At 41.2% G+C, this 144,179-nt stretch overlaps 1 protein-coding gene and 1 long non-coding RNA gene across 3 annotated transcripts; one reads left to right on the top strand and one right to left on the bottom strand.

Annotated features, from left to right (window-relative positions):
* Positions 1-46,988: 46,988 nt before the first annotated feature.
* On the bottom strand, positions 46,989-95,037 carry PNPLA4 (patatin like domain 4, phospholipase and triacylglycerol lipase). Of its 2 annotated transcripts, none has more exons than XM_075853980.1 (7): positions 94,771-95,037; positions 93,222-93,407; positions 77,861-77,955; positions 77,493-77,628; positions 60,387-60,452; positions 51,005-51,157; positions 46,989-49,992 (listed from the first exon to the last, which is right to left on the bottom strand). In XM_075853980.1, exons 1-7 carry the CDS (start codon positions 94,816-94,818, stop codon positions 49,813-49,815), a joined length of 864 nt encoding a protein of 287 aa, XP_075710095.1. In that variant the 5' UTR covers positions 94,819-95,037; the 3' UTR covers positions 46,989-49,812. The 2 variants fall into 2 exon arrangements, with proteins under 2 accessions (XP_075710095.1, XP_075710096.1); XM_075853981.1 differs by lacking the exon at positions 94,771-95,037 and adding an exon at positions 94,562-94,591.
* On the top strand, positions 48,170-61,289 carry LOC142743323 (uncharacterized). The gene is made up of 4 exons (XR_012881543.1): positions 48,170-48,528; positions 56,518-56,610; positions 60,407-60,470; positions 61,213-61,289. It is a non-coding gene; the product is annotated as an uncharacterized LOC142743323 (long non-coding RNA).
* Positions 95,038-144,179: the final 49,142 nt, after the last annotated feature.

Genomic DNA, 144,179 nt, shown 5'->3' with positions numbered 1-144,179 from the left:
TATCTACATTACAGCGCCGATCAGATTACGTAGGAGACAGGGCACTTATAATCTGGTGACAGAGCCTCTTTAAGTAATAAAAACAAGAATCGCCCTGTTTCCCTGGTCAAGTCCTTTTATGATTTGGAAAAAATTTAAAAAACTATACATAATAGGTATTACTGCGTTTGGAACGTCCTGATTCCTGAACTATAAAAATATCATGTTATTTTTACCGCATGGTGAACACCGTAAAAACATTAAAAAAAAAACAATGACAACATTTCTATTTTTGGTCATCTTGTCTCAAAACAAAATGTAATAAAAAGTGATCAAAAAGTCACAAGTACCCTAATATGGTACCAATAAAAACTACAGTTCATCATTCATAAAACAAGCCCTCTCACAGCGATATCAACTGAAAAAAAAAAATCGTTATGGCTGTCAGAAAATGGCGACACCAAAACATGATTTCTTTAGAAAAGAGTATTTTTATTGTGGGAAAGTAGTGAAATGTAAAAAAAAACTATATAAATTTGGTTTCGATGTAATCATATTGACCCACAGAATAAAGTTAAGATGATGTTTATACTGCACGGTGAACACTGTAAAAAAGAAAAAAACAAAACCGTGTTAGAATTGCTGTCTTTTGGATTCCTCATCTCCCAACAAATTGAATAAATAGTGCTGAAAAAAAAAATCGCATGTACCCCAAAATGGAAACAAAAAAATTACAGCTTGTTCCACAAAAAAAAAAAAAGCCCTCACACAGCTCCGTCAACGGAAAAACAAAATGTTAAAATTTTTTAGGTCAGTAGTTTTTCACTAGAAACCTCACGTCATCATTTGCTGGACCCTACAAGTGGACCACGTAGATGCAGCGGAGATAAGGAAACTTTAGGGCCTTGTGCTGCTTAAAGGGCTAGTGAAGAAGTCAAAGATTAGGCAATGCTGGCGCTTAGATATTTTGTATAATACCCAAAAAACCCGGCCTGTGCATAAAAGATTGGTTAAAATGTACCACACCAAACCATGGATTATTAATTGTATTATTCATTCACCCCATTATTACATCATCCTATTATGCCCTGATGTGCTCCGCCCAGTTACATATACCCTGATGTACTCTGCCCAGTTTACATATACCCTGATGTACTCCGCACATCTTACATATACCCTGATCTACTCTGCACATCTTACATATATCCTGATGTACTCCACCCAGCTTACATATACCCTGATGTACTCCGCACAGATTACATATGCCCCACATTATAAGCTAAAATACCAGCAAAACCCCAAACAAAACTACTACCAAGCAAAATCTGCACTCCGAAAGCAAAATTCTGAGCCTGGCAGTGTGCCCAAACAGCAGTTTCTGACCACTTATGGGGTATTACTGTACTCAGGAGAACCCGCTTAAAAATTTATGGGATGTGTGTCTCCAGTGGAACAAGCTGGGCAAAACACATTGAGCACTGAAATGACATATCTGTGGAAAATGGCAATTTTTAATCTGCAACATCTATTGTATACTAATTTTTGCAAAATACTTGTGGGGTCAGAATGCTCACTACACTTCTAGATGAATTTCTTGAGGGATGTAGGTTCCAAAATGGGATAATTTTTCAGGGGTTTCCACTGTACTAGTACCTTAGCTTAATGCAACATAGTGTCAGAAAACAAATCTCTACTCCAAAAACCAAATGGCGCTCCTGCACAAAAGTCAGGAATTACTTTATTGGAGGATGAATACAAAAAACATTAAAAATTAGTCATTCAATGCAAAAAGTGGCATCAGCCTGTGCAGGGAATATAAGATGGAATCAGGGCATGTGTATATAAGAAACATAATACACCAACATGTAGATGCAGGGATAAAAAAAACAATGCCTAGAAAGAGACCTTGCTAAAGGATATATATATATATATATATATATATATATATATATATATATATATATATATATATATAAATTCTGCATCCAATAGAGCTTATTGAGGAAACAGTAATAAAGTGACAGTGTAATCAATATAGGCTGTACCGCAGAACAAGTTCGCAAGTACGATACTGTTCAAAGAGTTAACCTAGTGATATACGCAAGTAAAAACAAGGCTGGAATGAAACAGTAACAATCAACGATGAACACATACCCATATTATGACTCCTCCACAGGGAATGACACAAGACTCGACGCGTGTTTCGCCTGATGACACCCGTGGACGAAGGCTTTAGCCGAAACTCGCGTTGGGTCATTATTACCCGTGGGGTCAAAATATTCACTACAACCATAATTTCCTTGAGGGGTAAAGTCCCGAAAATGGAGTCACATCTGGGGAATTTCTACTGTACTGGTACCTCAGGAAACTGTGTACATGCGACATGGCGCCTAGAAACCAATTCAGCAAAATATGCGCTGAAAAAGCCAAATGGCGCACCTTCACTTCTGAGTCCTACCGTGTGTCCAAACAGCAGTTTGCGAACGCATATTGGGTATTGCTGTACTCAGGAGAAAATGCTTTACAAGCGTAGAGGTGCATTTCTCCTATAGTCCTTGTGAAAATGCAAAATCTTGAGCTAGACCTACATCTTATTGGAAAAACATTATATATTTTTTATTTTCACATCCCAATTCTAATAAAGTCAGCAAAAACCTGTGGGGTCAAAATGCTCACTACACCCCTAAATTAATTCCTCAAGGGGTTTAGTTTACCAAATGGAGTCACATTTCAGTTTGTTTTTTTACTGTACTGGTACCTCAGGGGCTCTGTAAATGCAACATGGCGTCTGGGAATCAATCCACCAAAATCTGCGCTCCAAATGCCAAATAGTGCTCCTTCCCTTCTGAGTCCTGCCGTGTATCCAAACAGCAGTTTATGACCACATATGGGGTATTTCCCTACTCTCAAGAAGTTGCTTTACAGATGTTGGGGTTCTTTTTCTCATTTATTTCTTGAGAAATTGAAAAATTTTAAACTACAGCTACGTCTTATTGGAAAAAATGTTTTTAATTTTTACTGCCCAATTCTAATAAAATCTATGGAACACGTGTGGGGTCAAAATGCTCTCTACAACCCTAGATTAATTCCTTGTGGGGTGTAGTTTCCCAAATGGAGTCACTTTTGGGTAGTTTCTACTGTACTGGCACCTTAGAGGCTTTGCAAAAGCAACAGGGTGGAGAAACCAATCCAGCAAAATCTGCGCTCCAAAACCGAAATGGTGTTCCTTCCATTCTGAGCCCTGCTGTGTATTCATACAGTAGTTTATGACCACATATGGGGTATTTTAGTACTCTGGAGTAGTTACTTTACAAATGTTGGGGTGCTTTTTCTCCTTTATTTGATGAGAATGAAACATTTTGAGCTAAACTACATCTTAGTGGAATTTTCACTGCCAAATTCTAATAAAATCTATGGAACACCTGTGGGGTCAAAATGCTCACTACACACCTAGATTAATTCCTTGTGGGGTATAGTTTCCAAAATTGGGTCTTTTTTCAGATGTTTCCTTTGTTTTGGCACCACAAGATCTCTTCTAACCTGACATGGTGCCTAAAATATAATCTAAAAAAAAGAAGGCCACAAAATTCACAAGGTGCTCCTTTGCTCCTGAGGCTGGTGCTTCAGTCCAGTAGCACTACAGGGCCACATGTGGGATATTTCTAAAAACTGTAGAATCCGGGCAATAAACATTGTGTTGTGTTTCTCTAGTAAAACCTTCTATGTTACAGAAAAAAATGGATTCAAATGGAATTTCTGAAAAAAAAATTACATTTGTAAATTTTACCTCCATTTTGCTTCAATTCCTGTAAAAAGCCTAAAGGGTTAAGAAACTTTCTAAATGCTGTTTTGAATACTTTGAGGAGTGCAGTTTTTTTTAAATGGTGTGATCTATGGGGGTTTCCCAAAATATAGGCCCCTCAAAGCTACTTTAGAACTGAACTAGTCTCTATAAAAATAGGCTTTTGAAATGTTATTTAAAATGTGAGAAATTGCTGCTAACTTTATAAGCCTTGTAACGTCCTAGAAAAATAAAATGATGTTCAAAAAATGATGCCAACATAAAATAGACATATGGGAAATGTTGACTGGTAACTATTTTGTCTGGTATTACTATCTGTCTTACAAGTAGATGCATTCTAATTTTTGCAATTTTTCTCAAAAACCATTGACCAAATTTTACCCCTGACATAAAGCACAATTTGTCAAGAGAAACCAATCTCAGAATCGCTTGTCTAGGTGAAAGCATTCCAAAGTTACTACCACATAAAGTGACACGTCAGACTTTAAAAATGGGGCTCTGTCATTTAGTCCAAAAGTGGCTGTGATGGGAAGGGTTTAATAAATAAAAAATATTAAAAGTAAAAAAAAATTATAATAATTCCATTTTCCCTCACGCACAATGTAAAAAGCAAAAATTGCTGTTTTTTTGTGATCAAAAAGTCTCATGTACCTGAAAATAGTACCAATAGGAGCTACAGCTCACCCTGCAAAAGATAAGCCCTCATACCGCTCAATCGACGGAAAAATATAAAAGTTAAGACTCTCAGAATATGGCGACAATCATTTTTTTACTTGTAAAAGTAGTAAAACATTTAAAAAAACAATATAAATTTGGTATCGCTGTATTCGTATTGACCCTCAGAATAAAATTAACTTGCCGTTTTGGCTGCGGCGGGAAAGCGTTAAAGAGGACCTGTCACCTGCCAAAAAAAGCAATTGCAGTCGACATCTCAGTTAGGCCATGTTCAGACATGGCGGAATTTTTCCGCTGCAAATGTTGGTGCAGATTCGGGGAAATTACACAACGAATCTGCACCAACATTTGCATATTTGACAGGTAATTCAGACGTTGCAGATATCACAACAGACTTGTCACAGATTTCAGTTTTTGTATTGCAAAGGCTGAAATCCGCAGTGAAATTCCACTTCTTCTCCGCAACATAAGAGCATGCAGCGGAGGGAAAATTCTGCACCGCAGCCTAAATTCCACACAGTTATTTTCCGCAACGTCTGAACTAAGTTTCCTAAAAATGCGAGGGGTATTGACTAACAAAGAGCGATTCTGGAATCATTTTGTATTTAAAAATTTTACGGTGTTCACCGTACGGGTAAAATAGAGTGATATTTTTATAGATTGGGTCGTTACGGACGTGGGGATACCACATATGTGTACTTTTTTTATGTTTTTTTGTTTTTCCTATAATAAATGACTTATTATAGGAAAAAAGGCTGTTATAGTGTTTTTTGAAACTTTTTGTGTCCCACTACGGAACTTGAAGGCATGAAGCCCTGATAGAGTGCAGTGCAGTGTATTAGAGCTGTCAGCTATTCACTGACAGCAAGCCTATTAGGAATAACGTTTTGGCTTTTGGAATGCGTTGAAAAATAGTTTTTTTTACAAAAAGGTACAGCCTATCTTAATAATATTCCGTCGTGCCTGGATAAACATTAAGCAGCATGGCCCCTTCGTACTGCTGATTGTGGGAATCCAAGGGGTCGGACCCCCCCTGATCAAACATTAAAAGCTTATGCTAATGAGAGGCCATCAATGTTTTTTCCTGAACCCCTGTAGGCCTCTTTCACATGACAGTATTTTAATCAGTATTTTCCATCAGTATTTGTAGACTAGGAGTGGATCCCACACAGAAAAAAAGTATAATGAAAAGATTTGAGCTCTTTCTCGTTTTGTATCCACTTCTGGTTTTGGCTTCCGATTAGTGATGCAAAATATAAACCAAAATACTACCGTGTTAAAGTGGCCCTGGGGTTATAAAACGCATTATAGTTGGTTAACATGGAGGAGTCAGAGTTATTATGAATACTGTAATACAGGTCTGCACCAAATCTGACCTGCAACAAAATGGTATGTGAATGGACTGACAATAGATATCATTCATTATTTTATTTAACAAATTATTCCCATGCTGCTTGAGTAATTTTGTTTTACAAATATAACTAATTTGTATCTAGTTAAAGTCAACAAGCAAAGTAGAGCAAATTACAATATTTTAGCATTATTAAATAAAATGATAATGCCAAGGAGAATTTTACCGATTTTTTTTTAATAAGTGCCTATTCACAGCACAACAGTTTACAGCTGTATCTTTTAAAAATAGGAACATCAATTTTACTATGTAAAGTGGTAAAAAATAATGATTACCTAATGATTAACACTAGCATTGAGTTCACATGGTGGCACATGAACTATAGAGCAACTACAGGAGCAATGCAAATATCAAAAACTGTATGTAATTTGAGATAAAAATTATTTAAATAATCACTACACAAAGGATGAAAATACTTGTGTTTTTATCCAATGGCTACATACAATGCAGTATAAAGTCAGAGATAGAAAATTCCTGATAGAAAAAACTATTGATTCCCGAGTGGTGGGGTGACCATGAACGCACTAGGAGAGCCTTTAGAATCAATGGCTTTTTTATAGTTGCCATTTGATGGAATGGAAATTGCTGACTGGAACCAGAGGTGTCCGGCAGTTTAATCATAGAAGAAAAAGATAATATCCAGTATTCGTCACCAAGGTAAGTGAAAACAAAATACTTTTATTTCATCTTGGTTATTCCTAGTAATGTTTTTTAGTTTTTTTTTTCACTAGGGATTGCTATGGGGGAAAAGAGACCCACTGTTACATAGTTACATAGTACGGATGGTAAAAGACACATGTCCATCAAGTTCAACCAAGGGATGAGAAAAGGGAAAAGCAGTGATCTGATTGAAGCCACTAAAAATATCTATTAAGTTTGCTTCTTCTTGTGTAAAAAAGGTCTAAGAACCTTGTGTATTTCTAATGCCATGACCATCATCACTGCAATGCTGTACATTTTGTACCTTTGCCTAACCGAATTGTACCTATACCCGGCTTTGCTGCGCTGTTTTTTATTCTCAAAGAATAAATTGTTGTTTGCCTTCGAAGAAGTGTCTCTGAGACCGTGATTTCCAACACAAGTGTAAAAGTCAGCAGCACATTATATATCCCAACATATAAGAAAGGAGTTTTTCAGATGGCATATGTACACATAGTGCAAGCAGTGTTCAGCCATAGTCATTACAGCTGCAGTATGCCAAACCAAACATAGAAAAAAGCACAGCACTCATTTTTGATCCTAAGGGTATGTGCACACGTAGTGACCAAAAACGTCTGAAAATCCAGAGCTGTTTTCAAGGGAAAACAGACCCTGCTTTTCAGACGTTTTTTGACCAACTCGCATTTGTCGCTGCGTTTTTCGCGCCGTTTTCGCAGCGTTTTTTACGTCCGTTTTTGGAGCTGTTTTCATTGGAGTCTATGAGAAAACAGCTCCAAAAACGTCCAAAGAAGTGTCCTGCACTTCTTTTGCCGAGGCTGTATTTTTACGCGTCGTCGTTTGACAGCTGTCAAATGACGACGCGTAAATAACAGGTCGTCTGCACAGTACGTCGGCAAACCCATTCAAATGAATGGGCAGATGTTTGCCGACGTATTGTAGCCCTATTTTCAGACGTAAAACGAGGCATAATACGCCTCGTTTACGTCTGAAAATAGGTTGTGTGAACCCAGCCTAAAAAGCTGTATAGCTTTATTTCACAAAAACATTGCAACGTTTCGACCCCAGCATTGGTCTGGGAAAGATCCATGCTAGGGTCGAAACATTGCAATGTTTTGGTAAAATAAGGCCTCATGCACGATTTTAGGGTCGGCCGGGAGCGGAAAGTCACTCGCAAGCCGCCCGCAAATCGCAGGCCGTGCACATGGCCGCGGCCATTATTTGCTATGAGCCTGGACCGTAATAAGACATGCCAGTTCTTTCTGCGGTCCAGGCTCCTGGGCCATGAACGGACCGTGGAAACCACGGTCGTGTGCATGGCCCCATAGAAATGAATGGGGCCACAATTCTCCCGTGGGTTTTTGGGGGAATTGCGGCCGCAAAAGCACGTTCATGTTCATGGGGCCTTATACAACTATGTCAACAGAAAAATAAAAAAGTTATAGCTCTTTGAATGCGACGATGGAAAAACATAAAAAATTGATTGGTTATCAAGGCCTAAAATAGGCTATCACTATGGGGTTAACATTGCTCACATAATGAAAGCGAACGTGTCTCGCTATTGGTGTATCATTTTCAGTATTTACAGAATTACAGGAAGGAAGAGTTAACTATAGTGTCAGACAGGTATCATAGCTCATAAGGCCCTCTAATAAATGAATAAAGGATAGATGAATTCAACGATTTAAATGCAAATGTAGTGGCAGAAGTGTAGTGCTCTGAGGGGTATATAGAAATTAATAAGCTGAAGTGGAATCTGTAATAAAATGTCAAAAAAACATTAAGACGGCAGGGGACCAATCACAGCGGTCTCCTGACGGCGATCGCTGTGATTGGTCAGTCATTGGAAAACACGGTCGTGTGAATGGCCCCTTAGGAATGAATGGGGCCGCTATACTCCCATGGATTTTCAGGGGAATTGAGGCCGCAAAAGCACGTTCATGTGCATGGGGCCTTAAGCTATCCAGCTTTTTTAAGGATCACAAACGAGTTCTATGCTTTTTTCTATTTCTGTGATTTTCAACGCATACGTATCTCAGGTATGCCCTAACTGAGATTATCTAAGAACAGCTCTAAGGGCTTTTGCCTTTCGTAAAACCATCAGCAATGGTGACCGCTATCCCTGGGGAGAATAATCAGGAGTCAAAGGAAGCCCCCATCCATTGTGCTGCTGCAATCACTAATGATCATGGCATCACAAGAGTTAAATGGCTGGTAACAAAGTATTCCCTGATCCTAGCTGTAGCCATAAGGTGGCGATTTTTAATCATAGTGATGGAGCGGGCACAACATTTACATACATTTACGCTGTGTGGGCCCTAATGACCAAGACATTTTTATAGTTTTTCCATAGTCACATTCGAAGAGCTATAACTTTTTTATTTTTGTGTCGACATAGCTCTATAAGGTCTTGTTTTTTTGTTTTTTGCGGGACAAGTTGTGTTTTTAATAGCACTATTTTGGAGTAGATACGACTTTTTGATCACTTTTTATTACATTTATTTAAGTCAGTATTCACAGAAAACAGCAATTTTTTCATTGTTTTTTATTTTATTTTTTACGGCGTTCACCGTGCGGGTTAAATAATGTAATAGCTTTATAGTTGGGGTCGTTATGGACGCAGCGATACCAAATATGTGTAACTTTTTTGCTTTCTTTTGTTTTTCTTTTAATAGTAAAGCATTTTGTAAGGGGAAAAAGTGGGCTTTTCATTTTTTTTTAAAACTTTTTTACTAGTCCCACTAGGGGACTTTAATTTGCGATCCTCCGATCGCATTTATAATACAATGCAATACTTTTGTATTGCAGTGTATTACTGCCTGTCCGTTTAAAACAGACAGGTATCTGCTAGGCCATGCCTCTGTCATAGCCTAGCAGGCATTCACTACAGGCAGACCTGGGGGCCTTTATTAGGACCCCGACTGCCATCAGAGACACAGACACTCGGCGATCTTATCGCCTGGTGTCAGTGGGATGCGAGGGAGCTCCCTCCCTCTCTTCAAAACCACTCAGATGCGGAGCTCGCTATTGAGCGTCGCATCTGAGGGGTTAAACAGTTGAGATCGATACTTATATCAATCTCACCTGTTCGAGCAGGGATGCCCCCAGCTCTCAGCTGCCTCTGGTAGCTGAGAGCAGGGACATTTAACGGCTCCCTGCTCTGTTTATTTATTCTGATGCAGCGCCGTGAAAAGGCTATTGCATCAGAATAAAGCCCACTAATGACCGCCGTGAAAAATCATAGAATCCTCCAATGCACCGGCACATCTTTTGCTACTCTGCTGAAGTGATGATGTGTCATGTCAGTATATGACCATGGCAGCCAATCACGTCAGGGAGGTCGACACATCACGGCTGCGGCCAGTGTTGGGTTGCTTTAGTGATGTGTTGAGCCAACACATCATTGCAGTAGAAGAAAACAAAGAATGATAGGTGACAGGTGACCATTAGCGCAGGAGCATCTAGGGGTTTGAAGTGTAAATATGTCATAATTTGTTTATTTTAAGCTATATTCAGTTTATTAAAGAAAAAAAACCTATGGGGCTCTTTTTATTTTGAGATAATGAAACTGTGCAGTCTACAGATGAGTGTCTCTGGTTTGGCTATTAACCCGAGTCATGTCTCAAGGCTTTATAAAGGGTTGAACATTGATTTACAGGATGTTTACCTATAGGTGGCACTAGAGAGACCATTTTCTTCCATCTAGAGGAGAGCTATTTTACAAGATAAAATTATATGATTCAAAGTTTGGTAGGTACAGCAAACTGTTGCATTATAGATATATCTGATGGCTCTTGTATAATGATGTGACATAGCATGAAGTAAAGCAAAATAAGTAAGAAAAAAAAAGAAGAGTGCATTAATAACATCCACTTCAAAGAACATCCCCTGGTGGTTTTGTGAGTGTGACAGATCATGTTTTATTTATCTGCAAGTTTAAATATGTTATCTATGCCTTTCTCATAAACGTACTGTAAATGTAATTCAGCATCTGTCACAATTTCTACATTTACAAGCTGGGAGTATTGAAATGTACAAACTGTAACTAGTTAAAATATATGAGATCAAGAGTAAAACAGCAGTAATAGCTGAAGTCTGTGTCTTTACTACATCTTAGCCAATGTGAAGTAGCTAATTGAGAAACTGGACCCCAGCATCTACATTAACCTGGTATAAGGTCAACACACAGTAAGCCAAGGCTGATATTTCAACCAAATGACTAATAGAATATCTGAAAATGAATAACATTTTGAAAATTCTTAAAGTGGGATGACTTTTTGCAGAATAAACAACTGGTATTATAGCTATGTGCAAATGTTCAAAGTGAGAAAAAGATCGGCACTGCTTTGGCTCTTGGAGCACTACAAGTCTCAATAATCAGACGACCACATAGGTCTAACCGGGTTTAATTGAATCCACAACAGGTGATGCTTAGTGGTGTGATTAGACAAGCACAGGTATAAGGGTATGTTCACACTACAGCGTCCGTAACGGCCGAAATGACGGAGCTGTTTTCAGGAGAAAACAGCCCCGTCATTTCAGCCGTAACGGCATGCGCAGGCGCTTGAACGACGCGTCCAATATGGACCTAACTGGAGCTGGTTTTCCATGGAGTCCATGGAAAACGGCTCCATTTACGTCTAAAGAAGTGACATGACACTTCTTTGACGTGGGCGTTTTTTTTACGCCCCGCCTTTTGACAGCGGGGCGTAAAAAAAATGACCGTCTGAACAGAACATCGTAAGACCCATTCAAATGAATGGGCAGATGTTTGCCGACGCTATTGAGGCACATTTTCGGACGTAATTCGGGGCTAAAACGCCCGAATTACGTCCGTAAATAGTGTGTGTGAACATACCCTAATAGTAAAAAGTAGAAAATAATCCACGGCACTCACCATTCAGTAGAATTTTCATGTTGCGGCAGGTAAACAAAGGCAGTATGGATGTGGGGCACAAGTAAATGGCCGTCTCGCGTGTACCCACGCTTTGTCAATGCCTCCTGGACTTGTGCTCCACATCAATACTGCCGTTGTTTGCCTGCCGTAACATTAAATTTAATTTCTACTAAATGGTGAGTGCTGTGGATTATTTCTTTTTTTTCCACTTCTTACTATTCTAATTGTTCATGCTATTGAAGATCAGTTTACAAGGCTGGGTACACACATCGTGTATCAGTTTCAGATTTTGGTGCAGATATTAATGCAGGTTTTTTTTTTAACCAAAGCCAGAAGTGGATCTAGGAGGAAGTAGAAGTAGAACTTTTTTCCTTTATATTTCCCATTCCTTTTAAAACCATTTGTGGCTTTGGATCAAAAATCTGCATCAAATACGCAATGTTTAAATCTGGCCTTAGAGTTAAAACCTTTGGTCACTAAGAGCCGAGGGCAGCAGGAACCCTCATGGGTGCTATAGTTTGCTTTAGCCATAAACCTGAATTTGAGTTGCTGCTGTTTGGAGGAGAACCAATGACAGACAAGACACTCTTCCTCATCTCGTCAACTGCTAAATTTGGTAAATATACTGTCTACTACCTTTTTCTGTATAACACCCTTTCTACTGTGAAAAAGCAATAAATTAAGGGTTGTACAACAAGAAAATTCATGACAATATTAATGGCACTCACTTCAAAGGCACTAAACCCTTTGTGACTTTTTGATCCTGGTAGGTTATCTTTTATGTATCGGTCAGCCTACAGCTGATTCCAGGATGAATGATATACTATGCTAATTATTTTTTTTGATACCTGAGAAATGTTCACACTGTTAAGAAAAAATACTTCATATGGTATTAACATATGTGATAAATGATGCCAAATATTGTTTACACAAACACGCAGAACACTATTCATTTCTCTCTGCCATCTAAATAAATTATTTAATACAAATATGTTTTTTTAGGCATCATTCTTCTGCCGCACCTCTCTACCAGTCTCTACTTTCTTCCTGTAAACTAAAGTTCTGTGTGTGTCACGGGGCCCATGGAAATAGAAACTGTCGCAGGGCCTGCACAGGATGGTGTGATCCCACTTTGTCACCAGGGGATTTCACGTATGGCTAAACCAGGGAGTGGAGTCTTAGAGGACCCCGGATATTCATCCTTTAACCACTATACAGGGCTCTGGAATTTGCAGCTGGGAAAAGGTGATGGTAAACAGGCGTAGTACTAAATTGGCAGACAGTATGCAGAGTCAAGTATAGCAAAGATAATGGCAGATGGCAAATGAGCACTTACAGTTGGTCGAGCAAAAAAGGTCAGGGCAGGTGACAGGTTCGTCAAGGTCACTAGCAAGAGGTCAGGGCATTCGGCAGGCAAGGATAATCGAGGGTACAAGCAGAGTCAATCAGAGGAATTCCAAACAAATGATCAGCAGAGAATCACTAGCAAGCTAGGAGGAACCAAATTGCTTTCGTATTAATTAAACCAAACAAAGGTCACTTTCCCTAAAGTTTGGTGGATAATTCAGCACAACTGGCCTATTAAGACTAGAAGGGTCAGCGCGTGCGCACTGAGAAGTGCAGGAGGAAAGCAGCAGCGATGGAGAGCACAACGAGCCCGGAGTGATGGAAATAGGCGGCAAGGAGGCCATGGACGCCGTGGAGGGTTAATTATATGGCGGCCGCGGGGAGCAGTGGCCATCATAACAGTCCTGTGTTTCATCAAGTAATCTATTCATATTACGCCTTCTATCTCTGACCTCATCCACAAATATGCTCTTCTAAATTTTGAGGTTGTCTTCCCTCATTACCTTCAGGGGTGGGGCAACCTCTGTTGGTGACCAAGGCAGTGTTTCCAGAATGCGCCATAAACCCTTTCTGGGCTGTGTGTAACAAATGTAATGTCCTAAAAATTATTTCACACACGTTTACGCATGAAGACACTCTTAAAATAGCAAGCGTTTTTGGCAGTATTTTAAAGCCTCCTATTGATTTCAATAGGATCATTTACACCACGTATACTTCAATTACGCCCGTTTACAAAAACGTGCTACAGTATATGAACTAACGTCACATATTCCCATTCAAGTCAATTGGAAGATTTATACATGTTATTTTTACGTGGATTTCGGCACAAATGATGCAGTGTGCATATGTCCTAAAAGAAAAAAACGCGCCATAGAGAAGTTGATTCCGAGTACATAGATAAACATGTGAACCAAAAAGTAAATGCTCACCTTATTGTATTGTGCTTAGACAGATTTGCGGTGAGTAAATGGCCCGGGAATGACCTGCTGCGCTTAGGGCTGAGTCCACTGTAATATGAATCCGGAAAGTATAAATCAGACAGAATTGGGGCTTGGAGATTTTACAGCGCTGCAGGAAAGGACTATGTAAAGGACTTCATGGAGTGAATTCCACCACCCATTTTTGTCAATGATACAGATTTTTCCACCGCAAATAAAAAACAAGCGACATTGACTGGGGATAATCTACATGCGAATCTGAGTCAGACGAAATTGCTTTTCAAAACTGCAAATCCGCAGCAGGTCAGCCTCAGATTTCAGCTATGGGTTCTTGGCCAAATCTGCAGCCAAATCAGACATAAAAATTAGTTGTCAAAACCTATACAGAAAGAAGACGACCATATTTACAAGTATATAAAACAAATCTTTATTTCATCATATATAAAACATACATAAATGGATAAAATCAGCAGTTCTGTATCAAGGCCCCTTTATTGGTAATGTGGAAACTATTCTATGCACTGATCACTTTTTACTATGTTTTATGTTGTTCTTAAGAGTCCTAATTTTTGGTACACTTAATTCCTTAAAACATTGTAAGCGGTTCCCCTTTTTTTTCCTTGTTCTTTCCATTTATCATTTTACTGCTCCCCTTTCCCTCTTATCCCTCCAACCCTTTTCCCCCTTCCCTTCCCCATTTTCCCCCTCCCCTTTGTCCCCCTCCCCTTTTCCCCTTCCCCCTCCCCTTTTTCCCCATTTTCACTTCTCTACGGCATTTATTAATTATTATGGCACCTATTTATTCATTCACTCATTAATTCATTCATGTACTTATTATCACTATATGTATCATTGTTGTTTCTGAATCACGTTATATATAAATATATATATATATATATATATATATATATACATACATATACACACAGACACACACATTTCCATGGGTGTATCAACCCTCCATCATTAATCATTTAGGATTATATAAACTCGTTATTACGATATTTTTTGGACTATTAGATGTACCTGACTATAAGACACATCCAAGTTTTAGACAACAGAAAATAGGAAAAAAATTTAATATTTTACTTCTTTTACAAAGAAAACACTATTGGCTTAAAAAAATAATTTATTCAGTTTCACCACATTCTGGCAGCCATAACTTTGATTTTTTTCATCGTTTGAGTGGCGTGAGGGCTTATTTAATTCGTTTTAGCGCTATGGTGACCAAAAGACAACGATTATAGGGGTTTTAAATGTAATTTTTTTACACCGTTCACTGTGTGAGTCAAATAGTGCTATAATGTAATAGTTTTGGACTTTTACGGATGCAGCCATAACAATGTAGCTAGGTTCTCCAGCACCCGGGGCAAAGATTCAGTTTAGCGCCCCCAACCTCTTTCCCGACATCTCCTTCCCCCTCGCCATGTTTGTTTTCCCTACCAATCAATGACGTGTCATTTATTTTCCACATTTTTTTTATGTAACTCAAGCATAAAAACATTTGTACATTTTACAAGCAATATAGCTCTATACACAACACCAGAACCAAGCTCATTACATATATACAGCACAAGAACAAAGCTCATTACATATATACAGCACCAGAACCCAGCTCATTACATATATACAGTACCAGAACCAAGCACATTACATATATACAGCACCAGAACACAGCTCATTACATATATACAGCACCAGAACAAAGCTCATTACATATATACAGCACCAGAACAAAGCTCATTACATATATACAGCACCAGAACAAAGCTCAGTACATAAATACAGCATCAGAACCAAGCTCAATACATATATACATCCCCAGAACCAATCTCAGTACATATATACAGCACCAGAACAAAGCTCATTACATATATACAGCACCAGAACAGTGCTCATTACACATATACAGTACCAGAACCAAGCTCAGTACATAAATACACCTCCAGAACCGAGATCATTACATATATACAGCACCAGAACAAAGCTCAGTCCATAAATACAGCTCCAGAACCAAGCTCAGTATATAAATACAGCCCGAGAACCAAGCTCATTACATATATATAGTACCAGAACCAAGCTCAGTACATATATACAGCACCAGAACACAGCTCATTACATATATACAACACCAGCACAAATACAGCTCAATTTAGTGCAACCCCTGCTGTATAGGTTTGCACTAAATTGTTTCCAGCTCCCAGCATGGCCCAAACAATGGTAAGGCTATGCTGGAAGTTGCTGTTTAAAAAAAATCATATCATAATCACACAACCCATCATCTCGCTGCAGATTATACAGTGACTACAGTACTGATTAGAGGCAGAATAAAAAGTTACATTAAGTGACTCACCGGCGACGTCTCAGATTCTCATTATACCTGACACTACGCCCCTAAATATAATAGCGCCATACACTGCACCTCTAATTATAATAGCACTATACACTGTGTTCCACACACACACACACACACACACACACACACACACACACACACACACACACCATGCCCCATGTACATAGTGCCTGCCTTAGAGCCCCCTGTAGATAGTGCCCCCCATATAGCCCACCCATGTATATAGTGTCCCACATATAGCTCCCATTATAGTGCTCCAGAGATAGCCCACCCCTGTATATAGCCCCCTGTAGATATAGTCCACCCCTGTATATAGTGCTCCACATATATCTCACCCCTGTATATAGTGCTCCACATATAACCCACCCCAGTATAGAGCCCCCTTGTAGATAGAGCCCCCCATAGATAAAGCCCCCCTGTAGATAAAGCCACCCCATAGATAAAGCCCCCCCTTGTAGATAAGGTCCCCCTCTAGATAATGCCACCCCCGTAGATAAAGCGCCCCCTGTAGATAAAGCCTCCCCCTCATAGATAATGCCACACACTTTTTTATTAGGATAAAAAAACAAACGAAACAAACTCTCCTTAATCCCGTTTCAGCGCGGTCCGGCGGCAATGGAGACCTGCTCTCTTCTGCGCTGGTCTCCTGGGGTTGAACGACGCAAGCAGCGCGATGACGTGATTGTGCCGCTTGCGTCTATGAAAGACGCTGATTGGCATGGCAGAATGACTTTCCCTGTCAATCAGCGGGACATACCCTCAGCCGCCCGGGACAGCGGGACATCGCCCGGAATCCTGGACTGTCCGGCTGAATCCGAGACAGTTGGGAGGTATGAGATAGATAATAGATAGATATGAGATGGATGGATAGATAGACAGACAGACAGACAGACAGACAGACAGATAGGAGATAGATAGATAGATAGATAGATAGATAGATAGATAGATAGATAGATAGATAGATAGATAGATAGATAGATAGATAGATAGATAGATAGATAATGCTTGAGAGGTGGGACCCACATCTATCTGACATTTATGACATATCCTGTGGATATGTCATAAATGTCCGTCATGGGAAAACCACTATAAATGCCGCGGTCGCTATTGACCGTGGCATTTAACTAGCTGAACAGCCAGGAACAGCGACATCACTGTTGCTAGCCGTTAGTGCAACGTGTCAGAAGCTGACACCTGCAGTGTATGGAGCGGGCTCAGCGCGTGAGCCCGCTCCATACATCATCCCCTCCCCGCTCCACTGACTGCCGACTATAAGACGCAGGGACTTTTTAGCAAGATTTATTCTTGCTAAAAACTGCGTCTTAGGGCATGACCAAACGTGGCGGATTTCCTCCGCAACTGTCCGCATCAATGCCGCACAGAATCTGCGTTGCAGATTCTGCTGCGGATCTGCACAAAATGTGCAGTAAATTGATGCGGACTAGCTGCTGCGGACTGCGGTAAAAGTACTTCCCTTCTCCCTATCAGTGCAGGATAGAGAGAAGGGACAGCACTTTCCCTTGTGAAAGTCAAAGAAATTCATACTTACCGCCCGTTGTCTTGGTGACGCGTCCCTCCTTCGGCATCCAGCCCGACCTCCCTGGATGACGCGGCAGTCCATGTGACAGCTGCAGCCTGTTATTAGCCTGTGATTGGCTGCAGCCGTCACTTAGACTGAAACGTCATCCTGGGAGGCCGGACTGGAGACAGAAGCAGGGAGTTCTCGGTAAGTATGAACTTCATTTTTTTTTACAGATAGATGTATATTGGGATCGGTAGTCACTGTCCCGGGTGCAGAAACAGTTACTGCCGATCGCTTAACTCTTTCAGCACCCTGGACAGTGACTATTTACTGACGTCTCCTAGCAACGCTCCCGTCATTACGGGAGCCCCATTGACTTCCTCAGTCTGGCTGTAGACCTAGAAATACATAGGTCCAGCCAGAATGAAGAAATGTCAAGTTAAAAAAGCAAGACGGATCCGCAGCACACATAACATGTGCATGACAGCTGCGGACTTCATTGCGGAAATTAGAATCTCCATTGAAGTCAATGGAGAAATTCCGCCATGAGTCCGCCACTGCTCCGCAACAGACAGAGCATGCTGCGGACACCAAATTCCGCTACGCAGCCTATGCTCCGCAGCGGAATTTTACGCCTCGTCTAAACGAACACTGCTAAATTAAAGTGTAAGTCAATGGACAAACGGCTCCGCTGCGGATTAACGCTGCGGAGTGTCCGCAGCGGAATTTAAGTGAAATTCCGCCACGTGTGAACCCAGCCTTATAGTCCGAAACATACGGTATATTATTTATTATATTGTATAATTATTCATGCGTTTATTTACTATACGTTGGGTATTAGGTATATATGTGTATTTATATTATTATATTTTTTTCTTGTATTAATATATTTATCTGTTTCAGGTTCTTGGGTCCAACAAGTTCATTAATTTATTCTTTATTTCTTCTCCTTCCCCTATTTTTCCCGCTCCCCGGCTCCCTTCCCCAATTTTTTTTTTCCATATAATTTTTTTTTTATTATTGAACATTATCACGTTTGCTGTGGTGTGTTCAATTTTTATTATTGCTTTTATACATGTGAACTGGTATTGCGAACAATGACCTATGAGATATAGCATTATGCATCGTCCAGTTTTTATTATTATATAGCTACTATATTAATTTTCCCAGTAGAGGTCAATAGTACACCAATTGCTTTTATCTAGCTGGGGATGTTATTACATATCATTAGCCTGATTGCACACGTGACCCTCCAGGCTAGGTGCCAGTTACAATTCAGTTCTTCTTCACCGTCGCATAGTTATGTCACACTCCGCCTTGCTGCGGACGTCACTGGCAACCACCCCTTCTAATCTTCTTGCCTTCCCTTTTCTTTGTAATTCACCCTGGACGCCAAGATTCTGACGCTGCGCGTCGGCCTCGTGACCTCCTTGGATCAATCACAAGCTGCCCTACTGGCTGTCTGTTTGGGTTACGTCAGACATTACCACCTCTTCCTCTGTGGTACGTCTGCACTGATGGTGGGAGCCTTTACACCCATGTGCTATATCGCTTGCCTCTGCTGAATAATTAAAAACTATTAGGTAGGTCTATGATGGTGCACTTATGTATTGATATAATTAAGGAAAGGGGAGGTATTTAAGGAGTTGGATAAGTCTGAGAGGTCAACCCCTGATGAAGCCTTGGTCAAACGCACGTCGGGTCTGCAGTGGTGCCCTTGGTCTGGTCCTTTCTGCCATTGATACTTGGACATAATACATTGCGTATGTGTTGTATCTTGGGGTTTTGTGTATGTAATGGGGGTTTATTGAGCCTTACAGATACACTGGTAGAATATCTTAAAAAATGTATTGATTATCCGGTTTATACTGTCTATCCCCATGTTTACTATACTTCTACATTATTATATTTGTGCAACATGTAAGGGGCCTTGACTCTGTCTGTATACCCAGATCATCCACCATTTACTTTCTTTCTCCTTTTATTTTGTGATGGTTTTGTGATTATTTTATCAATTTATGTATGTTTTAAATATGATGAAATAAAGATTGGTTTTATATATTTGTAAATATGGTCGTGCTCTTTCTGTATAGGTTTTGATTGAGGTATCCTACACTGACCAGTCATTTTTATGGGGTTTTCGTTAGGTTTATTAGAAAAATCAGTTGTCGAAACATTGCCTTGCTCAACAGATAGAGACAATGTTCGTTGCAAAAAATACAGACCCATTCTACAGCATGTGAACTTGGACTTAGAATGCACATGGTGGCTATCAATAAAATAAAGGTAAAATCTACACTCGATTGAGTACAGGGAACAAAACAAGTCTTCATGATTGCACCAAATACATATCATCTGAAGGAACAAACAGGACCTCACAGCTCGGTAGACAGAAAAGGAAGAGCTGAAACGATCCTTCGTTTAAGACAACAATATTTTCCACTGCAGTAGAAAGTAATTGAAAAGGAGTTAGGAGTGTAAGGCATATTGTTAAATTGTGGCTGGAAAATTGAACAATTTGCTGTGTTATGCTGACTGCAGCTGCTGCTGTTAAACCTTAAGGAGATTATGAGTAAATACAGAAAGCAATGCCAGTTTAGAAAAAGGAAACAGTCACCGATTCGGGTTATACACAACCGCTGTATTGTATGCATTATTTTGTGCATTATTACATAAGAGTTACATGTGATGTTTTTAAATGTATGTATGTTATTAAAATGTATTGCTTTTCAAACAAACCTTTTTAGCGGGCTTTGTCACTTTAAATTCTGAGTGAGTTTGGAGGTTTTTTTCTGTAATATAGGTCTTGCCTCCGGCTTAGCATGTTATAGAACAGAACATACTGTAGCAAATAATTAAAAAAATAATCAGTTTAGTTAATTGAAAGAAAAAAAAAACATCATTATATTAGATCTATAGCAAATGCTCATGTCACAAATTGTACTTATGCTATCTCTATGGCATATATGAAGACTTCCATCTATAAACATGCTCTAGCACTCTAATGTACTACACCGCGTTCCAAATTATTATGCAAATGTTATTTTTCGCTGATTTTCCTAATTAGTCGATAAAAATGACAGTCAGTATAACCTTCAAGCCATCAACCGTTGGAGTATAATGCAAATTTTATTGACCAAATCTCTAATGATAACAGATTTTTTTTTAGAAGTAAAAAACTCAAAATGCACTGTTTCACATTATTATGCACAACAGAGATCAAACCATTTTAAAGGTTGTAAAGAGAACTAAAATGGTAATTTGTTGCATTTGCAGCATCAGGAGGTCATATTTACAGAAATCAAAAGTTATTTCAATCAAAAAAAAAACTTAACAGACCAAGTTACATGTTAACATAGGACCCCTTCTTTGATATCACCTTCACAATTCTTGCATCCATTGAATTTGTGAGTATTTGGACAGTTTCTGCTTGAATATCTTTGCAGGATGTCAGAATAGCCTCCCAGAGCTTCTGTTTTGATGTGAACTGCCTCCCACCCTCATAGATATTTTGCTTGAGGATGCTCCAAAGGTTCTCAATAGGGTTGAGGTCAGGGGAACATGGGGGCCACACCATGAGTTACTCTCCTTTTATGCCCATAGCAGCCAATGACACAGAGATATTCTTTGCAGCATGAGATGGTGCATTGTCATGCATGAAGATAATTTTGCTACGGAAGGCACGGTTCTTCTTTTTGTACCACGGAAGAAAGTGGTCAGTCATAATCTCTACCAGCTCTCTCCCCATGATTCCAGCCCAAAACATGACTCTGTCACCTCCTTGCTGACGTCGCAGCCTTGTTGGGACTTGGTGGCCATTCACCAACCATCCACTACTCCATCCATCTGGACCATCCAGGGTTGCACGGCACTCATCAGTAAACAACACGGTTTGAAAATTAGTCTTCATGTATTTCTGAGCCCACTGCAACCGTTTCTGCTTGTGAGCATTGTCTAGGGGTGGCCGAATAATAGCTTTATGCACACTTGCAAACCTCTGGAGGATCCTACACCTTGAGGTTCGCAGGACTCCAGAGGCACCAGCGGCTTCAAATACCTGTTTGCTGCTTTGCAATGGCATTTTAGCATCTTCTCTCCTAATCCTATTAATTTGTCTGACAGAAACCTTCCGCATTATGCCTTTATCTGAACAAACCCGTCTGTGCTCTGAATCAGCCACAAATCTTTTCACAGTACGATGATCACGCTTAAGCTTTATTGAAATATCCAATGTTGTCATACCTTGTCCAAGGTATTGCACTATTTCACGCTTTTCGGCAGCAGAGAGATCCTTTTTCTTTCCCATATTGCTTGAAACCTGTGGCCTGCTTAATAATGTGGAACGTCCTTCTTAAGTAGTTTTCCTTTGATTGGGCACACCTGGCAAACTAATTATCACAGGTGTCTGAGATTGATTACAATGATCCAAAGAGCCCTAAGACACAATAACATCCATGAGTTTAATTGAAAAACTAATAACTAAATGTTTATGACACTTAAATCTAATGTACATAATAATTTGTAAAACGGTGTAATGTACTAGTCCTTATCAATGAATTAGAATATCACCAGAAAGTTAATTTATTTCAGTAATTCAATTCAAAAAGTGAAACTCCTATATTATATAGATTCATTACACACAGAGTGATCTATTTCCAGCATTTTTCTCTTTTAATGTTGATGATTATGGCGAACAGTTAATGAAAACCCCAAATTTAGTCTCTCAGAAAATTTGAATATTATATAAGTCTAATTTCAAAAATGATTTTTAATACCGAAATGTTGGCCTACTCAAAAGTATGTACAGTATATGCACTCAATACTTGGTCGGGGCTCCTTTTGCATGAATTACTGCATCAATGCGGCGTGACATGGAGGCGATCAGCCTGTGGCACTGCTGAGGTGTTTTGGAAGCCAAGGTTGCTTTGAAAGCGGCCTTCAGATCATCTTTATTGTTGGGTCTGGTGTCTCTCATCTTCCTCTTGACAATACCCCATAGATTCTCTATGGGGCTTAGGTTAGCCGAGTTTGCTGGCCAATCAAGCACAGTGATACTGTGGTTATTAAACCAGGTATTGGTACTTTTGGCAGTGTGGGCAAGTGCCAAGTCCTGCCGGAAAATGGAATCAGCATCTCTATAAAGCTGGTCAGCAGTGGGAAGCATGAAGTGCTCTAAAATTTACTGGTAGACGGCTGCGTTGACTCTGAACTTGACATAACACTGCCATAGCAACTGTTGTTACCGGCCGATCGCGCCGAGGGGGGGGGGCGCGATGGTGTGCTTGAGGGGGCGCCCCCCTGATTCTAACACTTTAAATGTCGCGGTCATCCGCTGTGTATAGATCGAGCTCAGCACGTGAGCTCGCTGCATACTTCCCCCTAACCCTTATCACGTACAGTTACGTGATTTTGCGTTAAGGGGTTAAAATGCCTGTTTTACATCCGTGTGGTTTCTGTGTGTCATTCGTTTTTCTGGTTTGTTTTTATCCTCTGCAAGAACTTCTTGGTTCCACTTTTCTTTTACTTTCTGCATTTGATTAGCAACTGATCCGTGAAAAGCAGACAGCATACAGATGTCGTCCATGTTTTGTAAAAAACGTTTACACACCGGTAGACATTTACTGGGCGAGTATGCTCTGCAAATACAGACCAGAATATAAAAAAACGGATGTGTGAATAGCCCCATTGACTTGTACCAGTCATTGTGCTGTCCATTCTTAAAACGTAGAGCACACGGACGAGAAATACTTTTGTGTAAATAAGACCTAAAAAATATCAATAAAACATGCATATCTTATGCATTGTTGTTTTTGTTTGCAGTCTACTTGAAATAGCTGAGATTAATATTTTTATTTTCTGTGCAGCCCTGACGGTCCCTGATGGAGACTGATTTCCAGTGTTTGTGTTTTTCTGCATGTGCAATTGCAAAGCATATGGCGTCCGGTACTTTTTAGATCAATTAGGTTGTTTACAGCAATATGTGTTTCAACTGCATATGGGGAATGATGCTGGAAGAGAATAGACAGCAACAGTAAATGAATATAAGCCTGCAGCCAGGATCAGAGCAATGCAACCCTGAATAGAAGAAACAGATCATCACAGCTTAGGTAAGTACTGTATAGTGCAGACTTTCATATGCTTGTAATATTGGCTTGTTTTATTCTCTCTTTAACCCCTTCCCGCTGCAGCCCTTTTTCAGATTTTCATTTTCGTTTTTTCCTCCCCACCTTCCAAAAGCCATAACTTCTTTAATTTTCCGTCTATATAGTCCTATGAGGGCTTGATTTTTGCGGGATGAGTTGTAGTTTTTTGTAGCACAATTTATTGTGCCATATAATGTACTAGGAAACGGGAGAAAATTATTTGTGGGGTAGAAAATGAACAGCGATTCCTCCATTGTTTTTTTGCGCATTGTTTTTACGGAATTCACTATGCAATTAAAACATGTTAACTTTATTCTGTGGGTCAATACGATTACGGCAATACCAAATATATGCAGTTTTTTCTATATTTTACTACTTTTACAAGTAAAAAGTGTAAAAAAGAAAATTTATTTTGTGTCGCCAAATTTCGAGAGCCATAACTTTTTTACTTTTTCGTCGATTAAGTGGTATGAGGGCTTATTTTTTGCAGGATAATCTGCAGTCTTTAATGATACCATTTTGGGGTACATGCGACGTTTTGATAATTTTTATTTCATTTTTTGCAGAAGATGAGGTGACCAAAAAATAGAGATTCAGGCGTTTACAATCTGTTTGTTACGGCGTTCACTGGGCGGGTTAAATAATGATATATTGTAATAGTTCAGACTTTTACGGAAGTGGCGATAGCAATTATGTTTATTTATTTATTTTTTTACTATGCTCTAGGGGGAAAATTATTGTTACTACTTTTTTTATTAGTCCCCCTAGGGGACTTTAACCAGCGATCGTTAGAGCGCTTGCACGATATACTGCAATACTAATGTATTGCAGTATATCGTGATTCTGACAGGCATCTATTAAGCCCTGCTGGAGGCAGCGCTTAATAGGAGCACAAAGATGGTGGACCTGGGGGCCTTCATTTAAATGACCGCAGCATTTAACGAGTTAAATGAGCAGGATAACGCTCGAGCGCGCTGCCGCTCGTTACTCTGAAGTGTCGGCTGTAACAAACAGCTGACACCGGCATCGTATAGAGTGGGTTCACCCTCGTGAGCCCGTTCCATACTTCCCCTACCCAACTTTGGCGTATGGATACGTCAAATGTCGGGAAGGGGTAAAACAAGAGGTACACATTATCCACTTAATATCCGAGCAGACTTTAGCTTTTCAGATAGAACACATAATGCATCAATACGTTTGTTAAAATATTTTGCGATGCACTTAGACAAAAATAAACAGTCAGAACTTCATGGGACAAGCTTCCGTGTTCAATTTAATGCCTGGTGCCCTCCACCTTGTTATATAATTCTCATCTTTATGAAATTCACCCAATGGCCTTGCAGCTGTATCTTTTCTCAACCAGAAGCTGTCACTACATGGCTGCAGCTATCAGTATCGGCCCGTTAGCAGGAACGGTTGCACAACTTGTATACAGAATATGAAAAACAAAATGGATTGAAAAGACTGCTTCTAATGTAGTACTTCAAGTGTAAATGAATGCTCTTAACTTATTGTGTTGCACTAACGGTCACTAACATATAGCAATTCCTCACACTCAGGATTTCCATATGGATTTTTTTCTTTATTGTCAACCAGATAACATGTTTCAGGGTGTTTCCTTATCCCTTCCTCAGATTAGTGCGACATGATTCACACTGCAAAACTGCAATGTTAGAGATATGGCTCTCGACTGGATTGAAAGGTCACACCACAGAATTAAAGAGGACTTGTCTCTAGGTCATATAAGTTAAACTGGGTAACTGACCTGAATTGCACAGTCTTTTTTTTTCCTGGACCCCACCGTTCCAAAGATACAGTATGGCACTCTGTTGTGCTGGCTCCCCAACAGGGTGTGAACTACCCTCAAGCCGCCTCGCGCTGATTGGTCAGCATCAGAGGCAGACAAGCTAGTCCCACCCTGTTTGCTAACCACAGAAAATTAGCATATAGAGAGCCAACAAAACAGTGGCCCATATCTCTGGAGCAGGAGGGTCCAGGAAAAAACAAAATGCTGCAATCAGGGAGACCGCAGTATTTAGGTCTGTTACCTAGTTCAACTTATATGACCCAGTGACAGGTCCTCTTTAAAATATCAATTTATTCAATCAAATGCAGAGATGCGACGTTTATGTCCAGCCTTAGAACCTTTCTCAAGCATAGTGATACCATTAACATAGGTGATACTTAAAGAGGCTCTGTCACCAGATTTTGCAACCCCTATCTGCTATTGCAGCAGATAGGCGCTGCAATGTAGATTACAGTAACACATTTTATTTTTAAAAAACGAGCATTTTTGGCCAAGTTATGACCATTTTTGTAGTTATGCAAATGAGGCTTGCAAAAGTCCAAGTGGGTGTGTTTAAAAGTAAAAGTCCAAGTTGGCGTGTATTAGTTGCGTACATCGGGGCGTTTTTAATACTTTTACTAGCTGGGCGCTCTGATGAGAAGTATCATCCACTTCTCTTCAGAACGCCCAGCTTCTGGCAGTGCAGACACAGCGTGTTCTCGAGAGATCACGCTGTGACGTCACTCACAGGTCCTGCATCAGACGAGCGAGGACACCGGCACCAGAGGCTTCAGTTGATTCTGCAGCAGCATCGGCGTTAGCAGGTAAGTCGATGTAGCTACTTACCTGCAAACGCTGATGCTGCTGCAGAATCAACTGCAAGCCCTTACACCGCTTTTTTGACTGAAAAATAAAAATGTTACGGCTCTCAGAATATTGTGACGCAGAAAATAAATTATTTTATAAAAAAGAGATTTTATTGCGCAAACGCTGCAAAACATAAAAAAACCTATATACATATGGTATCGCCGTAAATGTAATAAAAAAGTGATAAAAAAAATCACATGTACCCCAAAATGGGACCAATGAAAAGTATAGATTGTCCCGCAACAAATAAGCCCTCACACGGCTCCGGTGGTGAAAAAATAAAGACGTTCTGGCTCCCAGGAATATGGCGATGCAAAATGTGCAGAGCGTTCTAAAAGCGGGTAACATCCGACACCATTTTCAGTGCGACACAGGCCACACATCTATGAATTATTAATTATTTACCGCATTTTTATACCCTCTTATTATGCCCTGATGTTCTCCGCACAGATTACATGTGCCCCCACATTATAAACTGAAATACCAGCGAAACCCAAAACAGAAAAACTACCAAGCAAATCTGCGCTCCAAAGGCAAAATGGCGCTCCCTCCCTTCTGAGCCTTGCAGCGTCCCCAAACAGCAGTTTGCGCCCACATATATGGCATCACCATACCCGGGAGAACCCGCTTAACGTTTTATGAGGTATTTGTCATACCCGCTCCATACGCTGCGGGCGTCGGCTGTGTATTAGAGCTGACACCCAGGACTAAGGGACAGGAACAGCGATTGTGCGGTTACAGAAGCCTGTAAAAATAACAATATACTGCAATACATTAGTATCGCAGCATATTGTACGCGCGATCCAATGATCGCTGGTACAAGTCCCCTAAGGGGACTAATAAAATGTGTAGAAGAATTCAAGTTATTAGTAGTGAAAAAGAAAAAAAAGTTACAAAAAAAAACCTTTTCCCATTTTTCTTCAAAAGTAATGTAAAAAAATAAACAGAATTGATATCGCTACGTCCGTAAAAGGCCGAACTATTACAATATGCCATTATTTAACTCGCACGGTGAACACCGTAAAAAACGTAAATAATTTAAACCGCCAAAATCGCTGTCGTTTTTACTGCACGGCGAAAGCTGTAAAAACAAAAACCCCAAAAAATGGAATCAGATTTTTTTCCTATATTACTATATTTTCCTATTTTTTTTCAGTTTCCCAGTACTTTTTATTTCACTTTAAATGGTATCAATAGAAACTACAATTCCTCCCGCAAGAAATAAGCCCTCACATCACTCTACTGACGGAAAAAGAAAAAAGTTATGGCTCTTGGAAGGCGGGAAGTGAAAAACGAAAATAAGAAAGCAAAAAATGGATCAGTCCTGAAAGGGTTAATTAATTTCTAATGAAAAAAATGTATGGGGGTATTTCCGTACCCGGGAGAAATAGCTTTACAAAAATTGGTTGTTTATTTCTCTTTTATCCCTTGTGAAAATGAGAAAATGCAACATTTTAGTGGAAAAAAATTGTGATATTAATTTTCTCCGCCTAATTCTAATAAATTCTGCAAAAGACCCGTGGTGTCTAAATGCTCACTATACCCCTAGAAAAATACCTTGAGGGGGGTTTCCAAAATGGGGTAACTTGGGGGGCTTCCACTGTTTTGGTCTCTCCAGGGCGTTGCAAAGGCAGCATGGCACCGAAAAGCAATCCAGCAAAATCCGTGCTCCAAAATCCAAATGGTGCTACTTCCCTTCTGAGCGCTGCTATGGGTCCAATCAGCAGTCTATTACCACATATTGGGTATTGCCGTAATCAGGAGAAAATGCTTTACAAATGTTGTGGTTCTTTTTTTCCTTTATTCCTTGTAAAAATGTAAAATTTCTATGCTTTTTCAGAAAAAAAGTTGATTTTCATTTTTACAGACTAAGGCTGGGTTCACACGACCTATTTTCAGGCGTAAACGAGGCGTATTATGCCTCGTTTTACGCCTGAAAATAGGGCTACAATACGTCGGCAAACATCTGACCATTCATTTGAATGGGTTTGCCGACGTATTGTGCAGACGACCTGTAATTTACGCGTCGTCGTTTGACAGGTGTCAAACGACGACGCGTAAATGGACTGCCTCGGCAAAGAAGTGCAGGGCACTTCTTTGCCACGTAATTTGAGCTGTTCTTCATTGAACTCAATGAAGCACAGCTCAAGATTTACGAGCGTCTCAGACGGCTCGCAAAATGCGAGGAGGAGCATTTACGTGTGAAACGAGGCAGCTGTTAACAGTCTGTCTTTTCACACGTAAATGCCTCTCATCGTGTGAACATACCCTAATTCTAATAAATTTAGCGAAAAACCTGTGCGGTCAAAATGCTAACTATACACCTAGATAAATTCCTTGAGGGGTGTAGTTTCAAAAATGGGGTAACTTTTGGGTTGTTTCCACTGTTTTGGCACCACAAGACCTCTTCAAACCTGGCAAGGTGCCTAAAATATATTCTAAAAAAAAGGAGGCCCAAAATCCACTGGGTGCTCCTTTGCTTCTGAGGCCGGTGCTTCAGTCCATTATCACACTAGGGCCACATGTGGGATATTTCTAAAAACTGTAGAATCTGGGCAATAAATAATGAGTTGCATTTCTCTGGTAAAACCTTCTGTGTTACAAAAAAAAAAATGTATTAGAATTTAATTTCTGCAAAAAAAAATAAATTGGTAAATTTCACCTCTACTTTGCTTTAATTCCTGTGAAACGCCTAAAGGGTTAAAACACTTTGTGAATGCTGATTCGAATACCTTGAGGGGTGCAGTTTTCAAAATGGGGTGATTTCTGGGGATTTTCTAATATATAAGGCCCTCAAAGCCACCTCAGACTGAACTGGTCCCTGAAAAAATAGCCTTTTGAAATTTTCTTTAAAATATGAGAAATTGCTGCTAAAGTTCTAAGCCTTGTAACGTCCTAGAAAAATAAAAGGACGTTCAAAAAACAATGCAAACATAAAGTAGACTTATGGGAAATGTTAACTAGTCACTATTTTGTGTGGTATTACTATCTGTTTTACAAGCAGATACGTTTAAATTTAGAAAAATGCTAATTTTTGCACATTTTTTCTAAATTGTGGTGTTTTTCAGAAATAAATACCAAAATTATCAACAACATTTTTTCACTAACATAAAGTACAACATGTCACGAGAAAACATTCTCAGAATTGCTTGGATAGGTAAAAGCATTCCAATGTTATTACCACATAAAGTAACACATGTCAGATTTGAAAAAATCGGCTGGGTCCTGAAGGCCAAAACAGGCTGGGTCCTGAAGGGGTTAAGATTTGTGGTGGTGACAAACCTCGGGTGCCAGGCCATCTCACGATGCCCCCTTCAGGAAATGCATCAAATGCACCCTGTGAAGTCAGACAGCCACTAAAATCATTCTGAGATAGATAGATAGATAGATAGATAGATAGATAGATAGATAGATAGATAGATAGATAGATAGATAGATAGATAGATAGATAGATTTTTCTTCATTTAAATGTAAAGGTAAAAATGTCATAAACATGTTTTTTGTCAAACAAAACATATTTTCTTTATGTGTTTGAAAGGATTATCCTGTTTCTGTATGCTCAGCAAAAATTCTCATTTCCACCCATACCATCAATGGATAATCATCACAAGCTATAAAGTCAAATTGAGCAGTAATTCAAAATATAAAGCTCTCTTAATGAAAGAGATGACCAAGCTGGAAGAGGAGCAGTTATTGTAGGCGTGTAGAAATAAATTGGCTCGTTAAGTAAAATAGAGCACGAATAACAGAGCAGGACCATATTTAAGAACACTTTTATCTTGGGAATCTTAAGTATTCTCAATTTGTTAACTTTATTCCATAATAAAGAGTAAAATATTAATTAAAAGTTAGACTTGTAAAGTTTAGAAACTTTTGTATGATCTGTGGAAAGCTGGAATGAAAATCCACTTGAAATGCTTAACAATCTGCAATTAGTCTACATAAAATCATTGCTGCATTAAATATGGCTACACGTTATTACAGTGTTTAAAACTTCATGATTAAAGAATTTATATATTTTAATGCGTCTCCAAGAAAAAAAATAAAGACCTAGTTAAATCCATAGAAAGTACCACAGCTGCATAAAAACATCAAAGGACATTGAATGTTCCTAAAGCTTGCATATAGCCATATCTCAGTTGCTAAGCGCAACACTGAATTTAGGCCTGGTGCCCTTTTGAGCAGGTGTTATATTTAAAAATAAAATAAAAAACAAATACATTATTCTAAATGTTTCCTGTAGTATTGACAAAAAAAAATAAAAATTCCTGTACATCTACTGTACATTAACATGGGTGGTTGTCAAAAGTACATTTGGATTGCATAACTGAGAAAAACAAAAAAGAACCTGCCCTGGTTCCCCACACAACAACTGGCTGCACTTATAATACATGAAACTTAAATGTTGCCTATGTTCAGAAGTACACTTTTTAAATGTTTTGTCTCCTTTATCTCCTTCATTTCAAGTTGTAGGACATAGGTGAGTAAGTAGCCTGGCAAAATCGTGTTGTCCCCTAACCAGTTATTTTTGAGAAAGGATGCAAGGAGGCCAGGGCTTGCACCCAGAAGATGCCTTTGTAAGGTATGTGTCTGTCTGTGTGTATGTCTGTACGACTGTACGACTGTATGTATGTATGTATGTATGTATGTATGTGTGTATGTATGTATGTGTGCATGTACTAGTGTAGCGTTATTTTCTGGTGTCGTTATTAAGACACTGCATGGCATTATTTGAGTACCAAACACGAGCAGGGGTGAGAACCGGTTGCGAGTGGAATCCTGCTTCAGTGCACTAAGCTATTGCCACTGTCAATCACTAACAGCAATATAGGGTACCCAAGGCTGTCCCGTATCCTCTCTGCTGTAACTACTCTTTGTCCTCCACTTCTCTTCAAACTCTCCAGCAGCTGCTGTGGAAGCAGTAGGCATTATATGGCAATATAAATTGTGCACTGAATGGCAGTAATAACTGCATTGCAGTGAAATATGGTTGTCAGTTGTCAGTTAGGCCTTAATGAGCAAGCTATTTTTTAAGTTTTTCCATCATCTCATTACAGAGCTATAACTTTTTTATTTTTGCTGTTTAAGGTCTTGTTTTTTTGCAGGGCAAGTTGTATTTTTTATTAGCCCCATTTTAGGATACATATAATTTAAAGATTAACTTTTATTAACTTTTTTTGGGGCAGATAGAAAATAAACAGCAATTTCGCCACACTTACCGTGTGGTATAAATAACACAATAACTTTATTCAGCAGGTTGTTACATTTGCAGCAATACAAAATTTATATAGATTTTGTATGCTTTACAACTTTTACACAGTGAAAATTATTTGTTTTTGTGTCTCCATATATGAAGAGCCATAACTTTAGTATTTTTCCGCATATGCAGTTGTATGAGGGCTTTTTTTTGCGGGATGACTGTTAGTTTTTATTGGTATCATTTTGGAGTAAATGCGTAATTTTTTTTAAGACAGGATTCATAGAAAATAGCAATTTTTGCATTGTTTTTTACGCAGTTCACCGTGCGGGTTAAATAATGTAATAAATTCATAGTTGGAGTCATTCAGGACGCGGCGATAACGAATATGTGTAACTTTTTAACTTTGTAAGGTGAAAAAAGTGGGTTTTTCTTTTTATTTTTAAATTAACTTTATTGAAATTTTGTTTACTTTTTTACTAGTCCTACTAGGGGACTTCACTATGCGATCCTCCGATCGCTTTTATAATACACTGCAATACTTCTGTATTGCAGTGTATTACTGCCTGTCCGTGTAAAACGGACAGGCATCTGCTAGGCCATGCCTTTATTAGACCCCCTGGCTGCCATAGAAACCACCGACACCTTGTGATCTTACGCAGGGTGCCGATGGGGTGAGAAAGGGAGCTCCCTCCCTCTCTCCAAAACCACTTAGATGCGGCACTCGCTATTGAGTTCCGCATCTGAGGAGTTAAACTGGCGAGATCGATACTGATATCAATCTCACCCATTCGAGCAGGGCTGCCTCCAGCCTTCAACTACCGATGGTAGCTGAGAGCAGGGAGATTTAATGTCTCCCTGCTCTGTTTATTTATTCCGATGCAGCGCCGTGAAAGGTGTATGCATCGGAATAAAGCCCATTAGTGGCCACCGTGAAAAGGCGTATTGCCGGTCACTAACGGGTTAAAGTCAAAACTGATTGTAGCTTTGAGGTGTTTATGTAAAATATAAAGGGATTTTCCAGTCTGATATATATTTTTTTAAATGAACTTAATATGCGTAAATATAACATTAATTTGACACTTACCTTTCAATTCTCCGCCACACCTCTGCTGATGGTTTGCCTGTATCTTGTCAGTTTAAGTTTATGGTGCTGCAGTGATGGCATGTCCTGACTCTTGATGACGCCAGGCAATCATTGGCTGGAGTGGTGACATCACCTTTATATTTATTCAACAACTGGATGCTGAACTTTTTAAATATAAAAATGTTCACAACATTTATAACGTTTTTTAAATATTTCTCTATATGATCCGAGTCTTAAAGGTGGAACACGTAACCGAAAGACACTGTGATTACCATTAGTTGTTTACGCCTAGCATCTGTTACCCATTTAGGACATATTTGTTGCTGATCTTTTCAGATTAAAAAAATCCTTTAATTTTCCAGTTAATGCTTTATGCAGAAGAAAAAAATTGAATCTGTGCAATTGTAGTAGAAACATTTGTAGTAGAAACTATTTACTTGTAATCTTAGCGAATTAAAGAATCCTCATGATAGCTGCGTGCAATTTTACTAATAGTCAGCAGAGTAATAAAAAAAAACATATATTGAAGCTTTGCGTGTATTTCCTCAGTAGTCATCATTTTAAATCTTCTGTCTTCAAGAGCTAAAGTTCCCAATAGACTCACACATCTAATATTAGATTATTTATAGTGAACACCTTGCTAAAATTGTCTATAAAAGCTTAAATTTTTTCCTTCATAAGCAAAAGGTAAGACAAATGTTCACATAGCAATCAATAAAACAGACCAGCAACAAAGCATCTACTGTAGATAAAGCACAATATTAGCTTAAGTGAGAATCGTACTGGAATGAAACAATATGTGAATGAATAATACACACTCTTGTATAAAATAACCTTATGGAGAGATACTGTAGCTTATTTAGTTTCTAAGAAAGCTGTTAGTTACTTCTAATGTTAAAGATGTTGCAATTAATTCGTTCAATCAATTTGTTTTGGGTCCAAATTGGTTGAACCGGCTGTCAGACTAATTTGTTGCAAATAAAAAGTGCCCCAATTACCCTGAAAAGTCATGGATGACACTCTGGGGTCTACTTGGACTCTAACCCCTTTCAAGCTCTTTAACGCCAAGACAGAATTCGTAACGTCAAAGTGACAAAAACTTATATGACTATAAGTAAACGGATGTTAGTAGTCAGTGTTAATAAACAGCCTGTTTAAAAATACACTGCACTGTCAGATTTTTTTTAGGTTTTTAATATTAAAAATGGTCCAAAAAGTATTTTTTTTTTGTTGGAGAAACCTGCCCGTGTTTATATACACACGGTGGTATCGGAAGGTGCAATGGGTTTTAAAAGCGGTTAAAAAAAGATCTAATTTTGGGAGCAAATATCTTCCAGTATTTATACACACACAGTGGTATCGGAAGCAGCATTAACATTTTAACAAGTGGTCCAAAAATGTTTCCCTTTTTCGGGAGGAGCAACAGGTTTACTGTTATTTTAAAGGAAATATAAATACATAAATATATATATACATACATACATAGAAATATATATATATATATATATATACACATATATATATATATATATATATATATATATATAGAAGGTAGAAAAAAGCAGAACTTCAAAGAATTAAAGTAGCAAGGTGCTATGCGTCCTAGACCGTCATCCACACGGTCCTTTATTGGATACACAAACTAAGAAATAGACGCAGTACTTCAGGAGTAATTTCAAAAATGGATAGTAGTTTATTTAACCCATGTACAAAAATAGCTACGTTTCAGTCCTCTCAGCAGGACTTTAATAAACCACTATCTATTTTTGAAATTACACCTGGAGTGCTGAGTCTATTTCTTCGTTTGTATATATTCACACACATATACAATGGCGGATCATCATATGAGCGTTTTGGGGGCTTTCCGGGACCCGAGGCTTCCAGGGGGCCCATGGCCACCTAAAGTACATTGCAGCTTTGTTGCATTTTGCTGCAAATTGCGACACAAACTGTAACAGAACTGTATTGAGTATGTCCTGCAATAGGACCTGCAGACATAAGGTTACATGACCTTGTGTCATGTGAGTTCTTGTTATTGTTTAAAGACCTGCAGGTCACATGACTACAGGTCCTAGAACAGCAGCAAGACTCCAGAAAGAAGACTGTGAGGAGAGCTGTTATGTAAGTGTAAGGGATTGGATTAGTTTAAGGGGTCTGTATTTAGGCTGTCTGGTGTGGGGGTCTGTATTAGTTTAAGAGGTCTTGGGTCTGTATTTAGGGGGTCTGGTCTGGGGGTCTGAATTTAATGAGGATGGGGTCGGTATTTAAGCGGTCTGGTCTGGGGTCTGTATTAGTTTAGGGGTCTTTACTTAGGGGTCTGCATTTAGAGGGTCTGGGGTTCTGTATTAGTTTAGGGGGTCTGGGGTCTGTATTTAGGAGTCTGGGGTCTGTATTAGTTTAGGGAGTCAGGTTTGTGGCCATTATTAGTTTAGTGTCTGGTCCAGGGTCTCTATTTATAGGTCTGGTCCGAGGTCTGTATTTAGGAGGTCTGGTCTAGGCTTGTTCTGGTGTCTGTATTTATTTAGGGGGCCTGTTCTGAGGTCTGTATTTGTTTAGGGGGTCTGGTCTGGAGACTGAAATAGTTTAGAAGGTCTAGGGTCTGGTCTGGGGTCTGAATTTATTAGTCTGGGTAAAAGGGGTTGTGCGGCCACGTGGATAGGTCATCAGTATGAAAAATCGGTCCATGCTTAGACAACCCCTTTAACCCCTTAAGGACGCAGCCTTGTTTTGGCCTTAAAGGGGTTGTCTGAGATAACATAATATTTTAAATAACACCATTAAATCATTTAAGTTAAAAAAATAAATACATTTGTAATATACTTACGTTTTCCAAAGTGGCCCCGTTTCCAGATCCTGCCGTCGGGAACTTGATTGTTGACGTCTCTCTCTGCTCCGGCTCTGTCGCTTTGTTGATCTTGAATTCTTGCCGGGTACACGACACGTCACTTGTGACGTGGTGTATATCGGCTTGTTCTGTTGTAACGCGCATGCGCGGCCCCTGCTGTTATCTCGAGAACAGCAGGGACCGCGAGAACAGCAGTGACAGCGCATGCGCGTTACTGCATGTGAAGCAGAAGAAGCCGATCTACACCACGTGACAAGTGACGTGTCGTATACCATCCGAGGTCTCTCTGGTGCGAGACCATGTGATCGGGATACGACACGACAGTGGAGGCGGCAGAAAAGGTGACGTCAGCGCTCAAGTGACCAGAAGGAAGAAGCAGCCAGAGCAGAGAACAGAAGCAAGATTGAACAGGTAAGTATATTATGTAATTTTTAATATGTGTAATGTATTTCTAAATGTACTAAAAAAAATAATCTAGGACAACCCCTTTAAGGCACTGAGCCCATTTTTTAAATCTGACATATTTCACTTTATGTGGTAATAACCTACGGAATGCTTAAACCTAGCCAAGTGATTCTGAGAATATCTTCTCGTAAGACATTGGGCTTTATGTTAGTGGTAAAATTTGGTTGATATATTCAGTGTTTATTTGTGAAAAATTGCAAAATTTAGAGAAAATTTAGAAAAAATAGAATTTTTCGGAATATAAAAGCATCTGCTTGTAAAACAGATGCTTATACTACGCAAAATAGTTACTAGTTCAAATTTCCCATATGTCTACTGTAGATTGGCATCATTTTATGAACATTCTGTTATTGTTCTTGGACGTTGCAAGGCTTAGAACATAAATAGCAATTTCTCATATTTTTAAGAAAATTTCATAAGCCTTTTTTTTAAGGTACCTGTTCAGTTCTGAAGTGGCTTTGAGGGGCCTATCTATTATAAACCCCAATAAAACACCCCATTTTAAAAACTAGACCACTCAAAGTATTCAAAACAGCATTTAGAACGTTTTTTTTAACCCTTTAGGAATTTCACAGGAATTAGAGCAAAGTGGAGGTGAAATTTGCGAATTTCAATTTTATTAATTTTTTTTTCTGTAACACAGAAGGTTTTACCAGAAAAACACTACTAAATATGTATTGTCCAGATTCTGCAGTTTTTAGAAATGTCCAACATGTGGCTCTAGTGTGCTCGTAGACTAAAACACAGGCCTCAGAAGCAATGGAGCACCTAGTGCATTTTGGGGCCTCTTTTTCATTAGAATATATTTTAGGCAGCATGCCAGGTTTGAAGAGGTGTTGAGGTGCCAAAACAGTAGGAATCCCCCAAAAGTGACCCTATTTTGGAAATTACACCCCTCAAGGAATTCATGTATGGTTGTTGTTACCATTTTGACCCCACAGTTTTTTCACAGCACGTATTTGAATTGGGCTGTGAAATTTAAAAAAATGAATTTTTTTCCAAAAAGATGTCATTTTTTATCAAAATTTCTTATTTTCACAAGAAATAAAATACCCCATTTTGTTGCCCAATTTGTCTTGAGTGCGGCAATACCCCATTTATGATGATAAACTACCGTTTGGGCTCATGGGAGGCCTCAGAAGGGAAGGAGAGCTGTGTGTTCTTTGGAGTCCAGATTTTGCTGGATTGGTTTTCGTGTGCCATGTCGCATTTGCAGAGCCCCAGAGGTATCAAAGCAATAGAAACCCACCAGAAGTGACCCCATTTTGGAAACTTCATCCCTCAAGGAATTCATTTATGGGTGTTGTAACCGTTTAGACCCCACAGTTTTTTCACAGAACTTATTTAAATTGGGCTGTGAATTAAAAAATTTTTTTTTAACAATAACATGTCGTTTTGGCTCAACATTTCTTATTTTCACAAGAAATAAAATACCCCATTTTGTTGGCCAATTTGTCCTGAATGCGGCAATATCTCATTTGTGGTGATAAACTGCCGTTTGGGCCCATGGGAAGGCTCAGAAAGAAAGGAGCGCTAAATGTTCTTTGGAGTCCAGATTTTGCTGGATTGGTTTTCGTGTGCCATGTTGCATTTGCGGAAAACCAGAGGTATCCAAGCAATGGAAACCCCCAAGAAGCGACCCCATTTTAAAATCGATACCCCATAAGGCATTTATCTAGAGGTGAAGTGAGCATTTTTATCCCACAGGTATTGTCTAAAAGGTAATGCGCAGCAAATGGTGCAGTGTGAGATTTGCAATTTTCTATATATGTATGCTATTTCAGTATCCAATATATTGTGCCCAGCATCCGCCACCGGAGATATACACCCTATAAATTGTAATGTGGGTTCAGCAATATCCTACATGTGGCTGTTATCAGCTGCCTGGGCACACAGCAGGGCTCAGAAGGGAAAGATGAGGGGGATAAGCTCTGTAGAGTGCATCAGGGTAGAAATCTAAGGGATGTATGATACATTTTAAAACACTCTTTCACACAGAGCCCTTGTTTTTCGGGACATGTGTCACATTGATATATTGTGTCCTCCCTTATCCCCCTGTTTGAGCAGACTTTACAGCTCTTTTGACTTTTTCCCCTCCTGCCATCTTGGGGAACTTCTCCTGGAAAGTGTTGACCTGGTACGATGCGTGTGGCCTCGCTTTCAGAAGTACTGGATGCCCCCCCTTCTTGGTCCCTAAAGATAAGGTTCTTGATAACCACCTCTTGAAATTCCAGAAAGTTCCCGTCTGGCCTGCACATCGACGTAGCACATACGCAATGTTCAATGCCATCTGTATGATGTGCACGGCCAGCTTCTTATACCACACCGCAAGGCGCTGTAGGGCTTCAGGACTTGATCTGACAAGTCCACCCCTCCCATGTACCAATTATAGTCCAGGATGCAGTCTGGTTTGGGCGGTCTCTGTACTGGTACCTCATACAGGTACATGGGTACTGGTGTGGCCATGTATTGTTGTCAATGCAAGGAAATCTCTCTTGTCTTGTACGTACGTACGTACGTACGTACGTACGTACGTACGTACGTGACACACAATATGTTCAGGTGGTAACCCTGGTCCAGCAGTGGGTGCACCAAATCCCACACAATTTTTGCATTACCTCCCAGTAAAGGGGTGGGCATTATGGGGGCTGAATACTCGTGTCCTTCCCTTCATATATCCTACATTTGTAGGTATACCCTGATGCACTCTCGGACAGCTTATACATCTTCCTCTTACTTGGCAGGTACTGGTGGAATTGAAGCCTCCCTTTAAAATGTACCAAGGACTCATCAACAGAAATACAATTCTCGAGGGTGTATGATTGGGAAAACCGGGCACTGAAATGGTCTAATAGGGGTCTCAGTTTATACAAACGGTCAAAACTGGGGTCATCACGGGGTGGGCACGGCTCATTATCAGTATAATGTAAGAAGCAAAGTATTGCCTAATTTTTTTTTTTAGGTACCAGTTCAGTTCTGAAGTTGCTTTGAGGGGCCTATATATTAGAAACCCCTATCAAATACCCCATTTTAGAAACTAGACCCCTCAAAGTATTCACATCAGCATTTACAAAGTTTATTAACCCTTTAGGTGTTTCACAGGAATTTAGAGCAAGATAGAGGTGAAATCGCCATATTTCTTTTTTTTTTGTCAGAAAATCCTTTTTATGAAAAAAAATTCTGCAAAACAGAAGGTTCTACCAGAGAAACGCAACTCAATACTTATTGCCCACTTTCTTCAGTTTTGAGAAATATCCCACATGTGGCCCTAGTGCGGTAATGGACTGAAGCACCGGCCTCCGAAGCAAAGTCGCACCTAGAGGATTTTTATTAGGCACCATGTCCGGTTTGAAGAGGTCTTGTGGTGCCAAAACAGTGGAAACCCCCCAAAAGTGACCCTATTTTGGAAACTAGACCCCTTTATGAATTATAGTTTTTGTGGGGTGCATGTGACTTTTTGATCAGATTTTATTCTATTTTTAAGTGGCGTGGTGACTAAAAAACAGCAATTCTACTATTGATTTTTTATTCTTTTTTTTTTACAGCGTTCATCGTGCGCTATAAATGACATATTCACTTTATTCTGTGGGGCGATACGATTATGGTGATACCAGATGATTAGAGTTATTTTTATGTCTTATGGCGTTTGCATAATAAAATACGTTTTGAAAAAAATAATTTTCTTTTTGTGTTGCCATATTCTAAGAGTCATAACTTTTTATTTTTCCATCAAGAAAGCCGTGTGAGAACTTGTTTTTTTGCGTAACGAACTGTAGTTTCGATCAGAACCATTTTTAGGTACATGTGACTTTTTTTTATCTCTTTTTATTAAATTTTTTGGGAGGTGAAGAGACCAATGAATTGCAAATTCTGGTATGGTTTATTCTTATTTTCCTTTATGGCGTTCACCGCGCGAGATAAATAATGCAATTATTTTTTGTAGGTCAGGCCGTTACGAACGCAGCGAGACCAATTATGTATAGTTTATTTGTTTATTTATTTTTATTAATAACAAAGGACTAATAAGGGAAAAAGGGGGGTTTTTACTTTTATTACTTTTAAAACTTTTATTTTCTTATTTTTACACAACTTTTTTTTACTTTTTTATTACTTTACTACTTTGTCCCACTAGGGGACTTGTGGGCAGGAGGCCCTGATCGCAATTCTAATACATGCGTAGTGCAGTGTATTAGAGCTGTCAGCTACTCACTGACAGCAAGCATAGTGGACCCTGACTTTGTCAGGACCCACTAGGCTTCTGTAGATGGCATAGCCGGACGCCATTATTAGGCGTCCGGTTGCCATAGCAACCATCGCTGCCCGCTATCATGTTGCGGGCCGTCTATGGTGGTTTAACCCATAAAAAGCCGCGATCGCTATTGAACGCGTCTTATAAGGGGTTCATAAACGGGGACACAGTGTCCACAATAGACATGGAAGTGGCGGTGGGGAAGGGGGGACCAAGTTTGGGGAACAGCCCAGGGCCTATGATCTACTTAATCCACCACTGTATTTATACACATATATATATATATATATATATATATATATATATATATATATATATATATATATGAATTAAAAAAATAGGTAGCACTCCACAACGTAGTAGTCAAAAAGTGAAAAACTTTTTATTCACCCATATGCAAGATTGCTACATTTCATTCCTGGTCCGGTCCTAGTCCGGACTAGGACTGAAACGTAGCAATCTTCCATATGGGTGAATAAAACGGTTTTCACTTTTTGACTACTACGTTGTAGAGTGCTGCCTATTTTTTTAATTCCTAAATTTGGACTATTGGTCGTGGTCTGGAGGCTTGCACACACAAAACCTTTGGTAGAGGTGATTTTCAAACACCTGTGGTGTGGTTCTTCTTTGTATTTCCTATATATATATATATATATACAGTTAGGTCCATAATTATTTGGACAGTGACACAATCTTCATGTTTTAGGCTCTGCATGCCACCACATTGGATTTGAAATGAAACAACTGAGAAGCAATTGAAATGTAGACTGTCAGGTTTAATTCAAGGGGTTGAACAAAAATATCCAGTGAAACGTTTAGGAATTGCAGCCATTTTTCTACACAGCCTCCTCATTTCAGGGGCTCAAAAGTAATTGGACAAATTAACGTTACCATAAATAAAATGTTTTTTTTTATACGTTGTAGAGAATCCTTTGCAGGCAATGACTGTCTGAAGTCTGGAACCCATGGACATCACCAAACGCTGGGTTTCCTACTTTGTGATGCTTTGCCAGGCTTTACTGCAGCTGCCTTCAGTTGTTGCTTGTTTGTGGGTCTTTCTGCCTTAAGTTTTCTCTCAAGCAAGTGAAATGCATGCTCGATTGGGTTGAGATCTGGTGATTGACTTGGCCATTGCACAATATTCCACTTCTTTGCCCTAAAAAACTCCTGGGTTGCTTTCGCAGCATGTCTTGAGTCATTGCCCATTTGTACTGTGAAGCGACTTAAAATCAATCTTGCTACATTTGGTTGAATCTGAGCAGAAAGTATATCCCTGAACACTTCAGAATTCATCTGGCTGCTTTTGTCTTCAGTCACATCATCAATAAAGACTAGTGACCCAGTGCCTTTGGCAGCCATGCATGCCCATGCCATCACACTGTCTCCACCATGTTTTACAGAGGATGTGGTGTGCTTTGGATCATGAGCCGTACCAAGCCTTCTCCATACTTTCTTCCTCCCATCATTCTGGTACAGGTTGATCTTAGTTTCATCTGTCCAAAGAATGATGTTCTAGAACTGGGCTGGCTTCTTTAGATGTTTTTTGGCAAAGTCTAATCTGGCCTTTCTATTTTTGTGGCTGATTAATGGTTTGCACCTTGTGGTGGACCCTCTGTATTTGCTCTCATGAAGTCTTCTCTTTATGGTAGCCTTATATGCTGATACACCTACTTCCAGAAGACTGTTCTTCACTTGGGTAGATGTTGTGAAGTGGTTTTTCTTCACCATGGAAAGGATTCTGCGATCATCCACCACTGTTGTCTTCCGTGAACGTCCAGGCCTTTTGGAGTTCATGAGATCACCAGTGCCCTCTTTTTTTTCAAGAACGTACCAAACTGTTGATTTGGCCACTGATAACATTTGTGCTCTCTCACTGATCGGTTTCTTAATTTTTTTCAGCCTAACAGTGGTCTGTTTCACTTGCATTGAGAGGAGCTCATGTGACCTCATGTTGTGGGTTCAGAGCAACAGCTTCAAAATGCAAATGCCACACCTGGAATCAACCCCAGACCTTTTACCTGCTTAATTGATGATGGATTAACGAGGGAATAGCCCATGCAGCCCATTAAATATTTTTTGAAACAATTGTTCAAATACCTTTGTTCCCTTGAAAAAGAGGCAGCTATATATTAAAGAGCTGTAATTCCTAACCCCTTCCTCAAATTAGGATGTGAATACCCTCAAATTAAAGCTGAGAGTCGGCACTTTATGCCCATATTGATTATATAACTGTATATTCAATATGTTTTGGTAAACAGCTAAAATGCAAAAAATTGTGTCACTGTCCAAATAATTCTGAACCTAACACACACATATACTATATATATATATATATATATATATATATATATATATATATATATATATATATATATATATATATATATATAAAATCCGCCACATTTCCCCCAGCACGACTACTTGTGGTAGTGACAGTTGGGCTGTTCACCCTGGAAAGCAAAGAAGCAATGGCTTGTTACTCTATTTATTTGAAAAATAATTTCATCTGGACATAGACTGAATTATCTCGGCACTGTATAAATGTCTAATGCAGAACAATATGACAATTTTTGGTGGCAGTTTAAGATATTTGCAAAACAATAAGTGAGGTCACATCCGTGATGTCTGTATCAGCAGGCAGCGCCACGTTTTAGCACCATTGACGAATATTTGTGAATTGGGTGATAAATATTGCTAATTCACAAATTAACGTAAGAATTGTACAGCTGCAGCAGCACTCACAGCAATGGCTGCCTGTCTAACTAATACGCTGATACTGATTGACTCAGATCGCTTTCTAAAATCTAGCTCTCTATCAAATTATTGTAATTCTAACTATCTATCCTCTTCTCACTGTGAAAACTCGCTGACACTAATCCACTATCTATCTGCAGCAGCATTTCCTGGTTGGATTGTCTATAGTGGACATGACTGTCATCCACTGTCATTAGTGACTCACACCTACTGTATGCCTCTCATGATTGACTGCGCTAGAGGGCTTCCTGCATTGCATTATGGGGAAGCACGCCAGGCTGCCACCCAAGATCATGTGATCCTTCTTCTCTGATTTATTTTCTTTTTTCTATCTGTAATATAGTTAACGCCATTTTGGGTGATTCTTGCAGTGCGTATCCCAAAAGTTTCAGATGATCGAAAATCCAAAACTTTTGGGAAATTTGTAGCAAATTTGATTTGAGTAGAATCAATTCACTCATCTCCAGTTGCAACAGATTATGAACTACTATTGACCTAATCAAGCATGAAATGATTGCATTCATTCCAACAACCTTATAAAGAACAAATATATAGCAATTGGAAAGAAATGTGAGTTGGCACTGCTGCAATCAGTGGTCCACCGGGCGTTTGGCAGATCACTGCCCAGGGAGCATGCACACTGACACGGCATGTGTCAAAGGAGGTGCTGGCTCGGCACAGAGAGTTCATAAATATAACAATGAATAAGAGAAGTAGTGGAGCCGCACTCACTCAAATCTGACATTTTCCATGTACTTTATTGCTCATAAAAAATGTGGGAGAGAGACGGAAACATAGACAACGTCATGGAAAACTTTCGATTTGGGTGACTGCGGCTCCACTTCTTCTCTTATTCATTGTTATAATGAACTCACTATGCTTTTATAAAGAAATGTGAATATCTGTAGAACATAAATCCAAAAAGAAGTATTGTTTTCTTATTGTTGTATCAGAAAGCAGGTGTTCCAAGATAATACGCAAGTTGTAGACTATTTCTTGATACATTTTTGACTTATCAGGGAACACTGATTAATGCAAATTTTTGGCAAAACCAACTGATTTTGTGTTATATTCTTTGGATATGATACACACTATATAATACAGACCTGTTGTACAGACTAGTACATCATAGTGTACAATGTACTGTAACACACACACACGCGCACACACACACACACCCTTTCATTGTCTACTTTCCTGTCACCAACCCTTGTTATTGTGAGGAAAACAAACTGACTTAACAGAGGTGAATCCCCATGTTCAGGACCCTCATCTATTAGCCAACGCAGAGACAGGCTACAAAGAGCGTCTCTCTCGTACTTTGGAAGACCTGGGAGATTCTTGCATTACAGATAAAGCCCACTGATATAAATAGGTAATGCAATGCTTCATATCCCCTGCAGTGGAGCTGCAGGAATATTGAACACTTGCTGCCTGGATGATCCACAGTTTACTGATAATTACTTTGGCTCCAAGTAGCTTGACACTATGTGATCCGCTCATCATCAGGAATTATCTAACAGCATTAAGGCCACTTGTATACATTTCTATTAAGTAATTATTCCTGAGTGTATATACAGAACATGTATTTCATGTATTACAATTTGAAAAGGTAGAATGCATTTAGTAGGTCCTGGATTTGCTGCAAATCAGATCAGTGGAGAATACGTGTTTAATAAAACAGACAATATTGGATATTTAATTATGTTATCAGAGTTTTGGTGAAAGCAGACCCCATTTAAAACATAGTATATTCTCTTTTATCTCGGACAGTAAATAGATTGAAAACTTTTCCCTTCTAGCCATCATTTGGAAGCACATAACACTTTCTGATAAGTCTATATTGCTTGTATAACCAGTTGTATGTTGTGTTGCAGGTGTCCTCTCTTGCTCCTGTGGATATTACATTGGTAGGAAAAGCAGAACCTTTAGTGAGAAATAAACAACGCAGACTTCATAACATTATACTTGAAAATATAACCACAGCTTGTCTAGACCTTTTATTCAATACCACTGGGGAATAGCTCAAGGAGAAAACATATCACCTTTAATATAGACATTACTAGCAGTAACAAACAAGCGCTAGCTGTAACACAACAATCGACAATTTGTGCCCTTTTTATTATTTAACTGCTTCTTGACCAGAAATATTTTTATGACCAGACCACATTATGCAGCTTTTATGTGTGTTGGTTAAATTAAAAATAGATTCAATAGTTTTATGTAGCACGTGGAAATAAATAACTTTATTTTCTTAAAGCGAATATCCACCTTGAATTCAATTTTTTTCAAAATTCTATGCTTATTACATTTTTAGTGTATCTTTAAAGCATTTGTAGCTCGATTGTTCTGATACAGTGCTCCGAATCCCCTGCATAGGCATACATTTAAAAGATAACATTCTTACTACCTTCAGCCACCACTAGAGTGAGCTAACTGAATACTGTTATACTTTGAACTAAACAATTATAAAGTATGCAGTAAGCTCCAAAGCTCCCTCTAGTGGTGGCTGCAGGCAGCTAGCATGTTATCTTTTAATGTGAACCTCTGATTTTAGCTAAAATTGTAAAGTTTGCTGGAGAATGCAGTGTTACTTACCTGTTGCCCTTCATATAGCTATTTGTGCCGCCGATCCGTTGATTCCCGGGCCCTGTCTTTTGTTATCCAAGATGGCCACAGTGCTTCTTAGATTGCCCAATACAGACTGTGCTTCGGTAGTGCAAAATACTGTTCCCTATTATCCAATTGGCTAGGGCTGCTCTGCATTTCCCAGCAAACATACATTTTTTTAGCTAAAACCAGAGGTTCACTTGCAGGGGAGTGTATCTAAAAAAAATAGAGCTCAGATTGCTATAAAGATATATAAAGGAATTAACCAATTTTCCACCTAAAATGACATGATGATTAAAAAATGGATATTCACTGTAAGGGTATATTCAGACGTAGAAGTGATGGTGCGGCAGACCGTCAAACTATCACCATGCTGCAAAAGCTGTTCACCATTACCACTGCATGTAAATATACCATTAAGGAATAACTCACAGTAATTATTAGGCTGGACTTACACATGCAGTTTTTGGTACAGCATTTTTTAACAAGATCCAGGAATGGATTATAAAGAAAGGTAAACTATAAATATAAAGCTAAAAAAAAAAAACACACCTATAACTCTACCAAAAACAGCATGTGTGATATCATCCTTAGGCCAGGTGCACATGCAGTAAATTAGTTGTGAATTTTCTCTGTAGAATCTGCAATGATAATTTTCAACTAAAGTATAGTACAATTGATGTAAATGGGGTCATGCCCTGTTAGGGCACATTCACACGTGGCGGAATTGCTGTTGAATTCTACTGCAGACAGTCCGCAGTGGAATTCTGCAGCAGCCGTTTTTTTGTATTTCTTTCTATACATTTTTAGGAAAGTTAGTTCAGGCGTTGCAGAAAATAACTGTGCGGTAATTAGGCTGCGGTGCAGAATGCACATTATGTTGTGGAGAAGCAGTGGAATTTCACTGCGGATTTCAGTCTTTGCAATGCAAAAACTGAAATCTGTGGCATGTCCGTTGTGATATCTGCAACGTCTGAATTACCTGTCAAATAGGCAAATGTTGGTGCAGATTCGTTGCGTAATTGCCACAAATCTGCACCAACATTTGCAGCGGAAAAATTCCGCCACGTCTGAACGTGCCCTTACTGCTAGGCAGCATTTGAGTATTTTGGGCTATTACCTTGCAACAAATGCTGCAATCACAACACTTTGATGGATCCCCTTTTAGGAGATGAAACAGTAGTAGTCTGCAGTTAGATTGCAGAAATATGTTAAAGCACAGTGATGATGTGCCACCAGTACTTTCACACCCAGGATTTCTCTTGGTAGAGTGGCCAATATTTCTTTCATGAAGCACTCTTGTTGGCAGTACGATGAAAATAGGTTTACGTACTACCACTATCCACTGTCAAGGGACAAAACAGTACACAATAAATTTAAAGAAGTTCGGACAGTACACAATTGTAGTAAATAAAAAAATGTGGGACGTTTATTGAATCTTCAGTGTCACAATAATTACAGCAGCAATGTTTTGAATGGCTAGCGTTCTTGATGGTGGTGTAGACTAGGACCATCATCACCTTTAGAGGGTGGCTGCAATTCTAGACTAAGAAATGGACATTTTTGGAACAAATGTTTTAGAAAATAAAAATTCCAAAAAACAAAAAAAAAATATGTTTCTACTTGTGTGGGATGAAAGTTTGTGATAATTGTAGATTTATTGCTGTAGGTATTGTTCCATAGGTATTACTAAATTCCATTGTTTTTGCAGTTGTATTAAATACGATAATAAATATGCCATCTTATCAGGGGTAATCTACAGTATATACAGTGAGAGACTGGAAAGACAGAACTATGAGCCTCACATGCAACAATAGAACTTCACATTATAATCAGGTTATGGTGGCAAATCAAATTGAATGATCATATTATACATTTTCACACACGTTATACAAAGTCAATTGTTAGGGTATGTTCATGCGCAGTTGTTTCAGACAGAATTCGGGCGTTTTACGCCTCAAATTACGCCTGAAAAAACGGCTCCATTACGCCTACAAACATCTGCCAATTGCTTTCAATGGGAATTACGATGTTCTGTTCCCACGAGCCTTTATTTTACGCGTCACTGTCAAAATACGGGGCGTAAAATGACGGCTCATCAAAAGAAGTGCAGGACACTTCTTGGGATGTTTTTGGAGCCGTTTTTCATAGACTCTATTGAAAACAGCTCCAAAAACGGCCGGAAAAAAAGCTGCGAAAAACGCGAGTTGCTCAAAAACTTCTGAAAATCAGGAGCTGTTTTCCCTTGAAAACAGCTCCGTATCTTCAGACGTTTTTTATTAAGCGTGTGAACATACCCTTAGACAGATGAGTATGTAACCTGGGACCCTACTGATTTCCAAACTGAAGGGGTTGATACATGTACTTTACCGTTTTATTCATTTTAATGAGAATACCATACAAGATGCTCAGAGATTACAAACCTCTCTATTTAGTGATCAGTGGGAGGCCCCTCATTGCTAATACATAAGAGAAACACGTCACATCCCGCTTCTAACGCGCCGCTGCATTGTTTACATGTCGTCATAGTGATGTGATGCCCATGGTGTTGTTATGTCAGGTAACCACAGCAATCCCAATATGCCATAGTGGACACAACAACATAGTACTTTGCTGAAACTGACCGTTGTAGTCATGTAACTTGATGTCAGAATGAACACCACGTCACTAAGTAGAAGTGTTAAAGTACCAGTCAAGGGTTAGCCGCAGGTGTATATAAACTTTTTGGATTATCCTTTTAAAGGGGTTTTCTAGAATTTTGCATTGATGGTGAAAAGGTCACCGTATTCAATGGGGCGCTGCAGACCCTTCACCGCAGTACCTGACATAGAAAAGTCAATTTGCAGTACATCATGTAGGCCAGCAATGTAAAAAAAACGGTAAATTATGCAGATTTATGCTGTTCAGTACAGTACAATACACCGCACAGTTAAGAGTCAAGGTATGTTACGTATCATTGCCTGCATTTATTTTATAGTTTCTTGGCAATATTTATATTCAATGTGAAATGTCTTTGCACAAAGAGAAAAATTAATGTTTATCATAAATATATAAGCAATAAAAACTGGTTACTCCTCTCATATGAGATGCAGACTGTATTGTGCGTAATTACAGCAATGTTCTTTAAGAATATTAGAAAAATGATTAATACTTTTCATTTTAGAATAGGACCGTTATTCACCTTATATTTCAGAGAACAGATTTATAATTGAATGCTGTATGAATTTATCTCTTGATAAATGCACTAATTTATATTTATTTTAATACTGTTATTCCAATGACAGAACCGTAACTTTGCCAGCTTGTAAGTTTATATTTTCTTATTAGACACAGTCTTTAGTTTAGTTATAACTTCATATTTCCCAACATCATTCTTCATTGCTTTGGTATGTCACTGAGGTAAGGAACATTTCAAGAGCCACTGCTTAAAGTTAATGTACTTTCAATTGATTAATGAGGTTTCAAACCTTGGAGTGAAGCCATGTGCACAGAGCTAGTACAGAGGCACGGGGAGTCCCTGTGGCTCTCTAGTACGAAGCCACAGGCACTCCATGTGCCGCCATATGGTGTCTCCGTACAACAACATATTGCAGAGATATTCTCCCCAAGAAACAATGCTTCCAAGGAAGACTCTCTCCATAATATGGTGTCCGATTGAACATGGCACAATTTTTTATCTGTTGAATTCTGTATGCCTCTGTATGAAATCAGAGGAAAACAGAGGTGCAGTATGCCCCCCTAGAAGTTTATTATGACAGATCTTAAAGAAGAGCTTTCATGATAATATGCTGCCCTTTTTAAGCATATTATAATTATGGGTCTGCTGAGCTATTATAGCAAACGACAAAAATAAATAAATAAAATAATTGTGCCACTTGGTCAAAAGCCATTAAGAAATAATACAGTGGACTCATATTGTAGTTATGAGTCTACTGTACTGGCACTCCCCACCACCTCCCCAATGGTTGACAGCCACTGTGTATACAGGCAGAATCATAGGAGCCTTTAATCATTAGTGAGGAGGGTGGGAGGAGGTGACAAGAAGCGGGAGGAGTGCTCTCATTACTACAGCGGACTCATAACTATAAGCTAAGCAAATGACACAATATTTTTTGTATTAATTTATATAACAGCCCACTGGGTCTAGCATTTTAAAATGCTGCCCTTAAATAGATAACAGATCTGCTCTAATATGAAGAAAAAAAGTCACATTGCCATTTAGTAATCAAAAATGATGTTGCTTAATTGAACCACATTCAGAAAGGTTTTCATTTGGCTCATACCAATCCTCTAACTGTAAAAACTTCACTGTATCTTGAAACCCTTCTTGAAAAATTAGCTCCATCTTGGCTCGGCTTGGTGGAAACAGTGTTTGATTGAGTCTTTCGAAATTGGCAGCCGATAGCTGTGACAGAAGAGGGGACAAAGATAAAAATTTACTTATTTGTCTAACCATTCTCTAGTCACTTTAAACAATCTACTATATTGCACATTTTCTGTTACAAACTTGAGATTTTTACAATATTTGCTAAATTAGGTTAATGGTGTACATGAAGTATTTAACTAACATTCATCCCAATGAACAGAATTTGAATTAAGAATGAGGAAATAAAATATTTAGTTTCTAAATTGTAGCAAAAAGAGAGATAAAGTTTACAAATTTAAATAACATTTGATTGCCATCCTTTTTAGAATGACTAGTGTGTCCCAATGAATGTAACAGTGTTCACAAATTATTACCATAACGAGACATTCTAATTAGTTTTTATCCTTTATATCTATCCCTAGAAACTCTATCTATTATCCATTTTTCTGTCTTATTATTTTACAACTGGTGTCGTACAAACATTATTATACACCATTAAATTGCATATATTTTGAGATTTCTGATATGTATGTAAAGACTACTGTAAATATATAATTGTTATGTTCTGATAGGCTCAGCAATCTCCACTTGCCAAACTGATCTATCATAGATCGCTTCTTGAAGAAGTTACTCTTCCTGTGTTGACTCTTTCCGTACTATGTGCATTTGATCAGTGCAGGCCATAGTAATGGCCTAAACTACTCCTCTTAGCCACGTATAGTGGTGCCTATGTTCACATGCCTACATCTGAAAAGAGTATTGTTGGTGCTAGTATGGGCCTGCATAGATTATGTGTGTAGTGTACCAGTTTGAGCAGAATACATCTGGCCTTTACTAGTCATGATTGTGTCCAATGACCTGCTGCTGAGGATGATAGACATCCATAGAGGACCCCGCAGTGCTCGGCAATCAGGTAATTTTCCAATTTGGCATGAGACAATTTTTTTTAGAATGCTGGATTGTCAGGATGTCAAGACCATTGGGTGCTGGATTAATGACATTTACTGTATGTATACTGTATATACACATGCACACACACAATACAATTTACCTGTATTTTCTGTTTACCAATTGTAAAATACATATCGAAATGTCCATTATCCTTTGGGCATATGTCTTGTTGACCACAAAATGGTGATACTGTAATTGTCCGCCCAGTCGGCAAGACAGGTAGACTGTTTGTGAATCCCCCATCAAACCATTTCTGTAAGTAAAAATTTCAGAATGTTTAACAAGACTAATTGCAAAGAAAAATAAACACAAAATTTGGCAAACTGAAGTATATGGGAATCTTATAGAAGTACTGACAGTGTATTGACTAAAAAAAAAAATGTTAATAATCAGTTGATACAAGCCTATCTTACTTATGGTAAACCAACACCAAATAAAATGATTATTAGGTGGTATTAATTTTTTTATATTTTCTGATGTTTAACTAAAATAGAACCCAATAGGGAAAATGTATCACTATTGTCGTAAGGTGCCTCATTAAATAAATTAAATAGCACAAATCGCACCAATTGTATTAAAATGGCACATACGGTATTATATATTATATGCAGCATAATAAATATGTAAGGCACTTTTCTCTTCTTTACATCACATCATGTATGGTTTACTTTATGCCAGTATTTTGCAACAAAAAATCGTGCACTTCAGTAATACATTTGGAGCATTTAATAACTCCTTAACCCCACCCCCCTTTTCTGGACATTTGAATCTCTACTAATATGCAAAAACATGAACTAACAAACATGAATTTCCAGCTATACATCCTTATGTTGGAACCAATAATTACTTGGTATAGTATCATATAATTTAGCTTGAGGCATCCATTCATAATGCTTTCTGTATTACTCTTACTTACATCTTACTTTGTGACATCACACGCTTTAGGAAACATCACCTCTACATTGTGTCACTCTTTGGGGGAAATTTAATAGGAGTGGCGTTTCATACGCCAGTCTTAATGAAAAGGAAAGTTGAAGTAAAATGTGACACATTAAGAGTCTTTAGTCTCTTAATAAATGTGTCACATTTTACTCCAACTTTTGTTGTCACATCAGTGGGCGGGGTCGTGCGCCACATTTGTGGCGCAATCACCACGGCCATGTGCCTTACATTCCCCCCACAATAAACGCATACAGATGTAGCACAGTTTATCTTGACTGATAACTAGCTGCAGCGTTATATCGCACACAAAAAAACATTGAAAGTTATTGAAAAAGTGAAGTTAAAGTTTCTTTGCCACTGTGTATTTAATGCTTTAAAAGTCCAGATAAAGAGTGCCACATTTGTGCTCGCCACTCCTCTTCTCCTCTCCCCTACAGAACCTTTCAGCATTCAAGAGCAACTCATACAAGGTCTTGATGCTAGGCAGGGTCAGGGCCTTATATGCAGCACATCACTTCAACGTCATCAGTGCTGCATCTTATAATTTCCTGATGCTGCCCAGCATCAGTACGTTGTATGAGCCGTGTGATTCTGAGGGAGCTAGAGGGGAAAAGAGGAGCATGAGGTGAGCAGTACGCGCCTCTACTTTGCCACGCCCCAAAGAGTGAACTCGTCGCCAGCTAGGAGTGTAAATTTCCACCATAATTTCCGTAAATTTTCTGCCTTCAATTATAATAAATTTGTTGGACTCCTGTGGCCTCGTCCCCATTTTTGAAGCCCTGCCCCTTCACACAAAGGAATCAAGAGATGTGTAAAAAGGCCCTTTTGCGACTTTTGTACGCCAGAAAACTGACTTAAAGGTTGGTAAATTATCCGCTATGTATCTTTAGAATAGATTACATATACTTTGTAACATCCTGTGTTTCTAGGAGACACCACTTCTACTTTGTGACATCACGTGCCACTGGGAGACATCACCTCTAATTTGTGACATGTGCCTCTATGAGGCATCACCTCTACTTTGTAACATTATGTGTCTCTAGGAGACATAAAATTTTCTTAGTGACATCATGTGCCTTTAGGAGACATCACCTTTACTTTGTGACATCATGTGTCTCTAGGACACGGAAAACTCTACTTTGTCCCATCGTATGCTAATACAAGGAATAAACTTTCTGCTTAGTGACATCATATGTCTACATTAAACACCATTTCTGCTATCTACATTAGATAGTATTCTTGTTGTGTTTTATCTATTGGCGCCTTTATACAAGTTTAACAGGGTCTCTAGCAAAAACTATGGTTAACAAGCAGAACAAGTGGTAGACCCTTTGACCAACTCTAGCCTATTGTTCCACTTGAACCATAAATGACCAGTCCAAATTGAATTTATATTTGTCATATAAAAAGATCCAGCTCATTGGTAAAAGAGAATTATGCTCAGAAAAATGAAAGGACACAAAATAGATGGATATCACAGACTGGGCCAACCCTAAGGGTCTGCAACCAGCAGGTGTAAGGGAGCACTGCACTCGTTCCCTTTTCCTGCTTGTGTCTTAGAAGCACTCGGGCCCGGTGATTCTGCAGCTGCCTTTCCGCCCGGGCGCTTCTTCTCACAGTGGAGTCGCTACCACTATAGCAGCCATAGCGGCTGCTAGCGGTGATACAGGGCATGAGGGCGCCTGTGCCGTCCGGCTGTGATGCCCGCCGGGACCGTTGTGGCTGCTGCAGTGGTAGCAACATCACATTTAATAGTATCTGCATCCTAAGATGCCATTGAATACCATGACAGAGCAGGGAGGTATCTCCCTGCTCTGCCATCTACTAGGCTACTGGCCATTCGGCCTGCAGCCTATCAGGTGCAGGGACAGGATCCCTGCGTAGGCCGGCATGATATTGTCACTGGATTACGCCAGCCTACGCAAGGATCCCAACGTCGGCATTGTGGAGCAGCTCCATTTGTCGTGGAAGCGGGGCCTAGGTAAGTTTAAAAAAAAATTGTTTGGGGGGGCACTGTCTACAAGGGGGAGGTGGGGTCTGTATTGTACTGTCTACAAGGGGGAGGTAAGGGGCTGTATAACACTGTCTACAAGAAGGATGTGGGGGAGATTATGCCACTGTCTACAAGGGGGAGTTAGAGGGATTATGCCACTATGTACAGGGAGGCTGTATGTCACAATCTATAGGGGAGGACTATCTATAAGGGGGGCTGTATGTGGCAGCAAGGGGCAGCATTATACTGTGTGGGGGCCTCTAAGCGGACATTACACAGTGTAGGGGCACTACAGGGGTACAATATACTGTGTGTGGCACTTAGGGGGCATAATACTGTGTGGGCACAATTAGAGTCCTTGTGTCCTTGAAGGAGTTATAATATATTATATTATTAAATATTATTATTATGCTGTATAGGGCAGCTATGGAGGCATTATACTGTGTGGGGGCACTAAAAGAGCATTATACTGTGTGGGGGCACTATAAAGGGGATTATACTGTGTGGGGAGCACCATAAAGGGCATTATACTGTGGGGGGCATTATACTTTTTATATGGTGCATTTTTGTTATGATGGGGTGGGGCACCGAAAGATAATTTTGCATGGGGTGCCAAGTTTCCTAGGGCTTGTCCTGATCACAGAAATCATTAACAGGCTACTGGTAAACTGAATTACCCAAGCATAAGAGAGAACATTGCTGATTCTTGTGGCCCAAAATAATAAAATTACTTTTACTACTAAAAGGTTTTTATATATTTTTACATTTAAAATATATTTTACTATGTATATGTGCGATAAACAAATAGCAATTCATTTGTATCATTGTACTTTATAGTGTGTTTATTTACCTGTTTTTTTATACTTTGCATATTTATGAACAAATATTATTTATCTCATAATGTTATTTCACACTGAAAAACTAAATGTGCATGCAAAGATTTTGTGCTGGACTATTTAAAACCTATAATTCATTGCAATTGCACTGAACATTAAATATTGTAATCAATTCACATTGTAATATTATTCACATTAATAAATGCACGTTGTCCAATAGCGTAATGATGCATAACAAATGCCTGTCAATTCTTCTGGGTCTTAATTATTGTGTATTTTATTCAGCCTTTCCACTAGTGAGGTATTCTGGTCATGAAATCTTTATGCACTCTGTTTGGTGATTTACTGTAAAATTCATGCCATTCCCAAAACATGATATGATTAATAAAACATCCTGGATTGAATTTTACTAAAACCAAATATGTGTTACTTTTAGGCCATTTCACAACATTACTGAAAACTAGTAAGAATATGAGTATTATTAGTACTATAAAGATGCAAACTTGATTTGTGTTAAATTATAATGATTTAGAGACGACAATAAATTTAATAAACAAGGAAAAATATAAAATTAATATACAAAATAAAAAAAAACAAAAAAACATTGCTATACTAAAAGTGGTAAAAAAGAACCTTTATCTAAGGGACACTACATTATAAATGCCAAACATTGGACGTGAAATAGCTGGCCAAAGACGCACAAGAAACACAGATACAACAATGTACACTGAGAGCATTGCTTTGCTAAAGGTTGAACAGCATTCAAGTTGTGACTCAGACATAAAAATCAGTACCTGCCAAGATAATGCCACAGAAGTAACAGCAGAATTAAGGTAGGAAAGTGCCACTGATAATAACAGATGTATATAAGATGAAAAAAGCAGCCCTCTGAGCAGACATGTCATTTCTGAATCTAAGTTCTAACTTAAAAATTACAGTTTGGATAACAAATAAAGACATCCAACATGCAATTCAACAAAGGTATTCTTAAATGAAATAGGATCTGTGTAATTCGGCACCTACGTTGTGCTACAAGCTAAGGCCAGTTACTGTATGACCCGGGACTGGTCCAGAGCCAATCTCATGCAACAAGTTATTAGCCGATACAGCAAAAGTGGAGGAAAAAAAAAAAAAGTTGAGCAGTTGCCCATTGCAACCAATCAAATTCCTGTTCTAATTTTTTCGGGGCCCTTTTTAAGAGGAAGGAAATTTGATTGGTTGCTATGGGCCACTCACCTACTGTGTCTTCTGCTAGAAAGAAAGTTGATTTCTATGTACAACTTGTACGAGGTTCAAGTAATGTGTATATCTGTGTATTGTACATATCGAAGGGGACATCTACATGGATTTTTATTGGTCATTATGAACACTGTCTTTCCTAGCTTGAAGTTTGGCCATGTTCACACCTTGCTGCTTCTACTGATTTAACCTTCTGGTTGTTCTGTTTGCATTCTCGAGGACTCTTAATTTACCTTAACTATTGCATCCATTGCTCTACTTTGATTTATAGGCTTTATAGCTGATGATGCTTTGGTTTGGCCTTTTTTTCACTTTGTTTATAAGTGCTCTTGTATTTCGGTACCCCTCACCAACAGAGGAATTTCTAAATCGTCCCTCCACTGTAGGAGGAGTATTGAATGCTTTGATCTCTGGTATTATTATACCTGTATTATATAATTGTTTTTTCTTTTCCTCATCCAGGTCTTGTGTTACCTGGTTCTCTTGACGAGTGTATTTGTTGTTTTATTCTTGGGTGTCTAATTGGCTTTTTGTCTTATATTGGTATTGTCCTCACCCCGTCCCTCTTGTGTCTCCTTCTACCTGACCACCACTTGGTCACAGATATCCTGATCACAGAATTGCCTGGTACATCGTCCCTCTACCATCCTTCTAACTAAGCTTTGCCTGCATCCCTGCCTATAGGATATCCTCTGGGTGAGTAACTTCCTCTACTATTTGCCGCACTTACATTTCCAACATGTTAAATTGTGTTACATTAAATGTCAGAGGTCTCAACTCTAATGCAAAACGGCGCCTGATGCTCAATGAGCTCAGAACCCTGAAAGCAGATGTGTTTTTTCTAAAAAAAAAACACTTTGATTCCTCTGGAACATTTAATTTCGCTCGTAGACACTATCCGACTGCCTACTCTACCACCAACGATCATAAGAGAGCCGGTACTGCCATTTTATCATCCATTACATACCCCTTGCAAACGACCTCCTCACAACTAGATGCCAATGGCAGATATGTCATCCTCCAAGGATCACTACGGAGTTCCCCTATTATTCTTTGCAATGTATATGTCCCTGACAACTCCCAGATGCGCTTTATTTGTAGGGGGCTTGCTAAACTGACTAAATTGCTTCCAGCAGCCCTACTACTTGTAGGTGACTTTAATGTGATCTTCTCTGACTTGGTAGATACCTACATCCCACTCAAAGCAGACTCTCCTCAGACTTCTGTAAACTCATATCAAAATACGAAAATACTCTTTATATGACCTATGGCATATTAAAAATCCCACTGGCAAGGCTAACTCCTTTTTCTCACCGGTATATGGAACCCATACGCGTATTGATTACTTCTTTAATATTACCCCACTTTTGCGTATGATGATGGATGCTCATATGGGCTCTGTGACAAGGTCATATCATGCCCCAGTCTCTTTATCCCTCAAAACTTCCCAAGTCAATACCAGAGTGTGCCATTGGAGGCTGAATGAGACTCTAATGAAGAGGCCGCAGCCTGGGGAGAAACTACGCTCCCACATACAACAATTATTTGATCAGTTTCTTCAGAAACCTATCCTATGGGAAGCACACAAGGCTGTCATGAGGGGATACTGTATTGCTTTATCCTCTTGTCTTAAAAAGTTACTACTCTTAAATTAACTGAGCTCCAAACTCGGCTGAGGTCTCTGGAATCTGCTATAGCACTGAATATAAACCAAACGTACCCTTAAACAACTAATTGACGTAAGAGCCCAAATTAAGGATTTATTACTTCGTAAAGTGTATAGGATGCTCCTCTAGCTGACAGAGTCCTTGCAGTCCCAAATATCCTCTAATATTATTGGGCCTCACATCTACAACGTATCCCAGCATGGTCCACACTAGCTGCTTACATTAAATGGATGGAAATTGAAAAACTATGTTTGGCATAATTTCCAATTACCAATAATTTCCTACTAGGTCCCATGATGCACACCCATGACGTATGTAAAACGAGTTCTAGGAGATTTCCCCTATGTTCTACGAACTACTCCTGGACATCTTTCTTGTTTCATCCACACTTTCCTGATGGCCAGATGGCACAAATCCCCAGATCTTGGTTTAACAAAGGCTTGTTTTACTTTGTAGACATAGTCAATCACACTTACCTGGAAAATACATCACTGAGTGGCTACAATACAAAATCTCCCTACCCATACAGAGTAAATTCCACTACATACTCATAATGCACTATGCCAATTCTCTCTTCCGTGGTCACCCAGTGTCCATCCTTACTCAGTTTGAATGCTTATGCCGGCTGGGCACCTCCACTAAAGGCCTTATTCTGCTATCTATAACATTCTGCTTAATCCATCTCCTGACCAATTGCCCAGACACTCTTAGGGTATGTGCACACACACTAATTACGTCCGTAATTGACGGACGTATTTCGGCCGCAAGTACCGGACCGAACACAGTGCAGGGAGCCGGGCTCCTAGCATCATACTTATGTACGATGCTAGGAGTCCCTGCCTCTCCGTGGAACTACTGTCCCGTACTGTAATCATGTTTTCAGTCCGAGACAGTTGTCCTGCAGCGAGGCAGGGACTCCTAGCATCGTACATCACTATGATGCTAGGAGCCCGGCTCCCTGCACTGTGTTCGGTCCGGGACTTGCGGCCGAAATACGTCTGTCAATTACGGACGTAATTAGTGTGTGTGCACATACCCTTACATGAAGCGATGGGAGGGGTATTTGGGAAGACTGATTTTAGCTGTCACATGGCAAACTATTTGGAGGAGAGATATGCACATATTTATAGGGAGAATCAATATAATGTGTTGATGCACTGGTACCATACACCTGATTTCCTTCACCACCTGAACCCAATGATCCCTGCTACATGCTGGAGATGTCAAAATGCTAGGGGGTCTTGTTTCAAATTTTTGGGAAATTTTCAAGAACAGGATCCTTCTGGGATGTAGTTAAGTGACTCATAATCGATACACTTCAATTAGTCATCCCCTTGGATCCTTTATCATACCTGTTGAATGTCCTGCCTGTCCCAATAGGGAAGCTTTCCCTAGCACTTCTTTTTTTCGCTGCTGAAAATAACCTGCCCCTCCCATGTTCACTGATTTATACTCCAGGATTCAAGATATTAGATGTCTAGAACATCTTACGGCGGTGATTTTTGATCGCTTAGAGGATTTTTCAAAAATTTTTCACCAGTGGGATGTGTTTTCTATTACATATCATTTGTAGATGGTGACAATTGCCCTCCCAACCTTTTTCGGACTGGAATGGTAGGTCAGGATACCCTGCAATCCATCCCCATTTGTCCCTATTGTATTCCGTGTCTCGTTGCTTGTGTCTTCTATGTTTTTCATCATACTGCTCATCACAAAAGCAAGTGAATGGATGCGCTCTATCTGGTATATTATTAGTGTTTATTTGCCGTAAATATGCTTAACTTGAAATGATGCAATACTGGCAGTACTATATTGATGTGATTATCTACCTACCTTGTTCATGGTTATTACTGCAGCACATTATTTGCTTCCTTTTATTTTTTGATTGTTATACTTTTTCATTGTAACTAAAAAACCCTTTTAATAAAAACACAGTTGAAGACAAAAAAAAAATCAGTGTTGTTTCAACGCTGCCAGTACCCACTTTTACTTGGTCCTTATTGTTTAATATCTATGTACAATGGCATGATGTCTATTAGATTCAACGTTCATGGACAACAAACTGCACATAAAAAAAAAAAAACACAAAAAGCATCCGAAAACGCTGGCAATTAAAAATCTGCCTCAGGATTCCTGGAGAAATTTTGTGGCAGATTTTTTCTGCCTGTCAAATAACTCAGTGTGAACTAGGCATTATTACTTCAGCATACTAAGACATTTTGGACAATTGTATGCATTCAACTTTGTGGGAACAGTTCGGGGAAGGCTCCGTTCCAGCATGACTGTGCCCCAGTGCACAAAGCAAAGTCCATGAAGGCATGGTTGGGCGAGTTTGGTGTGTAAGAACTTGACTGGCCAGCATAGAGCCCTGACCTCAAAACCTTTGGGATGAGCTAGAACAGAGATTGCGAGCCATGCCCTCTCCAACATCATTGTCTGACCTCACCAAAGCTCTACTGGATGAATGGGCAAAAACTCTCACAGGCACACACTCTGTAGAAAGCCTTCCCAGAAGAATGAAAGCTGTTTTAGCTGCAAAGGGAGGGGGATGGACACTCCATATTAATGTTTATGGATTTAGAATGGGATGTCATAAAAGCTCCTGTAGGGTTAATTTGTATGTGTCCCAATAGTTTTGTCAATGTAGTGTATATCTAGTTGTAAGTTGTGGTCTCCGTATAATTAGTTTTTAATGCATTAGTCCTAAAAGATTGAGGCATTTTAACAGATTAGGTCAAATAGGTCAAGTTCGTAAGGCAGCACATAAAAATCAATAAAAGTCATATTCACTGTATTGATCATTACCTGTCCCTTGTACTCAACAGCATTGATACCGGCATAGAGAGGAACAAAACTACTTGCTAGAAGTACCTGCAAGAAATAGAAAAGGTTTTGTAATGTTCAATTTAATAAAAGTTTAACAGCACAGTGAAAGAAAATACGATTTTCTATCTAGCAAGAGTCCCTTAAACACCTTTACTTTAGTGCAATTACATGAAATTACCACAGCCATGCTTAAAATAGGATTGTCTTTTTACTGCACTAGGTGCCATACAATCCTATATTAAACAAGAGCAGGAATTGTAGTCTTGAGCTATGTAATATAGTTGGAGGTTATGAACCTCGCCATTGCCTTGTTATATAAAAGGCATGAAATAGTAATAAGCTGGAAATTTCATACTAGCTCTCATTTTTTTACTTCGAGATATAGCTACAATTCTACATTATTCAAGTTATGGCACTGTCAAAAGAGACGGTTAACCTTGGTTTTAACGTTTTTTTTGGTTTTTTTTTCCCCATTGACTAGAACCTTTTGTCTTACTGTGAAATTACTGTGTTAATGTTTTACATAGCAAACGTCTGAATTATATTCAAGACAAATCAGACCCCAAGTCGCTATATTTTGGTATATTGTCAGAAAAAAGATTAAAATATGGAAAACAGTAAATTTTAGGTTTAATAATTGGCAAAGTAGGAAAGTCTGTTCTTTTATTAATAGGATATGGGCTACAAGAGGTACAAAACATGTTATTCTTTAAGTCAGACTTGTACACTGTATATCTTTGCACTGGAAAAAATATTACCTAAAGGAGTTAAATGAGATTAGAAAAACATATCTGCTTTATTTCAGCATCTCAAGAAGGCAACATAAGTCAGCCTGCAATCTGTACTTGAACAAGGAATTAGCCATTTAAAACTGAACAGCGTGAACTTGCTAGGATGTTTGGATGTGTAAACCCATCCGATTCTGTGTTAGTGTCCAGCTGTGAAGTGATGACATGTTGGATAGACATTAAAGAAATAAAAAAATCAATAGATATTTTTTGCTTTAGTAGAAGAGTAAAATCATCCAAGGTTAGCAACAATGCACAGAAGAATGACTAAATGTGTCCTCCACAAGTTTATTTACCATGGTAACGCAAGTAAAATGTATTGAAAGCTCTTAATGGAAGGTATTTAATTATAGAATGTTAGAATAAGTTATGTGGAACCACGGTGGAGAGCAGTGATGCCAATCTGACGTCCCTCATGTGCCTGAGGTGGGGCCACCATGGGAAAATAAATTCCCCATATGGTGCAGCTGCCTTAACCAGGATAATGATCAGAAAGGGCCGTTCCTGTATGCCAAGTGCTCTTCTCACCCATATATAATAAAATAGACTCCCTGTTTTCTCTTCTGCTATCAGGATACTTCTGTATCTTTCCCACCTGCAAATGTTGTGTTGTTTGTATGTTTTTTTGTACATATATCTATGTATGTGCTCTATTATATACCTGTGGACTGTGTTCCCTTCATATACATTTTGCCAAAAACAACATGTTGGTCAAGAATACATCTGTGTAAAAAAGAAACGCGTGTGTGTGTGCGCCTACCAATTTACCGAGTCCTCTAAGTGTGATGTGTGGCTTGCCCCCACAATATTTTGGGTTTACCACCACTGGTTTAGAGTATATAAATAAGGGCATTATTCTTTTCTATGTTGAATGCAGAGTAAATATTATTGTTGTTATTATTAACCTCCTAATGACTGGCGATACGCCATTTTCACGGCGGTCATTAATGGTCCTTATTCTAGTGATGTGTATTAATGGTGGTGTAAAATAACAGTGGCGGAAGAGATCGTGCAGTCAAGTACAGCGTCAGAGACAGCCAGGCACCCACAAGAGAAGGCATAAATTATATTTAGCCGTTTCTGGCTTCCCAATCATTCTTTACTTAGCACTCATATGAACGCTGAATAAGCAATTGAGGCAGCACCGCCGATGCTGCTTTGGTCCCAGTGATCACGTGATCTCAGGGTTCAGGTCACATGATGAATAAGGAGGCTGATATTGTTAAAAATGCAACTGCTAATTGGTAAAACAATGGTTAAAAATTAAAGCCCTTTCTGCCACTCAAAAAAGATACAAACATGATTTAATAACCTGAAAAATAACAAAGTTGTAGCTGTTTAACCAGTACATGAAGAAAAATAGGAAACAAAACGTGTAATAGTGGGTATTAAGTAGTTAAAAATCCAAAAGAAAAATAATATAACTGTCTATGGTAGTACATCTCTTTACAGAATACATTGTCAAGTTTAGTTTAGTCACATAGTATGATATCTGAGATGCATAGTACTTCATAATATAAAGGGAAATACACACAGATGTTTAAGTTGTGTTTCCCTTTATTATTGGGATAAAGACTTTCATCTAGTGTAGTTTTCCAGATCTCATCTCAAGAGTCCTTCTCAGTGGGTCTCAATGGGCATGTTACTTTGAGTCTGTTGTAGAAACAATAGGTGGCTGTGTTATCGCAAATTAAAACTGTAGTTGATAAGAATATCTTTGTCTATGTTTGAGCTGGGAGCAACAGAATCAGCAGGTAATGTCTTACTGTTTTGCTTTCAAAATAGAAAAAGGAAGAGAAGACAAAAATGGATGTAAAGATTTGAGGATTTCAAATCAATGGAACTAGTATAAAAGTAATCTTGGCATGTGTTCTAAATTATTTAAGCAAAAGAAGCCTAATACAAATCTAAATAGAGAGTAAATATATATATATATATATATATATATATATATATATATATATATATATATATATATATATACACACACACACACATACACACACAAAGTTAATAAAAAAGTGTAACCTCTCAAAAAAGTGTGTGGGGTGCGGGTCCTCGCTAGACATGTGACCAGTGTCCCAAATTCTCAACAATATACTGTATACCCAGAAACGAGGCAGCACTCAGTAAATAGTGAAAAAATTATTGGTTGGTGAATAGACGGATCCTTCTTTTTTTCACTATTTACGGAGTGCTGCCTCGTATCTGGGGATATATATATACACAGTATATATATATATATATATATATATATATCAAGATCAGTCCTGTACCATGTTGATCTATCCAGAGTATGAAGAGATGATAAGTCTTTTAGGAGATGGACAGCATGGCCCTCTGTCTGGATTTCACACTTACATTGCCTCCTTGGCATGCACTTATTACATCTTAGTTCCCGTTTTCTTAGCTCCCCCCCCCCCCTTGATTCAACCCTTACATCCATATCCCACATCATCCTGTTTAGACTATTGCTACCTATCATTGTGGAAAATTAAACTCTAATTCTGTTCTGCTCTTTAGATTATGGTAAACTACTTATGAGTACTTTATTCTGATGGCCCTGTAGCGTTAGTCTGCTTTTTCTTTTCTACCATACTCTATTTAATGCGTATGTGATTGTTGTCTTTTTTAATCGCATGTTCTGTATTCATACGTTGACTAGATTCTGTAGGTCTAATTTTTCATGAAAAACAAATAAAAATAATCCATTCTACTGCTAATGTTTAATGTCTATGAAATGTGTATAGCTATATGCACAATTTAAGCAATTTCCAGCAATGGGTGTTGCTAAAATTGGCAAAACCAACCTATTAGAAGATAAAAAGGAAACAAGGATTTCTCATAGTTGGTTTGAAGTGACACATGCAAGCAGCTACCAAACTAATGTCACTGCAAAACTGAAATTTCTTAGATTAGTTTCAATTGACTATACCATTTTCAACAACTATTCTACTATACTTCAGCGGCAATTTCAATTGCTATATGCCAACATGTATCGATTTAACAATCATTAGTGCCCAACAAATCAAAGAGTTGACAATACCTGCAGTACAACCACTCTTTCTTCTGTTAAATTACCACACTAATATAAGGTCACACTGCACACACAAACCTCCAAAGGCTTTCATTTAATAAAGCGCACATTGTAGAAATCCTTTTTCAGAACTAAAATGGATTACAATAATTTATGCCTTACATAGTGTTTAAGATTAAAAAAAAGAAACAATGTCCATCAAATCCAACCTATGATCCTACCGTGTTAATCCAGAGTAGTGCAAAAACCCTTATGAGACAGATGCCGATTGCCGCATTAGAGGTAAAATTCCTCCCCGACTCCAAATATACCTATCAGAATAAATCCTTGGATCAACGTCCCATTTCCAGAATCTAGTACTCATAACTTCTAATATTATATTTTTCAAGAAGGGCATCAAGAGCCTTTTTGAATTTGTTTAATGAATTAGCCATTATAACAGCGTGAGACAGAGTTTCAAAGTCTCACTGCTCTTACAGTAAAGAATCTCGATCTATAATTATGGGGAAACCTTCTATTCTCTAGACGTAGAGGATGGTCCCTTGTCACGATTACTGGCCTACATGTTAAAATACCATTAGACGGATCTCTGAACTGTCCAGTTATATATTTCCACATTGTAATTACATCGCCCTTAGGCCGTCTTTTTTCTAAACTGAATAACGCCAGGTATGATAACTTTTCTACTTTTCTCGGTACTGCAATCTACCCATTCCCTTAATTATGTTAAATTTACAAACTATAGAAATAGCTATTTATATTATTAGTAAATACAACTGACAGATGCTAATCTACCATACTAGCTACATATAAGTATGGGATCATGTGTCTAACAAAAAAAAAGTTATTCAGAAGGTCAAGACAGCTATAAAAACGGTATTTACTGGTGCTGATTATTTTCTTTACAATTTATAATCATTATCATCTAGTACTTTTCCTACTGCATTTATGAGCTAAACAAATTTATGAGATGGAGAATGTCAAGGGCAGTGTGTAACGATAAGGGTCCTTTTTACAAATGGATGTTCCCTACAGAAAAACACAATATTCTCAGCATCCAAAGCCCCCGCATGTTTGACATTAAGAAAATGATAATAGATAACAGTAAATAGCAGCATTTAGAATATTAGTGTTTTATAGTATCTAAAAGTAGCAGCAACAAATTCATAATTTTCCTATTCTAAAATGTTATAAATAATACACAACGGAAAGAGGTTTCTACATTTTCATGGTCTTAAAAAATACTGATGAAATTTGTATCCCTCTTAAAGGCTATGTACACTTTTGAAAGTGAATTATTTAAAAAAAAAATCATTTTAACTTTTTGAGATAAAGCTGCTCTGTATCCTGTATACAGCACAGTTGTATCTTGCGCTAAGACCTGAATGCGTTCAGTGTTAGCGAGACACGCAGGATCCTCCTGTTATCCATCACATCTAAGTTCATAACTTAGATGTGATGGATAACAGCTCGATCCTGTATGTCGGAGACACACAGGACCCGCTTTCACTGAACCCGTCAGTCCCACAGACCTGAAGGGTACAGGATTCAGTGAACACTACAGCTGCTCTGTATAGAGGATACAGAGTAGCTGTATCTTAAAAAGTTAAAATAATTTTTAATAAAAACTAATTTGAAAGTTGCACGAAACACACTGACATTTTTATAAAAGAAAAATCACTTTTAAAGGTTTGCATAGCCTTTAAACGGGATGTATAATGGAGACATCCCCTTTTTCCTTTTTAAAAAGAAAATGATCGTCACATGTCCGGCCTCTTTTACCCTTTCTCATCAGCTGTTATGCCCTGTTATGTATTTACTGCAGTATTAATGAACGAAATCTAAAACTTTTTATGTATTAATAAAAGGCAGTATATAATCAGAAAATTACACCATTTTATTTAAATCAGGTTTTTATTATAAAAATACAGTACCTTGTTAAAGTATTTACCCCCTTGGTGTTTGTTTTGTTGCTTTACAACCTGGAATTAAAATTTATTTTATGTAATGGACATGATAAAATAGTTGTTTCTGTGTCAAAATCAGCGCCAGAAAACTGTTTAAACTGACCCTTATGCCCGTTGCCCACGACAGAGTGCCACTCAGGCCGTTTTTCGCGGCATACGAGTGGCACCCGATTTTTCACAGACCCATTTACTTTAGCAGGTGAAGACAGACCCGACTTTCCGATCCGTGGAAAGATAGGACGGATCACTGACAGGACCAGGCCGGCACACACGGTCGAGAGCATGAGGCATTACTGTTTCAGATATAAGGATACATTTAAAAAGCAAAATTCTTAATTTTAGCAATTTTTGTTAGTTTAGCATAATGTATGTTTTTCTGCATTTTTGTATTATTTTATTGAGTAAAAAAAATGGTTGAAGAATTACTAAGGAATTGAGTAATCCTTGATTTTATTATTGTTTTTTAATTTATGTCACAAAAAAAGTTAAAACTAAACTAGGGGATTGGGACACTGAAATAAAGTTTTACGTGAAGTAAGGTATTAAACAATTAAAATGTTAAGGTCAATGTGGAAGCAAAAGGAGTGTCCTTTCCAAGATTTCCAATTAGGGAGACATTAAAAAGTCCAAGTGAGAATAAATTACTTGGTGCGTACTGTACATAACCACATACTTAAGAGCAAAACGGTGCCTCTTTTATGTCTGCAGCTGCTGAACCCTACTGCCTACTACTTATTACCATTACACTAAAAATTACAAAAACTCAATCTACTGTAGAAATGATCTTATGTGGGTTATATAATAAGCTTTTTAAAAGGCAATTGGCAAAGGAATACTTCAGAAATTACAAAAGACTTGTAGTAGAGTTTTCACAAAGTCACCTATTTTCTGCAACTTTCTACAGAGTCTACAAGAATATTAAATTAAAGAAGATTTGTCATCACATTAGGCTGCATAGTATGCTATTAGCCCAAACGGCACAATTTTTGTGCCGCTTGGTTAACATAGCCTAATAAATAATACAGGACTTCCGGGGGCGGGAGACTTCCGGGGGCGTAGCATCGCACATGACCGCTTTTACCAGCGGCTCCTAACAGCCTCTTCAATCTCCGGCATATCAGCACCATCCTGACCGCGGTGACTGCAGGCCTGTCATCCCTGCGACTGCCGTGAGTAGAGGGAGTCCCTTCGGCCTTATCCCTGGAGCCGCAGGCGGTGCAACGCCAAGAACTGTGTGACGACGGGAGTAACCGCCGCCATCTTGTAAGGCCACGCGGCGGTGATTAGTCCTCTTACACTCCTGGGTGAGTGGGGACGCTTCGGGGGAAACCTTCACACGGATCCTAGGGGAACCTGCTGATCGCCCTAACTACTACTAAGCCAACTAAGGGGTATTACAAGAACGGCGGGTATTAAAAGACCGTGCAGCAGCGGTTGTCCTGCACACATTTAAAGGGGACACCTCAGAGGAGATCTAGTCCCTTCTTTACTGACCCCAGGAGACCCCACCGCTCCCCTAGACGCCACGCCGGCTACATCGCAGCACACTGGAAAAGCAAGTGAAGGCAACCTGCACTGGCCCTAACTCAGCCTGAAACTAGGCATTGGGGAAACAGAAGCCCTGAAATATATTATTGGGAGAAACTCACTATGTGGGCTACACCCTGGACCCGAGGGGTCACCCCATGATTACTCTCTTTATCGATACGATATATGCTGCTTTGTTACTTCATACTGGAAGTATGATGTCTCCTATTTGGATCTGAAATACAATGTCGCTAATGTTTTAATGATCATCTGAATCTTGTTGGACAACTCTCCCTCGTCGGCCCTTGATATCCTGCTCTAATACGCACTGTTGATGTCTATTCCTCCCAACTAGCAGAGGGGATTGTGTCATGGATAAATACCTCACAAAATCATCAAAAGGAAGATTGACTCGCTCTCAGACACCCCAGTACTGGACGCCCCACGCTCCTCTGCCATGCATAAAACTAAGGTCACCATGAAGGGGGACAAACTGTCCACTAAACCCACTCATGTCAGGGTGCATTCTCCACAACCGCCCTCACCACAACTCTGACATGGATTCCCTTCAGGCTACCCTGGCAGCACAGGAGGTCAAAAACATACTACTGCCTCTCTTTGACAAGCGCCTGGATATCCTGCACACGTCTAACTCGGTGCTGACCCAGATCACCTCAAACTCTCAGAGGATTGCGGACTTAGAAGTCAAATTTACTTCCTCTGAACATACAATTTCAAGCCTGGAGGACACCTTGCATCAGAGCCAAGCCACAACTCAGGCACTCAGGGCCAAACTGGAGGATCTGGAGAATAGGGATAGGTACTGCAATCTGAGATTTGTAGGTATACCTGAAACGATGACGGCTGATCACCTGATGGACTACCCTAGCAAAGCCCTTCCACAGGCACTTCATTTAGACCTTGGGCGAGATCCCCTCATGATCGAAAGAGCACACAAGCTGCGCCCTCCTTAACCTAATTGGGGAGCAGGAAACGCTAGAACACGTCCGCTCATTGCTAAATACATAGACTGGGCAATAAAGAGAAAGTTCTGAGAGCTTATAGAAACCAGAGGGACTTAACGATTAATGACTCCAAGATCCTGATTATCTAGGATTACTCTGCAGCAGTCTCGCAAAAAAGAAAAGCCTTTCCATCTATTTGCCGTCTGCTCCATGAGAGGAACAGCCGCTTCCAGCTTCTATTCGCGGTAGGGCTGAGAGTTCAGGATGACGAACGAATCCACATTGTGAAAGATTGGACTTTTACGGACGCGGCAATACCAGCTATGTTAACTTTTTTTTTTAACATTGCTTTCGGGAAAAAAATGGGAAAAGGTTTTTATTTTTAACTTTTAATTTTTTTGTTTGGAACATTATAATCTTTATCTAACTGTTTTTTTCTTTTTTTATTAGTCCCCTAAGGGACTTGAGGCAGGGCTTCAAAGGAGTACAAAGGTGTCAGACCTGGGGGCCTTTATTAGCCATAACCTCTTGCCATGACCTCTGTAAACAGCCATGACCTCTGCGGGGGGGGCGCGATGGTGTGTTTTATGGGGTGTGCCCGAGTCTAACAATTTAAATGCCGCGGTCGCAATTGACCGCAGCATTTAATGTGTTAAACAGGCAGAATCAAAGAGAACTTTGATTCCGCCAATGCAGTGAGGTGTCGGCTTTGTAACACAGCCGTCACCTGCTGTGTGTGGAGCGCGCTCAGCCCTTGAGCCCGCCCCATACTTCCCCATACTGGCTGCCACGTACCAGTACTTGACATGTCGTTACGGAGTTAATCTGCAAATTTTAGTGGAAGGAAACCCTTATTAGTTAACGTCTACGCCCCCAACCAAGACCAACATATCCTCTATGCAAACGTTTTTCAGATAATTTTGGGTCTCCCCGCAATAACGTAATAATTGGCGGAGATTTTAATCTAGTCCAAAACGTCTCTTCGGATCGCTCCCCACCAAACTCTCAATCTCAAATGGCCACATCTTTCCTAGAATTTTTGAAGATTCTCTTAATTTGTGTGACCCATGGAGAATAGTGGATGCTGGAGCTAGAGAGTATACATGTCACTCGAATACACATGAAACATTTTCACAAATAGATTACTTCCTAATCTCCACCTCCTTGTTTGACTCACATCACACCTCCTGAATCTATCCGATTACTATCTAAAACCATGCCCCGAGTACATTGTCTTTTCCTCCCCAACTGAGAAATCTAAATTTTGAAGATTTCCTGCCTGCCTTACAGATTCCACTGATTTCCAACAATACCTCCAAATGCACTGGGGTAATTACTTGGATGACAACATTTCACAATGTGATGATATTCCTCTGTTCTGGGCTGCATCAAAGGCTGTTATGCGGGAATATGTCATCAGTTATCTGTCTCGGAGACGGAAAATACGTAGAGTCCGCTTCAACGCCTTACATAAATATCTGTTAGTGGCCCAAAGGACTTACACCAATGACTCTACTTCGGAAAATAACTTAACGTATCAGATAGATAAGCATTTCTTGGATACCTTTATCCATGCTGAGTCTCACTGGCAGGTGAGGAGTACAGATAATAAATTTTATAAATGGGGTAACAAGACAGACAAACTCCTTGCCACACTTACTAAACAAATACATCCTTTGAAACCTATCCTCTCCTTGTTCAACCCCTCCACGAACACCATTTCTACAGTCCCCACTGAGATAGTTCAAATCTTACAACATACTATGAGGATCTTTATAGGGCCTCCCCGACATATCTCTCCAACATAAATTTATTTCTAGACTCGGTGCATTTGCCTACTCTCTGTTTGGAACAAAAGAATCTGTCGAACTCCGAGATTCTGGAGGAGGAGGTGAGACAGGTGATATTTTCAGCCTCTAATGGAAAAGCACCGGGCCCAGACAGATTCTCGGCAGGATATTATAAAATATTAGCCCCCCCCCAACTCATACCTCTCCTAACGAACCTATATGTTGCCTTTATAAATAACAAGAACATTGGCCGCTTCACAGAATCTCACACAGTGCTTATACTGAAACCAGACAAAGACCCATCCTTACCCCATTCTTATCGCCAGATCTCACTACTAAGTCATGACTATAAGCTCTTGGCTAGGATTTTGACAGACCGACTCCAATGTTTTCAATCTGCTCTGCTTTGTAAGGCCCAAACTGGGTTCACAAAGGGTCGGACCAGTAAAAAAACATCAGAATGGCAATAGCTGCTACAGTTTTGGCACAGGACTCGACGCAACCGGTCACTATGTTAACGAGCCACGATGCTGAAAAGGCTTTTGACACAGTGGCATGGCCTTCTTTGGATGTGGTCCTGTCAAAGTTGCAATTTGGCCGGGTTTTCCCCCAATTTAATACATTTCTTCGCTTTGATGCGGCGAAGTGTGTGGCGGTCAATGTTACGTTATCTTATACAAAACCCTGTCTTTAGGGGAATCAAGACATATGACTTAGAATTAAAGGAGGCCGCATTCGCGGATGATATCTTGTTAGTAGTTTCAGAACCTAAACCGGTACTAAGCCCACTAGTTCTAGACCTGGATAGAATAGGGAGACTGTCGGATTATGTGTTGAACTTGGACAAAACAGAAACTCTTATGCTAAAGGGCCCTTCTACACAATTATGGTCCTCGGCTTGTCTGTTTCGATGGAAATCTTCTGCACTCACATACTTGGGGGTACAAATAACTAAACACCCAATTAAACTATACAGACTTAACATGTCTCAATATATATCGCAGCTAGAGAAACAATTAACCACCTGGAAACACTTTACTCTCTCCTACTTGTGGAGGTCGAATCTGATTAAGATGACAGAATTTCCCCCGACTCCTCTATCTTCTTCATATGCTTCCAATTTATTTAACTCCAACAGATGAGAAACGGATCAATTTTCTGTATAGGACTTTCAAATGGGGAAGAAAGAGGTTCCGTATAGCCTTTCATATCTTACAAGAGCCAAGAGCCAAACACTCAGACTTTTCCCAGGTCAGACACTAGCAACTCTCCTACAAGTCCCTTTTGATCAGCTATCTGTGAACACGAGAAATAACCGTCTACTTTTCAACCCCTGGCGGGCATGGCAAAAGATCAGATGTCAATTCCAACTCTCGCCATTGCTGTCTCTCTACCTGCCATTGATATGTAATCCCGAATTCCAGAATGGTAACCCTCATGGCATTTTTCATAGATGGCATATAATGGGATTAACCTCATTAAAACACTTTATCCATATATTAGAGAAAAGAATGCTTACGCTGCCTGAATCGCGATCAAAATTCCCAGACATGCCTATTAACCCCGTCCACTATTTACAAGCCAAAAGATATATGACAACTGTTCTAACACGAACACCGGAATGAGAATGGAATCTGTATCTTTTACAGTGCTTCCCTAAACAAAACATACCTAAAGGTCAAATAACGAGGAACTATCCGTTTATTCACCAAACTTTAGACTATGCTGTAACTCAAACACCACTAACAAAATGGCAGATTGATGATCGGTAGCTTACCTACCCAGTCATTTTGAAAACTCTAGAACCAGCTCAAAGGTTTCTTCCCTCAGCCAGCTTCTTAGAAATTAGGCTTATAATAGCGCACACATATTATTTAACGCCACTTGTGGGCCATGGAATAGGCTTGTATCCCACCTCTCAAAGCTTTAAATGTCACTCAATGGAGGTCAACCTTTATCATTGCCTCAAAACCTAATAAACTACAATGCTAACACGGTACTGTGGGCGATCTTTGGCTCCGTAAACCCAGACACACATAGATGTTCCCATGGGGCGTATAAACTGCTACACTATGTGGCAGCGGCAGGTTTGAAGGCCATCTTACAAAGTTGGTTACATGACCAGGCCCCACCATTTAAACTATTTCTAGACAAATATTTTTATATTTGTTTAACTAGTTGCCGACACAGGACGAGAATACTCGTCCTGAGTGGCGGGCATGTACTTCGCGCATTAGGATGAGCATTCTCATCCTGTGTGACAGCCATGTCCGCACGCGATCAGGAGTGGGGCAACGGCTGTAATACACAGCCGCAGCCCCGATTTAACAGTGGAGAGAAGGGAAACCTCTTCTCTCCGCCGTTAACCCCTTGAATGCCACCATCAAAGCTGATCGGGGCATTCAAAGTAAAAGTAAAAAATCCCTGTGACGCGATTAAAGCCCATAATTTGTATGGCCAGACAGCCTAGGGTCCATTGAAGGACCCCAGGGCTGTCTGACCATATTTCTTGTTAGGGCATACTGAGGTATGTCCTAACAACTGCCTGTGTAGAATCAGTACACAGGCTAGTGTACTGGCATGTAGATATATGCCAGTACATTACAGTTAAAAAATAAAAATAAAAATGAAAAATCCCTCTATGGGATTAAAAAAAAAAGTTAAAATTAATTTAAATAAAAAAGTGTTAAATGAAAATAAATAGTAAAAAAAAATACACAGAAATACAAATTTTTTACAATAAATAAACTTTTTTAAAATATAAGTCCCAAAACATGAAATAACAGACATATTTGATGTCTTTGTATAAAAAAAATTGTACCTACATGAAGTACAATTCGTCTTGCAAAAAAAGAAAATGTCTCATACAACTAGGTCGTACAAAAAAGAAAAAAAGTTATGTTCATCCGGATGCAAAGAGGGAAATATAAAAAAATAGTTCTGTCCTCAAGGCCAAAATTGGCTGTGTCCTTAAGGGGTTAAGATGGATTGGATGGAGGCATCCCTTCAAAAAGAACTACAAGTCAAACAGTTTTTCGCCACATGGGAAACATTCATATCACTACTTCCACAGGGATTTAGGACTGTTCTTAAAAATAGTTTTTAACACACCATCTGGTTTAAAGAACAAATAATTTTAGGAAACACACCAGTGTTAAGAGTGAACCGGATTCTGGATTTTCTTTCTTTTTTATTTGTTGGTGGGAGTTGTGAACTCAGTTTATGCGTTCTCTTCTCTCATACATCCTTGCGGTATTCACAGCGGCAGGGACGGAGGCAGGCGGTTGGCCAGTCCGCCTCTTGTCCATGGCTGGAGTAAGCTTTATTTAGGAGTGAGGAGATCCTATTCTCTACCTGTGGATATTTGGTTCGATGAAGTACATGTATGATTCATAATACTTGTATGGGACTAATTGTAACCAAAGCATATTGTTAGAGATTTCTATCCCCCTAACCCCCCCCCCTTCTTTTTTTCTTTCTGTATTCCATATTTGAAAAAGACTGCTCCCCTCATGAATACAGCCATCTCATAACTATGAGTCCCCAATTCTTCATTAGGCTATATTAGCCAAAAGGCAGAACATTGTTTTGCCCTATTTTGGCTAATAGTAGAGTAGACCTGTCCCCATACTATGCTGCCCTTAAACAGTACAGTATATTATGTGTAATGTCCGTGGTCGCTGACCACGAACTCCTTCCATCCGGTCGATGCCTTTCTCTCCAGAGATGTCTGGCCATGCGGCCGTCCTGTTCCACAGTGACCACAAGGGTGCGCTCGCCAGCTCAGTCTAGACTTAAGCAGCCAGAGCGCACACAGGTGTGAGATTGAGCTGATTGCGCCCAGAGCACCCTGGACTATGAGAAGGGCTCTGCCCCTTCCTGTATTGCCTGAGCTTTGTTGTCATTACCTTAGTTTGTCTCTGCAAATGGTCTCCTAGTGTCTTCCAGTTCCCAGTGTTTCCCGTTCCTGCTACCTGTATCCTGTATCCCGTGCTATCCTGGTCGAGTGTCGTATCGAGTTGGAGTCGTGCTGTGCCATATACCACAACTGTCCTGTTACACCACGCATGGTGTCCGCCTGCTGCCAAAGTCCCATCCGAGCCTGCCTTGCTACTGTCCGAAGCTACCTTAGGTACACCTATACGAACTATAGACTTTGACCTGTGTCCTGTTGGCCAGCTGCCATACCGTCAAGGCGGTACGGTCCAGTGGGTCCACGTACCCAACGTGACATTATGACAGTTCTGCTTTAATCTATAAATTCAATAAAGCAATTTAATATGCATTTTCTTGAAAATAATGAAGAATTACTTTTGTGTTTGTTGCATAAACCATCTAATATATATTCAGCACTTCCCATTGGCTATCATGCACATCAGCTTACGACCGGCTTCTTCACGTAATCTGTATTTCATTGGGTGGGAAAACTCTGCATTCAGAACTCTCATTATGAACGCAGCCTCCAGTAATGAGATTGTAAACACTATTTGAAAAGTACTAAAATCTGTTTTATTTCTTTCACAACTGTAATCAAAATGGCTTCCTTTTTTATCGGATCTATGATAGATTTGTTATAATATAGTTACAAGTACAAATGAAACACGACATTTGTCCATCAAGTTCAATCAGGGGAAAGGAGACTAGACTAGAAATAAATGGATCAACATACAGAGAAGAATTCTATACATTTATCATCCATTCATGTGCACATTGCCCTATAATGATTCCATCAGGTATCCATTTTTTTTTTACCGTGTATGAGAGTACAGCATGTTACACATTATTCTGGTCGTTGAAAAAGCAATTTAAACCTGATGAAAAAGAACTAAGTGTGAACAAAGCCTAAGAGACATACCTAGTGCTCCTAGTACCGGATTTACCTAATATATACTAGGGTTCTATTGTTAAAGGATAAGTAAACCTCTAATGACTTTTCCACTAAAATAGCACATTTTATTGTTTAGTGAAACTCTGCAATTTGTTTTTGTTAAAAAAACAAAACTTTTTCAGATACAGCTTCTATGTAATGTATCCTGGATACATAGAAGCTGTATCTTGCACTGAAACCTGAATCCGACAGATCAGCGGTACTCATGGCTTTGGTGACACTGGGTCCTGAGTGTCTGTGACACACAGGATCCAGCTGTTATCGATCACATCTAACTTCATAACTTCAGTATGGTCGATAACAGGTGAATCCTGTTGTCAGGAAAAAAGCAGGACCCGCTGTGACCAAAGCCGTCAGTCCCGCTGACCTGATAGTCTTCAAAGATTAACATATTCTTTAACTAAGTTTAAGGTCCTGACCCCCCCCCCCCCCCCACACTGCAGTACGCTGCACATCCATATGATTGTGGCTGTGCCTGGTACAGCCCAACAAAGCTCAGCCCCAATCAATTGAATGGTCCTTAGCTGCAGTACTAGCTACAGACAAACTCGCATAGACATGCACAGCAGTGTACAGACAGTTACTACAGTGAAGGGGCCGCAGAGCTCTTGCGGGAGCCACTACCTCTTCGTTCTGCTGATTAGTGAGGCTCCCAATGGTGGGAACCCCACCAATCATACAATTATGGCCTATCCTAAGTAAAGGGAAACCTCTTTATGATGTACATAGATGAATAGTGCTTGTGGTTTCGGAAGTTGAGATAACGTGTTGTTTTTTTAGAACACTCCTATGTACATATGGAGTCATATTTATCACTGGAATTGCCCCAGTTCCCTGGCACTTTCCACAACTCACTCTGCAACGCAAATGTTTTTGATAATAAGCTACAAGACACCTGGCAATAATCACAACATTTCTGAATATGCTGAATTATTTACGATGGTTGCTTATGACTTTTGATTACCATAGGGTCTACGTACTATAGAGGTAGCCCATGCCGCTTCTATAGGGCAGTTGATTAGAGAGGGGGCCCAGTCCTGGTTGTCCCATGCCCTTGGTCTCACTGATCCTATGCAGGATTCCCCTCTCCAGAGGAGCTGCCCTATGAACAAACAAAGGGAGTTAGGAATTGTATGAAGTTTCACGGAAAGGGGTTGGAGGGGTAAACAAACAGGCCCTTCCGTCCTGAGTGGTAAAACACCAAAATAGGGGCCTAGTTTGATTTTTGCTATGGGGACCAATCTTTTTTGTGTACACCACTAGCTGCGAGTTATTGCCGGAATTTTACGATCTCGGAGAGGACACCAGGGATGTTTCCAGTGAACATGCAATTTTCCATTATAACACTCTCCCTCCTAATATTATATATATATAATATATACGCTTTCAATCTCATGATGCCTCCACATGAGCCAATACTATCTCTGCTTGCTGGAAGGACAGTGTGTTCACGCGTCCGTGAAAATTCTTGTAATTATGCTAAGACTGTATAAGTATAGAGCTAGGGAGGCTGAATTGTTACATTTTTCAGGGAAGGATAATCACACTGTCCTTATAGCAAGCAGAGATAGTACTGCCTCTAGCCACACATTTGCGGAGGTATCATAGGATTAAAAGCGTAGCACAGAGAAAGAGAAAGCAATATATCTAAACCTGATATCTAGTGATAAAAGGCTGTCAAACAACAGGTATGAGACTGGCACATGAAATTCCTTATTTTTTGAGTGGAGCGTCCCTTTAAATTTTCTTTTTTAAAGAAAGCAAATAAGAGCTTTAGTGATGAATTTAAAGGGACAACCTCTAAATGACAGTATATATATATTTACTGAAGCAATACACAGAAAATCTGCCCATCAATTCTTAGATAATACATGTTTTACACACTGCTATATACACTGATGATGAGCAGATAATTTGGAAGTGTATGCTTTATGGTTGATTATAGTTTTCAAGAAACTAAACGGACGGTCACATTATGAAAATAATACAGTAGCGGAACACAAGATATCCGATTATATCAAGGAGAATTGGATATTTCCATTAAATAAAACATACAGCTCATCAGGTTTACTGCAACACAATGTATTTCCATTTGACAAAGTCAATGATGACAACATTGTTACCTTAATGAGCTCTTCTCTAGAGGCAAAACTGGAAACCAAGCAATTTTCTATGCTTTTGGAGTTTGTGATTGATACGTAGAGACGATTCTCAGCTATCTCATGAGCCTGAGCAGGTAGAATAGTTTCTATGCCTTCCCTATGGCAAAGAAATGATAAACATTATTCATATTTAATTATTTAGCATGCAATAAATATTTAACAGGTATTCTGCATTCAGCTGTAGGTTCGGGAAGAAAGCCTTTTTGCATTCCATTGTTGTGAAAGGAATATGTATCTGCGTCATAATGAAAGCTAGGGCCACCAAACTATAATCTTTCTCTGTTTAAACCACTCAAAAAAGCAATGTTCCATCATATATGCTTGCTCACCTTAAGTATTTCATGAAATCATATCTTGGTTTAACCACTCCAGGAAATCGCTTTTTACAATCTTCAGAGAATGCGTAGAGGAAATCCTTACTTTCCTGAAAGCAAAGTCAAAGGAAAATTATATATTTCAACTGACTATTCCACAAATGCATAAATGTACTGAAAAAAAGCAAGAAGAAAACAACAAAAAAGAGCATAACGTTAACAGATTATTACATATGTAACTAAGGCTTGGTTCACACAGGAGATCTGTGTGGTGCTTGTTTGGTACAGTGTTTTACCCAACCAGACAAATGTTCCTTGAAAAACATTGGGGAATTATTAAATCATATTTTATAAGACGGATTCATAACATTGGTATAAATTGTACATTGATGCAGAGTTTTGATTGGAATAAATTAGATCTCGATATCTTTGTGGTTATTATAACTATATATGTTTTATAACACGTGTATAGAACTACGTGATTGCATTAAAGGCTTTTACCAGCCACAAAACTATTTTTAAATAACAGAATATGTGTTAAAATAAAAAATACTAAGTACTTGCCTTTCAAATCCCATGCGTCAGGCTGACAGTACATTTGTCCCCTGCTGGTCTTTGTTTACACCACTGCTGCAAAAAGTGTTGTGCTGCGACCAATGATAGGCTGCCACAATCTCTTGATGAGCCAACACTTCATTTTTGCAGGGGTGTAAACAAAGACCAGTGGGGAACCAATGAAAAGTTGGTATGGATTATGCGGGGAGCTTATATACGATAACATAAGCTAATGTATTATTAGATAGGTACCAAAAATAGAGAGCAAAACTGAAATTTAAAGAGTGAGGCTGGATTCACACGAGCACATTACATCCGTAATGGACGGAATGTATTTGGGCCGCAAGTCCCGGACCGAACACACTGCAGAGAGCCGGGCTCCTAGCATCATAGTTATGTACGACGCTAGGACTCCTAGCGTCGTACATAACTATGATGCTAGGAGCCCGGCTCCCTGCAGTGTGTTCGGTCCGGGACTTGTGGCCGAAATACGTTCCGTCCATTACGGACGTAATGTGCTCGTGTGAATCCAGCCTAAGTCAAGTTGAGGATTTTCATTGCAAAATGAAGTTCTCCTTGCCTTGACTTTAAAGAGTTCAGAGATTCTGACCTTTACTTGCTTCCAGAGAATAATACCTTCGTATTAGGGTGTTTTTGTGTAATTTCTGTGACTGAAGATCAATTTCATTCATCTGAATGGTGTGGTTTCTGCAGCAAGCACATGGATTGATTTTCAGTCCCATCAATTCCTGCAAAAAAATCTTCCTCGTGTGAAGCCACCCTTATGGCACCATACAAAAGCACCATAGGACGGCTTGCAAAATACCTACAGCTCAATAGTACACAGAGCTGTAAGGAAATTTGTGTGCCACTGTACAGGCTCTGCGCACACTGTCCTGCTGTGTGCATGAGCCCTTATCACAAATACATCATTTTTATATATGTGGTATTTTTATACTAAATATGGTCACTGGATATACAATATTGCCTAATTCATATCAAAGGCAGATAACAATATATTTTAAAACCCAGAAAAATATATATTTTTTTAATGCTTTTTATCACAATATTTCATACTAGGACTTAGAGGTCAGAAAAGTGCAGAATTTGTAAGCCAATATTTTGCTCAGAGTTATATTATTAGTTTTTTTATGCTGTATGCCCTGCAGATAAACTTGGCATTTTCCTGATTTTAAAAGTCATCCATATGAATAGTGAATTAGAGGAAACTCATGACTTTTTACACATTGGTTTCAGAATAATGTGCATTAGGCTAGGGACATAAAGTCCCCCATACACACTATTCAGCTGACAGCATCATATATTTGGTTTTACATACAGAAAGAATGTGATCTGCACTCGTCGACCACTTAGTTCTTCTGTTCTAAAGTCATGTATATGTTTTTGTTTGCTGGTTGCTTTTTCCATTTGTCTGTTTTTAGTATTTTATTTATAATATACTTTATTAGGATTCCTTTGGGAACATGTCACCAGTTTTGATGACCCTAAACCGCTATATAGGGCCTAGAGAGACATTTCAGAACATATCCATGAATAGCAGCAGTACTAAAGCATAGCTTAAAAAAAGAGGTTTTAACAACTTCTGCGTCGTATGCAAATTACTCTTGAAATGTCTGCTGGGCTTATTATTTTTGCAGGCAAGTGTCCTGCGAACTCGGCAACAACGTCTCCCATCTAGACTTGATTGACATCTCTGACGTCTCCTATGACATCCACTGTTTCCTGCAACAAGATGTCAATCAAGCCTAGATAGGAGGGGTCGCCGCTGGGTTCGCACGACAATTGCCCGCTGAAGAAATTCTCAGCGAACATTTTGAGAGTCTTTCAGTCTAAGGGCTCACTCAGACGAGCGTGATTTTCATCCGTGTGCTGTGCGTTGAAATAACGCACAGCACATAGGCCCATTGAGTTCAATAGGGCTATTCACACATGCGTGAGTTTTCACGCAGCGAGTGTCCGTTGCGTCCTATATTGGTGCATTTTCATGTGCGTGAAAACCACAGACAGCACACGGACGCACATCCGTGTGCTGTCCATGGTTCACGCATCAATTACATAGAAATTAAAAAACAAAAAAATAAGAAGTACTTGCACGGATGTGAAAAACACATGCCACCCACAATACAAACTGATGCAAAAACGCAACACACACGGACATGAACTGTAGAAAAAACGCAACGTTTCTTACACGCGCAAATCTAACACACTCGTGTGAATGTAGCCTAAGGCTATATACACATCTGCATCGAAAAACCTTCGGTGCAGATTCCATCAAAATGACGGACTCCCCGGTAGAACCCAATGGAACCCATTGTAAGTCATGGGGCCTTGGGTAGCTGCTTATATGCATCATGCAACAGATCAGCCACTACAGCATAGCTTCATTTATTGCACGAATCTATCTCCTGTGCTAGACTTCAGACTAATAGTTTACATTGTAAATAATTGCAGGATTAGTCGTAAAGAGGTTTTCAGCCTCTGACTGTAAAATATTAAAGAGTAACTAAACGTTCGACAAACTTCTGACATGTCATAGTGATATGTCTGAAGTTTTGATTGGTGGGGGTCCGAGCACTAAGACCAACCACCAATCGCTAAAACAAAGCGGCAGAAGCGCTCGTGTGAGCGCTCAGCCACTTTGTTTCTGTTCGGCTTTTCCCAGAAAAGCCGATGTAGCGGAGTACGGGCTCATAGACTTTCTATTGAACCTGTGCTCCTATACATTGATTTCCGGAAAAAGCCGAACAGAAACTAAGCGGCTGAGCGCTCACACGAGCGCATCTGCCGCTTTGTTTTAGCGATTGGTGGGGGTCTCAGTGCTCGTACCCCCACCAATCAAAACTTCGGACATGTCACTATGACATTTGTAAAAAAAAGTAAATCCACAGCACTCACTTTATCGGAATCTCTCCACTTCAATTTAAAAGAGATGCAAATTCTGTGTCCAGAAATCCCATTCGGACAGCATCCATTTGGCAAAAATATACTGGTGTTTATTAACACACCCCAAATATATATAAAAGCTTATATATTCTGTATATATATATATATATTTGGGATGTGTTAATAAACACCAGTATATTTTTGCCACATGGATGCTGTCCTCAAGTTTATGTCACTATGACCTGTCAGAAGTTTTTCAACCGCAGAGTTACACTTTAATGTTTCTATTCACTAATGCCCTGATCACATCTGCGTTAGGGTACGTTTACACAGAGTTTTTTTACACGTTTTTTGATGCGGAAACCACGTAGGAAAACGCGCCCAAAAAACGTCCGAAAATGCCTCTCATGGATTTCAAAGGGAGGCGGAGGCGTTTTTTTCCCGCGAGCGGAAAAACCGTCTCGCAGGAAAAAGAAGCGACATGCCCTATCTTTGGGAGTTTACGTCTCTGACCTCCCATTGACATCAATAGGAGGCAGAAAAAGTGTATTTCACAGCATTTTTTGCCCGCTGCGCTCAATGGCCGCGGGCGAAAAACGCTGCAAAAACGCTGCTAAAATCGTCGTGCAGGGAGAGGAAAATCTGTCTCAAAATTCCAAGCCAGGTTTTCTGCCTGCAAAAAACTCTGTGTGAACCCAGCCTTGGAGGCTCTGTTAATATGATTCTGTCATATTTGTCGGACAGAATAGCGCAGAATGCAGTGTTATTTTGCCTGGCAAAGTGACGGAAATCTTGATGGAAACCGGGCACTTTCATTTTTATCATATTTCTGTTCCTATGGCAGAACAAAAAAACAGAAAGCAAGCACAGACGTGAACAGAGCCTAACAACAAGAGATCTTGAAAATGGTATTTCGTTAGATTCCACGACATATTTACTTTCATTGTAAACAAATCTGCACCATAATGTATCCATTTTTGCAGTAATGACAAGAGTAGAGACTACGTTTTTCTGTACAGCAAAAAAACTAAAAAAAACACAAAAACATATGCTGCAAATTCTATCTGAATACAGCTTTATTGAACAATATGCACTATATGTGAATATATTGTTGAGATCTGTGCATATGGGAAACGGAGGTTGGTAATGAGAATGTCTATACTGTTCAAGTTTAAAGGGTAACTATACTTCAAAATTTCTGAGATGTTTTTAATCGGTGGGGGTCTGAGCACTGAGACCCCCACCGATCGCAGAAACGAAGCTGCAGAAGCGCTCAGATGAACGCTGAGCCACTTCATTTCTAATCGGCTTTTCTCGTAAAGCCGAGCAAGCGATGCTTGGGCTCATAGACTTTATATTCTGCCTGTACACCACTTGCTCGGCTTTCTGTGAAAATAAATTAAGCAGCTCAGCGATTGTTTTCTGGCTGGGGTCTCAATGCTCAGACCCCGACCAATCAAAACTTCTGACATGTCACTATGACATGTCAGAAGTTTTTTGAAAGTATATTTACCCTTTAAGGCCCTGTTCACACTGAGTTTTTTTACACGTTTTTTGATGCGGAAACGGCACCAAAAAACAACAGAAAATACCTCCCATTGATCTCAATGGGAGGCGGAGGAGTTTTTTTTACCGCGAGCAGAAATACCGTCTTGCGGTAAAAAGAAGCGTCATGCCCTATCTTCGGGCGTTTACGCCTCTGACCTCCCATTGACATTAATGGGAGGCAGAGAAAGCGTATTTCGTGGCGTTTTTTGCCCATAGCACTCAATTGGCGCGAGCGAAAAATGCAGCGAAAATCGCGGCAAACGGCGTGCAGGCAGGTCAAAATCTGCCTCCAAATCCCAAACGGAATGTTGAGGCAGAATTTTCCTCCTGCAAAAAACTCAGTGTGAACAGTGCCTTAAAGTCCAAACTTTTATAGCAGTCCAAAAATAAACAAGTTCTTATCCATAAAATAAAACACTTGCAGAATTTGAACAAAACAAACACCTTGAACATCTGGACACTAACTAAACAGCAGGTTTCCTCGCCTATTATAAACCATGAGTACAGTGTTCCTTGAATCAGGCTTTCCACACTAGCCTTGTGTGGATTACCAGGCTCTGTCCCTTTTTGTACTAACAGTAGAGCTTTTATGGCTCAGTATTGAGCCAAGTAGCTTCACCTGAGCTAACTGGGCTAGGGGTAACGCCTGTACTGAAGTAGGAAAGGGAATGGCAGGTCTCACTACCAATCCTACCAGCCAGGGGCGTAACTAGGAAAGACTGGGCAAACTTTTGACTGGGGCCACCCCCTCCCCTGGGTATCACACAATCCCCCCTTGCAGATAGTGCCTCCCTATAGATTCTGCCACATAGCGCCCCCTATAGATATCTACAGGGTGCTGTGTATAGTGCTAACGCCTTACAGCCTCCTCCCCCTGTAGATAACGCCACACAGCCCCCTGTAGATAACGCCATACAGCCCCCTGTAGATAACGCCACACAGCCCCCTTTAGATAACGCCACACAGCCCCCCTGTAGATAACACCACACAGCCCCCCTGTAGATAACGCCACACAGCCTCCCTGTAGATAACGCCACACAGGCCCCCTGTAGATAACGCCACACAGCCCCCCTGTAGATAACGCCACACAGCCCCTCTGTAGATAACGCCATACAGCCGCCCTGTAGATAACACCATACAGCCCCCCTGTAGATAATGCCATACAGCCTCCCCAGGACTGAAATTCCTAATTCTTGCAGACCGATTGCAAATTCTGCTTTGAGCCACTTGTACTCCCTGCAAATGTTCCTTTACATTTGGCATTGCTGTAGCAATATGGTCTTGCATTTGCACCACGTGCTCTATGACACTTTTGCATGAGGTACAGTAGACTCCGTCACCTCTTTCTTGCCGCGGTTCCGCCTCTGACCTCTGATTGAAATCAATGGGAGGCAAAGAAAGTGTTTTTCGCTGTGTTTTTTGCCCGCGGTGCTCAATGGGTGTGGACGAAAAATGCTACGAAAATCGCAGTAAAAATTTGCAGGCAGGTGAAAGTCTGATAGATTTTTCTGCCTACAAAAAAATCTCTGTGTGAACAGGGCCTTAACCCCTTCAAGACACAGCCTGTTTTGGCCTTCAGGACACGGCCAATTTTTTCAAATCTGACATGTTTCACTTTATGTGGTAATAACTCCGGAATGCTTTTACCTATCCAAGCAATTCTGAGATTGTTTTCTCGTGACACATTGGACTTTATGTTACTGGCACAATTTGCTCGATAGATTAAGTATTTAATTGTGAAAAACACCAAAATGTAGCGAAAAATTGCAAACATTTGCATTTTTCTAAATTTATATGTATCAGCTTGTAAGACAGATGGTAATACCACACAAAATTGTTGCTAATTAACATCACCCATATGTCTACTTTAGATTGGCATCGTTTTTTGAACATCCTTTTATTTTTCTATGACATCACAAGGCTTAGAACTTTAGCAGCAATTTCTCACATTTTCGAGAAAATTTCAAAAGGCTATTTTTACAGGGGCCAGTTCAGTTGTGAAGTGGATTTTAGGGCCTTATATATTAGAAACCCTCGATAAGTCACCCCATTTTAAAAACTTCACCCCTCAAAGTATTCAAAACAGCATTTAGAAAGTTTCTTAACCCTTTAGATGTTTCACAGGAATTAAGGCAAAGTAGATGTGAAATGTTCAAATTTCTTTTTTTTTTTTTGCAGAAATTCATTTTTCATCTATTTTTTTTGTAACACAGAAAGTTTTACCCAAGAAATGCAACTCAATATCTATTGCCCAGATTCTGCAGTTTTTAGAAATACCCCACATGTGGCCCTAGTGCGGTAATGGACTGAAGCACCGGCCTCAGAAGCAAAGGAACACCTAGAGGATTTTGGGGCCTCCTTTTTATTAGAAAATATTTTAGGCTCCATGTCGGGTCTGAAAGGCTCTTGCGGCACCAAAACAGTGGAAATCCCCCAAAAGTGACACCATTTTGGAAACTATACCCCTTGAGGAAATTATCTAGGGGTATAGTGAGCATTTTGACCCCGCAGGTTTTTTGCAGAAATTATTGGAAGTAGGCCGTGAAAATGAAAATCTACATTCTTTCAAAGAAAATTTAGGTTTAGCTAATTTTTTCTAATTTCCACAAGGACTAAAAGGAGAAAATGCACCACTACTTTTGTAAAGCAATTTCTCCCGAGTAAAACAATACCCCGCATGTAGTCATAAACGGCTTTTTGGACACACGGCGGAGCTTAGAAGGGAAAGAGCGCCATTTGGCTTTTGGAGCTCAAATTTAAAAGGAATGGTTTGCGGAGACCACGTCGCATTTGCAAAGCCGCTAAGGGACCAAAACAGTGAAAACATCAAAAAAGTGACTCCATTTAGGAAACTACGCCCCTTGAAGAATCCATCTAGGGGTGTAGTGAGCATTTTGAACCCACAGGGGTTTCATAGATTTTATTAGAATTGGGCAGTGAAGATAAAAAAAATCCTTTTTTTCCAATAAGACGTAGCTTTAGCTCAACATTTTTCATTTTCTCAACAAATAAAGGAATAAAAGAACCCCAACATTTGTAAAGCAACTTCTCTGGAGTACGGCAATACCCCATTTGTGGTTATAAACTACTGTTTGGGCACACGGCAAGGATCAGAAGAGAAGGAATGCCATTTGGCTTTTGGAGCACAGATTTTGCTGGATTGGTTTCTTGACACCATGTCACTTTTGCAAAGCTCCTAAGGTACCAGTACAGTGGAAACTCCCCAAAAGTGACTCGATTCACGAAACTACACCACTTGAGGAATCCATCTAGGGGTGTAGTGAGCATTTTGACCCCACAGGTGTTTCATAGATTTTATTAGAATTGGGTAGTGAAAATAAAAAAAATCCTTTTTCTTCAATAAGACGTAGTTTTAGCTGAAAATGTTTTATATTCTCAACAAATAAATGAAAAAGAGCACCCCAACACTTGTAAAGCAACTTCTCCTGTGTACGGCAATACCACATATGTGGTCATAAACTGCTGTTTAGGCACAGAGTAGGGCACAGAAGGGAAGGAGCGCCATTTGGCTTTTGGAGTACAGATTTTGCTGGATTGGTTTCTGGGCGCTATGTCGCATTTGCAAAGTCCCTGTGGGACCAAAACAGTGGATCCCCCCCAGAAGTGACCTCATTTTGGAAACTACACCCCTCAAGGTATTCACCTAGGGGTGTAGTGAGCATATTAACCCCACAGGTGATTGGCAGAAATTGGTGTTCACGTGATGTTGCAGAGTGAAAATGGTTTTTCAATAGATATGCCAATATGTGGCGCCCAGCTTGTGCCACTGGAGACACACACCCCAAAAATTGTTAAAAGTGTTCTCCCGGGTATGGCGATGCCATATATGTGGAAGTAAACTGCTGTTTGGGCACACTGTAGGGTTCATAAGGGAGGTAGAGCCATTTGGCTTTTGGAGCGTGGATTTTGCTGGTAGTAGTTTTGTTTGGAGTCTTACTGGTGTTTCCGTTTATAATGTGGGGGCACATGTAAGGTGGGCGGAGTATATAAGGGGCATAGTCAGGTGGTATAGTGGGGTAAAAAACACCAATAAAATAATCCATAGATGTGTGTTATGCTGTGACACAATCCTTTCTGCACAGGCCGGTGTCACACTAATAAATGGTCTTTACTTATCCCCCTTTTGGTCCGCACTCCGCACCTTTGAAGTCTGGGGAATTTTGCTGGGAAAGTGTTGTCCTGGTATAATACGGGCACCCTCACTTCCAGCAGATATGTTTGGGCCCTCCCCTTCCTGGATCCCTAATTTTAGGGGCCTTGATAATTCGCCACTTGAAACAGAAGAAACGATCCCCTAGGGCCGGCACAACTGCATATTTTTATTTCCTGGCTTATTGGTGCCTTGACTAATTTTATTTTTTCATAGACGTAGTGGTATGAGGGCTGTTTTTTTTTGTGTGACGAGCTGTAGTTTTTATTGGTACCATTTTGTGGTACACGCGACTTTTTTATCACTTGTTATCCTTTTTTTTTGGGAGGCAAGGTGACCAAAAAACAGCAATTCTGGCATATTTTTTTAGTTCTTTTTATACAGCGTTCGCCACGTGTTATAAATTACATGTTACCTTTATTCTGCGGGTCAGTCCGATTCCGGTGATACCTAATTTTTAGCACTTTTTATGTTTTACAACTTTTTGCACAATAAAATAACTTTTGTAAAGAGAATGGATTTTTTCTGTCGCCAAGTTGTGAGAGCCATAACGGTTTTACATTTTTCGTCGGCGGAGCTGTATGAGGGCTTGTTTTTAGTGAGACGAGTTATAGTTTTTATAGGTACCATTTTTAGGTACATGCGACTTTTTGATCACTTTTTATTTCAATTTTTGGAAGACAAAGTGACCAAAAAATAGCAATTATGTCAGTATTTTTTAGTTGTTTTTTTTACGGCGTTCACTGTGTGGAACAAATAACATAATATTTTTATAGTTCAGGTCGTTACGGTCGCAGCGATACCAAATATGTATGGCTTTATTATTTTTTTCAATAATAAATGACTTGATAAGGGAAAAAGGGCGATTGTGTTTTGTGTTATTATTTGAAACTTTTATTGTATTTTTTACAACTTTTATTTTAACTTTTTTGACACTTTTTTTGACACTTTTCTTTAGTCCCACTAGGGGACTTGAAGGTCCAACAGTTTGTTTGATGTTCTAATACATTGCACTACCTATGTAGTGCAATGTATTAGAACTGTCAGTTGTTCACTGACAGCAAGCCGATCAGGCTCCGCCTCTGGGCGGGGCCTAATCAGCTTACGTAATGGCAGACAGGAGTCCATTGTTAGGGCTCCTGTTGCCATGGTAGCAGTCGCCAGCCTTGCCATCGCGTGGCAAGGCTGCCGATTTGCTACAAACCTCTAGGATGCAGCGATCACAATGGATCGCTGCATCGAAGGGGTTAATGCCAGGAATCAGAGCTAGCTCCGGTTCCTGCCGATAGATCGGGGGTGTCCGCTGTAACATACAGCGGACACCCACTGCTGATGACGCCGGCTCAGCTTCTGAGCCGGAAGCTGAGCCGGCGCCATCTTGCCGATGGTACCGGAAGCCTCCTGGGCCCCGCCGACGACGGGGCATAGGAGGATTCCGTTGCTGGCGGACCGGGAGGTAATCATTAGCCCTCCGATCGCCTTTGCAGCCACCGGCAACCCAGCGATCACGTTGCTGGGGCGCCGGTGGCTATAAACTCCTCACATGCTGCGATCGCTATTCAACGCAGCATGTGAGGGGTTAATCGGTCGGATCTGAGGCTAGCTCTGGTCCTGGCCGATACCTCAGGGTGCCAGCTGTAACATACAGCTGTCACCCGGCGGTGATGTCGCTGGCTCAGCTCCTGAGCCAGCTTCATCTCCATCACGTACAGTTACGTGGAGATGCGGGAACAGTCCATCTCCCATGACGTAACTGTACGTGATTTTGCGGGAAGGGGTTAAGCTGTTTCCTTTCACATGCAAATGACCAGTTGCAGTGCTGCTATGAACCAGCTTTCAGGTGCTTCTTTATTCTACCACCAATCACTCTCTCATACCTCATGCATGAATAATAGATTGTGGACTCTGCTTGGAAGAGTCTGGATGAGGTAGAGGATAGGCACAGCTGCTGACTGTTAGGGTATGTGCACACACACTAATTACGTCCGTAATTGACGGACGTATTTCGGCCGCAAGTCCCGGACCGAACACAGTGCAAGGAACCGGGCTCCTAGCATCATACTTATGTACGACGCTAGGAGTCCCTGCCTTGCTGCAGGACAACTGTCCCGTAGTATACAGTACGGGACAGTTGTCCTGCAGCGAGGCAGGGACTCCTAGCGTCGTACATAAGTATGATGCTAGGAGCCCGGCTCCTTGCACTGTGTTCGGTCCGGGACTTGCGGCCGAAATACGTCCGTCAATTACGGACGTAATTAGTGTGTGTGCACATACCCTTAGGGTATGTGCACACGTAGTGACCAAAAACGTCTGAAAATACAGAGCTGTTTTCAAGGGAAAACAGCCCCTGATTTTCAGACGTTTTTTGAGCAACTCACGTTTTTCGCGGCGTTTTTTACGTCCATTTTTGGAGCTGTTTTCATTGGAGTCTATGAGAAAAGAGCTCCAAAAACGTCCAAAGAAGTGCCCTGCACAATCTTTTGACGAGGCTGTATTTTTACGCGTCGTCGTTTGACAGCTGTCAAACGACGACGCTTAAATGACAGGTTGTCTGCACAGTACGTCGGCAAACCCATTCAAATGAATGGGCAGATGTTTGCCGACGTATTGTAGCCCTATTTTCAGACGTAAAACGAGGCATAATACGCCTCGTTTACGTCTGAAAATAGGTTGTGTGAACCCAGCCTTATAGCATTTCGCCTTATTCAGATGGCCGTAATTCGGACGTATTTTAGTGTCCGTGGTTGCAGCCGAAGTCCTGGCCAACCGCTTGTCTAATGACCCAAACTGAGGGTATGTTCACACGAGGGCGTCCGTTACGGCTGAAATTACGGGGATGTTTCAGCCTGAAAACATCCCCGTAATTTCAGCCGTACCGGCATGTGCAGGCGCTTGAACGCCGCGTCCATTACGGCCGTAATTAGCGCTGCTATTCATTGGAGTCAATGAATAACGGCTCCAATTACGGCCAAAGAAGTGACAGGTCACTTCTTTGACGCGGGCGTCTATTTACGCGCCGTCATTTGACAGCGGCGCGTAAATATACGCCTCGTGTGAACAGACAAACGTCTGCCCATTGCTTTCAATGGGCAGATGTTTGTCAGCGCTATTGAGGCGCTATTTTCAGACGTAATTCGGGGCAAAAACGCCCTAATTACGTCCGTAAATAGGCCGTGTGAACATACCCTAAGAGCATCATAGGGATCTATCTAAAATACGGATGCTAAAATGCGACCGCATTATGGTCCTCGGCATAAGGCTTTACTCAGCAGGAGGAAGGGGTAAGGAGACAGCAGCGTACAGGGCAGAATACTGTATTAGACATCCCCATTCATTTGCTAAATAGGTAGCTGACGTCTATAGAGCAGCAGATCTAGTGCGAGTAGTTATGCAGTCTTTGACTGAGGGGCATGAAAACGTCCCATTTGCCAGTTTTCGTGCTTCTTCATGTGGGAAACGGGGGAAAGGGCAGAGCGCCCTCTTCAGCCCTACAGGCTACACACACCAAAGGTCGTCGTGATTTTTTGCATTGAAGATCACACACTATGCAAATTGTTCACATGCAAAGCCCTTCACTACCACTGATTCTATGCATCCACTCTCTATTTCTGTTTCCAGTATATCCTAACACACATGCTCGGTATGTTCAGATGATTAACATTGTACTGTATGTGTCAGAGCCTTTGAATGCAATGGGCATTCCCCAGTACCTACACAACACATTGATGTAATGAAATGTCAGTCAACCAGTAAAGAATTATGAAGAACTCTTGCTCATGGTCAAACTAGACCTCTCAACATAGGCGTAACTTGAAGCTCCTGGGCTCCAACCTACCATGTGCCATTTGTAATACTGGTGTCATATGTAGCAGAGGCGACTCCTATCTCTGCACCCCTATAGCTATTCCACTGCCACTAAAATAATACCCTGCAAACACGTGGGAACTTGATCTTTATACATTTAATTTTCTTCTATTATAACTGATGCCCCAGAGAGGCGACAAGAAATGTGTTTGTATTTCACATAAACGATCCCTAGACAGGGGCGTACAGAAGGAAAGGGATTACCGGGTAAAAACATCCCACTAGTGCTCTCAATCCTCTGTGAAACTCTTCCCTGCATTATAACCATTGTTATCCTTCTCTGGTTGTTGCACATTTAGACAGTCTGTATGTAGTGCTGTCATCTGCTGGTGGAAAGTAATATTACATAGGAGATGTTCGTCTTTATCAGCAGATGGCAGACAACATTACATAGAGATAGCGGTCAAGTCAGAGAAAAGAGGGAGGGGGAAGGAGTTTTTTTCCACATCTCCACATCCCTGTTGGCTGGGGCAGTCCTGTCCTGCTGTGCCCACCCTGTGTGATCACTGTGAGTATGTGTCACAGTGTGTGTATGTGTGTACTTTGTAAGTGTGCACACATCCATATTTATTCACATGTTGATGACCGTGACCCCCCACCTTAATATACACCCCTGTCTCTAAAATGAATTCAGATGAATTACATGGTAGCTACCAAAAATAAAAAAAGTCACTAAACATTGAATGCGAGAGATAAAAGAACACAATTTATCATGATTATTGCTCCATAAACTATTGATGCTTATTTTTCACTCAAACAAGTGGGATTTCTCGCCACTGTAGTACTGATAAGAAGAAATTTGATAAACCTACTCTAATATATTAGGCAACTTAATTGATAGCAATAATGTATGTAGGAATAATCCCTGGAGTATCCTGAATTAGAATTATTCATCCACAAGAGATAAGCAATTCTGTATGTAAGGGAGTAACAAGTAATCATAGAAGTCTACAGCAAAAACTGAGTTTTTAGGAAATAAGACTGGTTATTATAGGGGATCATTTTAAACTTCCAAATTCTCTCTGTTCTTTGTATCTTTTCCCTCTGTCTCTCTGTTCACTGCAACTCCCCTCTAAATCTCCTTTAGCCCAAACCACAGAATCTTTCTATGCAATTCTTTGCCTGTTTATTTTCCATTCCTTGTTTTGGCTTACAAATACTGATAGAAACTACGGACCAAATTACTGCCATGTAAAAGTGGCCAAAGAGTACTGGTGTGCCTTCTCAGCAACTGGGTGGCATTGTAGCTGCCATCTCTGACACAATGGTAGTTATGATGTTCTTTTCAGAATCGCCCACTTTTAAACCCTTAAACATTTTGATAATAGAACAAGATAACAAATTAAACACAAATTCACACAGGATCCCGGTCAACCAATACAGGTTGTTTTATGACAGTCTGTTCATGCTGTTTGATAGTGTACAGGCTACCATAAACAGCAGTATTTATCCTGCTGGCCGATTTGCAGGGCATTGGAAATAAATTCAAATTTCCAGCAGTCCTGTCAGCTTATTATTGTATTATTCCCAATAATAAGTATATATTCAGGAATTGCTTTTATGCAAAGGCCTTTATACTGGATATCAGTGAAAAGTCATAATAGGTGACTCTACATTTTAAACTTAAACGGGTTGTCCTGGCACAGACCGGTTTCTCATACTGATGACCTATCCACAGGATAGGTCATCAGTATATGATTGGTGGGGGTCTAACACCCGGACCCCGCACCGATCCGCTGCTCCGGCTGCCTCCGGGCACCGGATGTCCGTGCCAGAAGAAGATGGCTCTGGTCACAGTATAGTGGCCAAGCTGCAGTACTGCAGCTCTGCTCCTAATCAAGTGAATAGGAGCAGAGCTGTAGTACTGCAGCACTGCCGCTATGCAGTGTACGGAGCCAACTGCACAGAACACTGCATAACATCCAGTGCCCGGAGGCAGCTGGAATAGCGGATTAGTGTGAGGTCCAGGTATCGGACCCCCACCGATCATATACTGATGACCTATCCTGTGAATTGGTCATCAGTATGAGAAACCGGTCTGTGCCGGACAACCCCTTTGAATAATACCTTTATGGTCACTTCTCATTTGTAATAATGGAATATTAGTTTGTGTTTGTGACATTACTGAAAGACATGCATTTAACAAGCAGATAAAGTCATGTAGGCATTTATGTTTGTATTTACTGTTTGATGGAATTATTACTGAGTTTGATCAAAGGACATTCATTAACAACATAAACTGGTTAATATGGTAAAAAGCCTGATAAGAATTATCTACCTACAGTATCTGCAACTAGCCGGCTGTCTGAACTCTCAGATTATACCTTTAATTACCTGTATTTTTTGTGGAGCTGTTAAAAGAACTGCAGCAACCAGGGATCCAGCTGAAGCCCCAGCAAAGACCTTCACAGCCGTCAGCATCTTCTGACCATGTTTTAAAAAAGCTGATGCTGCCCCCAAGTGGTAAATGCCAAGAAATCCGCAGGCACCAAAGGACAAGTTGAAATGGTTCATTGTGTCCTAGAAAATGACATTTAAATAACACAGTTGTGTCATTGTTGTAAATGTTTTTACTACGTATCAAGGTTAAGCGCCATAGATGCGAACAATTCCCTGTTCCTTTTAAATGTTATATTTTGCATAAAAGAAACAACATGTTATATGAAGGTTACAAGCTACCTAGGTAACCGTCTATTTTCAGGGAACACATAGAGAGGAACTCTGGGGCAGATATATCAATAGTCTGTGTTACAGAGGAGCTCAGTAAATGTTATGGTGGTGTGTGGCACAATGAGGACCTTGTTGGCATTTTATGGGTGGCATTATACATTCAGAAATTTGTTGCAAGGATTTTTGATTTGTACGGATTCCTAAATATGGTGCCTAGTCATTTTTCTAGGGGCATTTGTGTAATTTTCATGCTGCTGTCTATTAATACATGGCCCCCCTGCCCATTTTACATAAAGGCATTGACTTTTTACTCCCAAAATCACAATCTACGAATAAAGAACCAGGGCTTATCTTGACTAACTATATGAAAAAGACAATTGGTCACGTTTTAATATAGGCACACGTGATGTCCATGCCAAGGGTGCAGTAAATTGGCACCTGCAGGGTTATAAATTAGTAATAAATGGCAGCTGCTGATCTCCATTACTACAGATAGGCACATGCCACACAATTACAACTTCACATGCACTTTACGCTTCAAAGGATAAGCCTTGGCATGTGTTACACATTTTCCATGCTACTATATGCCACTTGGCAAACAGAAAATGCCCGTCATAACAACAACAACACGGCCGCAACCTTTCTCCAATCTATTCATATTAACCAAAAACTCTGCCGGCATAAATTTGATTGTGGTTTTCTGCGACTGGAAATATTGGTATTCAGCTTTCAGAAAATGTAATTTATTTTCTATTACTATGGTAACTCTAAGTACTTCATACTGGTTGGCACAGAAACTACAATGTAAGCAAATATTACAATAACTTTGTTACATAGAGCCTGGTGACAAATAAAGCAGAGGCTTTGCAGATCTGTGGGCTGCGCTCCCCCCTTTCCAACACAATACTGAGAAAAATGTGTCATTCTCTCGGCTGTGCCAGCTCCCAAACAGCCCAGAGCGGCAGCTTCCAAGCTGTAAACATTTGTTATTCCAGTACTCTGACCTTTTCTCTCCTGCCATAGAAACCAGGAAGGATTTTTTTTTTGTTCTGCACTCCTTCCTTCCTATGTTACTACCCAATAACAGAGACTATTGTAATATCCAATAGAGAGGCCAGGCTCATTCACTATGCCCGATAGATAAAAAGGTGCCCCCCCCCACCCTGAGCTAAGCTGTTTATTCAAATGCTGTATATCTTGACCTAAATCTTACCTCCAAACGTATCTTTTTCTTCTTTGTTTCTTTTCTTTTATCGCACATTTGGTCCAAGTTCAGTAGAAAAGCTTGCCTGTATAGTACAGCTTTCCTTCAGCTGTCCCTTGCAAATATATAATTCATGGGCATGCTGTCACAGACTTTCACTTAGCTATTTCAGAGCTCACAAATACATATCATTTTTTGCTATTACACAGAAAGAATGCTATCATGCTGAATGTATTATTCACAGATGTCTATGTTACTTCACTCTGCTGACATATATAGCTAATCCCAGATATACTCACTACAATTCTACTGCTGTATAACCGTATTTTGTGGCGTTCTTTTACTCCGCATAGCTCTGAGAGACAATGAAATTGCATGCATTTTTTATATACCCAAAAGCTTTGTGTAATAGCGAGTAAATGCATTAAACCCATTTGCAACCTGTTTGAAAGCACTGGGGATTTGGAAAATAATTGCTGTATTTGTCAAATAATAGGTGTAGAATATTATGCAAATTGCATAATTTTAACCCCTTCCCGTCGTAAACAACTTTCAGATTTACATTTTCGTTTTTTCTTCCCCACCTTCCAAAAGCCATAACGTCTTTATTTTTCTGTGTATATAGTACTATGAGGGCTCGATTTTTGCGGGACGAATTGTAGTTTTTCGTAGCACCATTTATTTTGCCATATAATGTACTAGGAAATGGGAAAAAACTATTTGTGGGGTAGAAAATGAAAAAAACAGCGATTCCTCCATGGTTTTTTGCGCGCCGTTTTTACGGAATTCACTGTGCAATTAAAATGATATGTTACGTTTATTCTGTGGGTCAATACGATTACGGCGATACCAAATATATATAGTTTTTTCTATATTTTACTACTTTTACAAGTAAAAACCTAAGTGTAAAAAATAAAATGTATTTTGTGTCGCCAAATTTCGAGAGCCATAACTTTTTTCTTTTTCTTTCGATTAAGTGCTATGAGGGCTTACTTTTTGTGGGATAAGCTGTAGTTTTTAATAATACCATTTTGGTGTACATGTGACGGTTTGATCACTTTTTATTTAATTTTTTGTGAGAGATGAGGTGACCAAAAAAATAGACATTCTGGGGTTTACAATTTTTATTTTTTAAAGTGTTCACCGTGCGGGTTAAATAATGATATATTGTAATAGTTCAGACTTTTACGGACGCGGCAATACCAATTATGTTTATTTATTAATTTTTTTACTATGCTCTAGGGGGAAAATGGGAAAAGGGGGGATTTTTGAACTTTTAATATTTTTATATTTTTTTCACACAAAAAAAAAACTTTATTTAACTCAATTTGACTTTTTTTATTAGTCCCCCTAGGGGACTTCAACCAGCGATCGTTAGATCGCTTGCACGATATACTGCAATACTAATGTATTGCAGTATATCGTGATTCTGACAGGCATCTATCAAGCCCTGCCGTAGGCAAGGCTTAATAGGTGTACAAAGATGGCGGACCTGAGGGCCTTCATTAGGCCCCCAGGCAGCCACAGCAACCATCGCCCCCCCCCGAACGATTACGTTGCGGGGGGCGCGATGAGCTGTTAGAGGGGGTCGCTCCCTCTTTCTAACGATTTAAATGCGGCGGTCGCTATTAACCGCATCATTTAACGAGTTAAACGAGCGGGATCGCACTGAAGTGCGATGCCGCTCGTTACTCTGAAGTGTCGGCTGTAACAAACAGCCGACACCCGCATTGTATGGAGCGGGTTTACTCTGTGAGCCCACCAGTGGCGGATTATAATATAGGCGTTTCGGGCGGCCGCCCGGGGCCCAAGCTTTTAGGGGGCCCATCGCAACCCGAAACGCACATCATTTTAAATCGCTTAAGGTCGGACTCACTAATGGCCGTTCACAAGAAGCGCCGCTAATGGCCGTTGAGAGGGAGGGGCGGGCGGACTGCAGCAGAGGGCAGCGCAGTGCTGATGAGGAGGAGGGGGATGGATATCAATTGCTGGATAGGACTAGCAGACGTGCATCTGCTAGCCGTGGTAGAACACGCCCCTCTGACGCTTCACGTACCGCCAGTGAGGAACAGACGAGAAGGGCGGTGGTCGAGCAACGAGGAGGTTAGTGTTCATGTTCGTCTCCATCTTAATTTACATCTAAGTGACTCCAGAGGACTCCATGAAGGGGGGAATAACCCCCCATCCCATCCCCCATAGAGCTCTCAGGATTTCAGTATTTATTATACAGCAGGGGGGGTTTGAGCGGTGTAACTCACTGCAGAGGACTCTATGGGGGACAATAATTTCCCTCCATAGACACTCAGCAGTGAGATACACGCTCAAATCTCCCTGCTGTATAATAAATACTGAAATACTGAGGGCTCTATGGGGGATGGGATGGGGGGTTATTCCCCCCTTCATGGAGTCCTCTGGAGTCACTTAGATGGTTAGAACCCCCCTCCCCCATTCAGTATAATCCCCCCTTCCCATAGAGCCCTCACTAGTTACTAATATATTACAAGGGTAAGTCAAATTGTCTGACTTCTGGGGGCTGTATAGGGGGGTCTGAGCGACGGGCTCTATGGGGGGGGGGGCTACCCCCCCCCCCACAGAGATGTCAGAATCAGACACTCAGACCTCCCTATAGAGTCCCCAGAAGTCAGACAAACTCACCTCCCCTTGCAATATAATCCCCCCATACAGCCCTCAGTTTTCCCATAAGAAAAATGTATGACATATCCACCATCCGTAAATCCCATAAAACTGAATGATGGTTACGGAAGCAGTGTCTCTCGCCGACTCCCTCTGATCACTAAAACTAAGCGTCGGAAGCACTCGTGTGAGCGCTGAGCCACTTGGTTTCTGTTTCCGGAAAGCTGAGCAGCTTATGTACGGGCTCATAGAAAGTCAATGAGCCCGTACACCGCTACTTTGGCTTTCCGGAAAAAGCCAAACAGAAATGAAGTGGCTCTTTGCTCACATGAGCGCTTCTGCCGCTTAGTCTCCGCACCCGGACCCCCACCCATCAAAAGTTCTGACATGTCACTATGACATGTTAGAAGTTTGTTAAAAATTGACTTACCCTTTAGGCCTCATTTACACGAGCGTGTGCGTTTTGCTCACGCAAAAACTGCGGCGTTTTCCGTGCGCAAAAGGCACTTAACGCCTCCATGTGTCATCAGTGTATGATGCGCGGCTGCGAGATTTTCGCGCAGCCGCCATCATTATGACTAGAGATGAGCGAACTTCTGAAAAGTTCGGTTCGGCTAGTTCGCCGAATTTCACGAAAAAGTTTGTTTCGGACCGAACCTGTAATTTCCGTGCGCCGAGCATGGTACTGTCCAGGGTGCTGATAGAGTTAATGGGCTGCACTAACTCTTTCAACAACCTTGACAGTACATGCTCGGCGCACGGAAAATACAATTTTAATGTAATAAAAAATACGTTCATACTTACATTCCTCCTGTCCGGCCTCCAGCGGTGACGTGTCATCCATGTCGCCGCTGCAGCCAATCACAGGCTGTAGTGGCGGTCACGCACGTCAGGATGACGTCAGAAGGCCGGCCTCCAGGGATGACGCTTCATCCCACGTGACGGCCTCTGCAGCCAATCACAGGCTGCAGCGGCCTCTGCAACCAATCACAGGCTGCAGCGGCCTCTGCAGCCAATCACAGGCTACTCTCCTGAAATACTCTGTGCTGCCTTAAACTCTGTGGACAGGTCAGGATCCTGTTTCTTTTAAATGCTGCTGGGGAACCCGCTCGATCCATTCTATAAGGCTGCGCTACAGTGCAGCATTTAAAAAAAAACAGGATCCTGACCTGTCCACAGAGTTTAAGGCAGCACAGAGTATTTCAGGAGATGAGCGTGCAGATTCAGTGCTGCTGTAAACTCTGCTCTTACCATTACGTAGCTCAGTCTGTTACCACTCCTCCACTCCTGTCCTCAATAACACCTTCAAATGATTGGCAAGTCACCACGTAATGGTAAGAGCAGAGTTCACAGCAGCACAGAGTATTTCAGGAGAGGAGCGTGCAAATTCTGTGCTGCTGTGAACTCTGTGTGAGGGGGGCCAAAGTTGTATCAACAGCCCAGGGCCCATGGTACACTTAATCCGCCACTGGAGCCCACTCCATACTTCCCCTACCCGGCTATGACGTAACTGTATGTCATATGTCTGTAAGGGGTTAACAATTCTGTTAGTTTGGCGCTAGTTATATAACTACGATGGGTGAAGTAAAAAATCCATCACATTCAAGCTGTTATAAATAGGCTATATTGAATCAAGGAAAGGCAAAGATAAACATGCAGCAACCCATATTGCCAATTTTATTCACTAAGGTGGAAAAAAATGGCTCCTCAATCCACACCTAGCAACCTAGAAGCAGGAGGTAGACTGTAAAATTTCTCTCATCTTGACAAAAATAGTCGGTTTCACCAATGTACAAGGTTCACCTGTAGTGGAGGGAATAGGAATACAACCGCACCAACGACTAAAACAGCAGTACAATAGCACTTAAAGTTTAGCTAAAGGTTTGACAAACTTCTGACATGTCATAGTGGCATGTCAGAAGTTTGGATTGGTGGGTGTCCGAGCACTGAGACCCCCACCAATTGCTAGAACGAAGCAGCTGAAGTGCTCGTGTCTGTTCGGCTATTTCCGGAAATGAATGTATCTGTGTACGGACTCAATAGAAAGTCTATGAGCCCGTACACCGATACATCGGCTTTCCGGAAAAAGCCGAACAGACATGAAGCCGCTGAGCGCTCACACGAGCACTTCAGCTGCTTCATTCTAGAGATTGGTGGGGGTCTCAGTGCTTGGACCCCCACCAATCCAAACTTCTGACATGTCTCTATGACATGTCAGAAGTTTGTCAAACGTTTAGCTACACTTTAAAGCAGGGGTCTCAAACATGCGGCCTGCGAGCTGCATGCATCCCCTGAGGCTGTCATCTGCAGCCCGTGGGGCACCAAAGCTCCCTCGGGAGAGGAGAGAGCAGGCCTAAGGAGAAGCGCGCCTGTGCTCCTTAATGACGTCATCAACGAGCGATCAATGGCCCCCCTGTAGATAGTGCAACCCCCTGTAGATCGTGCGCTACACCCCCCCCCCTCCTGTAGATAGCTCCATTGTGGCTCCATCTAGGAAGTGAAATCCCCAGCCAGAGCATTGCCGACGCTCAGGCCGGGGATTCCTCTGCTGGAGGAGCCCCTGACATTACGGTTCATACAAATGTAGCCATCTTTATCTTGACTCTGATAACTTGCTGCAGCGTGATATCACACAACAAAAGCCATTGAAAAGCCTTTGAAAACGTCAAGATAAGGGATCTTACCACTGTTTATTTAATGCTTTAAAATTCAAGATAAAGACGGCCACATCTGTATATGGACAGTGATATCAGGGGCTCCTCCAGCAGAGAATCCCCGACCCGAGCGTCGGCAACGCTCTGGCTGGGGATTCCAATCTTAAAGGGAGGGTGTAGCAGTGTCAGGAGGATCGCCTGACGTCATTGTCCATATACCGTTGGCAACGCACTGGCTGGGGATTCCACTCCTAGAGGGATCCCCAATTGAGCTATGTATAGTGGGGGGGGGGGGCACCAGGGCCGGAATTAGGTTGGTTGGCGCTCGATGGGGGATTCCATATTGCTGCCCTCCACAAACCAAAAATTAACCACATATATAGACACAAACATACTGGAACATAAAAACTGTACATACATAGAGGAACATATTTAGACAAACAGGAAAATGTATATATTGACAAACAGGCAAATATATACACATATTCCACAGATAACACAGTGATAACTCTCTGAGTACAGATAATGTAGTAGATGTTACCTGCAATCCTATGAACCAGCAGAGATAACACACAGTGAGAACTCTGAGTAAAGATAATATAGTAGATGTTATCTGCAGTCCTATGTAACACCACAGATATCACACTCTGATAACTATACCCACACATATATAACCACAAACAGTGGCATACATATATACACACTAACATAGAGACATATATACACATATACACACACATACTGGAACATATGCACACACAAACACAGAGACATAGATGCTTACCATCTCTCCTTGTTGACTCATAGGCTTCTTGCAGGATGGGCTATGGGCAGAGCTTCCTCCTCTGCTTTTGCTCCTCGGCTCTTGTTTCCTCTGTGTGTTTAATGAGGAGCCAAGGACAGAGCAGAGGCAGGGCCCAGTGGTGCACCCTACATGCTGGGAGGGTGCAGCACCCTGTGCACTTGCACATGTTGCACACCCATAAGGTCAGCCTTGGGTGGCACTATCTGTAGGAGGTATGTGTATGGCACTATCTATAGGGGGTGTGTGTGGGGCATATCTATAGGGGTGTGTGGCACTATCTATAGGGCAGTGACATAAATACCGCTGTAGCAGCCATAGTGGCTGCTACGGGGCCCACGGCATAGGGGGCATGTGCCGCCCGCAGCACTGGCCACCCCATTCCCGGAGGCTCCGCTAGCAGCCGCTTTGACTTCTACAGTGGTAGCAACGCCGCATTCTATAATATCTGCGTCCTTATGGACGCAGATACTATTGAATGCTAGAACAGAGCAGGGAGGTATCTCCCTGCTCTGCCATAGGCTACACATACCTCCCAACCGTCCGGGCAGTGTCTCACTGTCCTAGGCGGCCGGGGGTATGTCCTGCTGTCAACTGTATCTTTTTTTTAAAATATCTTTATTTTGTTCTACAGCAGTACAAAAGGGAAAGAAGTACATAGTACATACAAACATGTAATAAGAAAAAATATGCAATGCTATAGATACCCTTGGTAGGAGAGGAGGTCGGAGGGAGGGGGGAGGGAAATGAAGGAAAAAAAACAAAAGAAACAACAAAAAAAAACACATAATAAATAAAAATATGCCTTTTATCTCCATCTTACTTGTTACTCTGAGAACTTACCCTAGCCTATAACCAGGTTCGTTCCCATTTAGCGATGTTGTTGGCATTGCCATACTATACCTTTTCATATTTCTTAATTTTACCAACCAAGCGCTGTGCTCAGGGAAGCCCTGATGTCACTGTCCATATTTTCCTAGAACGGAATCCCCATTGCCGATAATCTAGGCGGGGATTCCGCTTCTAGAGGAAACTGCAGAGGTCACTGTCCACTGTCCTCCAGAGTCGGCAATGGGAATTCCGCTCAAGGTGTAGCCACTGACGTCACTGTCCATATATGGACAGTGACATCAGGGCTTCCCTCTAGGAGCATAATCCCCGGACTATGCTCTGTCTGGGGATTCCGCTCCTAGAGGGTGTCCCAATGGCGCTATCTACAGGGCGGAGGTCTCGCTATCTTCAAGGGGGTTGTGGCACTATCTACATAGACACTGTGGCACTATATAGGGGCACTATCCACATGGGCACTGTGTCACTATCTACAAGGGCTCCGGCACTAGTGGCAGCTAAGGGGGCATTATACTGTATAAGGGCAGCTAGGAGGGCATTATACCCTATTATGCTTTATGGGGAAACTGTGGGGCATTATACTGTATGGGGCAGCTATGGGGGCATTATACTGTATGGGGCAGCTATGGGGCATTATGCTGTGTGGGGGAATTTGGGCATATACAGCATGGGGGCATCTGTGTGGACATTATACTGTTTGGGGCATCTGTGTGTGCATTATACTGCATGGGTCAGTATCCTGTATAGTGGCAGCTATTTGGTATTATACTGTGTGGGAGGCACTATAGGAGCAAGGTACTGTGTGGACTGAACTGCATGTATATGGGCAAGATTAAAGGCGTGGCTTAGGAGCAAAAAAAATTGTTGTGACAAAACTGTATAGCCCTGTCTACAGGGGACGCTGTATAGGACTGTATGAGGAGACTGTATAGCCCTGTCTACAGGGGGCGCTGTATAGTACTGTCTACAGGGTGGGCTGTATATTACTGTCTGCAGGGGGGGCTGTATTGCACTGTCTACAGGGGGGCTGTATAGCACTGTCTACAGGAGGGGGCTGCATGGCACTGTCTACAGAAGGGGGCTGTTTGGCACTATCTACAATGACGAGCTGTGTGTGGCACCCAGGGGAGGGGGGCCCCACTCAAAAGTTTGCTAAGGAGCCCCGAGTTTCCTAGTTACGCCGCTGCTATAGGGTGTGTTTGTGTGTGTGTGTGTGTGTGTGTGTGTGTGTGTGTGTGTGTGTGTGTGTGCATGTGCATGTGCGTGCGTGTGTGTGTGTATACAAGAGACGAAAAGAGGATCCAGGTAGCTGGTGAGCTGAAGTACAAATAAAACACATCAACATTGCCAGAGATTAAAAGCGCAATGTGAATTGAAAGTCCCTATATAGTTGTGCTAATGTTGCTCAGCGGTCTGTACTATCTGAGTGCAGGGTCAAACCAACACCTCTGATGACCACACTGACTGTATGAGATAACAGTAGTTAGCGGCTGCAGTCCGCTTAGGAAAGGACTTGAATTAACAGGTCACATTGAATTTTAAAAAGAGAATATTGCACTTTTAATCTTAATTGTATGCTTAATATTCAGTAACAATAAAGCTATATGTTAAAATATTAGTAAGCATTCAATAGGTACCTGGGAAACAAGGGCTAATATTTTTGCCTCTGGCAATATTGATGTGTTTTCGTGTGTGTGTATGGCACTATCTACAAATGGGTGTGTGTGGCACTATCTACATGTGGGTGTGTGAGCATCTACAGAGGACATTGTGGCATTATCTACAGAGAGCACTGTGGCATTATCTACGGGATGTGTGGCACTATCTACAGAGGGCACTGTGGATTAATCTATGGGGGTGTGGCAATATCTACAGGGGGCACTATGGTACTATTTACAGAGGGTACTGAGGCACTATCTACAGACGGCACTGTGGCACTATCTACACAGGGCACTGCAGCACTATCTACAGAGGGCAATTTGGCAATAACTACAGAGGGCACTGTGGAATTATCTACAGAGGGCATCATGGCATTATCTACAGTGAGTACTGTGAGCACATCTAAATAGGGGGTTCCAAATCTTGACATTTTTGTTTCTGCCAAACGCCGCCAACTGAGCAGCCAGACTGCATTTAGCGACACTTAAACTGGAAAACTGGATTGTTAAAATAAGCACGTGTAGTAAACTAGCAAATTTCCGGTAAGTTTAAATCTAGTGCTATTATTATAGTAATGTAGTATTGTTATAGTAATGTAGTATTATTATAGTAATGTGGTATTGTTATAGTAATGAAGTATTATTATAGTAATGTAGTATTGTTATAGTAATGTAGTATTATTATAGTAATGTGGTATTGTTATAGTAATGAAGTATTATTATAGTAATGTAGTATTGTTATAGTAATGTAGTATTATTATAGTAATGTGGTATTGTTATAGTAATGTAGTATTATTATAGTAATGTGGTATTGTTATAGTAATGCAGTATTATTATAGTAATGTAGTATTGTTATAGTAATGTAGTATTGTTATAGTAATTCAAATAACTCATTGATTAACAATAATTTTGTATTGTATCAAATTTGAAAGTAATGCGGCCCGTCAAAGTCACATTTTTTCTATGTGCGGCCCATTCATCCGTCCGAGTTTGAGACTCCTGACTTAAAGAGAACCTGTCACCAGCATTTCACCTATTGAACTCTACGGGGTAAGTAGCTGGCCGCTGCTGTCAAAAGTTAATTGCCGTTATTCCCTTTCCTAACTCCTCCCCCGATCGTAAATAACAGTCTGCAAACATTTTGCACCTTTTATGGTAATAGTCCTGCAGTCAAGTTCATTTCTCTTCTTATGACCGCCAACCGACAAAAACTAGCCTACCCTGAATGCCGAAATCTCGTTTGACGCGCCTGTCATGTATGGTCAGACACCCTTCCCTGCTTCATCCGGCCCTCAAATCTAGTTTCTATTGATGCGCAAGCACCGGATTTTGTGTGTGATAGGGAGAGGCGAGGTGCTGTCAGTCAAAAGTAAGGAGGCAGAGTTAACTCGGAAAGGCTTGTGGAATTAAGATATGACTCTTTTGAAACGAAGATATGACTCTTTTATGCTCATTAGCATATGGCGTGGGTAAACTAAAAAATGGAATACTAAAGGTACAGAGCCTACTTAGAAGATAATTATAGGCTACATAAAAAAGATTTTTCACCCACTTTCGCCAATTGTTAGGGTATGTGCACACGGCAACGCCAATTACGTCTGAAATTTCAGTGCACGCGTTTTTCGCAGCGTCTTTTTCAGACATAATTGGAGCTGGTTTTCATTGGAGTCAATGAAAAACGGCTCCAATTACGTCCCAAGAAGTGACTTGCACTTCTTTGACGTGGGTGTCTTTTTACGCGCCGTCTTTTGACAGCGGCGCGTAAAAAAAAAGCCAGTCTGCACAGAACACCGTAAGACCCATTGAATTTAATGGGCAGATGTTTGCAGGCGGTTTGGAGCCGTTTTTCCGTCCGTAATTCGAGGCGTAAAACGCCTGAATTACATCCGTAAATAGGGCGTGTGAACATACCCTTACTGGTTTAATAGGTGAAATGCTGGTGACAAGTTCCCTTTAAAGGCGAAGTACACAGGGCCGCCGGCAGAAATTTCTGGGCCCCATACACTCAAAGCGTCGGGCTCCAAATGGCCCCAATTACTGTGGGGGGTGGCAGGGCAGAGACAGTAAGTGGGCAGTGGCTCTGTCAAGGCACAAATGGTAGATACTAGGTGATAGAGCTCTGTGAAGGTCTAATAGAGCAGAAAGTGGCATGGGCAGAAGTGGGAACAAGGGGGCACGTACCATTACAGAGACTCTGTGAATGGGCAGGGTGGTAGACAGGTGAGCATGGGCTCTGTGGGAGGTCTAGGAGGAGACAATAGGTGTGCAGGGTGGCAACATAAAAAAAAAATCATTGCACTGAAGTCATGTCCCCTATACCTCACATGTGCACTATACACAGTACTTTATTATTTATTTATTATTATTATTACACATTTACTTCCATGCCCAACACACCACACCCCTCAAGGTTAGTGGGAGTGGCTATCATTATTTAAACACACCTGGGCACTTCCCATCAACAGCATTCTCTGACCTGGTTGCGTCCTGTTTGGAACGGGTATTTTACCCACCACCTAATCTGTGAGTATGGCCTTTTCTGTGGTTTTAATTACATTCTATGTCCCATTTTTTTGTATATCTTAGATTTTGGAACGAAAAGTTCTAGGTAGGGACTCGCAAGTGTGGGGATCCGTGACGTGGATTGCGAGCTTGCGTTTTTTTGGCCAAAACAACAACTAATACCCCATGTTTTCTCATGGTTACTTACATTGTACATACTTTTTTTCAGGACGCGCCCGGGTCTTATGATGCTGGGATAGCCTGGTGTGCGGATGTTTGGCACTGCATGCAGGGCAGCCCGCTCTCTTACAATATGGGCGTTATAAATAGGCTGCTATTCGGCGATATATGCTGTGCCTCACTATCCAAACACTATGCCTCCATGTTTTACACACTACACTCACGTTTTTGTTTCACTCACAGCCCTGATCTCTACACACTACACTTAGTCATGTCCCCTATACCTCACATGTGCACTATACACAGTACTTTATTATTTATTTATTATTATTACACATTTACTTCCATGCCCAACACACCACTCCCCTCAAGGTTAGTGGGAGTGGCTATCATTATTTAAACACACCTGGGCACTTCCCATCAACAGCATTCTCTGACCTGGTTGCGTCCTGTTTGGAACGGGTATTTTACCCACCACCTAATCTGTGAGTATGGCCTTTTCTGTGGTTTTAATTACATTCTATGTCCCATTTTTTTGTATATCCTGGAATATGATTGTAATTTAAAGTAAATTAATCGCTTGAGGTTCCAGGTTATTTTTGGCGGACTCATATAACTTATATGCATTGTCTAAAGCTGACAAGTCATTCACTATACAGTATAATATATTAACCCCTTCCCGACATTTGACGTATCCATACGCCAAAGTCGAGTAGGGGAAGTATGGAGCGGGCTCACGGAGTGAACCCGCTCCATACGATGCCGGTGTCGGCTGTTTGTTACAGCTGTCACTTCAGAGTAACGAGCGGCATCAGCCTAGAGCGTGATCCCACTCATTTAACTCGTTAAATGCCGCGGTCAATAGGGACTGCAGCATTTAAATCGTTAGACGGAGGGGGCGACCCACTCTAACAGCTCATCGCGCCCCCCGCAACGCAATTGTGGAGGGGCGATGGTTGCTATGGCTACCTGAGGGCCTAATGAATTCCCCCAGGTCCACCATCTTTGTGCACCTATTAAGCCCTGCCTCTAGCAGGGCTTAATAGTTCCCTGTCAGAATCGCGATATACTGCAATACATTAGTATTGCAGTATATCGTGCAAGCGATCTAATGATCGTTGGTTGAAGTCCCCTAGGGGGACTAATAAAAAAATAAAAAATGAGTTAAATAAAGTTGTTTTTTTGTGTAAAAAAAAATAAAAAATTAAAATCTCTATTTTTTGGTCACCTAATCTCCCACAAAAAATGAAATGAAAAGTGATCAAACCATCGCATTTACACCAAAATGGTATGATTAAATACTACAGTTAATCCCGCAAAAAATAAGCCCTCATACCACTTAATCGATGGAAAAATAAAAAAAGTTATGGCTGTCGGAATTTGGCGACACAAAATAAATTTTCTTTTTTACACTTATGTTTTTACTTGTAAAAGCAGTAAAATATAGAAAAAACAATATATATTTGGTATCGCCGTAATCGTATTGACCCACAGAATAAAGTTAACATGTTGTTTTGATTGCACAGTGAATTCCGTAAAAACGGCGCGCAAAAAAACCATGGAGGAATAGCTATTTTTTTCATTTTCTATCCCACAAATACTTTTTTTCCCGTTTCCTAGTACATTATATGTCAAAATAAATGGTGCTACAAAAAACTACAACTCGTCCCGCAAAAATCAAGCCCTCATAGTACTATATCGACGGAAACATAAAGACGTTATGGCTTTTGGAAGGTGGGGAGGAAAAAACTAAAATGAAAATCTGAAAAAGGGCTGCGGCGGGAAGGGGTTAAAGAAGGCCTTCAGCGGAAACACTTTTTATTATACCACCTCACATCTGATTTTGTATTATACTGTAGACTTTTATATATATTTTGCTTGTTTCCCTACAAACAAGCCTCCTGTGAGCTTCTGATCACACACCATGATATATTTTAGATTTCACCATAATCTGTCACTGTTATATGAGTTTTTCAACCCCCCCCCCCCCACGTCCCAGTTGACAGCTTGTGTGGAACACTTCATGTAATGACATCATACAGGAAGCTCAAGTTCCTGTACGAGTAACACGGATTTATCCCCAATTTTCAATTGATATAAGTAGCGGAAGTGTGACACTGAAGCATAAATGGCACAATTGCTATGCAACGTCCCCAGTGGGGTAAATCTGATATCTGGTGATATAAATCGGTATGAAACTGAGACATGAACCCTAATTTTGGGAGGAGTTCCCATTTAAATGATCGGCTCTTTGTAAACGTGCTCATGTGTTCAATATAATAGACTGCCACCTCCATGTAGTACAAATGAGCGCTAAATTTTAAATATTTATCCAGAAATTTTAAGCGGAAGTAATGTCCGCATTATTACTACTGATTAGCTTGTACTCCCACTTAGAAGTCAGGGCTGCAGGAACGCTATATAGAAGTAGACACTATTATTACTTAGATAAACTGGAGTAACTGCAGAGAGAATTAATTATGCCACATAATAAATGACTTACCGCTACATATATAAAGCATTTTTATATTTACTTTTACAGAACTGGTAACCTGGAAATGTGTTTTTAGCTGCAGATAGAGCCCAACAATATGCAGCAGTCAGTATGATTTATATCCTTTATCATTGCAGGAGCTTGTGGTATAGTTTGCAAATTGCTTTGATAGGAACTGCATTTCTCAATGCTCTGAATAGAAATATGGTTTACGCTTTGCAAAGTTTGTTCTTGGTCTTTCTGTTTTTAAATCGGAATGAGCTGCATGTAAATAAAATGTAATCCACTTAACCCGTGTACTGTCAATCGTTAATATCTTTGTGAGAGGAACAAAAATTCACATTTGAGTCTTCTCGCTTTTTTTTCCCTTGATAATGTTTCTATTAGTTTCATCTATTTTCATACGTACCGGATAAGATAAAAGACCATCTCTGTAATACTATCACTGGGTGATGAAATCGATCATGACCATAAAAAAAATATGATGCCTCTTTGATCAAAAATCACCATTCATTTTGACCCTTCTTTTTTATTGTACTTTTTGTACGTTGTACGTTTAGTTGCATTCTAAGGACGTTTTCTGATGGGTCTAATATGACTGCATTTTAGCGAACAAGTTATGGACATAATGCTTGAACAACACTGCGGTTGTGTTGAGCTGAACTTAGAACTCAATAGTCTGTTGTGTCTTTAATAGAGACCCTAAAATGTACTATTATTTTGGCAGTGTTAAACAGGCCTAAATCTGAATTTGGGAAGCTTGACATTTTGGGAGTCTCACAATTTTTTGGGATAAAAAGGGAAATACTGAACAGATTCTGTTGCTAGGAGCAAATTTTATGTAACCATTTTTGTATGTTGTATTCTTTGTGATCTCTACCATTACAAGTAACATACATAATTTATTTATGACAATTTTACTGTCATTGGTCAAGTTTCCTTAATGGCAGAGGATTTTTACTTACACTACCGTTCAAAAGTTTGGGGTCACCCAGACAATTTTGTGTTTTCCATGAAAACTCACACTTATATTTATTAAATGAGTTGGAAAATGACTAGAAAATATAGTCACGACATTGACAAGGTTAGAAATAATGATTTTTATTTCAAATAATAATTTTCTCCTTCAAACTTTGCTTTCGTCAAAGAATGCTCCATTTTTGCAGCAATTACAGCATTGCAGACCTTTGGCATTCTAGCTGTTAATTTGCTGAGGTAATCAGGAGACCTTTCACCCCATGCTTCCAGAAGCCCCTCCCACAAGTTGGATTGGCTTGATGGGCACGTCTTGCGTACCATACGGTCAAGCTGCTCCCACAACAGCTCTATGGGGTTGAGATCTGGCCACTCCATTACAGATAGAATACCAGCTGCCTGCTTCTTCCCTAAATAGTTCTTGCATAATTTGGAGGTGTGCTTTGGGTCATTGTTCTGTTGTAAGATGAAATTGGCTCCAATCAAGCGCTGTCCACAGGGTATGGCATGGCGTTGCAAAATGGAGTGATAGCCTTCCTTATTCAAAATCCCCTTTTCCTTGTACAAATCTCCCACTTTACCAGCACCAAAGCAACCCCAGACCATCACATTACCTCCACCATGCTTGACAGATAGCGTTAGGCACTCTTCCAGCATCTTTTCATTAGTTCTACGTCTCACAAATGTTCTTCTGTGTGATCCAAACACCTCAAACTTCGATTCGTCTGTCCATAAAACTTTTTTCCAATCTTCCTCGGTCCAATGTCTGTGTGCTTTTGCCCATATTAATCTTTTCCTTTTATTAGCCAGTCTCAGATATGGCTTTTTCTTTGCCACTCTGCCCTGAAGGCCAGCATCCCGGAGTCGCCTCTTCACTGTAGACGTTGACACTTGCTTTTTTCGGGTACTATTTAATGAAGCTGCCAGTTGAGGACCTGTGAGGCGTCTATTTCTCAAACTAGAGACTCTAATGTACTTGTCTTGTTGCCCAGTTGTGCAGCAGGGCCTCCCACTTCTCTTTCTACTCTGGTTAGAGCCTGTGTGTGCTGTCCTCTGAAGGGAGTAGTACACACCGTTGTAGGAAATCTTCAGTTTCTTGGCAATTTCTCGCATGGAATAGCCTTCATTTCTAAGACCAAGAATAGACTGTCGAGTTTCACATGAAAGCTCTCTTTTTCTAGCCATTTTGAGAGTTTAATCGAACCCACAAATGTAATGCTCCAGATTCTCAACTAGCTCAAAGGAAGGTCAGTTTTATAGCTCCTCTAAACAGCAAAACTGTTTACAGCGGTGCTAACATAATTGCACAAGGGTTTTCAAGTGTTTTCTAATTATCCAGTAGCCTTCTAACACAGTTAGCAAACACAATGTACCATTAGAACACTGGAGTGATGGTTGCTGGAAATGGGCCTCTGTACACCTATGTAGATATTGCATTAAAAAACAGACATTTGCAGCTAGAATAGTCATTTAGCACATTAACAATGTATAGAGTGTATTTCTGATTAATATAATGTTATCTTCATTGAAAAAAACTGTGCTTTTCTTGCAAAAATAAGGAAATTTCTAAGTGACACTAAACTTTTGAACGGTAGTGTATGTATGTTTTTCCTCTCTATTAGGTTGGGTTCACACTTTGCAGTCAAAATGTGTTTTGTTTTTTTTTTGGCGCAATTCGCTGCAAAATTGTAACACCATGATTTTTTGCAATATTGTGGCAAAATGGTGCGGCTTTGCCATAGTCGCGGCAAGAAAACACATGTTGACCGTACACATGTGAACCAAGCGTTAAAAAAAATGGTTTCTATTTTGCATGCACATTTTCAGCCTATCTCCTCTATCTATATGCTATCTATCCTTCAGCCATTATTAATAAATCTGCCCCACTGTTCTATGTTTGGGAGCCTGTCTATCTATAAGCTCATCAGGACCTCTATTTAAAGCTAACTTGTCAAAGTTAATCTTTGCCTGAGTATCTTTAGTTATTCTGTCCAGCCTCTAGCCAAAACTAGTGTCACGTTGGGTCTGTGGACCCACTGGGCCGTACCGCCTTAACGGTACGGCAGCTGGCCAGCAGGACACATCTAAAAGTTTATAGGTCGTATAGGTGTACCTGTGAGTGCTTCTGACAGCAGAGAGGCAGCCTGGGAAGGGACTTTGGCAGCAGGCAGACACCAGGCGTGGTGAAACAGGACAGGCGTGGAACACACCACAGCATGACCCCAACTCAATACAGTACTCGACCAGGATAGCACAGGATACAGGTTACTGGTAGCAGGTACAGGAAACACTGAGAACTGGAAGACACTAGGAGACCATTTGCAGAGACAAACTAGGGTAACGACAACAAAGCTCATGCGATAAAGGGAGGGGTAGAGCCCTTCTTATAGTCCAGAGTGCTCTAGGAGCAATCAACTAAATCTCACACCTGGCTCCTTAAGGCTGGACTGAGCTCGCGAGCGCACCCTGGTGATCACTGTGGAACAGGACGGCCGCATGTGCAGACATCTCTGGAGAGAAGGGCGTCGACCAGATGGAAGGAGTTTGTGGTCAGCGACCACGGACGTTACAACTAGTTTGCCCATTAGCCATATTTGCCTGTTTGCCATGGCGACCGTCTGCCACCTGCCCTGAACTCGGGCCTTGCTAAATGTGAGTGAACGTCTGTCTTCTGCCTTGATCTACGCTTGTACTAGACTCTATATCTTGGGATAACGACCTGGGGATAGTAGCAGCGAAGTTTACATCTAAATAATAAAATTAAAGGAGAACACCTAGTTATCCCTTAGACTCCGCTTCCCAGTTTAGCTTTACGCCAAATCCGTTGGCAACACAGTGGGTCCACACCATCCTCTCTAGGCTCTGAGACAGTCACTACTCCTACAGGCCCCGTGACATTGCACTAATGTCTGGGAAATGGTTGTCTAGGACACTTCATTTGTTAGCCACTCTTTGATTTTAATTGAAAGAAATAAAGCTTTGGGATTTCTTATTCCTGCCCTTCTTGCAACACTTTTTGATATTTCCTGTTAGCTTGAAGTGTATGAATAGCATTTTTTTTTGCTTCAAATGTAAAATAAAAATAAAACCTAATAAAAAAGAAAATGCTGAATAATAACTATTACAAATTGATGGTATTGTAGCTCAATTTATAATTTAAGAAGATAGTTTTAGAATAAAATATGCTACCATTTGAATACAGTATTTGTTTAAGTATTCATATAAATTACAGATTTGCTATTACTTGCATAGCAATTTTCAAAGTAAAATATGATGCTATTATCAACTTAAGCTATAAAAACGAAGTAACATAAAACTAGCATTAATATGCGTTCTTCCTTTACAGAAGATTTGTTGTTTCAGCATTTTAGTTTACGCTGCATACTTACTGGAATTATGGACATCATAGCATCAAAGCATACACTGTTCATCATTTAAGAAGGATGATATTGTGCAATTGTGTTTATAATGGTTCATAAATAATAATAACCTACTTATTTAGGCAACAAAGTTATCCAACTTACTTGTCACCCATGTGGAAAAAAGAGGGGTTGCACATTAAAGTATATGAAAGTCATAGAAGAGGCCCCTGGCTCAGGAACACCCCCCCCCATATGACCTAGGGTGCAGAGCCACTATTGATCATCAGCTCTTGCTCTGGCTTACTCGTGTGGTCCACGTGTCACATGCACGGCGATTCATTTTAATTTCTGCCATGTAACCCTACATTTCTCCTGCAATGACCACTGCGAGGAAAGTATCTGGCTGGCCGTGGCTTCCCCCATCAAAAACAGCTGAATGCCAGGTATATAGGGAGTGACTACCATATTAAAGTGGTTGTCTCTGATGAGACATCATGACAGATTCCATTTAAAAGGATTTTCCCAGAATCATAATTTTCTGATCGCTAGGGGCCCCAAAGTTGGAACCCCACCGATCATGGGAACAGCAGTGGGTGCAGCGAGAGGAGGAGCTTGAATGGAGCGGTGGTTGAGTATGCGCCCCACCGCTTCATTCAATGTCTATGACATGATGGAAACAGTCGTACTTACCTGTTTTCTTCTTTCCTATAGACTTTGAGTGGAGCGGCAGTGTGAACGCTTAACTACCGCTCTATTCAATGTCTTCCTCACTTTGTTCGAGCAATTGGTGGGTGTCCCAGCTGTGTGGGTCCCTTGCAATCAGAAAATGATCACCTATCCTGTGGATAGGTGATCATTTATCATTCTGGAAAAAACCCTAAGAATTTTTGGGAACAGTGCAGAATTAAAGGGGATATACTCCCGGGGATTATCTACATGCAGGTAGCGTGTGACCGCTTCAGCCAATTAGAGTGCTCAGCGAACATGTGTTGCATTCCTGGTATGACATACCTGTGTTTTCCAAATGGTTTCACTTACTCCATTTCATAAAACATTAAACATATTCTTTTTTTTTTCTTTTGCAAATGAGAAGTGAGCATTGATGTTACACTTTGATAAAGTGGTTACTGATTTTATACTTTATGAAGAATGCCATTGTGCCGCACTCTCTTATTGTGTTATCAAGAATACTGCTTTACCTGCGCCTAGAGAGATTGCAGTTCTTAGAATGTTCTTCCTGTGTATTTTGTTACATCTGTTTTCTGAATAATTTGATGATTTGTCTTCGGAGAATTATTGGCAGGCAGGTAACCTCTTGGAAGTTTCATCGTTTCTCCAAATTTCCCCTACTTGGGGAGAATAACTGTCACAGGTTTTATGGACTCCCAGAAGATTAGAAATAGCTTTGTAACCCTTTTCAGACTGATATATTTGTAATGTCCAATTCTGCTATATTTTGACTTAATGGGTGTGAACTTTGCAGAGATTGATTTTCACTTTGGCAGTTCATTTCGGCAGAAATGGCACAAAATATAAATGTATTATATTTTATTATGCTGTGGTTTCTCTGTGCATCTTGTCTAGCTCAGCAAAATTATAACCAGTGGTGGGATTTTAACAATAGGTTTAAAGTTCAGAAACAGTATCAGAATCAAGATTAATGCACCAAAATCACCCCTGCCTATACTATATAAAACTACAGCCCCCAGTATGACCTTAACAATGGTAAGGGTATACTGGAAGTTTTTGTTTCACAAACAAGAATACTACCACCCATCATCATTGTGCTGCAGACCATACAGGACTGCAGTACCGATCATACACAGTTAAAAAAAAAAAGAATAAACAATGACATTCAGTGACTCACAGGTGGCATCTTTTCTGATTGGAGTAGTCCAAAATGTCTCACTGTGCCCCCTAAATATAATAGTACTACACACTGTGCCCCCTAAAGATAATAACTCAACACACTATGCTCCCTGAATACAGTGCTATACATTGTGCCCCCTAAATATAATGACTTGACATACTGTGCCGATTAAATATTGTGCGACACTGTATGCCCCTATATATAATATTGCTGCACACTGTGCCCTTAAGTATAATAGCTCCACACACTGTGCCCTCTGAATATAATGCTAAACACTGTGTTCCCTAAATAAAAAAAGTCCCGTAGATAAAAGATGACTAATACTGTGCCCCCTGAATAAATAAATGTTCGTACTGTGCCCCTGAATAATAGAATTGCCCATATGTTGCAAAAAAATAATTGTTCCCCATATTGTGCCTCAGATAGTAATAGTATACCACAAAGTAAAAGTGCCCCCCCTCTGTGTCCCACATAATAATAGTGCTAACTTTTGCCACCCCACACAGTAATAGTGCTCACACAAAGTAAAAGTGATCTTTTCAGTGGCCACAAACTGTAATATTGCCCCTTTTATCCCCACACAGCAATAGTGCTCCTTTTAGTGTCTTACACAGTAGTTCTTCTCACTTTTATGCCCCTACTCAGTAATAATACCCCTTTTGTGGCCCGCTTTGTGTGGTTGTGTGCCCTTAATAGGTAATAGTGGCCCATAATAGGGAATTTTGGCCCCCAATATTGCCCCCCAATAGCTAATAGCGCCACCTAACAATAGTAGTTCCCCTAACAATGAGTAGTTCCCCTAATTGCCATTAGCACCCTCTAACAGTCAGTAGTGCCCCCTAATAACTAATAATGATGCTCCTTAACCTGAAAATAATAGAACTTAAATGTACCATAACCCGAACCAGTGGCGTAACTACCGCTGGAGCTGCAGTAGCGGCTGCTACGGGGCCCGCAGCATAAAGGGGGCCCGTGCCGCCAGCCGGCACGGGTCCCCCATGGCCGGAAACTCCGCTAGGAGACGCTATGGCTACTACAGAGCGCCGCCACTGAAGAGGTTGTTCCTTCAAAAGACTTGCATCCACTATCCACAGGATAGGGGATACATGTGTGATCGCTGGGACGCCCAGCGATAAGGAGAATGGGGGACCGAAAGTCCCCTGAAGTTCACCATAACAAACCTCGGACTTCCGGGGTCTGTCGGCAGCTCCATAGAAATTAATTATGCACCTGTCGCGCTTGTGCGCATGCGTGACCAGCTCTCCTTTCATTTTTATTGAACTGCGCAGGCCCTGGAAGTCCGAGGTTTGTCATGGAGAACATCTGTGGATAGGGGATACATCTATTTTGTAGGACAAACTAAAGGCCATTTTTTTTTTGGGGGTGGGTTGTATGGCGTTATCTACAGGGGGGACTGTATGCCATTATCTATAGGGGGCTATATGGCATTATCTACAGGGGGGCTGTATGTTGTTATGTACAGGGGACTGTATGGCATTATCTACAGGGGGGCTGTGTGGCGTTATCTACAGGGGAGCTGTATGGCGTTATCTACAGGGGAGAGCTGTATGGCCTTATCTACAGGGGGCTGTATGGTGTTGTTTACAGGGGCTGTATGGCGTTATCTATGGGGGGGTTTGGGGTTGTATGGCGTTATCTACAAAGGGGCTGTGTGGCGTTATCTACAGGGGAGGGCTGTATGGCGTTATCTACAGGGGGCTGTATGGCGTTATCTACAGGGGGGCTATATAGCGTTATCTACAGAGGGAGCTGTATGGCGTTATCTAAAGGGGGGCTGTATGGTGTTGTTTACAGGGGGCTGTATGGCGTTATCTACGGGGGGGCTGTGTGGCGTTATCTACAGAGGAGGGCTGTGTGGCGTATTCTACAGAAGAGGGCTGTGTGGCGTTATCTACAGGGGAGGGCTGTATGGCATTATCTACAGGGGGAAGGCTGTATGGAGTTATCTACAGGGGGGATGTAAGGCGCTATCTACAGGGGAGGGCTGTATGGCATTATCTACAGGGGGCTGTAAGGCGTTATCTACAGGGGGCTGTGCATGGTGCTATCTATAGGAGGGTGCTGTGTGGCAGAATCTATAGGGAGGCATTATCTACAAGGGGGGTTGTGTGATACCCAGGGGAGGGTATTTAATTGCGATTCGAAACAGACTCAAAGCTGCAATTGCTTGTAAAAGTTCCTTTGTTATATACTGTACTGACCTAAAGGAGGTGAATAGCCCATAGCAGGGGCATACACAGAAGAGAGCGAAGATGAAAATAACCCTCTATTAAGGTGCTGGGTTTTGCCCTTTAGAAAATATAGGCCTGGCGTTTATTTCCCTTTCCGTGACCCTTATGCCAATTCTGATTAGGAGTCCTGCACAAGTTCTTCCATTCGAGAGCAAAGGGGATACGATCAACCAGGGCTGGATCCCCTCTCTCCAAGGGCCTTATAGCAACTACATTATCTACCTCTTTGGTTCAAAGGGGATGAATACTTTTTTATAGTCAGTGTTTCTGTAGCTACTGTTTGTAGAACGTTTGCTCCATTTCTGTAATGTGAAGTGAACATAAACCTTGAATATTCATGACAAACTGAGGATTCAGTTTTATATTAAAAAAGGAAAACCATTGATTAAATAGGACATAATACATGAAGCTAAATTTGTTTTAAAGATCCTTTTATTTGTATTACAAAACAAACATGAAAACAGTCATTTAAAGCTGTGACCATGTTTCAGAATGGGCTGGAGATCTGTTGTACGTTATTATTCTTTATCAGAAAGCACTCATGGATGTTAAGCTTACTGCATGCAGAACTGGTGTTTGCTCAAGTACCGAATAAATGAAACCTGTTTGTCTTATTTATGTGGATTATGATAGATTATCAACTTTCTTTTATCATCATAATTCTATTTTATTTTCTCAGTGTTTGACGTTTGTGTAAAAAGATGTAAACTTTAAAGCACCTGCAGCAAAGATTATCAATTTAAAAGAACAATTCAATCTGATTTAATATTTTGTAACTGCTGGGAAGAAAAACATTTTTTTCTTTGATTTTCTCTCAGTTTGTTGCTTCAGTAGGAAAATGAATATTCTGTTTCCTTAATATTTTGCACATTTATCTTCTTTCAATTACCAAGTGAATATGCAAAGCAGTATACAAACGAACTATCCAAATAATAATACATTTCAAAATGTTACGTTTTTCTTGTTGCAATAGATAAAAAGACAACAGTTAATACCACTGAGATAAATCACTGCAGTTTTACATTTACGTAACTAAATGGTTGCATTCAATATGGATCTCAAGCACAATATAGCAAGAACATTAGGAGTTTGCCATGATTCAGCGTTAAAGAAGACCTCCAGTGGAAGCACAACTTTCCATGTTTGCATTCCCCACCTGAATGTATACCACACTCAATAACAGGAACTTCGCACTCTAGCGTATTTCTCAAAAAGTGAAATTTTATTAAATCATACAGTAGGTAGTAACCCAAAATAATATTTTGACGTTTCGGTCTTACACTAGACCTTCTTCAAACACTATAAAATAATGATATACAAATAAATCAAAAAGACAATAAGAAAAAAGGGATATATATATATATAGCTTGTGAAAGGTTCAGGTGTGAACCGAAACGTTGCTCATTCTTTCCACCTGGTAGTGACTAAACCAACATCTCCCCAACTTTGAAGTCCTGCTGTTTATATATATATATATGTATATATTTATATACATGTAGATAGATACATAGATAGATAGATTGTAAAAATAAAGAGCAAGATAGCAGCACATGTGACAAAAACAAAAAAATGGTCAGTGCTATGCATCAAATGGTAAGGAGTGACTTCTCCCCAAATAATGTATAGCAAGAAATGAGAGCACGGAAGCAGCACTCAGAGAAAAAAAAAGTGAAATTTGTTTACCCAGCAGATGCCTGGTAAATAAATTGCGCTTTTTTTTTCTCTTGGTGCTGCTCTGTGCTCTCATTTCTTGCTCTCTCTCTCTCTATATATATATATATATATATATATATATATACGGTATATATACACAGTGGCGGATTATCATATGGGCGGGTCGGGTGGCCGCCTGGGGCCCGAGGCTCCCAGGGGGGCCCATGGCAGCCCGAACCGCACATATAAAACTATTCAGAGCGCTAGCGCTGCTAACTGCCGCTATGGAGATGGGGAGAAGGATCAGGGAATTGGCCGGGATGGGGGTAGGTAGCGGGCGTTAAGCACGTCTGCTAGTGCTTAGGACACGCCTCTCTGACACTGCGGGCGCCGCCATTGAGTAACAGAACAGCGACGGACGGCTGTTCTGTTACTCCAAAGCTGGAAGAGAAGCTGGAAGAGAAGAGCCGGGCGGGCGGTCACCGTCGCTGAGGTTAGTGGCTGCCGGTTTATCCTCCTGCTCAACTAACATTAAAGTCACTGGCCGACGCTAGGTGGGGGATTATGCAGTAAGGGGGGGAGGGCTAACTATCTAACTGACGGCAGCTAGCTCTATGGGGGGGATAATAGTTTCCCCCCATAGAGCTCTCTTCAGTCAGTTAGACGCTCAACCCCCCCCCCCTTGCAGTATAGTAACTACTGAGGACCCTATGGGGGAAGGGGGGATTATTCCTAGAGCCCTCTGCCTGCAGTCAGATGGTTAGACCCCCTTGCAGTATAACTCTCCCCCCCATAGAGCTCTCAGCAGTTATTATATATTTTATTTATTTTTTTAATAAAAATGTGTGTTCACATTTAAAAATTTATATATATATATATATATAATGTATGTGTGTGTATCAGTGTGATTTATTCATTTTATAAAAAAAATTTTTTTACTTTTTGAGATACAGCTGCTTTGTATCCTGTATCCGTCAGGTCAGCAGGACTGACAGGATCAGTGAAACGGGCCCTGCGCTAAATTATAATCTTAGATGTGATAGATTTGAGGTGGATCCTGCGTGTCACTGATCCTGTCAGTCCTGCTGACCTGACGGATACAGGATACAAAGCAGCTGTATCTCAATAAGTAAAAAATATTTTTTAATAAAATCAATCAATCACACTGATACACACACATACATTATATATATATATATATATATATATATATATATATATATATATATTTATATATATATATATATATAATTATAATATAAAGTTTTTAAATGTGTACATAGCCTTGTGGCACTATATACAAGGGGGAGCGCTGTAAGGCACTATATACAAGGGGGAGCGCTGTGTGGCACTATATACAAGGGGGAGCGCTGTGAGGCACTATATACAAGGGGGAGCGCTGTCAGGCACTATATACAAGGGGGAGCGCTGTGTGGCACTATATACAAGGGGGAGCGCTGTGTGGCACTATATACAAATGGGGAGGGCTGTGTAGCACTATATACAAGGGGGGACTGTGTAGTGCTATCCACAGCGGTATGTGTGTGGCGCTCTTTATAGGGGGGGCTTTTTGGTGCTATTTACAAGAGGGGAGCTGTATGGCACTATCTACGGGGCCCGCGGCTTGAAGGGGCCCGTGCTGCTAGCCAATACCCCCCCAATATACCCGGTGGCGCGGCTAGCCACCGTCATGGCTGCTGCAGCGGTAGCGACGCTACTACGGGGCCTGCGCCGCCGAGCCTCTAACATGTATGGGCCGGGCGACACAGGCCCTCTCATGCCCGGGGGGCCCCGGTGCTAGCGACAGTCCCCCTCCTCTTGCAGTAATTGTACCTGCATCTATAGCACGCAGGTACAAGTACATGCATCAGCGCTGGATAGCCGGGCACGTTCTGTGCCTGACCATTCAGTGCCTTACAATAACGCTGATTGGCGGGGCAAAATGACTTGCCCCACCAATCAACGCCTTTCAACGATGCTAGCGGCGCGATGCGCTTCCATGCTTGAAAGGCGCTGATTGCCACTTGCGTCGTTCAGCTCCAGCAGACCTGCTCAGAAGAGAGCAGATCTGCATTGCCACCGGACATCGTGGGAATGGGATCAGGGTGAGTATGTAATTTTTTTTCTTTCTACTAAAGTATTACTGAATGGCGTTATTTACAGTGGGGGCTCTATCTACAGGGGGCTCTATATACAATGGGGGGGTCTATATGTGGGGATGTCGGCCACTATATACAGGTGGGGTCTATATGGGGGGATGTGGGCCACTATATACAGGGGGGTCTATATGTGGGGATGTGGGCCACTATATACAGGGGGGCTATATGTGGGGATGGGAACCACTATATACAGGGGGGGTCTATATGTGGGGATGTGGGACACTGTCTGCAGGGGGCTCCTGCTGTAAGGATGTGGGGCACTATCTACAGAGGGGCCTATATGTGGGGATGTGGGTCACTGTATACAGGGGTAGCTATATATGGGACACTATATACAGGGGTGGGTTATATGTAGAGCACTATTTATAGGGGAACTATTTGTAGGGCACTATCTATATGGGTGGGCTATATGTGGGACACTATATACAGGGGGAGCTATATGTGAGGTACTATTTACAGAGGTGGGCTATACGTGGAGCACTATCTATAGGGGAAGCTATATGTAGGGCAGCACGGTGGCTCAGTGGTTTGCACTATTGCCTTGCAGCTCTGGAGTCCATATGTGGGCACTATCTACGGAGGGCTGTATGTCGGGCACTATCTACAGGGGCTTCTATGTAGGGCACTATCTACAGAGGCTCTATGGGGGTCACTAACTACAGGGGTGTCTATATGTGGGACACTATCTACAGGGGGCTGTATGTGGGACACTATCTACAGGGGCTCTATGGGGGTCACTATCTACAGGGGGATCTATGTAAGGCACTATCTACAGGGGGCACGGTGTGTGTGTAGGACACAGTGTATGGTACTATTATAATCAGGGACACAGTGCATGGCGCTATTATGGTTAGTGGTGCAGTGTATGGCGCTTTATTATATTTAGAGGTGTTGAGAATTTTAACTTCGTTTATAGGTGCAGAAATGTTTTAAAAGTGAGAAGCTGAAGACATCTGAGTGGAAAACTGCAGAAATGGGTCATGGCTGGGAGAAATCCATCATAGAGGTCTGGACCGGATGGAGAAGAAAATAACTAGAATCTGAGACATCACCGGTGAGTCACTTAACGTAAATGTTTATTCTGCCTCTAATCAGCACTGTAGTCACTGTATGATCTGCAGCGAGATGATGGGTGGTATGATTTTTTTTGTGAAACAGCATCTCCCAGCATATCCTTACTATTGTTCGAGCCATGCTGGGAGCCATAGTTTTGCACCGTACAAACCTATACGGCAGGGGTTGCACTAAATATAGCTGTATTTGTTGTATATATGTACTGAGCTTGGTTCTGGAGCTGTATATATGTACTGAGCTTGGTTCTGGGGCTGTATATATGTACTGATCTTGCTTCTGATGCTGTATTTAAGTACTGAGCTTTGTTCTGGTGCTGTATATATGTATGAGATTTGTTCTGGTGCTGTATATATGTAATTAGCTTGATTCTGGGGATGTATATATGTACTGAGCTTGGTTCTGGTGCTGTATTTATGTACTGAGCTTGGTTGTGGTGCTGTATATATGTATGAGATTGGTTCTGGTGCTGTTTATATGTAACGAGCTTGATTCTGGGGATGTATATATGTACTGAGCTTTGTTCTGGTGCTGTATTTATGTACTGAGCTTGGTTGTGGTGCTGTATATATGCACTGAGCTTGGTTCTGGGGATGTATATATTTACTGAGCTTGGTTCTAGTGCTGTATTTATGTGCTGAGGTTGTTCTGGTGCTGTATTTATGTACTGAGCTTGGTTCTGGAGCTGTAATTATATAGGATATATTTATAATAACAAAATTGCAGGGCAGATGGAATTGTTCTCAATTCATTGTTGTCACGGTGGGTGTGGACCCACTGGGCCGTACCACGTAGCAGGGTAGCAGCTGGCCAACAACATACAAACAATGTCTATAATTCAGAATGGGTACCTGAGGCAATGTAGACAGTAGCGGAAGCACGACTTGACTTTCACAGCAGGTGGCACCGTGGATGCAGCGGAAGACACGACTTGACTTTCTCAGTAGATACGATAGCACGGGATACAGGGTACAGGCAGCAGGAACTAGGAAACACTGGGAGACCATTTGCAAGACAAACTTAGGTATACAACAATGCTCAGGTGAGGAACAAAAGGGCAAAGCCCCTTTTTATGGTCCAGCAGCCATTTGGGCTAATTATTGGTTGGTGACAGCTGGACGCGTACTGGCCCTTTAATGGCGACAGTCCGAGCACCCGGGAGTGAGTGCCGGCATCTACCTGGAGGGAGCTGACGCCGAGAGATAGATGTCCATGGCCGTGGCCATCAGAGGGTAAGTCTGAACGACGGCCCCCGGCCATAGACGTTACAATTGTATATTTCATGGGAACCTGTCTGGTAGTTTTAACCCCTTGAATTGCCACCATGCGGTAATACATGACCTGACGATATTTCCAAAAGTATGTTTTTTTCAGATGCAGCAAAATCTTTAAAATCCATTTTTAAAACGGCGCACATTATATGCTAATTACTCATTAAAGGGTCATGGGGCAGTGCCGCTATCCTGAAGAGTCACATAGTACTGCCTCAAAACCCATCTTTCCATGTTTAATTGACATCCCCCTGGCTGATACAACTTTCTCGAATGTGCCATTGCCTTGTGGCACTATATACAAGGGGGGGCTGTGTGGCACTATACACAAGGGGGGACGTGTGGCACTATACACAAGGGGGAGCTGTGTGGCACTATATACATGGGGAAGCTGTGTGGCACTATATACATGGGGCTGTGTGGCACCACTAAGGGGGGGCTGTGTGGCACTATATACAAGGGAGGGGGGCTGTGTGGCACTATATGCAGGGGGAGCTGTATAGCGCTATATACAGGGGGACTTTATGTCGATATCTAGAGGGGGCTGTATGGCACTATCTCTACAAGGGGGAGGTGGGGAACGCTATCTACAAGTGGGGTGTGACACTATCTACAGGGGGCTGTATGCAAGATTCTACAGGGGGCACTATCTATAAGGGGGACTGCTTGTGGCACCTGCGGGGCAGTCAAGAGTTTGCTGTGGGGCCCAGTCTTTCCTAGTTACGCCCCTGAGAATATCCTACAGACTAATAAACAATGTGGGCAAAATTTTCTTTGTTAACTTAATTCATTTTTATTTAGGTTTTGTGTTCCTTTAAGTCAAGATCTTGCTCTTATAGAGGTACTTTAAACTTGAAACCAAGGACTGTACATCCCATTTACTGTCAATCACATGCGGCTTAAAAAAAATAAACATGGAATAAGACTAGGGCAAAAATATTTTGAAAAGAAAATCCATAAAAAGTTGTAGCAGAAATGCCTATTTACAGAATGCTGTGTCTTGGTAAATTGACACATAAAATATGTAGTTAAAAGTTTCCCCACACTGACAGAACCTAAGAATGTATGTATCATTTGTTTTAGAAGAAAGATATTGAAATAAATCTACAGCTATATAACTGTTTCTCACTGTGAAAGAAAACTTGGTGATCCATGTATCTTCTGGCACAGAGATAATAAATTACAATATCTAAGCAATAAGTCTTGATATGCTTGTCTTTATATCATTCTTATACATAGCAACAAATCTAACGAGGCCTTAGCTCAGTGCATCCATCTTTCAAGTTTTGTTATAAAATAGGATCGCTTTCTTCAGCAGTGAATTTGCTTTTTATGAAATTTGCCTTCTTTTCTTTAAGGCAGAGAGATATAAATCATATGTGTAAATATAAAACCCTTATTTTTAACGAATACATGAAAACAATCATTCTATATAGCAAGATCATTTCACTCACTGGCAATGTATTAGGTTTTGACTAAACTTACATTTAATCAATACAACGATAAGGAGGTCATACAGGGCAAGAACCTGTCCTGCAAACAATAAGAGTCACTTCAATTCTTATTCCCAGCAGAGAAAATAATGATATTCCAACATTTCTACAACAGCGTAAAAAAAAAAAAATCATATGCCCTTAGACGTACATGATAAATTATCATATCATCAGAATACTTAGAATTGAAGTTAGAATTTGCAAAAAATTACAGATATTGTTCAATATTATGGCAGACGCTAATAACTATGGAATTGCCAATAGACATTGTCTGAAGGAGTTGTATTAGTAGTTTTAGATAGAGATAAGCAAATATACCAAACATTTTTGGGTTCGATTCGGTTGAGTCGACCACGGGTTTCGATTCAGACCAAATATATTTATCGCAAAACTAAAGTGCCCTGATTTCCATGAAAACTAATGTCTGACTCTCTGATGTCTTCTAGGATCCAACTTGTATCCAAGTTAAATCCAACACCTTTCAAGCTCTGGGGAGCCCAGCCAGCATTTAATGTCAAAGTGACAGCAACATACATTATATGCTGATAACCACCGATTTTCTCAAAATCTGCACCACAAACCTCAAAAGTTTTGAAATTTGCAGAATTAGATACTTTTGGAAAACTTGGACCGAATTCAATTCCTATAGAATCTTTTTAATCGTCTCTAGTTCTACAATTTTTGTTAGTTAAAATATTACATAAGAAAATGGAGAACCTAAAGGGGTTGTTCAAGATTTAAAAAATTAGATTTTTCTCTTCCAGAATCAGCTCCACCCATGGGTTACATCTGATATTGCAGCTCAGCTCCATTGGAGCGAATGGAGCTAAGCGGCTATAACGGTTCTCACCGGTTTGTTCGTGGATCCTTGGTGTCGTCTGGTAGTTGGTGCTTGGAACTCAGGCAACGCTTGGCACAGCGGGTAGAGGCAGTCGGATGGATAGGCAGAAGTCAGGACAGGCAGCAGACCTCGTAACGGGTATGGCAGCAATAGGTCCAGGCAGGCAGCAGACGTCGTAACGGGTATGGCAGCAATAGGTCAAGGCAGGCGTCGTAATGGGTATGGCAGCAATAGGTCAAGGCAGGCGGCAGACAAGGAGAGTCAAGTTCCAACAGAGGTCAGTAACGGGAAATCCAGACAAAGGCAGAAGGAACGGAAACACGGAAATAGGGCACAGGGAACTCACGGGGAACTTGGTTGAACAAGCAGGGATGAAAGGGAGCAGGAACCTTAAATAGGAAGTTCTTGGGAATTACGGTGCGCGCTGGCCCTTTAAGGCAGGACGACTCAGCGCGCGCGCTCCCTAGTGAATGCAGCCGCACATCGAGGATGCCGACCGCGGAAGGAGGTAATGGCTGCACTCACCTGACACCGTCCAGGGCCAGCAGAGCGTCCGGACCGGGTAAGTGGAGCTTGGGATGAGCAGCTGGTGAGGGAGGGCGCCGGGACCGGAGCAGAGGCCGTGGGGACGGCGGGGAACGGCGCGACAGCCGTTACAGCTGCAATATCACACACAACCTGTGGACAAGTGTGGTGCTGTTTTTGGAAGACAGCAGCCATGTTTTTCGAATTCAAAACTAACCCTTTAAAATCAAACCTGTGGCAAATTATATATAGTCAGGGCTGGCCAACTAACCTACTGTGGGGGCCATAATAATCACAGAAAAATGCTCAGTGATGACAGACCTGCTAATCATATCCCTTCTTATGCTGGCCATATTTTTACCTCCCATGCTCACAAGCTCAAAATAATACTGTGCTTACAGCTAGATTCTAAGATTTTGAAATGCAACTTATGCTCATATAACACATCACAGTTATCTCCTCTGCTTTACTGTTTTCTCTTCTAAGAGAAACTTACATGTGAGCAGTTAGTCGTCAGCCAACTATCAGTCTTCCACTGCCAATCTCAGCACTCTAGATTAAGCACAGAGGTGATCCTTGATTGATGTCTGCTATCAGGACAAATTTATATAGTCCCACACAGTGCCAAGAATCTAGGACGCAAGCTGCATTGTGGAAATATTCAGATGTAGCAAAGCTGAACTAGTCATTGCAAAAGAGCTGAGTTTTAATACAAGACAACTTATTGTGACATAAAACCTACTGATTTGAGTTATCTTAAATAGGAACTGTCACCTCTCCTGACATGTCTATTTTAGTAAATACTTATATTCCACAGTTCTGGAACATATTTTCTATGAATTGTCCCATTCCTCTGTAATTCCTCCTAGAAATTCATGAATAAATTGACAACTGGGTGTTACCATTCGCTTTGTCAAAGAGGTGTGTCACTACATAGTCTGAAACTGTGGCCACTGATTGGACAGTGTCAATCTGTGTCGGGACACCCCCCCAACTGGTAACACAGTTGTGAATTTATTCATACATTTCTTGGGGGAAAAACAAAGAACAGGCACAACAGAGAGTTCTAAGAAAAGATGCTCCAGAATTTAATGGGACATAAAATCATTTACTAAAACAGCCATGTCAGGAGAGCTATCAGCTTCTCTTTAACCCTTTCGCACTGCAGCCTTTTTTCGGTTTTTCATTTTCGTTTTTCCTCCCCACCTTTCAAAAGCCATAACTTTTTTGTTTTTCTGTCGATATAGCCATATAAAGGACTGCTTTTTGCGGGACAAATTGCAGTTTTTCATGGCACATACCATATAATGTACTGAGAAACTGCAAGATATTTAAAACATTTCTTTGTGGGGTGGAATAGGAAAAAAGTGTGATTCCACCATTGTTTTTTAGTTTCGTTTTTACGGCCTTCACCGTGCGGTAAAAACAACTTAACTTAGTTTGAGGGTCAATACGATTACAGCGATAGATTTTTTCTACTTTTCTACTTTCTATGTTTTACTACTTTTACACGGAAAGAGCCATTCCTCTCTTTCTAACGGCTTAGACGCTGCGGTCGCTATTGACCGCAACATCTAAGGGGTTAAACAAGCAGGATCGTAGTAATCCACGATTCTGCTCGTTGCACTGAATTGCTGGCTGCAACATACAACCAACAGGTGTATCTTGCGAAGTGGGCTTAGCCTGTGATCTCAATCCATACTTTCCCTCTTGGTCTCCGCAGTATTTATAAGGCGGATATCAGACGGGGGTTTAAGAGGACCTGTCACCTCTCCTGACATGTCTGTTTTGGTAAATAATTGTATTCCCCATGAAATAACAATTTTGGAGTATATTTTCTTATAACTCTGCCTTGAGTCGCTCATCTCTTATTTTTCCTAAAAATTAATAATTAAACTAACAACTAGATGTTATCAGTTGGGGGGATGTCCCTACATAGACTGACAATGTCCAATCAGTGCTAACATAGGGAGATTGTGTAACAAGGGGAATGATGACACCGAGTTGTCAGTTTATTTATACATTTCTAGGAGAAATACCAGAAGAATGTCACAATGCAGAGTTCTAAGAAAAGAAGTTCCAGAATTGTTATGTAATGAGGAATACAAGTATTTACTTAAAAAGAAAAAAAGTAAAAGGAGAGGTGACAGGTCCTCTTTAACCCCTTCCCGACATTTGTCGTAAGTATACGACATGGAAAGCCAGTGCTTCCCGTAAAATGTTGTATACTTACGCCAAATGTTTGGCTGTATCTGACAGCTGACATCCGGCTGTAATGACGGGGACCGAAATTAGCTTCGATCACCCCTATTAGCCCCTTCAATGCAGCGTTCAAACGTGATCGCTACATTTAAGCTGTTTGCAGCTCATCGGAACCCCAGCAATGAAATTGCCGGGGTTCTGGTGGCTGCAATGGCAACCGGAGGCCTAATATTGGCCTCCCAGTCTGCCTAGCATGGAAGCCGTTCAAAATCCACCCGGCGGCGGAGCCTGATCGGCTTCCGTAGCCGCCGGCAAGATGGCGCCGGCACAGGAGCTGATCCGGCGTCATCAGCGGTGGAAGTTAGCTGTATGTTACAGCTGACATCTACCTGTAATGGCAGGAACCGGAGCTAGCTTCGATCCCTGCCATTAACCCCTTCGATGCAACAATCGAAAGCGATTGCTGCATCGTAGCGGTTGCTAGCAGATCGCCAGCCCTGACAGGCAATCAGGACTGGCGACTGCTGCTATGGCAACAGGAGACACAATGGCCTCCTGCTCTGCCATTACGGAAGCCGATTAGGCCCCGCCGGGAGGCGAAACCTAATCGGCTTGCTTTCAGTGAATAACTGACAAATCGAATACATTGCACTACGTAGGTAGTGCAATGTATTAGAAAAAAATAAATCTGACAGTTGGACCGTCAAGTCCCCTAGTGGGACTTGAGAAAAAAGTAAGTGAAAAAAATAAAAGTTTGAAAACAATAAAAGTTTCAAGTAATAAAATAAAACACAATTGCCCTTTTTCTCTTATCAAGTCCTTTATTATTGAAAAATAATAATAAACCATATGTATTTGGTATTGCCGCGACCGTAATGACCTGAGGTGTCAAAATCTTAGATTATTTATTGCACGCGGTGAACAGCGTAAAAAAAAAACGTAAAAAACTTTACCAGAGTTTCTGTTTTTTGGTCACTTTGACCTACAAATATTGGAATAAAAAGTGATCAAAAACTCGCACGTATCCAAAAATGGTACCTTTAAAAACTATAGCTCGTCTCACAAAAAACAAGCCCTCAAACAGCTCCGTCGACAAAAAAGTTAAAAAGTTATGGTTCTCACAACTTGGCAACAGAAAAAATACATTCTTTTTACAAAAGTAATTTTATTGTGCAAAAAGTTGTAAAACATAAAAAAGTGCTATAAATTAGGTATCGTCGGAATCGTATGGACCAGCAGAATAAAGTTAACATGTAATATATAACGGTTGGTGAACGCTGTATAAAAAAACCTAAAAAAACTATGCCAGAATTGCGTTTTTTTGTTTACCTGGCCTCCCAAAAAATAGGATAAAAGGGTGATCAAAAAGTCGCATGTACCCCAAAATGGTACCAATAATAACTACAGCTCGTCCTGCAAAAAAAAGCCCTCATACCACTACGTCTATAAAAAAATAAAATTAGTTAAGGCTCCAATAAGTCAGGAAATAAAAATATTCAGTTGTGCCGGCCCGAGGGGAACATTTCTTCTGTTTCAAGAGGCGATTTATCAAGGACCTAAAAATTAGGGAACCAGGAAGTGGAGGGCCCAAACATATCCGCTGGAAGCGACAGTGCCCGTATTGTACCAGGAGAAAACTTTCCCAGCAAAATTCCCCCAACTGCAAAGGTGCGGAGTGTGGACCAAAAGGGGGATAAGAAAGGATGCCATATATCAGTGTGACACCGGCCTGTGCAGAAAGGATTGCTTCATAGCGTAACACACATCTATGGATAATTTTATTGGTTTTTTACCCCATTATTATGCCACCTGACTATGCCCCTGTTGTACTCTGCCCAGCTTACATGTATCCCCACATTATAAATGGAAACACCAGCAATAATCAAAAAAATCTACTACCAAGCAAAATCCGCTCTCCAAAAGCCAAATGGTGCTCCCTCCACTCTGAACCCTACAATGTGCCCAAACAGCAGTTTCCTTCCACATATATGGCATCTTCATACCCGGGAGAACCCTTTTAACAATTTTTGGGGTGTGTGTCTCCAGTGGCATAAGCTGGGCATGACATATTTGTCACTAAAATGGCATATCTAGGGAAAAATATAAATTTTTACCATTTGCACCATCCGCAGTGCAATCATTTATGGAAAAGACCTGTGTGGTAAAAATGGTCACTACACCCCTTAATAAATGCCTTGATGGGTGCAGTTACCAAATGGGGTCACTTCTCAGGGGTTTCTTTTTATTATTTCACATCTGAGCCTCTGCAGTTGTGATTCAATACTTTGTAAATCGCCAAATTAGGCCTCAATTTTACATGGTACGCTTTCACTCCAGAGCCTGGTCGAATGTCCAGGCAAAAGATTAGGGTCACATGTAGGGTGTTTCTAAAACCGGGAAACACCGCATAATAATTAGAGAGCTGTCTTGTTATGGTGGCACAAGCTGGGCACCACATATTGGCATATCTATGGAAAAAAAAATCCCATTTTCACTCTGCAAAATCGAGTGCACACTAATTTCTACAAAACACCTGCAAGGTTAAAATGCTTACTACACCCCTAGGTAAATGCATTGAGGGGTGAAGTTTCCAAAATTGGGTCACTTCTGGGGGGTTTCCACTGTTTTGGGCACACAGGCGCCCAGAAACCAATCAAGCAACATCTGCACTCCAAATGGCGCTCCTTCCCTTCTGAGCCCTGCCGTGTGCCCAAACTGCAGTTTATCACCACATATGGGAATTTGCCGTACTCGGGAGATATTGCTTTACAAATGTTGGGTTCTTTTTTTCCTTTATTTTTTGAGAAAATGAAACATTTTGCGCTAAAGCTACGTCTTATTGAAGAAAAAGGATTGTTTTTATTTTCACTGCCCAATTCTAATAAATTCTATGAAACATCTGTGGAGTCAAAATGCTCACTCCACCCCTAGATGAATTCCTCAAGAGGTGTAGTTTCCCAAATGGAGTCACTTTTTGGGCATTTTCATTGTTTTGTCCCCTCAGGGGCTTTGCAAATGTGACATGGCCTCTGCAAACCATACCTGCTAAATGTGATCTCCAAAAGCCAAATAGCGCGTTTTCACTTCTAAGCCCTGACGTGTGTCCAAACATCCGTTTATTACCACATGTGGGGTATTGTTTTACTCGGGAGAAATTGCTTTACAAATTTTACGTGATTTTTCTCCTTCAGTCCTTGTGGAAATGAGAAAAAATTAGCTAAACCTACATTTTCTTTGAAAAAATGTACATTTTTATTTTCAGGGCCTACTTCCAATAATTTCTGCAAAAACACTGTGGGGTCAAAACGCTCATTATACCCCTAGATAATTTCCTCAATGGGTGTAGTATCCAAAATGGGGTCACTTGTGGGGGTTTCCACTGTTTTATCCCCTCAAGGGCTTTGTAAATGTGACATGGCCTCCGCAAATCACTCCTGCTAAATTTGAGCTCAAAAAGCCAAATAGCGCTCTTTCTGTAATGGCAGGAAGGAGGTGAAGGGAACAAGTGAGCCCTAATCTACCCACCGCCCTGTCCCTGCCTACTTGCAATGACCCGCCCTAGGCGACGGGGTACAACTTGGCGGCGGTCCCTACGCTGTCTAAGTGCAAGGGAGAACAAACAGGGAACACGCAAGGGAAGGGGCAGTAGCCCACGGAACGCCGCGAGGAAACGGAGCGGTGAATGAGTCAGTCAGGATCAGGATGTAGTGGAGTATACCAACGAGAGCACGGAGCAGGAAGCAAGCCAGGGGCAAAGCGAAGCAGGATAAGCGGAACTGAAGCAAGGCAGAAGCACGGCAGAAGCAGGCTGGAGCAAGGCAGCAGTGGGGCCAGGAATCCAAGAAGAATAACAAGCACTGAGGAAGAGAACACGGCAGGTATAAATGGACAGGGGGCGGAGCTAACTCCGACTGACCAGGCCGCGATAGGCTCTCCCACTCCTGAGCCTGCCACCCTGGTTGGTGGGAGCCAGTGTCAGTCTAAGAGGTCTGGCCTCAGGTGTCGACTGATTAATCCCGGGAGTATACACAGACGTAGTACCTGGCAGATCCTTTACAGTACTCCCCCTTTTATGAGGGGCCACCGGACCCTTACTAAGAGGACCCGGTTTAGTGGGGAAGAGAAGGTGGAATCTCCTGATCAATACCCCAGCGTGAACATCACGAGCAGGTACCCAAGTCCTCTCCTCCGGCCCGTATCCTCTCCAATGGACCAGGTACTGGAGGGAGCCCTGGATCATCCTACTGTCCATAATCTTGGCCACCTCGAATTCCATCCCCTCAGGGGTGAGAACGGGAACAGGAGGTTTCCTCGAGGGGGACCAGGATGGGGAGCAGCGTTTAAGGAGGGAGGCATGGAAGTCGTCATGTATGCAAAAGGATGGTGGCAGCTCCAGACGGAAGGATACAGGGTTGAGGACTTCAATGATCTTATAAGGTCCAATAAATCGGGGAGCAAACTTCCTGGACGGGACCTTAAGGCGCAAGTTCCTGGACGACAACCAGACCAGATCCCCGACGACAAACCGGGGGTTAGCAGAACGTCTACTATCAGCCTGAATCTTTTGTACGCTCTGGGACGCCTCTAGGTTCTTCTGAACCTGGGCCCAGACTGTGCACAGTTCCTGATGAACGTCCTCTACCTCGGGATTATTGGAACAACCAGGAGAAACGGAGGAGAACCTTGGGTTAAACCCGAAATTACAGAAAAACGGGGAGACCCCTGACGAGTTACTGACCCGGTTATTCAGGAAAAATTCGGCGAGGGGAAGGAATGAGACCCAATCAAATTGACAGTCAGAGATGAAACACCTTAAATATTGTTCCAGGGATTGGTTAGTCCTTTCCGTTTGGCCATTAGTTTCGGGATGGAAGGCGGAGGAGAAGGACAGATCAATCTCCAACTTTTTACAAAAAGCTCTCCAAAATAAGGAAACAAATTGTTCCCCTCTGTCAGAAACGATATTGACTGGGGCCCCATGGAGACGCAGAATGTGTTTAACAAACAAAGAAGCTAACGTCTTGGCGTTAGGTAGTTTCTTAAGGGGCACAAAGTGGCACATCTTGCTGAAGCGGTCTACTACCACCCACACCACCGACTTGCCCTGAGATGGAGGCAAATCGGTGATAAAATCCATGGAGATATGGGTCCAAGGTCTCTGGGGAATGGGCAAGGAACGTAGTAAGCCCGCAGGTCGGGACCTAGGGGTCTTGGACCTAGCACAAACCTCACAAGCGGCGACGTAAGCCCTAACGTCTTTAGGCAACCCAGGCCACCAATAGTTTCTGGTAATGAGGTGTTTGGTACCCAAGATGCCAGGATGACCAGATAGTGCAGAGTCATGGTTTTCCCTGAGTACCCTTAGCCGGTATTGCAGGGGGACAAACAGTTTGTCCCCAGGGAGGTTCCCGGGAGCTGAACCTTGATCAGCCGCGATGTCAGAAGCTAAATCAGAATCAGTGGCAGAAACGATTATACCAGGCGGTAAAATACAAGCAGGATCCTTCTCGGAAGGAGGATTGGCCATGAAACTACGTGACAGTGCATCAGCCTTAATATTTTTAGACCCAGCCCTATAGGTAACCAAGAAATTAAATCTGGTAAAGAATAGTGCCCAATGAGCTTGTCTAGGATTAAGCCTCCGGGCAGATTCTAGGAAAACCAGATTCTTGTGGTCAGTAAGGACCGTTACCTGGTGTCTGGCCCCCTCCAGGAAGTGACGCCACTCTTCAAAAGCCAATTAATGGCTAAAAGTTTGCGGTTGCCAATATCATAGTTACTCTCCGTGGGCGAAAACTTCCTAGAGAAGTAAGCACAGGGGCGGAGATGGGTGAGGGAGCTGGTACCCTGGGACAAGACGGCCCCCACTCCCACCTCGGATGTGTCAACCTCCACAATAAATGGCTCCCTTTGGTTGGGCTGAACCAGCACGGGGGCCGAGATAAAGTACTTATTGAGGGTCTCAAAAGCCTGGACGGCCTCAGGGGGCCAATGGAGGACATCAGCACCCTTGCGAGTAAGGTCCGTAAGAGGCTTAGCGACGAACGAGAAGTTGGCAATAAATCTCCTGTAATAGTTAGCGAACCCCAAAAAACACTGTAGCGCCTTCAGGGAGGCAGGTTGGACCCATTCCGCCACAGCCTGAACCTTGGCAGGGTCCATGCGGAATTCATGAGGAGTGAGGATTTTACCTAAAAATGGTATCTCCTGTACCCCAAACACACATTTTTCGGTCTTCGCAAACAGATTATTTTCCCGGAGGACCTGGAGGACCTTCCTGACATGCTCCACGTGGGAGGACCAGTCCTTGGAAAACACCAGTATGTCATCAAGGTACACTACAAGAAATACCCCCAGGTAATCTCTCAGAATTTCATTAATAAAATTCTGGAAGACGGCAGGGGCATTACACAACCCAAAGGGCATGACCAGGTATTCGAAATGACCTTCGGGTGTGTTGAACGCAGTTTTCCACTCATCCCCCTCTTTGATGCGGATAAGGTTATATGCCCCCCGTAGATCGAACTTAGAAAACCATTGGGCCCCCTGAACCTGATTAAAAAGATCCGGAATTAAAGGAAGGGGATACTGGTTCCTTACGGTGACCTTATTCAGGTTCCGATAATCAATGCACGGCCTAAGACCACCATCCTTCTTCCCCACGAAGAAGAAGCCAGCACCTACAGGAGAAGTCGAGGGGCGAATGAAACCCTTGGCCAGGCATTCTTGGATATACTCCCTCATAGCTTCACGTTCAGGACATGAAAGATTAAATATCCTACCCTTAGGAAGCTTGGCACCAGGCACCAAATCGATGGCGCAATCGTAATCTCTATGAGGGGGCAACACCTCGGAGGCCTCCTTAGAAAACACATCAGCGAAGTCCTGAACAAACTCAGGAAGCGTGTTTACCTCCTCCCGGGGAGAAATAGAGTTAACCGAAAGACATGACGTCAGGCATTCACTACCCCATTTGGTGAGATCCCCAGTATTCCAATCAAACGTGGGATTATGCAGCTGCAACCAGGGAAGACCTAATACCAGATCGGACGATAATCCCTGCATCACCAGTACAGAGCACTGCTCCAAATGCATGGAGCCAACAAGGAGTTCAAAAACAGGAGTATGCTGAGTAAAATAACCATTAGCAAGAGGAGTGGAGTCGATACCCACTACTGGGATAGGATAAGGCAAATCAATAAAAGGCATTTTTAGAGACATAGCAAATTCCACAGACATGATATTAGCAGATGAGCCAGAATCCACGAAGGCACTGCCAGTGGCAGACCGGCCAGCAAACGAGACCTGAAAGGGAAGCAAAATTTTATTGCGTTTCATATTAACGGGAAATACCTGTGCGCCCAAGTGACCTCCCCCGATGATCACTTAGGCGCGGAAGTTTTCCGGCTGTTTATTCTTGCGCCTGGGACAGGTGTTCAGTAGATGCTTGTCGTCCCCACAATAGAAGCAGAGACCATTCTTCCTGCGAAACTCTCTACGTTGTCGAGGGGACATGGAGGCCCCGAGTTGAATAGGTACCTCCGAGTCCTCCGTGGAAGAGCGAGGAGACGGGACCTCGGGGGGAATCGCAGGGAAGTCAGAGGGGAACACATTGAAACGTTCAAGCTGACGTTCCCTGAGACGTCGGTCAAGTCGTACTGCTAGGGCCATAACCTGGTCTAGGGAGTCAGAAGAGGGGTAGCTAACCAGCAGATCCTTCAGGGCGTCAGATAATCCTAACCTAAACTGGCACCTTAGGGCCGGGTCGTTCCACCGAGAAGCTACGCACCACTTTCTAAAATCAGAACAGTATTCCTCAACAGGTCTCCTACCCTGACGTAAGGTCACCAGCTGACTCTCGGCTAAGGCAGTCCTGTCAGTCTCGTCGTAAATGAGTCCGAGGGCAGAGAAAAAACGATCAACGGAGGAAAGTTCAGGGGCGTCAGGAGCCAAGGAGAAGGCCCACTCTTGGGGCCCTTCCTGGAGTCGGGATATAATGATACCCACCCGCTGGTTCTCGGAACCTGAGGAGTGAGGTTTTAGGCGGAAATAAAGTCTGCAACTCTCCCGGAAGGAGAGAAAAGTCTTACGGTCCCCTGAGAACCGGTCAGGTAACTTGAGGTCGGGTTCTAGAGGTGAGGTGAGGGGTACTACTAAGGCAGCGTCACCCTGGTTGACCCTCTGAGCCAGGGCCTGGACCTGTAGGGAGAGGCCCTGCATCTGCTGGGTCAGGGTCTCAAGGGGGTCCATGATAGCGTCAGCGTAGGAGAAATGGTAGACTAGGTATGGGCTTGTTATTATGTAATGGCAGGAAGGAGGTGAAGGGAACAAGTGAGCCCTAATCTACCCACCGCCCTGTCCCTGCCTACTTGCAACGACCCGCCCTAGGCGACGGGGTACAACTTGGCGGCGGTCCCTACGCTGTCTAAGTGCAAGGGAGAACAAACAGGGAACACGCAAGGGAAGGGGCAGTAGCCCACGGAACGCCGCGAGGAAACGGAGCGGTGAATGAGTCAGTCAGGATCAGGATGTAGTGGAGTATACCAACGAGAGCACGGAGCAGGAAGCAAGCCAGGGGCAAAGCGAAGCAGGATAAGCGGAACTGAAGCAAGGCAGAAGCACAGCAGAAGCAGGCTGGAGCAAGGCAGCAGTGGGGCCAGGAATCCAAGAAGAATAACAAGCACTGAGGAAGAGAACACGGCAGGTATAAATGAACAGGGGGCGGAGCTAACTCCGACTGACCAGGCCGCGATAGGCTCTTCCACTCCTGAGCCTGCCACCCTGGTTGGTGGGAGCCGGTGTCAGTCTAAGAGGTCTGGCCTCAGGTGTCGACTGATTAATCCCGGGAGTATACACAGACGTAGTACCTGGCAGATCCTTTACACTTTCACTTCTAAGCCCTGTCGTGTGTCCAAACCATTTATTACCACATGTGGGGTATTGTTTTACTCGGGAGAAATTGCTTTACAAATTTTGCGGTGCTTTTTCTCCTTTAGTCCTTGTGGAAATGAGAAAAAAAATCGCTAAACCTACATTTTCTTTGAAAAAATTTAGATTTTAATTTTCACGGCCTACTTCCAATAATTTCTGTAAAAAAACTGTTTTTAAAATGGGGTGACTTTTTGGGGGTTTCTAAAATATAAGGCCCTCAAAGCCACTTCACAACTGAACTGGCGCCTGTAAAAATAGCCTTTTGAAATTTTCTTGAAAATGTGAAAAATTGCTGCTAAAGTTCAAAGCCTTGTAACGTCCTAGAAAAATAAAAGGATGTTCAAAAACGATGCCAATCTAAAGTAGACATATGGGGGATGTTAATTAGGAACAATTTTGTGTGCTCTAACTGCCTGTCTTACAAGCAAATACATTTAAATTGAGAATAATGCTAATTTTTGCAATTTTTCCCTAAATTTTAGTGTTTTTCACAATTAAATACTGAACATATCGAGCAAATTTTGCCAGTAACTTAAAGTCCAATGTGTCACAAGAAAAGAATCTCAGAATCGCTTGGATAGGTGAAAGCATTCCGAAGTTATTACCACATAAAGTGAAACATGTCAGATTTGAAAAATGAGGCTCTGTCAGGAACGTCAAAAGTGGCGAAAGAGGGAAGGGATTAAGTGAATCCGTTATTATTATGTATAAATTCTTTAAAGTGTGTAATAAATCAGTAATGGGGCTGTCCCAAATGGATGACCCTCTCTCAAGATGAAGCCACCCAGCTACTGAATCACTTGCTTTTTTACCCTTTCGTGTGTATCCTAGTTACATCACTATGGCCCCTTTTCAACCCTAGTTTTGTTAATTGGTTTGATTGTGCTTGCACTTGGAAAACACACTATAATGAGCCGCTATATTATTAATGACAAGATATGAAGAAACATATTAATAACAATATAATTACCATTCAACATAATACTTTCTTGTATACAACCCAAGTATTGATTCATATCATGGCCAAATTTCACAAAAAAATGTAGGTATCCTACAGAGGCATAGATAGCTGGGGGCAGGGTGCCCCCAGTCCCACTGAGATGATGGGAACCAGAGCCCATCACTCTGGATGCAGATAGATTTGAATCCAATTCTGGACCATGGAGCTGACTGTCGTGAGTGGCTCAGCGCAGACAGGCGCTAGGTAGTGATGTCACGTTTGCTGCTGTTTGAGTCACATACTGCACAGACAGGAGGAGCAGTCTCCTCCACTCATCGTGGAAACAGGGATAAGTGATTAATTATTTGATTGTTTCTTTATTAGGCACTATGAAGGCATTATACTGGGTATGGGGGCCACTATAGCGGCATCAAATTGTATGGGGGCAGCTATGGGGGCATTATACTGTGTGGGGTAGCTATGGGGCATTATACTGCGTGGGGCAGCTGTAGGGGCATTATACTGTGTGGGGGCAGCTATGGGGGCATTATACTGTGTGGGAGGCACTATGGGGCATTATACTGTGTGGGGGAAGCTATATGGGGAATGATGCTGTGTGGGGGGCACTATAGGGGCATTATACTGTGTGGGGCAGCTATAGAGGCATTATACTGTGTGAGGGCAGCTATAGGGGCATTATACTGTGTGGGGGCACTAAGAGTCATTATACTTTGTGGGGGCAGCTATGGGGGCATTATACTGTGTGGGGGCAGCTTTAGGAGCATTATACTGTGTGGGGAGGTGCTATAGGGGCATTATACTGTGTGGGGAGGCACTATAGGGGCATTACACTGTGTGGGGGCAGTTACATAGTTACATAGTTAGTACGGCTGAAAAAAGACACATGTCCATCAAGTTCAACCAAGGGACGAGAAAAGGGAAGGGAAAAATTTCTACACATAGGAGCTAATACTTTTTTGTTCTAGGAAATTATCTAAGCCTTTTTTAAAGCCATCTACTGTCCCTGCTGTGACCAGCTCCTGCGATAGACTATTCCATAGATTCACAGTTCTCGCAGTAAAGAAGGCCTGTCGCCTCTGCAGGTTGAACCTTTGTTTTTCCAGACGGCAGGAGTGCCCCCTTGTTTTTTGAGGGGGTTTTACATGGAACAGGATTTCACCATATTTTTTGTATGTGCCATTAATATATTTATATAAATTAATCATATCCCCCCTTAGTCGTCTTTTTTCAAGGCTAAATAGGTTTAATTCTTTTAATCTTTCCTCATAACTTAGATTCTCCATGCCCCTTATTAGCTTCGTTGCTCTTCTTTGTATTTTTTATAACTCCAGGGCATCCTTTCTATGAACTGGAGCCCAGAACTGAACTGCATATTCTAGATGAGGCCTCACTAATGCTTTGTAAAGTGGCAATATTACATCCCTGTCCCACGAGTCCATGCCTCTTTTAATGCACGACAATATCCTGCTGGCCTTTGAAGCAGCTGATTGACACTGCATGCTGTTATTGAATTTATGATTTACAAGTACACCCAAGTACACTTCTCAACAAGTGACTACCCTAGTGTAGCTCCCCCTAGAACATATGATGCATGCAGGTTGTTCGTACCCAGGTGCATAACTTTACATTTATCTACATTAACTTCATTTGCCAACTGGATGCCCAAACACTTAGTTTGTTTAAATCCGCTTGCAATTCACGAACATCTTCCATAGACTGAACTATATTACATAGCAAATTTTACCCCCTAAATTTTTTTTTATTTGCTTATAGGCGATCAGGTTCTGGAACTAATTGTTCAGCACACAAATATATATGGCAGGCAATTTGTGACCCAAAATCCAAGGTCTTACTATGCCAGAGGATGGATTCCCACAACCATCTCTGAGATTAATTTTTTTTTGTCAAATAACCCTAAACATGGGGATAGCAAAAAATACCTTCTATCCGCTCCTACTGGGCTACCAACGCTATCCACAGCACCCCTGTTTTTGCTGCTGTCATGGCCCGAACGTGCTATGAGACTATAATGCATTTCATGCATTTCTCAGACAATTCACAAATCCCCCCAAGAAGTGACCCAGGCAATGATTGCCTCAACAAATTGAGACTTATCTCCCTCCTATCTGAGACACTTTTAGTGTATGTTCACACGCTTAGCAAAAAACGTCTGAAATTACGGAGCTGTTTACAAGCGAAAACAGCTCCTGATTTTCAGATTTTTTTGTAGCAATTCGCCTCTTTCGCTGCGTATTTTACGGCCGTTTTTGGAGCTGTTTTTCAATGGAGTCAATGAAAAATGTCTCCAAAAACGTCCCAAGAAATGACCTGCACTTTTTAAAATTTCGCCTTGTGGGAACAGAACACCATAAATCCCATTGCAAGCAGTGGGCAGATGTTTAGAGGCGTAATGGTGTTGTTTTTTCAGGCGTAATTCGAGGCGTAAACGGCCCGAATTACGTCTGAAACCACTGAGTGTGAACATACCCTAAAACGTATACACCCCAGGCCAAAAACTAGCAGTAGACGAGTCCCTTATGTCCTTCCAGGGCTGTCTATCGTTTCACCAATACATCCCCTCCAAAAGAGCCCGATACAATGTGCAAGAGCACAACGGGCTACACCTGTGGCTTTTTCATTTATGAGGGCAGGGACCGCGACCTTTATACCCCAGGATGCCCAGAGAATACTGTCATTAGTGGGAAAATCGTCTGGAAACGCATGATGCCATTCCTACAGAAAGGGTACCATGTGTACACCGACAGTAACTACACCAGTGTCCCCCTGTATATGTCCCTACATGCTGCCAATACAGGGGCCTGTGGGACGGTGCATAAAAATTTCACCGGCTTCCCTCAACAACTGATGTTCAGGCGATTAGAAAGGGGTGCGTCAATCTCATTTGCCAGTGACCATTTGCTTGCTGTCAAGTGGAGTGACAAAAAGGAGGTGTGCATGCTGACCACCGTGCATGAGGACACCACAGTGCCAGTGAGAGAGAGGGGCGCTTCCTCTGATAAGAGGAAACCGGTCTGCGTAATGGACTACAATAAGTTCTTGGGGGGGAGTCGATCTATCTGACCAGGTCCTACAACCCTACCTGGTCAAACACAAAACTAGGGCCTGGTATATATGACTACTTATAATAGTTATGTGCTCTATAAGACCCAGGAAACGCTCAGTTTCCTCCAATATCAGGAGAAAATTATAGAGCACCTCCTGTTTGACTCCCTCGCACGTTTAAGCCAGAGGATATCCAAAGGCTCACTGAGCGCCACTTCCTTCATATCCCCAAAGGAGATGCCAGGTGTGCAGCAAACATGGAAGGAGGAGGGATACCCGGTTTTACTGCCCCATGTGCCCTTCAAATCCAGGCCTGTGCGACTTCCCCTGTTTTGAGACATATCACACCGTTTCTAATTATTAATTGTATGTTACATTTAGGGAACACCAAAAAGGGTGGGGTGGGGGATTCATTTTAGGGAGTCAATTTCATTTATTCATATTTTTTGTTTCGTTTCTGTTCTTTTCAAGGGAGGGAGGGATTCTCATGGGGAGGTAGTAAAGTGTATTTATTTCAGACTGTAAAACTAATTTTACCCCTTATGATTTTTTTATACAATTCCTGGACAATTAAATCCTGGACATGATCACTCACAAATGAAGACAGTTTATTGTGCAGGAGCACATATCTGTCTATTCAGAACATGGACCCACAAAAGTGTTCTTGAAATAAAATAAATAAAGGTTGGCATTGCATTTATTAGTAGATAAATATAACACGTGCGGCCTATGCCACCCCTGAATTAGTGGAAGTCATGCATTTTAGCAATGATTACAAGAATAAATTGAGGATCTGTAATAATCGAGCTGTTCCTTATCACTACACCATGGGCTTTGTTACAGTTTTGTTCGGGTTCTTACTGGACGTAGTACACCCGACAATTCTTCTGGAAATACTGACATCATTTTGGGGATTAGTGATGCTTTACTGTTCCTATAGATGATTTTGGACACTGCCCCTTTATATATACTTTAACCAATTGGTTGTTTTGTGCACATAGTGAATCCTACCTTGCCAGGCAGGGGCCTGTTATGGTATACCGCATCACTTGGCACGTTCGTCCCTCATATATAGATGGAGCTAAAGAGACGTTGTACAACCAGTCACTAAAAAAAAAAAAGCTGGTCATGACAGCCCTACAGGTGTTCTATCTTGTGAACAAACTCGAGTTTGCCACATAGTTGGATACAGGGCCGGCCTTAGGATAGATGGCCAACCATGCAAAATGATCTTTCGGCGCCCCACCCCATCATAAAAACAATTTGCCATAAAAAAAGTATAATGTCCCCCACAGTATAATGCCCTATATAGTGCCCCTACACAGTATAATGCCCCTTTAGTGCCCCCATACATTATAATAATAATATTTAATAATATAATGTATTATAACCCCTTCAAGGACACAGTATTTTGTCCTCTAATTGTGCCCACACAGTATTATGCCGCTGTAGTACCCCTAAACAGTATAAGGTCCGCTTAGTGACCCCCACACAGTATAATGCCCCCCCTCATGTAGATTGTACCATACAGCCTGCCTGTAGACAGTGCCATAATCCCCCCATCTCCCCCATGCAGACAGTGCCATACAGCCCCCCACCTCCCTCTTGTAGATAGTGCCTCCAAACAAAAAAAATTCTACTCACCTAGTTCCTGAGCTGCTACATGACGGGATCCTTGCATAGACCAGCGTGATCCTGTAGCCTTGTAAAGAGTTTCCCAACCTTTTCGGACTTGAGGTACCACTGGAAGAATAAGATTTGCTCAGGGCACCCCAAAAATTGTTGACCTCTTTTTTTTTTTTTTTTTTGTGTTTTTTTTTAGCCATTGAAGCTAATGCAAAAGATGCAGGCAAAAAAGAACTCCAAATGGGCGCCGCAGGTATTTTCTGCCTCTTATTAATTTCAATTGGAGCTCAGAGGTGGATACCACTTGAAGACTATCAGCCCCCCACTCACAGTAAAATAACCTTCAGCCCGCCACTCTGGGGGTTTCCATCATTCTGACACCTATGAGCCTCTGAAAACGTGACTTGGTGCAGGAAAACAAAATGTACTTCAAAATTTATAAAATTATTATTACATTTGTAAGTCTTCTAAATTGCTCAAAAATATTTGTTTTTTTAAAAGTGCTGCCAAAATATAGTAAAGAGATGGAAATATATATTTGGTAAAAAAAATTGTACAGTTTGTATTTACATATGTGACATATTGCAGTTCAAAATAGGGAAAAATGTACAATTTTCCAAAATGTCATCACTGTTTGTATTTTTTAAAGAATTTACGCAAATCATACCAATCTACTTTTACCACTAAAATAAAGTACAGCATGTGACGAAAAAACAATGTCAGAATTACTTGGCTATGCAAAACTATTGCAGTTATTCTCTGATAAAGTCAGACAAGCCAGATTTGACAAATCTGGCTTGGTCATTAAGGTCCAAACAAGCTTGGTCATTAAGGGGTTAAATAACAAAATATTCCATACTACATAGCAAAAACAACTAAGAAAATGTTCAGGGTTAACATTATATTAAGATGTGCTTGGAACGTCCGTGGTCGCTGGCCACAAACTCCCTCCATCCAGTCAACGCCCTTCTCTCCAGAGATGTCTGCACATGCGGCCGTTCTGTTCCGCAGTGACCACCAGGGTGCGCTCGCGAGCTCAGCCCAGACTTGAGAAGCCAAAGCGCATGCATGTGGGAAATTTAGCTGATTGCTCCCAGAGTACCCTGGGCTATAAGAAGGTCCCAGCCCCATGCTTCCATGCCTGAGCGTTGTTTGTCGTATCCTAGTTTTTCTTGCAAATGATCTCCTTGTGTTTTCCAGTTCCAGTGTTCCTGTTCCTTTATCCTGTATCCCGTGCTATATTGTTCCAGAGCCGTGTTGTGCTGTAGCCGCGCTGTGCAGTACCTGCGTCTGTCCTGCTGCTCTATGCCTGACGTCTACCTGCTGCCTAGTCCCAGCCGAGCCTGCCTTGCTACTGTCCTAGCTGCCACAGGTACCTTATACGAACTGT

Source organism: Rhinoderma darwinii, chromosome 2 (genome assembly GCF_050947455.1).
Source record: "Rhinoderma darwinii isolate aRhiDar2 chromosome 2, aRhiDar2.hap1, whole genome shotgun sequence".
NCBI lineage: Eukaryota > Metazoa > Chordata > Amphibia > Anura > Rhinodermatidae > Rhinoderma > Rhinoderma darwinii.
Note: the sequence above shows the minus strand (reverse complement) of the source record. Positions and strands in the feature narration are given on the sequence as shown.

What these genes read in the sequence shown, in the direction of transcription:
- PNPLA4 (XM_075853980.1), bottom strand. Translation starts at nt 94,818, where the DNA reads ATGTGCGATAAAAGAAAAGAAACAAAGAAGAAAAAGATACGTTTGGAG. An exon ending in CAGCTCCACAAAAAATACAG is followed by an intron (nt 77,956 to 93,221) that starts GTAATTAAAGGT and finishes CTTTGCTTTCAG; the next exon opens with GAAAGTAAGGATTTCCTCTA. An exon ending in CTGTTGAGTACAAGGGACAG is followed by an intron (nt 51,158 to 60,386) that starts GTAATGATCAAT and finishes TTTTACTTACAG; the next exon opens with AAATGGTTTGATGGGGGATT.